General features: G+C 42.1%; 4 protein-coding genes across 7 annotated transcripts; 3 read left to right on the top strand and 1 right to left on the bottom strand.

The window, feature by feature from the left end:
* Positions 1 to 430: 430 nt before the first annotated feature.
* On the top strand, positions 431 to 22514 carry CLXN (calaxin). Its single transcript, XM_074984748.1, has 6 exons — positions 431 to 630; positions 3667 to 3822; positions 7095 to 7199; positions 13754 to 13905; positions 16369 to 16473; positions 22099 to 22514. Exons 1-6 carry the CDS (start codon positions 573 to 575, stop codon positions 22147 to 22149), a joined length of 627 nt encoding a protein of 208 aa, XP_074840849.1. The 5' UTR covers positions 431 to 572; the 3' UTR covers positions 22150 to 22514.
* On the bottom strand, positions 22510 to 31152 carry RBM48 (RNA binding motif protein 48). The gene is made up of 5 exons (XM_074984747.1): positions 31041 to 31152; positions 28942 to 29132; positions 28509 to 28654; positions 26026 to 26594; positions 22510 to 22648 (listed from the first exon to the last, which is right to left on the bottom strand). Exons 1-5 carry the CDS (start codon positions 31149 to 31151, stop codon positions 22562 to 22564), a joined length of 1104 nt encoding a protein of 367 aa, XP_074840848.1. The 5' UTR covers position 31152; the 3' UTR covers positions 22510 to 22561.
* Positions 31153 to 31435: 283 nt separating this feature from the next.
* On the top strand, positions 31436 to 74134 carry PEX1 (peroxisomal biogenesis factor 1). Of its 3 annotated transcripts, none has more exons than XM_074984744.1 (24): positions 31436 to 31636; positions 33494 to 33637; positions 35253 to 35336; positions 35938 to 36052; positions 36143 to 36909; positions 39305 to 39424; positions 43450 to 43573; positions 43839 to 43963; positions 47256 to 47359; positions 48884 to 49016; positions 51722 to 51818; positions 52010 to 52180; positions 53501 to 53655; positions 55251 to 55440; positions 55682 to 55848; positions 56956 to 57090; positions 60554 to 60618; positions 61964 to 62106; positions 62187 to 62290; positions 64181 to 64348; positions 69358 to 69588; positions 70320 to 70517; positions 71119 to 71249; positions 73837 to 74134. In XM_074984744.1, the coding sequence occupies exons 1-24, from the start codon at positions 31508 to 31510 to the stop codon at positions 73919 to 73921; spliced, it is 3885 nt and encodes a 1294-aa protein (XP_074840845.1). In that variant the 5' UTR covers positions 31436 to 31507; the 3' UTR covers positions 73922 to 74134. The 3 variants fall into 3 exon arrangements, with proteins under 3 accessions (XP_074840845.1, XP_074840846.1, XP_074840847.1); XM_074984745.1 differs by having other exon boundaries at positions 43854 to 43963; XM_074984746.1 differs by lacking the exon at positions 31436 to 31636 and having other exon boundaries at positions 33508 to 33637; positions 35964 to 36052.
* Positions 74135 to 81925: 7791 nt separating this feature from the next.
* On the top strand, positions 81926 to 119049 carry LOC142008005 (1-aminocyclopropane-1-carboxylate synthase-like protein 1). 2 transcript variants are annotated; one of them, XM_074984749.1, is made up of 14 exons: positions 81926 to 82205; positions 84124 to 84183; positions 86302 to 86372; positions 88749 to 88818; positions 90594 to 90660; positions 93391 to 93488; positions 95282 to 95359; positions 101048 to 101148; positions 102492 to 102578; positions 103870 to 103915; positions 107454 to 107595; positions 107691 to 107833; positions 110189 to 110342; positions 116535 to 119049. In XM_074984749.1, exons 1-14 carry the CDS (start codon positions 82074 to 82076, stop codon positions 116723 to 116725), a joined length of 1440 nt encoding a protein of 479 aa, XP_074840850.1. In that variant the 5' UTR covers positions 81926 to 82073; the 3' UTR covers positions 116726 to 119049. The 2 variants fall into 2 exon arrangements, with proteins under 2 accessions (XP_074840850.1, XP_074840851.1); XM_074984750.1 differs by lacking the exon at positions 81926 to 82205 and adding an exon at positions 82623 to 82641.
* Positions 119050 to 144179: the final 25130 nt, after the last annotated feature.

Here is a 144179-nt window from a genome sequence, read left to right on the forward strand (position 1 = left end):
GGCAGAGTGCAAACGCTGCTGCCGGCCCATCACTCTCACCCGCGGGGCCCAGAGATTTGCCGCTGGCTGTCCAAGGGCGGAAGGAAAGAGGGAGGGAGCTCGAGCCTCTAGGATCAGGCAGCGGCGGGTGGAGCCGCACTGGGGCGCAACCGCGCATTGGGAAGAGGCTGGCTATGGGCCTTCCCCACAGGCCAGGAGGTTGGGTAAGTACGCTGGGACTATGGTGGAGGGCCGGAGCCCCCTGGCGAAGTCGGGGGGAAGGTCAGCGAAAGGAGGCCCCGCTCCCCACAGTGGGTGTAATCCAGTGGGCACGGGGGCCGCGGAGCGTATGAGCGGGGTTCTCAGCGGAAATGGACCCTCTCCCTTCCCGTAGTTGGGCGGAAGACGAAGAAATTGCTGCTATAGTTGCGTAGTGACGATGCCTGACGAGTCCCGCCCCTCAGCGGGAGACTCCGGCTTTTGCTTGGTGATTGGCTGGGCTCCGGTCTCCTGTTTCCATGGTGACAGCGTGCGGCTGCTAGGCGGAGTGGTTCCCGGTCTCCCGTGGTGAGCCGCGCCGGCTCGAGAGCAGCATGAACCAGAAGAAGCTGCAGAAGCTCGCGGAGTCACTGTGCAGGACCGCGAAGCATTGTGAGTGCGCGGTACGGACCGCGCCCCGGGCTCTCCCCGCCGTGCCCCGCACAGGAGGTGCTTCCTCCCAGCCCCCAGCGGCGCCAGGCACAACCTGTCGGCCCTTCCCTCTTGGCCTGACTTCCTCACCGTCCCGGCACCCTCAGGATTCGGCTCTCTAATGCGCAGCCCAGGCACTCCCCTTCAGGCCTCCTGGATCCAGCCCTGTAAGGTCTAACCCCAGACGCTCCCTTGCAGCCCCCCCTGAACCCAACCCTCTATTGCCAAGCCCAGACCCAGGCGCTCTCCTGCTCCCCTGAACCCAACCCTCTAATGCCCAGCCCCCGCCCCCAACCTGCAGGAATTCAGGCGCACGATGCCCAGACCAGCCACTCGCCTGCAGCTCCTCCCCCCAGTCCAGCCCTGCCCCAGGCACTCCCCTGCAGCCCCACCCCGCAGATCCAGCCCTCTAATGCCAGGCACTCTTCTCCAGACCCCCTGAATCCAACCCTGTAATGTCCAGCCAGGCTCCCCAGCCACTTCCCTGCAGCCCTGCTGGATCCAGCCCAGGCATTCCTCTGACCCCCTGGATCCAGCCCTGCCTCAGGCACTCCCCTGCAGCCCTGCTTGATCCAGCTTTCTAATGCCCAGCCCAACCCCAGGCACTCCCCTGCAGCTCCCTGGATCCAGCCCTCTAGGCACCAACTCCCCACATCCCCATGAAACCAGCCTTTAGGGTTTGACCTGCCGCTTCCCACTGTTGTGGAACTTCTGCCTTCATAAGTTGTATAGCTTCCTACTGGCTTGCACTTACTCATATGTGTTTAGCTCACAGTATGTTCTACATTGTCCATGTCTTTTATACATTCTCACACTGTTATAGGCCCCTCAATATTTGGGATTTCAAACTGAGATGGGGAACACACCATTCTCTATATCAGTGGTGTCCAATAGGCATAAGAGGGAATTTAGTTGTGGTTGTTGTCCTTCCATAGTCACCATAGCACCCCCCCCCAACCAATCTAAATAAATGCCTTCTCCAGAGTCAGGCACCCTCAAGCCCCCATTTTAAATCAAGTGGGTATACCTGCAGACATGCAGCTAAATGACGCATATGGCAGCCTGCTGGAGGCTAACACTAGTGAGCAGTGTCTCGCCCATGGGCCTCTTATTACCCACCCCGATCTAAGATGCACTTAAAATTAATTAAATGGTAGTACCCTCCTTTAAGCGGAGCTGAGGTAGTGTTACATCTCTTTTTGGAAATAACTGTCTAACATCTCATGACTCCTCAGGAAATTCTCTGTTTCTGAGAGTTACTTAAACATGTTTTTTTGCTGTTCTTATAACTTGCTAAAGATTTATTAAAATCATCAAATCAGAGAATACTAGAACTGGAAGGGACCTCATGAGGCCATCAAGTACAGTCTCCTGCCCTCAAGGCAGGACCAAGCACCATCTATATTATCCCTGCTAGGTATTTATTCTACCTGTTCTTAAATATCTCCAATGAGGAGAGTCTACAGTCATCCTAGGCAATTTATTCCAGTACTTAACTGCCCTGACAGGAAATCTTTCCTAATATCTAACCTAAACTCCCCTTGCTGCAATTTAAGCCCATTGGTTCTTGTCCTATCATTAGAAGCTAAAGAGAATAATTTTGATCCCTCCTCCTTGTAACACACTTTTAGGTACCTGAAAGCCGTTATTGGGTATCCTCTGAGCCTCCTCTTTCCCAAACTAAACAAACCCAATTCTTTTAAACTCATCTCAAAGGCCGTATTTTCTAGACCTTTAGTTGCTCATTTTAGTTGCTCTTCTCCGGACCCTCTCCAATTTCTCCACGTCTTTTCTAAAATATGGTGAGCAGAACTGGACACAGTACTCCAACTGAGGCCTAATCAGTGCAGAATGACTTACTTGATTTAAACCCTTGTACTCTGAAGGGAACATAGGTCATCTGCAAGTCTCCTTCACTTCAGTCTCTCTTGAGACAAAACTTCTAGCTGACTCCAGGAGCACCCCAGTTGTACGTCAGTCTCAGTAGATCTCCACATTGTCCGGGTCTTCCTCTTTTGCATTTTCTTTGTGGTTCCATGTGAGAGCTTGACGGACTATGCTGAATGGTGGTTTTCTGAGAGTGTTGCCTAGCCATCCCCACTTTCTTCTCTTTATTTGAACGTCAAGTGGTTCTTGTCCTGCTCTGTTCCAAAGCTCCTCATTTGTGAAAAAGTCTTGCTATTTGATACAAAGGATGTACCTCAGGCATTTGTTTATGAATGTTTGTAGCTTGTGATTTGAAGATTTTTTTTTTTTAGTACACCAGATCTTGCATCCATACAAGAGTATATTCCTCACATTTATGTTGAAGATCTGCAGTTTCATCTTCGCAGAGATTATTTGTGAACACCATATGGGATGAAGATTCTTGAATGCAGCTGTTGCTTTTCCTATCCTGGCATTGATATCCTTGTCTCTTCCTCTGTCTCTGTCCATAATACTCCCCAAGAACATGAACTGCTCCACATCTTCGAGGCCATCCCCTCCCAGTGTGATGGAGTTGTTGCTGGATTGGTTGATCCTCACTGTCTTGGTCTTTCCCCAGTCATTGAGGCAGTTTTGTCTAGCGTTGTGACCTTTTCTTCCATGCTTTCATGTTGGTATGAAAGGAGGGCAATATGGTCAGCAAAATCAATGTCCTCTAGCTGTTCGAAAGTGTCTACTGAATGCCCCATTGATGGCCATCAGTTGTTCTGCTCATTATCCAGTTCACTGTGATCAAGAACAAGAAAGATGACAATAGGCACCCTTGAATAGTAACAGAGAGATAGCTACGTGCGTCTGTCCCGTGAAAGCTCATCACCTAATAAATTATTTTGTTAGTCTTTAAAGTGCTACATGATTGCTTTTTTGTTTTAATGGGCACCCTTGTAAGAGTGGAAGAATTACTTCTAATAGAATACTAATAGAATTACTAGTACAATGTTAAGGTTGGAGCTTCTCCTTAGTTTTGCATAGGACTTAATTTTGTAACCTCTGTAACTTTTTATTTCACAGTCAATAAAACTGAAGTGGAATGTCTCATAAAGCTCTTCCACACCCTGGTGCTTGAACCCAGCGATCGGCGTGCAGTTATTGGCTTAGATCGTAACATGTTCAGAAATATTCTGCATGTCACATTTGGGATGACAGATGACATGATTATGGACAGAGGTGAGACTAATCAATTAAACATATTGTAATTTCTGTAAAAAGACACCTAAGGCAACAGTTTCGAAATTAGTCTGTGAAGCACATGCTAGTGATCCATGGAGTATTCCCAGCTGGAAATGTAGCTGGAAGCAAGGAGGAGGAGCTGCCTGTTTGTTAATTAACATCCCCCCAAACAAAAATTCTGTCTAAACACTCCACTATATACCATGCTCTGTGGAGATGAGAAAACAGATCTGAAGTTTCCTATGAAAAGGCACATTGATTGACATCTCTTCCTTGAGTATGATCTCTCACCCATATTCAATGTTTTTTTTGTGGTGTCCAGAGTCAAGTCACTGCATTTTCTCCCTGCTCCAATGAGAGAGAGAGAGAGAGAGAGAGTGTTGTTGGTATTAAACTGTCCAGAACAAACTCTGCAGGTTAACATTTGGTATTGGATGCTCCAACAATGTGTTATAGAAATTGCACATAGAGAAGGGAAAGAAAATATGGCAGCATATACCCTGTCCAGGGTTCTGACCCACTGCATCTGGATCACTAGATAGCTAACTCTCCTGCAGCTTTGTATGACCCTAAGAGCCTATCAGCGGCAAAGGGCTCTCTAGTAGGTAGCAGAGAGTCTCATTTGGCCTGACCTGCTTAGTGCACCCGAAACACTATAGTCACATTTATGTAAAAGGTGTCTTATCCTTTACCAACTGGCAACTCACTGATCATCAATATTCTTGCATGTTACATGGTAATTGACATTTCAAAGAGCAATACAGACATGCTGGAAATATGTGACTAAAATATGTTTAAAGCAGGCATATTTGAAAAGATGAACAGGTTTTTTCTTAGGCAGATATGTGTGAAGTTCCCCTGTTTTGCAAGCCATGAATAACAGGGAAATAGCAGCAATAAACAAAGCAATCAGCTTGCAGCAAAAGGAAATACATCCTTTGCTCTGTAGAAATCATAGCAAGAAACATTAAATAGGAATTCACCATGATGGGACACTTTGATCAAAGTGATGTTGCTCTGCACCCCACCCTCCCAGAGCAGACAAGAGACACACCTTCCTGGCTCTGAACAAAAGGACATTGAACTTTGGAGGACTATCAGAAATTATAAAAAGACTTTGCTTTATTCTTTACCAGAGCAGGCAAAGCAAACAAGTGCTTTGAACTCTTTGTTGATTCCTTGATAGAAGAATGGTTTGGGGCTCTACTGCACTGGCATAAATTCCCTTTAGCTCCAAGCAGGGTACCAAGGATATACTGAAAAGCTGGGTCTGATTAATTCCCACACGGGTGCTGTGGGGAAGCAGCTGAGATCTGATTCTCCCATGCTAGGAATATGAAAATATGGTCCTATGGACAAAACGAGGCATTGATCCTGAGGAAAACGTTATACAGAAACATGTAATTAAAGACAGTATCATAATGCTTGCAAAAGAAACTGAATTAAGGTTGACCAGGTAATCTTAATTCTGGCATTTCCTAACTTTGCAAGTGCTGAATTCAACCTGTGTAATTTTTTTCACATAATTTCCATGTATGTAATATTCCAGTTCACTGCAACAGTACAGGAGTATTGCCATTGCTTAATTTCCACTGAGAACCAGGGCCCAAGTTACTAATTATTTTAAAAAGAACAAAAAAGCAGTCCAGTAGCACTTTAAAGACTAACAGAATAATTTATTAGGTGATGAGCTTTCATGGGCCAGACCCACTTCTTCAGATCATAGCCAGACCAGAACAGACTCTGTTACTATTTGAAAAGAACATTTGAGATGCAAAGTACAGTATTAATACCAGTATTAACAAAGGCTCCGCTGATAGCAAAGTTACATACAATAGATTTGTTTCTGATAGGGAAGGGTGAAGAGAAAAAATATGCACGTTTCTGCAAGATGGCAGAAAGTTCTTGTTACTTAGTGTATAAAAAAATGTGAATTTTTGGATTATTTCATCTATGGCTGCCTAAAACAAAACATTATTGCTAAATTCCTTCTATCTGCAAATGTTTTTAATAGTGTTTCTCCTGTAGATTTTTATGGGTATTTTTGCTGGTTACCAGTGGTACGTAAATCCAGCAAAGCAACAGGTCAGCTCGCAGAACAAATTGACTATTCCACCTGTGGTAACCTTGATTCTTGACACAAGATTCCTATGGGAGTGGATATTAAGCTTCATGTTTTCAACAGAATAGTCGAAAAAGGGAAACTGTGGAAAGGTGAAGCATATCAAAACATGCAAACATCATCAGCTTTTTATTTTTTTTTGTATTTATACTCAGTGAAAGAAAGGATGCTTTGTTTCATAGAATCACAGAAATGGAAGACTGAGCATAGTAACAAAAATGGAAGACTGGAAACAGCCTAAGTAGGTTATTTAGTCCCATCTCCTGTGCTAAGGCAGAACTAAGTATTATCTAGATAATCACTGACAAGTATTTGTCTAACGTTCTTATAAACCTCCAGTGACAGAGATTCCTCAGCCTCCCTAGACAATTTGTTCCGAGTGCTTGACTATCTTGCAGTTATGAAGCTTTTCCTACTGTCTCACTAACTCTCCTTGCTTAACTATCATGCAGTTATGAAGCTTTGCCTACTCTCTCACTAACTGCAATTTAACTCTGTTATTTCTTGTCCTGTTCTTAGTGGTAAGGAAGACTATTTTACCATCCTCTTCTTTATCGCGACCTTTTACATACTCAGATATGCTTATTGCATTCCCCTTCAGTCTTCCTTTTTCCAGACTAAATGAACACAGCTTTTTTCAGTCTGCCATTGTAGTTCGTGTTTTCTAGACTTTTAATCATTTTTGTTGCTCCCCTCTGGACTGTCTCAAATTTCTCCATATCTTTCCAGAAATATTGTATCCTGAACTGGACAGAATACTCTACTTGCAGCTTTATTAGCACTGAGTAGAGGGAAGGAATTACTTCTCATGTGTTGTTTACAGCTCACCTGCTAATATGTCCCAGAATGTTTGCTTTTTTTTAAATTTTTTCAACAGTATTACGCTGTTGACTTTTATTAGTGTGTAATACACCATAACCTCCAGATCCTTTTCTGCCATACTCTTTCTTATGCAGTCATTATCCACTACACATGTGTGTAATTGATTGTTCCTTCCTAAGTGTAGTTCTTTGTCCTTACTGAATTTCATTCTTTTTCTTTCAGACCTTTTCTTCAGTTCATAAAGATCATTTTGAATTGTTTGACTTTGCATTACCCCTCTCTGAATATTATACATGCAGTGCATCTAACTTTTTTCTCTTTTCAGTGTTCCGTGCTTTTGACAAAGACAATGATAGCTGTGTCAGTGTAACAGAATGGGTAGAAGGGTTATCAATATTTCTTCGAGGGACATTAGAAGAAAAGATGAAATGTAAGGTTTACGTGTGTGTCAGTTTGTAGTAATAATTAAATTTATAACTATTTAAACCTACTTTTTAAACATAACTAACACTAATAAGCTCTTTTATAAAATTCAAGATAATTGGACTATTTTCCTTTTAACAATTTCATGCTATTGGGTTGAGTCTTTCACAGCTCATTACTATTGGAATTTTATGTTTTCCTTTTCTATGCTTGCATGGAGTCCGCAGCTATTAAACAGTAAAATCAAGAATTAAGACATGTAAAGGCCAAAACTGGGCCATGTGAGATGCTGTTCATGGGAAGCTTCACAGGACCTAAGCAAGTGCAGAGAAGTCTGGAAGTCACTTTCACCAAGACACGGGTGAAAATGTCAGCCTAAAAGAGTGATTTTTTTTTTTAAGCATAGCCTTTAATTTAATGTTAAATGCTGTTTTAAGATCTTTTAAAACAACTCTTCAAAATCTCTGCATTCATTTCAAGAAAAAAGCAATTAGTGGGTTTAATACAAGAGATGGAAACAAGATCTCACCATCAACCCCCAACTCCATTTGATTTTTCTGTATTTGGACAGGTCTTCTGAATGGGAGGCTGCAGAGTTCAAAGTGGTGCTCAGCTGGGAGCTATTCAGAGACCCTTTTCGAACAAAATAGATGACAAATGGAGCTGATGGGAGAATGTCAGTTCCATCTTGCAACACGTTTTCAACACTTGCCTATGTTTCAGGGCAGAATGAGATGAAGAGTGAGCCTGTTGGTTAGGGTGCTGGCCTAGTATGTGGAAAATTCCTGCTTCAAATGAGGATGAGCATCTACTCATCTGCTGTTTATATAATTCAGAATTATTTGAGGGGATTTTCCTTGAACAGTTTAATACCACTGGTTTGAGTCCTCCTAAGCTTGTTACCATTGAGATTTCATGTTTTCCATCCATATTGGGCACAGCTGGCAGCTGAACTTAGGCTTTCCACATCCCAAGCTAGTATCCAAACCACTGGGCTGTGAAGTGAAAGTCTTGCTTCCTTCCCTGCTTCCAGCTGCTGGGGAATCAAATCTGGCCCTGAGAAACCTTTCTGTCAAGCCTATCAGTGAAACAGATATGTTTCCAAGAAATATTTCTCTTTTAACAAAACATAAGAATGGTCATACCATCTAGCCCAGTATCCTGTTTTCTGGCAATGGCCAATGAACAGAACAAATAGTCATCAAGTGATCCATCTCCCTGTCACCCATTCCCAGCTTCTGATAAACAGAGGTTAGGTACACCAACCCTGCCCCTCTTGCTTATAAGTTGTTGATGGAACTATCTGTGAATTTATCTAGGATTTTTAGGGGAGTGGGTTGTTTTTGTTTTATATTTTTTTTAACTCCTGTATAGTCTTGGCCTTCACAACATCATCTGGCAAGGAGTTCTGCAGGTTTACTGTGCGTTGTATGAAAAAATACTTCCTTTTGTGTGTTTTAAACCTGACGTCTATTAATTTCATGAACACTAGTTCTTGTGTTACAAGAAAGTAAGCAAGCATTATTTAATCTTTCTCCACATCAGTGATGATTTTATAGACTTTTCATCTCCCCACTAATGGTCTCTTTTCCAAGCTGAAAAATCCCAGATGTATGAATCAACCCACATGGAAGCTCTTCCAAACTCCTAATCATTTTATTGGCCTTTTCTGAACCTTTTCCAATTTCAGTACTGTATATATTTTTGAGATGTGGTAGCCACATCTGCACACAGCATTCAAGATGTGGGTGTACCATGGATTTACGTAAAGAGAATATGATATTTTCTCTATTATATTCTATCCCTTTCTTAATGATTTCCAACATTCTGTTCACTTTTTTGACTGCTGCAGCACATTGAGTGGATGTTTTCGGAAAACTATCCACAGTGACTCCAAGATCTTTCTTGAGAGGTAACAGCTAATTTAGACCCCATCATTTTATATGTATAACTGTAGTTATGTTTTCCAATATGCATTACTTTGCATTTATCAACGTTGAATTTCATCTTCCATTTTATTGCCCAGTCATCCAGTCTTGTGAGATCCTTCTGTAGTTCTTTGCAGTCTGCTTGGGACTTAACTATCTTGAGTTATTTTGTATCATTTGCAAATTTTGCCACTTCACTGATTAACACTTTCACCTGATCATTTATGAGTGTGTTGAAGGGGATTAGTTCCAGAACGTACCCCTGGAGTAAACCACTGTTTACCTTCCTTGACTCTAAAAATGGCCTTTAAGAGCCTTTAATGAGGGGACCTTTTCAAAGGCTTTCTGAAAGTCTAAGTTCATTATATCCATTGGATCCCTTTTGTCTGCATACTTGTTGACCTCAAAGAATTCTAGTAGATTGGTGTGGCGTGATTTCCCTTTATAAAAAACTTTACATTTCCCCAAATTATATTTCTGACAATTTTGTTCCTTTATTACAATTTAAACCAGATTGCCCAGTACTGAAGTTAGACATTCTGGCCTGTAATTGCTGGGATTGCCTCTGGAGCCCTTTTTAAAAATTGCTGTCATATTATCTATCTTCCAATCATTTGGTACAGAAGCTGATTTAAATGATATGAGCTACTACAGTTAGTAGCTCTCCAATTTCACATTTAATTTCCTTCAGAACTCTTGGGTTAATACCATCTGGTCCTGGTGACTTATTATTGTGCTGAAGCAAAGGACTTCTCTGTGTTTAGGTGGCTAACACTCAGCTTTATTGAATTCAATAAGGCAACAGATGAGCCAAACTGGACACGAGTAAAACCAGGTCCAGCAAGGCTGCTTGATGCAGCTAACGCTAGTATTTTACACCCTTACACAAACAAGTCCAGCATCAGAGGCAATTAGTTAGAGAAACATAAATCATTTTCAGAGAGAACACTGTTATCAGCAAGGAGGAACAGGTATCAGGGAGTAAGAGCCCCAACTCCAAACAGTTAATTAACACATTCTGCTTAGCTCATCCTCCCTGTCATTCCCAAACAGGTTAGGAAAAGTCCAAGCTCTTGTGTACATGCAGAAATAAGAAACGTGAAATGGCTTCTATATAAGATGGCTTCCACAACTGTTTAATTAGTTAGTTCCAAAACCTCCTCTAATGACATCTTAATCTGGGACATTTTCTCATATTTGTCATCTAAAAAGAATGGCTCAGGTTTTTGAATCTTCCTCATATTCTGAGTCAGGAAAACAGATGAAAAAGAATTAATCTAGTTTCTCTGCAATGGACATATAGTCTTTGAGTGCTCCTTTAGCATCTCAATTGTCCAGTGGCCCCACTAATTGTTCAGCCAGCTTCCTACTTCTAATGTACATTAAAAATTGCTATTACTTTTTGAGTCTTCGCTAGGTGTTCTTCAAATTCTTTTTTACTTTCCTATTTATATTTTTACACTTCTTTTTTTTTTTTACCAAAGTTAATGCCGTTTCTATTTTCCTCAATAGGATTTAACTTCCATTTTTCAGTGAAGTCATTTGGTTCTCTTAGGCTACGTCTACACGAGCCCCAAACTTCGAAATGGCCATACAAATGTCCATTTCGAAGTTTACTAATGAAGCGCTGAAATGCATATTCAGCACTTCACTAGCATGTGGGCAGCCGCAGTGCTTCGAAATTGACGCGGCTCACCGTCGCACAGCTCGTCCCGACAGGGCTCCTTTTCGAAAGGACCCCGCCTACTTCGAAGTCCCCTTATTCCCATCTGCTCACAGGAATAAGGGGACTTCAAAGTAGGTGGGGTTCTTTCGAAAAGGAGCCCTGTTGGGACAAGCCACGCGGTGGCGAGCCGCATCAATTTCAAAACGCCGCGGCCGCCCGCATGCTAATGAAGCGCTGAATATGCATTGCAGCACTTCATTAGTAAACTTCGATATGGCCATTTGTATGGCCTTTTCGAAGTTTGGGGCTAGTGTAGACACGGCCTTACTGTTTTTCACTTTGCGGGTATACATCTAAGTTAAGCTTCTATTATGATGTCTCTAAAATATTTCCATGCAGCTTGCGGAGATTTCAATTTTAGAACTGTACCTTTAATTTTTTTATTTATTTTTGTGTAGTCCCTTTTTCTGAAATAAATGGTACAGGGTGGGGCTGCTGTGGTGTTTTCACAGCCACTGCAATATTAAGTTTAACTATATCATGTTTGTCATTACCAAGCACTCCAGCTATATTCACCTCTTGGACCAAATCCTGTGCTCTATTTAGGACTAAATCAAGATTTGCCTTCTCTTTTGTGGGTTCCAGGAGTAGCTGTTCCAAGAAGCATTCCAAGCAAAATTGCATCTTTCAACTTAAGGGGATATACTGTCTCAAAACCTACTAAGAAATTCTGTTTAGATTAAGGGGTTGAAAGAGAGGAGAAACCATTTTTCACCATAATTTATACTAGCCAGTAATCTGCATGCCCAGGGAGGAAGGGAAAGAGAAAAACTTAAAAGGAAAGAAAACTTTAGAATGCTTAGCACAAAAAAAAAAAAAGGTTTCCAGATTGTTTGGAGCTTTTTTGGCTTATTGCTACTTGGGTTGGTGAAATGTTGACTGTTCAAGGAGTGTGAGCCTTTGAATATTGTGTGATACTGTCTATACATTCACTGTGTTGGGAAGGAATTTGTCTAGTATTGACAGCCATCTGACTCCTCAATTGGTGGCAAATCTGTAAGACTAAAAGAAATTCTGGTTCTATTGAAGTCAGTGGGAAAATAACTATTGACTTCAACATGGGCAGGATTTTATTCAAAGGCAGGAACCTATTTTTGCTGTTGTGAAAGTTAGGTATATCACTTGTGATACTGTAGTGTAAGATACAAGAGTAATTGGCAGTTTCTACACATGCCACTTGTTTCGAAAATTACATGCTAATAAACTGCCAAAAATGCTAATGAGGCATGGATGTAAATTTCCAGCGCTTCATTAGCATATAGTCTCATGAGTTGGAGTCTGGAAGAAGGTCTTCCGGACTCCAAAACAGCGCGTAGAAGCCCAACCCCTGGGAGATCTTCCGGAAGGAGGCCCCTGGGGGATCTCCTGGAAGGAAAGCCTCCTTCCGGAAGACCCTTCTTCCTAAAAATTTTAATAGCTTTGTGTACAGGAAGAAATTTTCAGAAAGAAAGAACATTTTCAGGAAGAAGGGGCTTTTGGAAGGAGGATTTCCTTCCGGGAGATCCCCTGGGGGCCTCCTTCCAGAAGATCCCCTGGGGGCTGCGCTTCTACACGCTGTTTTGGAGTCTGAAAGAGCTTCTTCCAGACTCCAATTCATGTGACCGCATGCTAATGAAGTGCTGGAAATTTACATCCACACCTCATTAGCATTTGCTGGGCCATTTATTAGCATGCTGCTTTTGGAATAAGTGGCATGTGTAGAAACGGCCATTGAAAGCAGTCACGTATTAGAAAAGAGGAAGCAACAACAAGTATTTTTGATTGATTAATATAGTAAAAAGAAACTATTAGAGTATTTAGAGTCTTTCTTTGCATTAAAGGATGCCTGATTTGCTGTTTTTGAACAGATACAGCGCATGCTCAGATTTTCTGCCCCTTTCTGAACTGGTTAGGGGTCATATTGTAATACCAAGGAAGGTAGTAATACCTCAGTAGTATGGGTAATTGATTCAGTTCTTCCCTATCTACCTCTCACTCAGTTTCTTTCACAGAGGAGTCAATCTACAAATTGGAAACCATTTTTCCCCCCCTTGAAACAGGATGCCTCGGTGAGTAGGACCAGACAGGGCTGCAGCTTGTTTCTCCCACATGGGGCAGGGCTGAGGTAGAGGAGCTCTTGTGATGCCTGCCCTGCCCAGGACTTGAAGAGGTATCTGAGCTCAATCATCTACCCCGTGGACTGGTGGAATGGGGAGTATCCAGCCCGTGTAGAAGGCTAAAGGACACTGCTGCCAACTTAACATCTAGTCTAGGGGTCAACAACCTTTCCGAGTCGGAGTGCCAAAATTTGACTTTTTGACCTCTATCTACAATCCAAGTGCCAGCGATACTTTTTAAAGTCACTAATAGCCCCACTTACAACAGCTTTATTAACAAATAAAGATGTAGAGCTTTACGGTTTAGATGGTGGTTGGTAGTATTAGCTGGTTTTTTGTTAATCCACAAACAGCATGGCTTTTAGCAAGCTCCCAGCTGCATGGGGGAAATGATGAAGGGCAGTTCTCCCACCTCGTGTGCTGATGAAAATCTGCCCACATGACACATTTGCCACCCATGTCGGGGGTTGCTGACCCCGATCTAGTCATTTGTAAACCAAGAGTTTATATTCTGCATTCCCTTAGCCACTCACTTACACCTGCATCCCAAACTGCAACTTTAAACAGAGTACCAAAAACTCACAACTTTCTTATAGCCTTTCTTACAATCCAAATAATCACTCATTTTTGTAACATTTACCTAAAATCAAGTCACTTGCTATGCATTGCGTATGTGTGTTTAATCTATTATATACTTTAGCTGAAATTAAAGTATAAAATTTTATTTATGTGTCGGAACACTGAGCTAACAAGCAACTCATGATTTGGGAAATGTTTGTATGCAATTACATTAGTTTTATCTTTTAAAAAGATTGTTTTGAGGTCTATGATCTGAATGGTGACGGATACATTTCACGAGAGGAAATGTTTCATATGCTGAAGAACAGCCTGCTGAAACAACCATCAGAAGAAGATCCTGATGAGGGAATTAAGGACTTGGTAGAAATAACACTGAAGAAAATGGCAAGTACCAAAACTAAATAGCAATGTGTTTTGTTTAAGGTGAACCTCTCTAATATCAATTAACTGATCTTCAGAACAACCCTACGGAGGTAGAAAAATATTATCCCTACTTTACAAATGGAAACTGAAGCACAAAGATATTAAGTGACTTGCCCAGGTTATGCAGCAGGGCCAGGACAGAGCCAAAAATATAACTCCAAACTCATGAATTCCAATCCAGTGTCTTAACAACAAAACCACTTACCTTGTTCAGCTCATTACACTAATACATATTTTGCTGATCAAAGAAACTTATTTTTAGAGTAAAAGTCCAGTTGACAAAAATCAAGTTGTAGCTGTTTCCATCTACATTTTTATTTACTAAAACTGTATGTTTATTACTTGATTTTTATCATGTAAATCTTACTGTTCTCATTTACTAATTCTGTTAGAATACAACATCAAGGCTATTCATGGAAACTATGTGCCTTATCAATGAGACTATTCGTGTGAGTAATGAATGCTGAACTGAATGCTAACGTTGTAGCAACATTTCCAGTAACATAAGCAAGTTGCTATACATTGTTTAATATTCAAGTGATATTATGCATGGGAGAACAATAGCATTTCCAACCTCAAACATTGAAAAATCAGGTCAGTTTACAGAAATGTGACCTTGGCTTAAAAATAATGAGTTTTAAAATGTAATTTTAGGGTACTTCTTGCTTTCTATGTTTTGAAACTTAATCCCAAGGCTTTTCAATCATTTCTGCGTAACCATGAGGACTAGAAATTTAATTTTTAAGAAGTATCTAAAAGCTCAGATTCTCACATAGTAAGTAAGATGAGTTGAGGCTTTAAGACACCAAATATCACAAGACTCATGATAAAATCACAATAGTCAGCAATAATGCTACACCATATTAGGAATGTCAAAGAATATTTAACTTTATTCCTAGGAATGTCAAAGAATAAATTTAAAAACTCTTTGATGTTTTCTTCAAATTCCATCTAATTTAATTGAGCCATAAACAAGCATTGCATGTCTGCAACAGCATTTTTAAAAATGTATTTATTCCTGTTTATTGTAATGAGCCACTGAATCTGAATAACATTGTCATTCACAAGATTTACCAAGGTCTTATGCTAGTTATATTAATAAGGAACCCTTCAGAACAAGCCTGTCAGCATCACGCAAGGACCATTAACAGGCAGAGAGAGACTTTTTAGTTCAGTTTTTAATCATTCTACTCTTCCAATTTGCTTATTTTTAAATGTAAGAAATTTCATGTGTTTAGGGCAACTTTCATAACAGTAAAATAATTTATTTCAAAAATTATCAATATAAACTCCAGTCTTGGTGCTCATGTATCCCATGTATGTGAAACCAGATTCTCTTGGCCAACCATGTCTGTTGGAGTCATGTCTGCACTCTAGATGCTCTGTTCTTTGGGTAAGGAGTCATGAGTGACCCCGATCATCCTTCAGTTCCTTATTACTACCTGTGGCAGTAAGAGAACCCCTCTATGTACAAGTCTGTGCACTGTGCTTGTTGGTAGTAGTACTGATAATGTTGTTTATTTGCCACCTGGTGGCCAAAAACAATTTTTTTTGGTTAGATACTTAGTATTAGACTACATTTCTTCTACCTCACCCTCTCCCCTTTACCAGGGCTCTAGCAGGATTGCAGAAGCAAAATCCCTGAGGCTTAAAACCTGACCAAGGTGTGGAGCTTCAGTGTTGCTTAACAGAAGGTATACCAGGTGACTTTTTGCCTATAAAAATGTTTTGTGGGCAATATCCATATGTCACTCTTCTAAGTGGACTCTAAAGTTAGAATGAAACTTACCCAAGTTGTGTGTCAGGAGGTATTCTGTATTAACGTCCATGATGCCAAAAGAAAGGATGTTGCAATATGTCAACCCTACGGTCAGTCCCTTTCCACGAGCACTCTCACAAGTCAAAACTCTACCCCAAGATCACATGCTACATTAACCAATAGGTCCTAGTTATCTGCCTCCATTCCTGCTTTGACTACATCAGACAGCTGGGAAGGAGAACCCACTTCAGCGGTAATGTGAGATGTAGATCTTGCTTCCTCATGTCTACCAAGTTGAGACAGAAGATTCAACAACTATCTGACTCCTCTAAGGCTCAACAACTGAAGGTTAGGCAACAACCTGATACATATCCCTCTGGTGTGTCAATACCAACTGCTAAACATGTGCCAGTTAAAGGTGCCAGTTAAATCTGTGGACTGTCCTTTCTCTGGCACCAGTCTATCAGAACTCATTTTTTTTGATGGCCTGCTGTATCTATTCCATCTCTGTTGCCACCTAAAGCACAGAAGGCATCAAATGATCTAAATGTAAGACTGATACCACAGTCACTGTTCCTTGAGAGGCTGAGGTTGGTGATATCTTACAGCAACAGGTGGCTTAGCTAAGTAACCATTTTTGTCCAATAATGCTTATCTTTTCCTAGGACTATGATCATGATGGCAAACTCTCTTATACAGATTTTGAAAAAGCTGTTAGAGACGAAAATCTTCTCTTGGAAGCATTTGGACCATGTCTGCCAGACTTCAAGGTATTAAATCCCTCCTGGATGCTTAAAAAAAAACAAGTGAAAATACTGCCCTTCGGGCTAAGTATTGCCTTGAAAGTTTAACACCACAATACATACATTCTCAGTTCTCGGAGAAGTGCCAGCTCTCCAGCTAGAAGATATTTACATGTCCATGCTGGATTCATGTGTGTGCCACAGCAAGACCCACACAAGGGGTAGACAAAAAGTAGCCCAAGGGCCTGACGCAGATCACCTGGAGGACTAACAGATGCTTTGTTCACCTTAGCATTCACAGGAATAGCCACTCTTGGTTCCTGTTGGCCAGAGTTTACTGAATATGGTGAACAGTACAATGAAAGTTGTGAAGTGCTTGTTGCTCACACATTAGCATGACCAATAAGTGGTGGCCCAGCCTGTGCCAATTCCCACAGCTCCCATTGCCTGGAAACAGCACACTTCAGCCAACAGGAGCTGCAAGCATTCTTGCCTGCAGATGTTCAGGTAAACAAAGCTTCTGCCAGCCTACGAAGCTCTAATCCTGGCAAACTGCATCCAGCCCACAGGCTGCTTATTGCTCACACCTGATCTCCACAAACGCTTGCAGGTTTAGAGCTTTCAGGATTTCCAGGTCGGCCAGCCAAGCAGACTATTCCAGTTCTGGGGCTTGTAGGAGCCCAGCTCCTCCACAGCCCCACCTCCCATTGCTCCCACTAGACAACTCAGGGAGTGCATGAATTATATTTTGCACGGAACTTCAAAATGTCAAGGTTTTATTGTCAGAACAATACAAACTTAAAATCCACTCATGAAAGAGGAGTACTGTTGCCACTAATCCCTGTCCAGCTGTAGAAAGAAAGGCATTAGAGGATTAAGTGACTTTCCCACTGTCATAGAAAAGCTGGTGAAAAAATTGGACTTAAAATGCTAATGCCTACTGTACTCTAGTTATTAATCCAGGGTCCTGTTGAAGATTCACTTGAAGTGTTACATGCTTGCAACTTCCATGCTTTGTGAACTGTGGTCTAAAACAGGGGTGACCAAACTTTTTATGCTAGGCTCCACTTTTTGTCCTTGCAGTTAGTAGCACCCCCCGCCCCTCCCCCAAACAGTCCTGGAAATATCTCCTAGAAGTGATGTACTCTGCTTCCTCCGTGGCCGTGGAGAAAGCCATGGAGGCAAGTGATATGTGGAAAAGATTAGAGAGATCATTGATCTGGGGTGAGATTTTAAAAATTTCAGTGAAACACACAAGCCCAGTGCTTGAGAGTCAGGTTAAAGGAGGCTACTTCTGGCCCCACTGTGCACACTGTCCCCTGGCTTGCTGCCATGTGGGTGGTGGGGGAGCTTCCTGGAGCAACAGCAGCAATACAGGGAGGGGCAGTCTGACTGGTGCACCACAATTTACCTGAGTGCAGCCAGGCAGTATGGGGGAGGGAACTCCATGCGCAGGGCCAGGTAGGCAGGCAGAACTTCAGAGTCTCAATGCGTGGATGAGATGATGGTGTAGGGAAGAAAGGTTTAGATTTATTAGGAACTGGGGACACTTGGGGTAGGGGGAAACCTATAAAGGAAGGATGGGCTCCACCTAAACCAAGGTGGATCCAGGCTGCTGGCATTAAACATTAAAAAGGTCATAGAGCAGTGTTTAAACTAAGAGATGGGGGGAAGCCGATTGGTGCAGAGAAGCATGTGGATCGGACGGAGACTTCTCTTAGGCGAGACTCCATTGATAGAGATTCTCTAGAATTCACTCAGAAAGAGAAGAAGGGAGATGGGCCAGATCAGATGAGAAAAAATCATATAAAAGAATCCAATACGTCAGGGAAGGGCAGGCATATGAATAGTGGTAGTTTTGTAAAGTGCTTTTACACAAATGCTAGAAGTCTGTCTAATAAGATGGGTGAATTAGAGTATCTTATATCAAAGGAGCAGACTGACATAATAGGCATCACAGAAACCTGGTGGAATAAAGACAATCAGTGGGACGCTATCATACCAGGATATAAAATATATCGGAAGGACAGAGTGGGGTCGAGGGGGTGGCTGAGTGGTAATGTATGTGAAAGATAATATAGAATCAAATGAAATAAAAATCCTAAATGAATCAAGATGTTCCACAGAATCACTATGGATAGCAATTCCTTCCTCTGATGGGAATGTAGCACTAGGGATATATTATCGACCACCTGACCAGGACAGTGATAATGATGCTGAAATGCTAAGGGAGATTGGAGAGACTAACAAAATAAAAAACTGAGTAATAATGGGGGATTTCAATTATCCCTATATTGACTGAGTACATGTCACGTCAGGAACGGATTCCGAGAAAATTTCTTGATGCCTTAAATGATTGCTTCTTGGAGCAGCTGGTACAGGAACCCACAAGGGGAGAGGCAATTCTTGATTTAGTACTGAGTGGAACACAAGATCTGGTCCAAGAGGTAACTATTACAGGACCGCTTGGAAATAGTAACCATAACATAACAACATTTAATATTCCTGTGTTGGGAAGAACACCGCAACAGTCCAACACTCTGGTATTTAATTTCAAAAAGGGGAATTACACAAAAATGAGGAGGTTAGTTGAACAGAAATTAAAAGGTAGAGTAACTAGAGTAAAATCCCTGCAAGCTGTGTGGAAACTTTTCAAAGATACCATATTAGAGGCCCAACTTAAATGTATACCCCAAATTAAAAAACACAGTAAGAGACATAAAAAACAGCCACCATGGCTTAACAACCATGTAAAAGGGCAGTGAGAGATTAAAAAGGCATCTTTTAAAAAGTGGAAGTCAAATCCTAGTGATCAAAATAGAAAGGAACACAAACACTGCCAAATTAAATGTAAAAATCTAATAAGAAAAGCCAAAAAAGATTTTGAGGAACAGTTAGCCATAAATTTAAAAAACAATAGTAAAATGTTTTTTAAATATATTAGAAGCAGGAAGCCTGCTAAAAAAAGAGTGGGGCCCCTGGATGATAGAGACGTAAAAGGAGCAATCAAGGAAGATAATGCCATTGCAGAAAAACTAAATGATTTCTTTGCTTCAGTCTTCATGGCTGAGGATGTTAGAGAGATTCCCAAATCTGAGGAACTGTCCCAGATTGAAGTGTCATTAGAGGTGGTTTTGGAACTAATTGATAAGCTAAACAGCCACAAGGCTCCGGGACCAGATGGTATTCACCCAAGGGTTCTGAAAGAACTCAAATGTGAAACTGCGGAATTATTAACGGTGGTTTGTAACCTATCCTTTAAATCAGCTTTGGTACCCAATGATTGAAAGACAGCTAATATAACACCAATATTTAAAAAGGGCTCGAAAGGAGACCCTAGCAATTATAGACTGGTAAGTCTAACGTCAGTACCAGGCAAATTAGTAGAAACAATAGTAAAGAATAAAATTGTCAGACATGTAGAACATGATTTGTTGAGCAAAAGTCAACATGGTTTCTGTAAGGGGAAGTCGTGTCTTACTAATCTATTAGAGTTCTTTGAAGGGGTTAACAAGCATGTGGACGGGGGGGATCCAGTAGACATAGTATACTTAGATTTCCAGAAAGCCTTTGACATGGTCCCTCGCCAAAGGCTCTTATGGAAATTAGGTGGTCATGGGATAGGAGGAAAGATCCTTTCATGGATTGGGAACTGGTTAAAAGACAGGAAACAAAGCGTAGGAATAAATGGTAATTTTTCACAATGGAAGGGGGTAACTAGTGGCGTTCCCCAAGGGTCAGTCCTGGGACCAATCTTCTTCAACTTATTCGTCAATGATCTAGAGAAAGGGGTAAGCAGTGAGGTGGCAAAGTTTGCAGATGACACCAAACTGTTCAGGATAGTCAAAACCAAAGCAGACTGTGAAAAAGTTCCAAAAGATATCAGCAAACTGAATGACTGGGCAGCAAAATGGCAAATGAAATGTAATTAAGTGTAAGGTAATGCACATTGGGAAAAATACAACACGATGGGAGCAAATTTAGCGACACCAGATCAGGAAAGGGATCTTGGAATTATAGTGGATAGTTCTCTGAAAACATCCACACAGTGTGCAGCGGCAGTCATTAAAGCAAACAGGATGTTAGGAATAATTAAAAGAAGGATAGAAAATAAGACAAAGAATATCTTACTTCCCCTATATAAAACTATGGTACGCCCACATCTTGAGTACTGCGTGCAGATGTGGTCTCCTCACCTCAAAAAAGATATATTGGCGTTAGAAAAGTTTCAGAAAAGGGCAACTAAAATGATTAAGGGTTTGGAATGAATCCCAAATGAGGAGAGGCTAGAGAGACTGGGACTTTTCAGTCTAGAAAAGAGGAGACTGAGGGGCGATATGATAGAGGTATATAAAATCATGAATGGTGTGGAGAAAGTGAATGCAGAAAAGTTATTTACTTGTTCCCATAATATAAGAACTAGAGGACACCAAATGAAATTAATGGGTAGCGGGTTCAAAACTAATAAAAGAAAGTTTTTCTTCATACAGCGCACAGTCAACCTGTGGAACTCCTTACCAGAGGACGCTGTGAAGGCCAGGACTCTAACAGAGTTTAAAAAAGAGCTCGATAAATATTTGGAGGTCAGGTCCATAGATGGCTATTAGCAAGGGGTAAGGTATGGTGACTAGCCTTTTGTCGAAGGCGGGAGATGGATGGCAGCAGACAAATCACTTGATCATTGTCTTCGGTTCACCTCCTCTGGGGCACCAGGCATTAGATACTGTCGGCAGACAGGATACTGGGCTAAACGGACCTTTGGTCTGACCCAGTATGGCCGTTCTTATGGTCTTATGAACTCCACTGCCCAGCAAATGGCAGTGCAAGGGCAGCTGGACAACTCGTGGAGGCAGGCTGCATGCTGAGTTTTGTCCTTGCACAGGGCAGGAGCAGAGCTGGATGCTGGACTGCAGGAGGAGTGGGGGTGGATGGCAGTGGCCCACATGCTCCCGACTCACAAGGGCAGGGGCCCAATGCTTGTGAGAGTGGTGGAGATGTGTGCCTCACCTGTACTCCTTCTGACAGAGCCAGCTCTGTCCTTTGCTAACAACATTATAGCTACAGGGTTGCAAGGAGCTGGACTTAGCTGCACCCCCCCCCAATGAAATTTTGCACCCCCTGCCCCTGCCAGAGGGGCCATGCCCCCCGACTTTGTGCACAGCTGGTCTAAAAGCTTGTAAATTTTTAAAATGAAACTAGGGCTTACGTAGAAAAGAAGATGCACTCTAATGCATATTAGCCTGCAGCTCCAGCTGCACAAGGTTAAATATGCACTTTTCATTTCCTAGAGCAAAAAACCCAACAAAACAAACACTTCCTTTTTTTTAAACTTTTCCTAAGCCAAGGCAAGAAAGCATTCTCAATGCATCTTTATTTTAATTTTAGATGTTCAAATATCAGGATATGCCATTAAGTAGCATATCTAGTTACAATTATTATGTAACTTCCCACTAGTGTGTCAAAGGAACCATCACTCAATGTTCTGACTGAAGTCCTCAACCATAAAGTTCCAGAAGCATAAGAGAAACTGGAAAGATGTTTTTAAATTTTATGTAATTTGTTTACTCTTAGCAAGTCTCAATTTATCACCATTGTTTTCTTAAATAGGTTTAATTTATTTTCTTTTGTCATAGTGTCTTCTTTCTTTTACAGAGCAGCATGGCATTTGAAATGCAGGCATTCCAAGAAACTGGTGATCTGTAGCTCTGTAGTTGGAAAACTACTGTAAATGACAATTTCTGTTCATCAGTTTGGTTAATACAGTAAAAACAGCAGCAAGTGAGAACTCTTTGCTTTAAAACTACATTTCAGCATTCCTTAACTTCAGTATACCTGCTACTGAAGAAATTTCAAAATGACATTTAAAGGAGTTAGTATTTCATGTGATACAATATACTGTGTATGTGTCTAGCTACTGAAATGCAAAAGTGCTACAAATGATAAACATGTTCCAGGAAATTTAAAAAAAATACAAGATTTATAATCATGAACATTTAAGCAACTGATTGAAAATACAATTTAATATTTCTTTATCTCTGACATTATAAAAATAAATAAGCTTCTTGAAATTACATTTTTAAAGGCAGATGAACACGAAAGATGATGCCAGTAGTATCTATATTCTTCTTCTCTGCTTTATCGGTGGTTTTATTTGACTGTCTTCTGACTTTTCTCCAGATGTTTTTAGAACAGAAACTGCTACCTAATTTAAAAAGGAAAAAGTCCAAACTCAGTAAATTGTAATTATTCCGGCTTCTGTCACTTTTAGAATAAAGGTCCCTGGATGTTTATATAACTTAAGATATTTGAATTTTAGGAGAAAACAGTATTTGTTCTTTGCAATTGTATGATAAACTCTCCACCATACAAAGTTACAAGTCACTGTTATGCACAAGGACAACTTAAATACAATTTTTAATTCTTAGAATGAGAGTATGGAATACTGGGAAAGGAGGAGGGCATCAACAAGAAAGTAAATCCATTACAACCAACTTGCTGTACTCATTTTGAGTCTAGAGCTGGCATACTGCTACAGATGCTATCCACTGAAGTAAATCAGTCCACTTGTGAATTGAAATGCTACTCTGTGTGAATGCAGGTGTCCACGTCTGGCCTTAAATAATGGTTAGTAAACTGCATTTTAAAATGTCTGTGTTCCAAGATTGAATGCTTTTTAAATTTTTAAATGAAGAATAAAGTAGGTAGTTTGAAATGAAATGAACCCACATATTTTGTAAAAACACTAGATTGTTTCATGCCAGTATCTTTATAGCAAGGATTCCCAACCTATGGGGTCAGGACCCAAACATGGGTCACCATTAGATTTTCTAAGGGTCGCTGGCTGAGTGGCTCCAAGCCACATGTGGCTCTAAGCCACATGTGGCTCTTTAAGGAGCCATTTGCTGCTCACTCCTCCAGCTCCCACTCCCTGCTGTGCTGTCCTGAAATGGAACTCAATTAAATTGGTTTAACAGCCAGCAGGAGGGATCCAGCCACGTGAGGCCACATCTGGAATACTGTGCCCAGGTCTGGGCCCCCCAATATAAAAAGGATGTGGATGTGCTGGAGCAGGTTCAGTGGAGGGCAACAAAAATGATTAAGGGGCTGGAGCACAGGACCTATGAGGATAGGCTGAGAGTTTGGGCTTGTTTAGTTTACAGAAGAGAAGACATAGGGGTGATTTAATAGCAGCCTTCAACTTCCTGAAGGGGAGCTCTAAAGAGGATGGTGAGAACTCAGTGGTGTCAGATGGCAGAACAAGGAGTAATGGCTGAAGTTGAAGAGGGAGAGGTGTAGGTTAGATAGTAGGAAAAAGTGCTTCACCAGCAGGGTGGTGAAGCACTGAAATGCATTTCCTAGAGAGGTGGTGGATTCTCCATCCCTTGAGGTTTTTAAGTTCCAGCTTGAAAAGGTCCTGGCTGGGATGACTTAGTGGGGGTTGATCCTGCTTGAAGCAGGGGGCTGGACTAGATGACCTCCTGAGGTCCCTTCCAGCCCTATGATTCTATGAAACCAATTAAATTGAGTCCCATTTCAGCACAGCAGGGCAGGGAACTGTCCACATTGTAGGTGGGGGAAGGGACTAGGAGGGCTGGGGAGTTGCACGGAAGAAGTGCTGGCCCATCAAAGGAAAGGCAGGGGCCAACAGCAGCATTCATGTGAGGTAGGTGGGGGCGTATCTTGGGGCTGCAAGGGGCTTAAGACTGGAGGAGACAGCTGGGGGAAGGCTGGGGCTGCAAGGCTTTAAATCTGGGGGGTGAGAGTTAGGGCTGCGATACGTTTAAGCCTGGGGGAAGGGGGAAAAGAACATAATTTTTCCCAGTGGAGGAACACACATAGCCCCTTCACCCTACCCAGCTTTTCAGTTGCCTTGGGTCACAAAGTTGTACTGAATTGTCAGAATGGTTCACCATCTCAAAAAGGTTGGGAACCATGCTTTATAGTCTCGAAACAAATGTGGAAAGCATCCTTTAAAGCAGACAAGCTGATTTCCTAGAATTTTTCATATAGATGTCATTTCAATCCTATTAACTGAAGGAAGACACTAACCTATCACTGCAGTTATTTACCTATGAATTTAGAAATATTAACGCTCACAATATTTTTCCTTCACTTCAGAGCTGCTGGTATCTGAGATCATCCTACTTATTTCACCCTTTTACTGCTCACAGAAAATGAAAATAATTCTGAGCCTCTCAGTGTAATATAGTTGTTCAGATACAATATTTCACATGGGGCAGTATATATCATCAACAGAAAGTACAAACAATTTCAAATAATTCGAAGACGAAGAAAAGGAAATTCTAGTTAGACAGTTCACAGCATCTAAATGAAACAAAAGCATACAAAATAAATGCAGATTAACTCAGAGGCAGAGATCTTAGTGGTGTCCTGCTCTCTGCCATAATAGTTACAAAAGAAATTTGATTAAAACACATTAGGTGCTTAAATAAGATTGTGTGAAATTCTTCACAGTCTAAGTCCAACATTAAAAAGACCTCTGAAATCTAAATATGCTCTAGATACCCTCAACCACAAAGAGAAGTATATGTGAAAAATGAATTAATATGGGAAAATTAATAGTCTCTTGATGTAACTTTTATTTCCAAAATTGCAGAAAAACTAACCAGTATAGCAGGGGTCAGCAGCCCCTGGTAAAGGTGCCAAGAATGACATGAGAGCTGATTTTCATCATCATGTGAGGCAGGAGCTCCGCCCCGCCCCTCCTCCCCATGCAGGCCATTTTGCCTCTGGATAACAAAAGACCAGCTAATGCTACCAACCACCGCCTCAATCGTAAAGCTCAGCATCTTAACTTACTTATTAACAAACTGTTGTAAGTGGGTCTGTTAGGCTAAGTGTACACTGCAGCCCTATTTTGAAACAAACTATTCCAAAATAGCTATTTTGAAACAGGGCTGCTACACACAAAAAGGCTTTGTCTACACATGCCCCTCCCTTTCAGAAGGGGCATGTAAATAACATGGATGGGAACTGGCTAATGAGGCGATGATATGAATTGTGCAGTGGAGCACTAAGACCCTGTGGCAGCCAGCAGGCAATAACCAGCAGTTGGAAGAGCTTGCTGACTGAGCACCAGGGGGAGCAGGGGGCTGCAGGCAAAAATAAAAAAGAGAAATGGGGAGGGCCTGACCTCTTCTACCAGTATCAGCCTCTCCCTGCCCCCCATACCTCTGAAACAATGCCCTCCACCCAAAGTGCAGGACCTGGGGTAGTTGCCCCACTTTGGCTTCTCGATGAGAGGGCTCTGCCTTTGGTTTATGTGATTTTTGACATTTGGCTGGATCCTGAAAGGAGATGAGAACATGTGACTGATTTCATGAGCATTATGGGTTCTTACACCTCACAGAATCAGGTCCCATTATTATTATAAAATTGATGAGAAAATACTCAATATATTGATGTATGTTCCTGTATGTCCTTCATATAGATATATATACACAAACACACCAATTTTGAAGGATGAGTGTGTAACATATGTTTGAAAATCAACATTTGGTAGTTTTTGGTTTGGGGTGGTTTGTTTTTTTGTTTTTTTTTTTAAAAAAGAGTACATACCTCCGTAAGTTTATTTCGAATTAAACTTGCTGTAGTATTCAATGAATCATCACCCATATCCACTTTCGGTATTTCGGGTAGTCGTGGACCAATAATGACTTCGGTACTATCTGAGTCCATTCCAATGAAGGCAATTTGACTGCTTTGGTCCCTCTTTCGCTTTCGTTCTTGCAGTTGAGTTGTTCGGGGCATGAATCTCCCAATGCTATTATCTGAAGGAACTTTTCTTTGCAGTCCAAGAGAAACTGGTGTGTTAATATGTCTCCCCTGTGGTGCACTTTGAGTTAAAGGTTTACTTTGACTAAAGTATTCAGAAGTCTCAGCACAGTTCTTGATAGACTGAGGGAATGCCAGTGCATTCTGAAAGTGGTCTCCTGAAGGACATGTTCTGTTTCTTGGTGAAAATTCACAAGATGGCCTGTAAGGGTAAGGACAACATGCAGATGGATCCCATTTATCACTATTTTTATCAGCTGCACTGAATCCTAAGGCTTCTGGTTGAACACCATGTTCTGAGTTCTTTGGAACAGTCTTTTTAGGCTCCTGTTTCTTCTTTGCCATAAAATTAACTTTAATGCAAAAAAAAAAGACATGTTATATAATTTCTCTACATTTTATATATGACAAAGGAAGGCATTTATTTAGCATAGCATAGCAGAATTACCGTAAGGCTAACCACTACAGTCAGGATTTTTTAAGCTAGTTCCAGTCTAACCTCTAATTTCAGTTCCTAATTTTTCAGAAGTTTCACCTTTCAAACTCTTTTCCAGGCATCGGTTCTGCTCAATGTTGAAGTATACTGGAAATTGAGCAAAAAATTTCAGCAGTTTTTGCAAAAGAAGGAAAGCAAACAATTATTCATACTTTATGTGGTATGTGTTCATGTTATTAAAACCTGTATCATAATTTAGCTTGGCCAAATTCAACTATCATCATTTTGATCGCTAATATTGGGGTATTTTTAAGCATTTTTAGACCAGCAATTTGAATTTTCACAAATGTGCAAAATTATGATTTTAAGCATATTTTACGATTCTTATCAACATAAAAATACCTCCTCCTCCGACACTGTGACTACAGCCAGGGCTGCGCAGCCCTAGGTACAGCCGGGGTGTGCACATGCCATGCCTCCCCTCCTCTCCCGGACTGGAGCTGCACACACAATTCTGTGGCTGCAACCTAGACTTTGCACCTGTGGCTGGGACTGTGTACCCCAGCCTTAGAGCTGCAGCCACCTGTGGAGCCACTGCTATACATCCCATTGCGGCTCTGCCCCCCAGCTCTGCCTATCTGTCCCCCACCATGGGAATCTAGATGTCCTTTGCTGCCCCACCCCTCTCTTTCCTAGCCCTGCCTCCTGGTTATTTTAGGTAAAGTCATAGCCAGGTCACAGGCTCCCATGAATTTTTGTTTATTGCCCACAACCTGTCCAGGACTTTTACTAAAAGTAACCATGATAAAATCTTAACCTTATTCATGATCATTAGTAAGTGGGAAATCACTAGAGTTCAGAAGGACAAGATGTCTGCCTGATACCTATCTTATCTAAACTATTTCCTCTTTTAATTATGCTGCAGAGTTCACTGATGCAATTATGTAATCAAAACTAAAGTATCTGAACATATGGTGTGTGAAAAACACCGAGCCTAAACTCTTTATAAAATCTAAGGATGAGATTCTATCAGGTGCTTCTTGGAAATACAGCACAGAACTCAGACGAAAGGTAGAAAAGCAGGTAGAAGTGTAGAAAGGTAGGAGGAAAGAGAGAGAGGGTGGCTGGTTAATAAGGCTTTATGTCAGCTTTGTGCCCTTCCAATCTGGGCTGCTCCTGAGGAATTGGAAGTGGAGGCTGGGATCCACCACCTAACTTACAGGAACTCTGGGGCCATCCTATGGACTACAGCAGTGTGTAGAATCTCCAGAGCTACATGCTGTATCCCCACCACTTAGATAGCCCACCTCCACTATATCTGCAACACCAGTTCCTACACTGGAGGGGAATTCTCCCCTTGGTGATCCATGACTTTTAAAACCCATTTACTTCTTAGCCATGCTTATGTTACTGATAAACAAGATCACACACTTCATCATCAAGAAAATAAGCCAGAGAAACAGAAGTATTAAAACCTGATAATTTCTTATTCCCCTATTCTGCCTCAAATCCCATTCAACTTTTGCATAATGTAATAAAATATCTAATCCAAAACAAAAAGAGTAAAAGGGGACTTTTGAAAGAATGCAGGTTTTCTTTCAATGTGAATAATGTTTCTTATAGTTTCGTGACTGTGTTGGTTTGATCATTTAGAATCTACTAAACATTGGGAGGTAACTTTCCATTTGGCTCCGTACTGATGACACAGACGTGCACATTTTGCAGCAAAGCAAATACAAACAATTATCAGAGGAGACATTTTTACTTTCCCAAAACATACCCACAACAAAAGTGGTATTTTAAACTTTCAATAGGATATCTAACTACAAACCTCTATTGCTTGTTGCTTTTGCTATATACTTTCTCCTGTCTTGCAGCTTCTCCCTAGTCTCTTGGACTGTTTCAAATTCTGGAGCATAACACACATGAAGCAAACTACCAAAGAAACTCCGTTCATCCATTTTTCTCTTAGCTACCCTAAACAAAAGGAAATTGTATTAAAATGTTATCTTAGTCCAGTATTACCACAGTTTACATTTTAACAAACATATCTGAGGATCATCGCTATTCTCTTGATCTATATTTGTAATAAATATTTCAGTTACTATCTGTGAAGAGAACACAGCACTCTTGTATGCACCAAATATATTTATGTGGCATGAATATTTTACTTGAATCTCAAGAAATTTACCTGAAAATATTTAATATTAAGAAACAAAAGATTAAAGACAATAGAAAACAGACAATGTTTTCCACTGCAATACCTTGCATTCTGTAAATTTTGGAATTTGATAAGATAAACTTCTGTAAATTGTTCTGCTGGATACTCGTCTAAAGCATTGTACTCTTCAATGGCACCATATAATGCAAATTGTTCCACTAATTCCTTCATAACACCCAAAGCAGGAACTCCTTGTATTAGCAAATAACGAGATTCCAAGTTGACAGTATACACCTGAAAGAAATAAAAATATTTTAAAACATTCATACATTTATTTTACAATAAAACATTAAGTATCATATTCAAACAGCTCACATAATTTTCTTATATTGACCTAAAACCCTCTTAGAACTTCGACAATTTTAAACCATTCCCTCTTCATTTTGAGTCTGGAGTCTTGCAAAGGTTTTATTGAAGCATAGCACTCAACAAACAAGAATGTGTAAGAATTCCATCCTCAGCAGTGAGTGGGTATAAAGTCAATCATTCTGAATCAAAAGCAGTTGCCTACTGTTTGAGTTAGGGCTTATTTTTGTGCAGGTCTGAGCCAGTAAATAGCATGGAAAGATTATATTACAAATTGCTTTCAATGAACATGTTTGCAGGATTGGACACTGGTATTGAATGTACCATACAAACTTTCAAGACCAGATAAATTAATACCAGATGTTTTTTGCAGCATGTAAGAAAATGTCTAAAATGAGGCCCAAAACAAAAATAGTAAAAGGAGAAATTTGAAAAAATGTGGGATTTCTTTCAATGTGAATATTTCCTATCATTTCATGATGGAATGTTCTAGATGTTAATGGTTAACAACATTCAAAATACCACAACACCATTCACAATGTGTGACAGGGAACTTGAGTGTGGTCTTAGCAAATGGATGTTTATTGTACTGAGATGCATAAATATTAATCAAGTGGTTCCTAACTGTCTAAGGGCAAATGTCATTTTTGTTTACCAGACTGAACCCTCATTTGTAGTAAATATTTGAGTTACTATCTGTGAAAAGAACACACCACTCTTGTATGCACCAAACATATTTACGTGGGATGAATGTTTTACTTGAATCTCAAGAAATTTACCTGAAAATATATAATATTAAGAAACCAAAGATTAAAGAAAACAGACTGACTGGAGGGAGGAAGACTGTGTGAAGGGGTAATTTGTACTTTTGCAAATCCTATATCAGTCGTTCTCAATCTGGGGTACTTGTATCTCTGGGGTTACTCTGTGGTCTTCCAGGAAGTACTTGACTCATCTTGGTCAACGTTTCTGAACCTGAGGGTCGTCACAGGATGGATTATGGAGAGTCTCAAGTGCCACAGGGGGACCCAAGAAGCTAAGTTACATGCTTCAGTCCCACGATATGGGGCTTGGGCTTCTCACAAGTGAAAAAAAATGCTCAAATGTCACACTGAAATGTACGTATTATATTTATATTCCTATTGTTTATTTTGGAGTTATATGGTAAAATAAGAATGTAAATATTTGCCAGTAATATCATGTTTGATTTGGTAAGCAAGTAGTTTAAACTTAGGTTATGAAAAACAAATCGTAACGGGTATAGTAATCTGAAAAGGTTGAGAACTATGGCTACAGGCAATTTCTTTCAACCAACCAGCTACAACTAAGTTGTTTAAACAAATGCATCTTAATGGTGGAAAAAAGTGTGTATCTGAAAGCTGTAGATACTGGGGGTACTTCTATATTTTTAAAGTGGAACTTTTAAAAAAGGGGGGGTTGACAAACACTGTTTTACATCATTCTACAGCCCCCACCTCACCCCAGGCTGCGGCCTTTGGCCCGGATTGTCATATAAATAGCTGCACAGTGGGCTTCCACAGCGTGACACGGCGGAACGGGGAGGCCGTAGGCCGGCACTGGGACAGGGCCTAGCTCCCGGCGCTGCAGCATTCGAACGAGGGGATGCTACAGTCATGAGGACGGGGGGGCGGCAGCAAGAGCAGCGCCCAACCTGCTGTGTCTCGGGGGAGGGGGAACCCGGGCTGTGCTCCGTACCCGGAAGCGGATGAGGACAGTGGAGGCCACAAACCACCAGAAGCTCCCTCAGCCCCCACTCCCCGCGGCGCAGGTTTCCCGCCTGAGCAGAACCAAGGGACCAGTGCCCACCCCGCCCACCTTCACCGCGCGGGGCCTGCGCCCCTCCCGGTACTTGGCGCGCGACTCGCAGACGCCCTGCTGCGCGTGGTGTTTACAAACACCCCCGACTCCATCCACAGGCGCCGCCATCTTCCCAGCGCCACCCGCACGTCACCTAGGCAGCACCAGCAGCTCCCAGAGTAAACAGCCAGTCAGCGAAACAGGAAGTAATTGCCGAGTTCTCATTGGCTGCGGGCCGGAAAGTGCTGGGAGGATATGGGCTGGCCACACTGATGCCTTCGAGGAAACAACCAATTAGAGAAGGGGGATGCGTGAGCACGCAGTCCCATTGGCCAGCAATGGACTGTACCAATGACGCCACAGGTAGGGGCCAGCGCTGAGGGTTTGTGTCGCGCTTTCATCTCTCACTAGCAGGCAGTCTTCGTGGGTGTGGAGCAGCCGTTCGATGCTGCCGGGGCGCGCAGGGCCTAAATCCTGCGGGCGCGATGTGGGGCGGCGGCCCCCCCGTCGGAGGGGGCGCGGGAAGCGCTGCTGTGACTGTTACTTTCAGCGGCACCCGGGACTGCTTCCTGCACCTGCCTCCTGCTCTGGCCTCGCGCCTCCGCCTGCAGCAGGTACCGGGGCGGGCTCTGGGCGGAGGGGCCCTAGGAGCGAATCCTGGCAGCGCCCCGGCATCTCTCCCCACCAGCATTTGTGGGGGCTCCGAGGCGCCCTCCTCCTGCCCTCGTGGCTTCACCCCGTCCTACCACTACCCACCTCGTGGCTACCGTGGTCTATAGCGTGCCCCCCCACCCGACCATTAGACACCCCTCTGCCTGCCCGCATCCTACTGCCTTAGCGCCACCGAGCCCGAATGCCAGTGACAGCCCCCATCCCAGCTCCTCCTCTCAGTGCTCCCTGACGTGCCGGTGATGCCCCGGATTCCCCTTATTACATTCTCTATGCCAGCAGCACCACTTGTGTCATTAATGCCAGTGATCCAGTGACATCCCTAATTCCAGCACCTTCTCATCTCACTCCCCACAACACCTGTGCTTCTGATGCCCCCAGTGCCATGGACCTCAAACACCCCAATGCCAGAACCTCCTTATCACATTCTCCCACAAAAACTGTGCTCCCAAAGCCAGTCATACTCCCAGTGGCAGTAATGTCCCAACACCAGCTCTTCCTCCATGCTGCCAATTACCTCAGTGACACACCAGCATCTCCCTATGATGCTCTCCTTCCAGGCTGCAAGTGCCAGCAACACCCATGTTGCCAGGACCTCCTTATCACGCTCTTCTCACACAAATGTCCTTTATGTCAACAATGCCAGTGATGCCCCAGGCCGCTATTTTCTCACAATACCTCTTAATGCTAGCAACACTGCTGACTCCAGCATCTCCTCGTGACATCCCCTGATGTCAGTGATGACACTGAAACCAGCACTCTCACATCACCCCCCTTCCATGCCAGTGACATTCCCCAGTATCTGTATTGTCCCCATGCTAACATTTCCACACTATGCTCACTAATGCCGACAGTGTTAGCTGCTGTTCACGACACCCCGCAATACCAGTGAGGTTCGTACTTCTGCATTACTGCTTGCAGAGCCCTGGCCCTTAGAGGGCAGCTGTCAGTCTCTGGCCACACAGCTCTGAAAGTAGCAGTACAGAAGTGAGGGACACATGGACGCAGCATTACCACCCTTACTTCTGCACTGTTTCTGGTGGGATGCTGACTTCAGAGCTGAGCACTAGGCCGAAATTAAAACCAACGCTATCCAGGTCTGAAGGCAACAATACAAGTAAAACTATGACACACACACACACCCCCCCGCGGAAAAAATAAATTTGTGCTGCCCCTGCAATTCCATTTTGAGTCAGAACCTCTCATTAGAAAAACACTGGTCTCCCCATGAAATCTGCTATAGTATAGGGTAGTGCTTCTTAAGCTTTATGAGACCATGGAACACGAAGCAATAATGTTTTTTAAAGCGAAACATCTATGAATTTTTTTTAAAATTGTTGTCAGACCAAAAACACAAACAGCCACATATACAGCAAAAACAAAATTAAGTAATTTAAACAGGTATTATAGCAATGAAGAAGTAACATTTTATCTGGTTTTAGTAACAGAGAAAATATAGTCTTATTGGAAAACTTAATCTTTTTTCCAAACACTTGCGGCACACCTGTGGGTTGTTCACAGAACACCAGTATTCCACAGAACATAGTTTAAGAAAGACTGGTATAGGGTTAAAGCACACAAAAGGCCAGATTTCATGGTATGTGGTACATTTTGCACAGCTGTGAATGCGATAGGGTCTTAAACATAAAGCGCAACAAATCCAGAAATAAAGCATGCATTTCTTCATTTGGGAATCAAATGGCAAATTTTATCTATATTGTTAGTCATAATGAGCTGTGTTTGCTGAGGATAATGTAATGGTAGTGATTTTCTGGTAATGTTCTGTTCTCTGAAACCAACAGGGCCAAGCTGTGAAAGTCTCCATGGGTTACCACCCTATATTCTTGAGTTGGATGGAAATCAGACATTGGGGTCACCATGGTGAAAATATTGCTGAAATTAACAGATGCCTAGCAGAGAAACTTGGCATTGCAGAAGGAGAGCAGGTTTGGAATGAACTTAAAAAATACTTCTAAAGAAATAATGCTTTAGTTTAGGCTCCAGTTGTGCAAGGCAGGGAGACAGATTCCCACTGTCTTCACTAGGTGGCTACTTTTTTTCACTTCATACCTGCTATGTTTACTATAAGGGACTGGGGAGTCTGTATCCTACGCACTGCAAGACAAAAATTGTCTGCTGTGTTTTACTCCTGGGGGAATTCTACACCAATGAATAGATGCTGAATTGAGGTTCTTCCACAACTTATATGATAGCAAAGGGAAGCTGCAACAGTGTGGGCCCGTGCCTGCATGGTTTTTGGCACTGGGAGCAGCTGTCCTGGGGATGTTCATGAGTGTCATTTGGGGGAGGTGGTGCTCTCCCCAAACAGAGGCAAGCAGTGGTGGGTGGGGGGGTGCAGGGTTACAAGCCATAGGGGGTGGGGGCATTTCTGTGAGTGCATTTCTGTTCACCTCCAGCTGCTGACTCTGTAGCTGGATGCCACCTCTTGGCCCCTAGTGCCAGTTGAACTCCCTTTCTGTGTGCTGAAAGCCTTCCTGTTCTCTGTACAAGGGTGTGAGTGTCCATGCTGGGACAGCGTGGGGTGGGGATTGTGTGCTGGGATGGGGGGAAGAAGCTGGGGAGATGGAGGGGAAAGGGGCAGGGAACAATAGGGAAGGAGGATGGGTTGGGGAGGAAGCAGAGGAGAAAGGGGTGGGATGGAGAAGTGAGAGCCTGTCATGTGGTGTCCCTCCAGCACCAGTACCACCTAGGGTTCCCCCATTAAGCAGCCCCATCAAACCCTGACAAGACCCCCACCTCCCCTTTCAAGTGGAGCACCTTGAAGAGCCCCAGTACCCAGACTTGCCTCCCCAGAGCCCCACCCAGCTGCATCTGGAGCCCCACACCATTAGTCCCCACTTCCCCAGCACCTGCAGCCTCCCCCACTGGACCCTCTCTAACCTAGACCCCTCCACACACACACAGACATCTCTCTAGAGCTCCAGCTATCTTCACCTGCCCCCCCGCACGCACACACAGTGAGCCTCTGTGCATCCATATCCCCCAATGAGACTGCCTCATGCAATTGCCTCCCTTTCACACACATCTGGATTCCTCCCTCTCCCCCCCCCCATTGAAGCCTTTCCAGTTGGATCATGCTGGGCTGAACTTACCTGCTGACTTCTGGTGTGTCTAGCATAGAGGGGCAGAGTTCCAGGGTGATTAGGGGATAGACGAAGCTCTTATGCTGTGTCAGGTGGGGTGCAACTTCACTGCCAAGTCCCTGCCCTGGGGTATGGCTGCAGAGTGATCTCCCACCTTTGTACAGAAGGGCACACGCTCCTCACTGGCATGCTAGAGCCACCACAGTTCTTTATTGACAAATACAATCAAAAGTGCAGAATTTGTATTTTTGGCACAGAATTTTTCAGAGGTAATATATTGATGCTTCATACTGTGTTAAGAGGTGTGGTTAATGTAATTTAAAAGGCAAGTAATCTTAATCATCCAAAATGCAGAGTGATGCAGATTTAATTCTTTCATATTACTTGTATACATAATTTGTTCTTTATGTAAATATTAAAGACTACACATTTGTTAAAAAGTTTTATTATCTGCCAGATATTCCTTGAGCCTTGCTCCCAAGTCTGGTCCTGTCAGAAAGTAGAAGTGGAACCCCTCTCAGCAGATGATTGGGAAATACTGGTAATAAAAACATTTAAATTGCTCCCATCTTTTTGTTACTCTTAACAAATTGTTTGTTTTTTTTCCTTCTCATCATTTCTCCACAAGGCACTGTTTCCCATGCGTGAGTGCTGTATGTTGCTTGTATATAATTCAGATTTGATTTTATGCAGTAATCCCTCAATTTACATGGAGGTTGCACCCTGGGCAACCTCTGCATAAATCAGAGTTTGCATAAATTGGGGGCAGAGGGTTGGGGAGATCCCTGGAATTCCCTGGCTGGGGGAGCAGGAAGTTGTAGTCTCTGCCAAACTCTGCTGTTCCCCGGCTTCCACCACCTGGGGGAAGCCGCAGAGCGGCAGTGCTCTGCCACCGTTCCAGCCACCCGCTTCCCCTGGCAGGGAGAAGTGGCACAGCCACCGGCTCCAGCTGCCAGCTGGAGGATGTGGTGGCTGGAGGGAGAGGGATGGTTTCACTTTGCGCTTAATTTGCATTAATGCAATTTAAGTGCAAATCGAAATCACACTTTTGAAGGGTTTACGATATATATAGTTTGCATCTTAAAACAAATTCAAGGTGTAATATGTAGTATTTGGTTTCTAATTATGTAAAATTGTCTTAGGAGCTGCATGCTTCTTCTCTTGAAAGGCATCTTCTTGACCAGATTCGAATAGTATTTCCAAAAGCCATCTTCCCAGTGTGGGTTGAGCAGCATACTCATATTTACATCAGAATTGGTAAGTGCTAATGGAGGACATTCATACAATGCTGCAGGGAGTCTTTAGCAAGGATGGATACATTTATTGATTATTTTTCTTTTATTGTAGGTACACTAAAGCCACCAGCTCCTTATGGGAGACTAGAACCTCACACTCAGCTTTTTGTTTGTCCAAAACCACGTGAGCTTGAAGAAAACATCACCAATCTGCCTTGCTCAAAAAGTGACTTTTTAAATGAAGGTGTTATTGAACGTAACATGGATCAAGGAGAAATAGTAAAGGAACCTTTGGCCAAAGAACCTCATCTAAATCCAGGTGTTCTTGAACAGTGTAAAACAGATGCAAAAGAGACATTTGGCTCAAATGTCCTGCCAAATGTATGGAATTTTATTGGCAGCATTTTTTCTCGCTCTCCGGAGCAGAAACAGGAGAGTTCCTGTGGTACTAGTGATTTGAGCGCATTCAAAGATGAGCTATTAAACTTGATTCACATGGACTCTATTTTCAGAGTATGTCAGTCTCAGCCCCCTAGTGTACAGAGCATATCAGCCACATGTACATTTCAGAAAAATGCCGTCCATGTTTTTCCATGGAACCTGGAGTTTATCGATCTAGATCCCAATATTAAAATATCCTATGGGATAATTAGTAAACTTCGCTCCCCAAGACAACAGCATCAAGAAACAAAGCAGAATCTGCCATTTGAGAAGCAAAACCAAATATCCACCACTGAAGATGGAAGTCAGTCTGGCTTTAATATCGGTCAAGAATCCAGTGAGATCTCTGCCGTGCAGATAGTATGGAACGGATTTGAAGACCTAGAGAGTGCCATAAAATATAACAGTGTGGAAGCTATGCACATTGGAAGAGTTTGGGTTAGTCTGAAAATAGTTGCTTTTGGGCTTTTAATTAGTTAATTCTGTGGTTGCTTGATTAGTATAAACTTGTATAGATTAGATTTTGTGAACATTTATTTCTAAAGGAGGCAGATTAAGGTAAAGTAGATAATGTCAAATGTAGCTGTTCTTTGCTAAGTAATGCTGTTCTGTGCTACTAACATCCAGAAGTAGCCCTCTGAAATATATAGCATAGGCTGTCTCCCCACAACTCTGTGGCGGTTTTATAGCAAAAATGAAAAAGTTGTCCAGCATCTTTAGAAGGACTTCCTGGAATTTTTGAGTTATTTATATAGAGTACCTTAACAGTCTGCTGGTAGCTACAGTATTCTAAAGAATCTAAAACTATCTGTGTGTGTATGCATATTAACATATAGCAAAGTATGTGATTAACATCAGATATTCATCCCTGTCTGTTGTGCTTGGCCACTAGCCTTCGAAAAGCTAGGAAGTGACACTATCAAATATCACAGCCTTGTACAATGCGTATATAATTTTAGTGTATTTTTAAACTTTCATTAAAGAAACTATTTTGTAAAAACAAAAAGTTTGTTTAAAAGAAATGATTTTATGTTAATAAAGATTATTTCACAGTTGAAACTGAAAAACTTAATAGGACTCTCCAGCTGGATCTCAGGATACATTACATACTGCAGAAAAGAAAAACATCTATGAATTTCAGAGACAGGTCAACTGATATTACATATATTGAATCAATAAAAAAGATAAAGTACTTTTAAAATCTCCATTTGGATGCTTTAAACAGTGGCTTCTAAAACTGTACCCATCAATTCACCAACCTTTTCAACAGGAAAAGCCAGCCAATAACAGTCATTACAGCCATCTCTTGTAGACTTCAGTTTTCTATATTATCTGAGACTTGCAAGTGCTACTTGTCAAATATGATTTACAATAGGCTCCTCATTTTTGAGGTGTTTCAATTTGTTATAACAGAGGGTAAGAAAAATATATTTCAAATAAAGCGATAGTGCTAAAAATAACTGACTAAAATTGATTAGTGTAAGCTATGAAAATTGAATTTTACTACTGGCTTTGCCACTAGCTGCTATGTCATCTGGAGCCAGTCACCTTTCTGTGCCTATGTTTTCTAATCTATAAAGTGAGGATAGTGATAGTTACCATCCTTTGTACAGCTCTGTGGCTGAAAGAAGCTGTATAAAAGCTAAGTATTGTCTACATCATTCTGTGGAAAAAGCCCACATTCTTTCTGCTTAAATTCTCTTAACGTCTTTGTAATCAAATACTAAATGGGATGTATTTAATTGTAATTTCAAGTCCACAGCTCTTGTATCTTAATTTAAAAAAAAAAAACTTATGCAGACTTTTTAAGATGTTCACAATTACTAGATCATTACATTTTCACTAGCTGAGTCAGATAGCTTCTTCTGCAAGGCTGGCTCCCTGTCTGTGTATACAATACTTATGAATCAATTATCAAGTGCATTACAGATTGTTAAGAAAGATTTCTGTTAACTTTGTATTTAATAAAGAGCAGCTTCAAATTGCAATTAAACCAAGCATTTTTAGGATAGGCACGAACTGGTAAAAGTTATGTGCTATTACACTACAGACAGATTTGTACTCTCCCCTCCCATTCTTTTTCTCGCCTCATTTGTTTGTTTGTAGTTAATATGTGTTAACAAGTTGTAACAACTATTTTCACAAACAACAAAAGGGGGGCAATTAGGAGGAGAGAGTGTGAAGAATGCAGATTGGAATACAACTGGCAATAGATGTCAGGAATTGGAATGCACATAAACCTATGGGGGAGAACTTTAACCTCCCTGGACATTGAATAAAAGATTTGAAAGTAGCCATTTTTCTACAAAAAGATTTTACCACAAGATTACAGAGGAAGGTATTTCAATTGGAATTCATTTGCAAGTTTGACACATTTAACCTTGGGCTTAACAGAGATCTCAATTATCTTATGCATTACAAAGGCTATTTCCCCGCTTTTGATATTTACAGCAATGACACCCATGATGCTTAACTTAATTTACGTATTCCACTAATCCTGCTAATGACAGGTGACTCTCTCCCTGCTTATTTTCTACTCAAATCTGAAGAAGTGGGTCTTGCCCATGAAAGCTCATTACTCCATAAATAAATTTGTTAGTCCTTAAAGTGCTACAGGACTACTTGTTTTCTGTGGCAATAGCAAGAGTTCTCCTTAAATTCATTTGCAAATTACAACTAGTCAGGTCAGGTTGATGACCAGCTATAATGGGAATGCTGTCATTGATAGATACACTTCCATGGAATGTGAAATTACTTGTGGGGTATTGTAACCAATTTTTGCTGTGGCCATATATTTTCTCTTTACATTTTGTTTTAAATTTGTGTATTCCAGATTCCAGATGCCCTGAGAAAGAGAATGCACATAGAAATGCATGGAACTGTTAGAATTAAATCAATGGAATCAGTACCCAAAATTCCAACATCTCTTAGATTACAACCACGAAGGAATTTAGTGAGTTGACCTTTTTTGTATCGTTTAGTCATTTTGCATCGTTTAAGCAATGATAAACTTTCTCTGATTAAAATTCATGAGTGTTGTTTTGATTTGTATTTGTCAGGTGATACTGTGGGAGCTTGAATCACATTAGACTGATAAGTTAAATATAGATTATTCAATGTAATTTCTTCTCCAATAAATTCATTTTAATGATTTAAAGTCATAATCTAAATCAGTGAGACCCTTGTATCCGCTGAAAACATTCAACTTTATATAGTAATACTGTATCATCTTTCTTTCAAGGCTTATAAATGCCAAGTGGTTAAACTTCACGGTACCCTTTTGTGTTTCAGAGGTTTTACAATAGTCGTTCTACAGAGTATTTAATACAGATTTTCTATTTTATGAAAATACAGTGCTTGCCCAAAGTCATTCAGTGGCTGAGGAATAGAAACTATACGTTCTGACTCTGAGGGCTTGTCTACATTTGTGGGGTTTTGTGGGAGGGAAAAAAAACTTCTTTTCTGGAGGAAAAAAAATTCTCAGAGCATTCACATTGCCATGCATAAAAAGTTGAGATAAGAGGGCTTTTCCCTCAAAATAATAACTCCAGCTGTGCGAATGACTTTCGTTCACCACCCACCCCTTTCAAAATCCAAAATGAATGTTCCTTGTGCAGTGGTGTGGCTGTGAACTGGGGCTGTAAATGAGAACTCTCTGTTTCACAATGCTGCAACTATGTGAATGCCATTTTCCAATATTACTTATTGGCTATGTCTACACTAGCCTATGCCTTCTGAAAGGGGGATGCTAATGAGACACTTTGAGATATGCTAATGAGGCGCTTCCATGAATATGCAGCGCCTCATTAGTATAATGGCCACCATGGTGATTTGAAAGTACTGCTTTTGAATCGCACGCCACGTATGTGGATGGGGGCTTTTCAAAAGGACTTGGTTTTTGGAATAAGCGGCTTTCAAAGACTCGGGGGGGGGGGGGGGGGGTCCTTTCAAAAGGCCCCCATCTACACAGGCAGCGCACGATTCGAAAGTGGCACTTTCAGGTCACCATGGCTACCATTATGCTAACGAGGCACTGTATATTTATAGTCGTACCTCATTAGCATATTCTGAAGTGTCTCATGAGCATCCCCCTTTTGAAAGGCACAGGCTAGTGCAAACACAGCCATTTAGACGTAAGAACGTTGATATAAGTAACATTGAAACATACAGTGTAGACACAGCCCAAGTTTCCTTTAACCACTAAAGCAATACCATGTAGCAGTAATTACTTAATCATGTGTCCATACATTTTCAAATCACTTGCGAAAATAACTATCTTACTTCATAATTTCTCCTGATTAACACATTGTCATTTTCCATGTTCTTAATCTTGGAGATTTACTCATTATGTGCAGGGTTTTTAACACCTGGAGTAAGCTGCTTGTATGTTATAAATAAAAAAACTGTGTAAAGTGTGTGCTAATATAATTTTAATAAAATATTGTTATGTAATATAAGGCGCAAATCCTGCAAAAATATATACCTGTGAGGCATCAGAAGTCAACAGTTACACAACACAAGAACATTAGAATGGCCATACTAGGTCAGACCAACGGTGTATCTAGCCAAGTATCCTATCTAACGACAGTGGCCAATGCCAGATGCCCCAAGCTGCGTCTACACTAGGGAGTTTTGTGGACAAAACTCACAGAGCATCCATACTAAAAATGTGTTCTGTTGAGACACGGTTGACAGAGCTCAGCACTTTTGTTGACAGTCTTCAGCCATGAGGCAAAATGCTTTTCTTGACAGAATCTGTCATCAAAAAAGCCTCATGGACACTCTGGGGAGCCCTCTATCAACAAACAGACCTTCCAAGTCACCAGGCAGCCTTATCTGCTGTGCTTCCAGTTGGCCATTCTGTCGAGAAAGTGGCCAGGCAGTCCACCGCTCTCTGGCGACAGAGCAGATGACAGATGATCTGCTTTTGTTTGTGGCCGTGATCTGTCAACAGAATTTTTGTTGGAAGATCTCTTCCAACAGTAACTTCTGTCAACAGATCACTGTAGTGTAGACATAGGCCCAGAGGGAGTGAACAGAACAGGTAGTCATTGAGCGATCCCCCCACTTCTTGTCATCCATTTCTAGCCTCTGACAAACAGAGGCTAGGGACACCATTCCTACCACTCCTGGCTAATAGGCATTGATGGGCATAACCTTCATGAACTTGTTTAGGTCTTTTTTGAACCCTGTTTAAGTCCTGGCCTTCACAACAATCTCTGGCAAGGAGTTCTACAAGCCTACCCTGTGGTGTATGAAGAAAAACTTCCTTTTGTTAGGTTTAAATCTGCTACCCATTAATTTCACTTGGTAACCCCTAATTCTTATGAAAACAAGTAAATAACTTTTCTTTATTCACTTTTTCCATACCTGTCATAATTGTACAGACATCTGTCATAACCCCTAAGCCTCTTTTTTCTAAGGTGAAAACTCACAGTCCTTTTAATATTTCTTCATATAGCACAAATATGTTAGTAGGGATTTATGTGGTCAAGTTCCAAAATTTTATTGTGAATGTTGAACATAGTTACATAATGTTGTATTAGAAAACATAACACAGCAAGAATGGTATGGTCCCCTTTCCAACTTGGGACACAAACAACATTTTCTTCTTGACAAGGTCCCACATAGATAAGGATTACCATTAAAAATAAAAGTGATTTACAGAGGAAATTCTGAACCAGATCCACAGCTGATGTGAATAAGTATTGTCCAACTTTAACCCTACTGAAACTTCATTGCTAAGATTCCTTTGAGAAGAAGCTCTTATGGTCCTTTAGCTGACAATACCGGGAAGAGTTTCTAAATAAGATAGTTAAGATATATTAATAAATTTTAATTCAGTGGTTTAACTCTGAATTCTTCTTTTTTCCTTTTGCCAGAAATGTAATAGTGAAATAAATATTTAAACACCTCCTTCCTCCCTCATCTGAGCCACACATATTGTTCTCATTGCAAATCTGTGGCAGCAAGAAGCTATTTAACGTTAACTTTCACTGTTAACCCAAGGCAGCTCTTACACAGGCAGTTTCTTGACTGGGTTAGTTTATTATATACACTATGTTTCATTGTTACAGTTGTGTGGTCATTTTTCACTTTGACTGCTCCATATAGTAGTAATCGAGAGTAGGAATAGAGTTTTCAGATGTATCTGGTGTTCTTTTTTAAAAAATTGACTGAATTTTGTTTCACTTCTTAATAAATTTTTAAATATACCATGCTTGAAATCTGTAAGTTCCATAAATACTACTTTTTCTGTGACTTTGATTCCAGGGGGTTCTCAATGGATGGCTGAAGTAAATAGTAATTAAAGCTATAGTTTTTGTAACAATATGTAAAATAAACATTGTGAAGGCGGTAAAACACATAACATTACAATGTATTTCTTTCCCCTTATATAAATTTAATATGGAATTATTCCTTTCTTTTCTACTTCAGCTCTGGTGATTTTAGTTTCCAAAGGAAACAAAGGCAAAGGTAGAATATTAGGTGAATAATATGGTAGGGATCATCTTTTTCCTCTCTGAACAGTGCTCCCTCTCTCTCCAAAGAAATCTCCCTTGCCTTTAAGAAGAAGGATTCTCCAGTAGTTAACAGGCTAACATGGGATTCAGGAGGTACAGTTTTGATTCCCTGTTCTGCCTCAGCTTCTCTGTATGATTTTGGGCAAGATATTTAATGTCCATTTATCTCAGTTCCCCATCTGTGAAATGGGAATAATTAAACTTCCCTGCTTCCCAGGCATTTTGTGAAGATAAACATAGCAGTTGTGCAGCCTTTGGACATTATGGTAACATGAGTCATATGTATGTGTAGTTAACACAGGCAGATTGTTGGACCTAGGTTTATGAATGAACAAGTCCATTAGTGCTTGTGAGCTACCATTAGAAACAAATACCATTTGTGCTGAAGATCATCATTTGGAAAGAAATAGTCTTAGTAAAGTAACACACCTATTTTTTCCATTTTCCTGTTTAGCATAAAGATGTAAATGAAAATGACATAAAATCTGCTTTCAGTTCGTGGTTGCATGATGCCACTACTGTTGATCTTCCCTGGATAATGACAGACAAGCACTGCATACAACTAGATGTTAAAGAAGGTAAGGGAAACTGTGTTTTCTGCTGTGGTCACATCTGTATGTTCCCTGCATTATGAAGTCTCTTTAGGCAAAATTTCTTTTTAAAAATATTTGTGTAGTGATAGGCATAATATATACTTTCTTCCACTTATATTTTAGATGTGAGTTAATCTTTAACAGTGATCTTAGTTTAATTACTTCATTTTAGATTACATTTATTTTAAAAAATATATTACTGAGTTCATCTTGTGCTGAAAGTTAATTTGAAATCTTAATAGTTGTTCAGTGTATGTTTCCACAGGGATGGAAGAGTTTGTCCTTAGTGTGATACATTCTTCTCACACTGAAGAAAATGAATTGGAGAACATTTATATGTTGGGTCCCAGTTTGCTGCAGAAGACAAACTTACAAGTAAATATCACATAAAATCAGGTATCAAGTAACTTAAATTCTGTTACTTTTGGTGAAAAATATAATTTACCATCTATCATATGTATCTGTTTAAATTATTAAATAATTTGATGTTGTGGTGCCTGTGTTTATCACTATATGTGCACATCTCTTGTGTTATCTGATAGCATGATACATTACTAAGCCACCATGTAATCCATGGTATTTTAGACCTAAATTCTATAGCAGCGGCCTGAATTCTGTAGTCAGTGATCAAACTTCCACTAAATTCAAAAGAAGTAGAATCAGGCCATGTCAAGGCTGTACCTCGCTCTGGTACTCTGAGAGAAAAAGATGGAGGCCCACAAGAGACTTTAAAAATACTTTGCCTCTATAGGCTTCTGCTTAAAAGCATCCCAAGATCACAGATTCCCTGACTTGGGGATGTATCTGCCACTACCCAAGTGAGAAAACCCCTTTTTAGTACTCAGTAAGAGACACTTTGGATGTCTCCCTGTGGGGAAGCCCAAAGCTCTTTACCCTCCCTTAGGAGAGAACTTGAAAACAGAAAAACAAACTGCAATCTGTGGTAGCTGATCTCTCAGTCTTCGGCATGCATACACACACAACCTCCTCTAGGACCCAGGAAGCTGATTGTAGTCTTAAAAAGATGATATTATTAATGAAACAAGACATACTTATTAAGTATACTTAGTGGCAAGGTGTTCTAAAGCAACTGAAAAAAAAGGATTAAAACACCTAGAATTACTTCCCTGGGATTCAGTTTAAAAGTTACAGTGTACAGGGCAGTACACCAGCCAGCCTGAGAAGTCCTGCACCAAACCAAAAATAAAAAATAACCTGATCATGTTGGACTAAACATTTCCTTTCCACTCATATATCTGTTATTCCAAGATTACTTTTGTGGCCTGGATATTATTGAAAATTTCCATGTCTGGTTCCAGACTTAATCCATCTCTGTGTCTCTCCTTTGGCCACAGAAAGGACTCAGCTAAAAGATAAGTCTTCAATTCAAAACTTCCCCTCTCTCTTCCCATAGGCTCATCTGGCTGCTTGTCAACACCAGACCCGCTTATCTCTGGCTTCAACACTTTACAGGCAATTTAGTTAACTGAATACTGGGATGTCTAGACAAGGGGTAGTGGCCCTCCCATCCATCACAGGCCAACACAGAGCAATTCTGAAATTTTCACCCTTTTTATTTAATTGGCTTAAATACACATTTTACCTCTCCCTCTCTTGGTATTCAAGCCACTGTATGGTCTGGAACGTGTGAGGGGAAAGTGTTAATGACATATTCCATCAGCTGTGAGGGCTACTTTCTGTCCACAACTTTCCAAGTTCATACCGTGAGCTCTCTCTCAAATTGCTTCTGTGTCCTGGGGTTCCTTCCTCCGAGAGCCACCTCCTTTTTAGGTAATCATTCCCATTCATAAACTGCTTGTTAAGCCAAAATCTGAACCTCCATTGTTAACTACTACTACTACTTAAGCCTTGTACTCCATGTGGAGCAAAGGTCATCTACAAGTCTCCTCCACTTCACTCTGTCTTGGGATGAAACTTCTAGCTGGCTGCAGGACTACCCCAGTTATTGTCCTTCAATCTCAGAAGTCTGAGGTCTTCCTCTTGTGTGTTTTCCTTGTGGGTTCCATGTGAGAGCTTGACGGATATGCTAGATGATGGTTTTCTGAGAGTGTGGCCTAGCCATCCCCACTTTCTTCTCTTGATTTCAATGTCAGTTGGTTCTTGTCCTTCTCTGTTCCAAAGCTCCTCATTTGTGATGAAGTCTTGCCATTTGATCTGAAAGATGTACCTCGGGCATCTGGTTATGAATGGCTATAGCTTGTGATTTGAAGGCTTTTCAGAATGCCAGGTCTCACATCCGTACAAGAGCACACTCTTCACATTTGTATCAAAACAAAAAAGCAGTCAAGTAGCACTTTAAAGACTAATAAAATAATTTATTAGGTGAGCTTTCACGGGACAGACCCACTTCTTCAGACCATAGCCATACCAGAACGGACTCAATATTTAAGGCACAGAGAACCAAAAACAGTAATCAAGGTGGACAAATCAGAAAAAAAATTATCAAGGTGAGCACATCAGAGAGCAGAGGGGCAGAACAGTGGGGGAGAGTCAAGAATTAGATTAAGCCAAATATGCAAACAAGCCCCTACAGTGGCCCAGAAAATTCCAATCTCGGTTCAAACCATGTATTACTGTGTCGAGCATGGTTTGAACCAAGATTGGAATTTTCTGGGTCACTATAGGGGCTCGTTTGCATATTTGGCTTAATCTAATTCTTGACTCTCCCCCACTGTTCTGCCCCTCTGCTCTCTGATGTGCTCACCTTGATAATTTTTTTTCTGATTTGTCCACCTTGATTACTGTTTTTGGTTCTCTGTGCCTTAAATATTGAGTCCGTTCTGGTATGACTATGGTCTGAAGAAGTGGGTCTGTCCCGTGAAAGCTCACCTAATAAATTATTTTGTTAGTCTTTAAAGTGTTACTTGACTATTTCACATTTGTGTTGAAGATCCACAGTTTTGTCTTTGCAGAGATTATTTGTGAACTCCATATGGGACGGAGGGTCTTGAATTCAGCTGTAGCTTTCCCTATCCTGGCATTGATATCCTTATCTGTTCCTCCATCTAAACCCATAATACTCCCCAAATAGGTAAACTGCTCCACATCTTCCAGGTCATCCCCTCCCATTGTGACGGTGTTGTTGTTGGACTGGTAGATCCTCATTGTCTTGGTCTTTCCCTGATATTGCTCAGTCCAGTCATTGAAGCAGTTTTGTCTAGCATTGTGATCTTTTTTCATGCTTTCATGTTGTTGTGAAACAACACGCTCGCACTATTGTTGCTCTTGAACTAATTTTTCAATACTGATGCTATAGCATGACAGCAGCAGTGAAGATAACAGTCCTGTTGCTCTGCAATCCTGTTTACTAAAATTAAAATAGAAGTTTATCCTTATTACTTGCTGCACAACCACGTCATTATCAGATGACTTTGCCCAAGATTAGACATATTAGAGGCATATTAGCACTAGTATCCACATTGCCCATGTACATTATTTGGATAACTGGGAGATAATTACCATCTTTAGCTAATTTGAATAAAGCTTTCATCTCTATTATTTTATCAAAATATGAGTCTTCCATGCAAGTGCAGTTTCATCAGAACATTTAGACTTTGTTTTCTTCAAACATATTGCAAAAAGATGCAAATCAGTTTTGTACATTTTTTTTGCAGAAGTGTATTTTACTTTTTCTTTTTGTTCATAGGTTCTTACACATCCAGAGTCTGCAAAAGCTGATGATGACGGCACACAATCTACTATACATGATACTGACCAGATCCTTTCTTTGCACAAACTAAAGAATTTAGGGTGAGATATTTTGATAATGTCAAATGTGGCAAACTATAAAAGGGCTAAGAATTAATAAAGAAAGCCAGATATGTTAGAAAACACACAGCTTCTGGAATACTGAACCAGCTATTAAAAATTATGTGAAAAATGTGACCAGAGATCTCTTTGGACTGTGTCAAGCTGACACAATAGTTGGACTCTGATCATGTAATCACTTACTTGTTTACACTTTTATTCTGTTCTTTTGAGTATCTTTATTGTAATCAGTGGGATTATTCACAAAACTGGAGAGATGCGTATACAAAAGTGTTTGCAGGATCAGATCCTTGGATGAGAGACCTTTAAAGGACCACCTATTTTGACAAAGTCAGTCCTGACAATTAAAAGAGAGTGGTGGAAAGTAGATTTATCAGCCTAAGAAGGTGAAGGCTGTTTTCCTTATGAACTGAAAAGAGCTTACCACAAACTAAGAGGCACACTTGAGTCCAGCTAAAGGCTGCTGGAAACCTGTAAAACCTCTCATTGTGAGATGAAGGAGGGTTGAGAAACAAGCTACAATAAGGATCAAAAAGCTTCTTCTAGGTGGAAGGCTGCTCTCATCCCATAAGGGAAATATCACAGCTAGCTGGTGTTTGTGGAAGGATTAGCACCCAGAAGCTGACAGAGATGGAGCAGAGAGAGCTATTTATTTTTGGTTTTGAATGTGTGATTTTGTTTGACTTATGAGAATTTCTTGGGCCTATCCAATACTGAAAAATAAACAAGAGTGAAAAATTAAAAGCCTCTGGAGTGGGACTGATTTACTCCAGGTGTTCCCCCTTCTCCCCCACCAGAGTGAGAAACAAGGCAGACAAGGCAAAGGCGGCACCTTGTCTTGTTATGTACTCCAAGAGATGGTGTCGATAGTTCAGTAGGTTGCTCTCTTCTCTGAGTCAGTATTAAAAAAGTGCTCTCTTATTAGTACGGGGTACTATACTGTTGCAGGTTTCTACTTTTATTGTTTGTTTGTTTTTACACACACACACACACACACACACACACACACACACACACACACATAATTTTAAGTTGAAACCGAAAACGGATAGCCTGGCCGTTTATGAATTTTAAATGTGTTCTGTCAGGTTAAAAGTGACCCACAGTTTACGGTCAGGGGTTTTCATGGTCCTCAGGCTGCTCTGAGTTATGCCAGCTTGTAAGAGCTCTCATTTGGCTTTTACATCAATGTGTAACAGCCAAAGTGCTGTAGCCTCTTCTGGATGACACTCTTGGACATATGCCCTGTGCCTGGACACATCTACTAGTGCAAGGAAGAGGGTTTGTGTTGAGCCATCACAGTGGTTCTTCACACATGATAGTGTGGCAATTCCATGGCATCTGGTCGAAGGGGGTCATAGTTTTCTTGACCATCTGAAGCACTTTGGGATAGTTCAGTGTGGAAAGCACAGTGCTATAAATGTAAGTTGGTTTTTTATCTAGATTGAGTGCACTGAGACTGCCATAATTTGTCCAGTTTTTTATTTGTTTTGCTGTACTTTGCAGAGGAGTGGATAAACTAGGAGCATCAGCCTTTGAGCACATAAGCCACAGCCTCTTGGGGCGCTCTTTGTCCCAAAAGCTAGCTACCATAGCTGCAGGACTCCGCAGTGGAGCTGTCCTGCTCACAGGAGCAAAGGTACGTTTCTACAGTTCTCTTTATCTGTATGCCAAAAATATAATTTTTTTACACTAACGTAATTTTAATACTCCAAGTGACATTTTAAACCTGTTTCTTTTTTGCTGCAAAGAATCAGATCATAGAGCTGAAGAAGAGCTATTGGATTAACTACAGGTTGGACCTCCCTGGTCTGGCACTCTCAGGACCTGAGTGTTCCCTAACGAGGGGTTTTGCTGGACCAGGGCAGGTCACAGATTCCCTGCTGGCTTCTGTTTCCCACTCCTGGGCTCTCCTCTGGGCCATCAGCCCGCTCCTGGCTGCCAGCCCCAGCCAATAGGTTCTGCTCCAAGTCTGCCAGTGCTCTCAGCCACTGGCTTCCATGCCACTGGCCTGGCAGTGGCTTCCCAATCCTGGGCAGGCCTCCCAGCTGCTGCTCTCCAGCTGCCAGCAGCCATCCTGTCACCAGCTGCTGCTTTCCTGGCTCTGGCCAGGGCTCTCTGCTACAGCTCTGCAGCTGCTGACAGCTTCATGGCTTCTGCCAACCCCCCTGCTGCCAGCCTTGCCACAGGCAGGGCTCTCTGACCCTGCTTCCCTGCTACTGGCCCAGCCCCTGCTGCAGTTCTCCAGTTGCCACTGGCTTCCTGGCCTCCACCAGCCTGGCTGCAACAGCCTGACTATGGCTGGGGCTCCTGGCTGCCAGGCTCCCAGTGGCCAGGGCTCTCTAATCCAGCAACATCTGTGGTCCTGCTGAACCAGAGAGTCCCATATTTCTGAGGTGGTCAACCGCAGGATCGGTGCAGGATCATTCTCTGTTATACTTAAATGTTTTGTACCATCTATGTTTTAAATCTCCCTAATACTGGACCTTCCATCATTTGCTTTAGAAAACTATTCAACTCTGAGTTTATACCCTTCAGATACATGTAGATTAGGGCTGTTGATTAATTGCAGTTAGCTTATGTGATTAACTCAAAAAAACCCCACAATTAATTAATTTGCTGAATACCAATTGAAATTTATTCAATATTTTGGATGTTTTTCTACATTTTAAAATACATTTATATTACAACATGGAATACAAAGTGTACAGTGCTCACTTAATATTTTTGATTACAAATACTTGCACTGTAAAAATAAAGTGTCTGTCTCATATCAGTAGTGTAGTGCAAACATTTTTTCATAAAAGTGCAACTTATAAATGTAGAATTTTTTCATTACATAACTGCACTCAAAACAGTGTAAAGTATTTATGTGCCAGATATGTTAAACGTTCATGCACCTTTTCATTCTTCCATGCTGATGGTGCTCATTAAAGAATAACGTGTTAATTAAATTTGCTAGTAAACTGGAGGGGAGGGGAGAATTATGTGTCTCCTGTTCTGTTTTACCTGCATTCTGCCATGTATTTCATGTAATAGTGGTTTCAGATGATGACCTAACACATGTTCAGTTTAAGAATGCTTTCACAGCAGATTTGGCAAAATACAAAGAAAATACTAACGTGAGATGTCTAAAATACCTACAGCACTGAAGATTGAAAAATCTGAAGTGCCATCCAAAACCTGAGAGGGACAAGGTGTGATATATGCTTTTAGAACTCTTAAAAAGCAACGTGCCGAGTGAAAACTGCAAAACTGAACCACCAGAAAAGAAAATTAACCTTCTGTTAGTGGCACCTGACTCAGATGATGAATATGAACATGCATTGATCCACACTGCTTTGGATCATTATTGAGCAGAACCTGTTTTTACATGGACGCGTTTTTCTCTGGAGTGATGGTTAAAGCATGAAGGGACACAGGAAGCTTTAGTGCATCTGGCATATAAATATGTTGCAGCGCCAGTTATAACACTGCCACGCTAACACCGGTTCTCACTATCATGTAATATTGTAAACAAGAAGCAGGAAGCATTATCGCCTGCAAATTGTAATGAAACATATTTGTCTGAGCAGTTGGCTGAATGAGAAGTAGGACTGTAGGTCTCGTAGGTGCTAAAATTTTACATTCTTCTATTTTTGAATGCAATTTTTTGTACATAATTCTACCTTTGTAAGTTCAACTTTCATGATGAAGAGATTGCACTTCAGTTACCAGTATTAGATGGACTAAAAATACAGTTTCTTTTATTTTTTGTGGTACAAGTATTTGTAATAAAAAAATAAATACAAAGTGAGCGCTGTGCCCTTTGTATTCTGGTTGTAATAGAATTCAGTATATTTGAAAATACAGAAAAAATCCAAAAATATTTAAATAAATGGTAATCTGTTAGTGTTTAAAAGTGTGATTAATCCTGATTAATTTTTTAGTGGCAGGTAATTACAATTCATTTTTTAAATTGCTTAGCAGCCCTAGTGCAGATGTTTATGTCTCAGTGTTATTTTAACATTTATTTTTATATTATTCCAATTCCAAAAAAAGAAAAAATGGTTTGCTTCTTAAACATTAGCATAAAATCACTTCACACATTTGATTCCCAGTGATTCTCCAGTTGTATTTTCCATATGAATTGTTTAATGGCAGATCCTGAGAGTTTTATCAGTGAGTTTAATTGGGATCAAAACTGAATACTACAAATGACAAGGAATGAAAATCATCCTATGCACAGCTAGCCAAATGTTTAATATCTGTGTTTCCTGAGGAATAGTCCACAGAACAGTGAAAGAAGCAGTGTCTGTTATTCTGGATATTGTTTTAGAAGACAACCCAACATTTATTTTGTAGGGAAGCGGAAAGTCAACATTAGCGAAGGCCATCTGCAAAGAAGCGTTTGATCGACTTGATGCTCATGTGGAAGTAATTGATTGTAAGGCTTTAAGAGGTATGAATATGATTAACAGTCATGTAGAGGTGGCATAGGCAGCTGAAGATTCCTCCCCTCAAAGGGACTCTTTAGCTGCCCATTTAGTCATTTTACAACCGTTTGCATTGCCAATATAAAAAGGTAAATCACACTCAACATTCTAATTTTTCATGCTGTGTTTTGCTACTAAGATTTTATATTTGTTTTAGGAAAAAGATTAGAAAACATACGAAAAAAGGTGGAGGAAGTTTTTCTAGAGGCAGCATGGAGACAGCCGTCCATTCTTCTTATGGATGATCTTGATCACATTGTTGGAGTTCCGTCTACACCAGAGCAGGAGACCAGCCCTGAAGCAATTCAAAGCTATCGACTTACACATGGTATTGCTATGCTAACAGTTCCTGGGTATTTTTTCCTACTGTTTCTTTTCTGTCTGAATAAAAATGTAATATGATAAAGAGTTTATTTTATCTGAATCACCATTGTCTGCACAGTTTTGTTTTCACCACCTCTGTTCCTAAATCATTTAGTATTCTGTGTGGTTCGCACCACAGATAAATTGCACAGTATACAAGTTCCAGAAGAATTTCAAAGCAGTATTAATAGAGATTTTTAATGCATATCTACAAGTACCGTTTCCTTTACCTGAATGTGTGTTTTTCTTACCTACTTGGTACACTTCATTTTTTGAGGTCCTCATTTATTTTATTTAAACTTTTACAAACAATTGCATTTAAGTGACGGGCAGTGCATCCTCCATACAATTTTTTACTCTGCAGTTCAGCCAACATTAAATCTCTCCACATAAATGTTTTCGGTACAAGAGGCTGAAATAACATAATATGAAATAATCAGCATCAATGCATTTTATTATTTTAACTATGTTAAATTCTTCACTTGTTGTAGGATTTAAGATGTAGTAGATCTTCAGTTTTCCAAGCAGAGTCAGAGGGAAATTGCAACTTTTTAAATTGAATTCCTTTTGAAGTTTCTGCAATTAACATTGAAATTAAATTTTCAAAAATTTGCACCTATGACACATGTAAAAATAGGTAGTTGTGTAGTGTCAACTTTTGAATGCTTCATTTTTGGTTTATGCACACAGCTTTGATACACAATTTTAAAAATTAACATAAATGATCTGTCTTGATTATACACTTTGTGTTTGTACAGTGTATAACATCTAGAGAAGTGTCTAAGTAATTCAGAACTGCTATTGATCCTAAACTTTTAGCTCAATGGCTTTGCACATAATACAGTTCAACATGTTGATATTGTAATATGTCATACAATAGACTATCTAAATTATATACTTATTGGATCTATTCCTGACTAATCTGTATGCTGTCGAGTTGGAATGAGAGCTTGCTGCATTATTCATTTGAGATACAGCAGCAGAATTCACAGTAGAAAAAATTATCTTTAATATCACAGGATAGACATCATCGTCAGTGACTAGACAAGTTTAGTCCTCTGCACAACACTTCTGACGGTATTTTCTTATTAGAGTAGATTACGCCTTGAAAAACAAATGCATTCATTTAGATGATAATGGTTCTATAATTCACTGAAAAGTCAGTGTAGTAGTAGAGATTGTATTATATCTCTAACACTGCGGAGATATCCAGCATTAATAAATATATGAAGTTTAGATTATTTTATTACTTTATAACTCATAAAACAATGTCTTCTATATCTAGTTTTGAAAGATGTGATAAAAGAAGTTATTTCCATGGGCAGTTTGATTGCATTAATTGCTACAAGCCAGTCTGAACGTTCTCTGCATCCTTCCCTGGTTTCTGCTCAAGGAACTCATATATTTCAATGCTTCAAACATATCCAGCCTCCAGATCAGGTAAATGAAATTATTGGATAACTTGGTCAAAATTTTGGTTATGACTTCCCTACAGCCTCGGATGCTGTGCCAAAGAGCTAACAAAAATAAAAGAGACCCAAAACCAAAAACACACCAACGCTATTGAGGGATTTTAAGAGATCTTTTCTGATATTAAATAATATATGGAAAAGTTACAAGTTGTCTTTAGTGTTCTTTAAAAAACAAATATGGCTGACCAGAAAGTTAGACCTAGTTGTATGTCTTCCACCACCCAAATTAACTGCTATTTCACCATAATGTACACTTTCTCAAATATTATTTCAGTTATAACATATTTAAAGGGAACTGGTTTGTTAGTTTTAAATTAAAAATTTGCTAAATTGACAATTCTAATATTAATATACTACTATCCTTCTACTATTGAAAATAGGCTATATTGAAATGCTACAAGGAAATGGCAATGAATGTATTAAATATAGCATTACCTGAGGCTATGTGCACACTACAGCAATCTGTCAGAATATCTTCCAGCAAAACTTCTGTCAGCAGATTGCGGCCAGACCGCAAAATGGATAAAAAAGTTATCCACTCTATCAACAGAGAGCAGCTAGACTTCCCAGCTGCTCTCTCAATAAAATGGCCACCCAGAAGCACAGCGTACGGGGCTGCCTGGACATCTGGAAACCTTGTCTGTTGACAGAGGGCTCGCTGGAGCGTCCACACTTGATTTCTGTCAACAGGCTGTATCTGTCGACAGAGGCATTCTACCTCCTGGGGGAACAGCAGAATGCTGTCGACAAAAGTGCTTCATTCTGTCGATTTACTGTAGATAGGATGCATTTTTAATGTGGATGTGCCGTGAGTTATGTAGAAAAAACTGCAATTATGTTGACAAAACTATCTATTGTGGATATAGCCTGAGAAAAAATTGAAAGATTTGCACATTATACTAGTGAATGAGTGAATGCCCATAATACTTTGAAATAATACCTGTGTTTATGGTGTTTATTGTTCTTGTCTTAAACAAACCATTTAAAAATCAAGGATTGCATTCAGATCTCTAAGAGGTGACTTGTAGCAGAAGAAAAGATTTCCCCTAAAAACTATCTTGTATGACAACTAATTTGAAATTGTTTTTTTAAGCAGTATTCAAACACAAATAAAATATTTCAATAAAGATTTTATTTTCCAGGGGAGTTGAGGGTACTTATTGCTTCTCTTCATCAGTCCCTTTGTATCTGTGTGATTTGGTCTGTTTATTCCTAGAATTTCTTATTCTTCATTTCTGATTTGGAATCTATTCCAGTGCTTGGGGCACAGGTATGACTAGGATAGAATGGAAGGAATAAATTCTGAAGTGATAATTGCTGGGCAGGAAGTTATAATGATTAGTTAGTCGTTAAAATTATAAAGCTGGTGAACTCTTAGAGAAAATCAAACAAAATAATCAACCATCAATTTGTGTTAGTATTTTTTGTATATTAATCGCAAAGCTCTTATGCTGAATGAAGTGTAATTTTTCATTATCTGAAAAATTCAAGTCTTCTAACTTTAAGATAATTCAAATCTGTGTAAAACTACATATAAATTTACTCTGTATTTTTATTTTTCAGGAGCAAAGATGTGAATTACTGCGTTCCATAATAGAAAATAAATTGAACTCCAAGATAAATCGATTCTGTGATCTTGATCTTCACCATATTGCAAAGGAAACAGAAGGATTTATAGCTAGAGATTTTACAATGGTAGTGGATCGTGCCATACATGCCTGTGTTTCTAATAAGGGACCATGCAGAAAGGAAGGTCTGTGATAGTCATCAAATCTTTAGTTTATTTTAGCTCTACTGTATGGCATGTTTTTGCAATAATTCAGTGCAATAAGTTATGGTAAAACTGTCTCTGTACTTTACATTTTAAATGCATTACCTGTTATATTTTTGTAGTCTTTGCTATTATATGCATATATTTTTATTTTTTTCCATCATAAAGTTAAATATGTTTTAACTGGAGTGTGGTTTGTTTCTGGGGGATTTTTTTTCAACAGAATTGATTCTGTCAACCTTAGATTTTCAAAACGCTTTAAAAGAATTTACTCCTTCATCTCTGCGAAATGTTAACCTACACAAACCTAAAGACTTGGGCTGGGACAGAATTGGTGGCTTAAAAGATGTACAGCAAATACTCATGGATACCATCCAGTTACCCGCAAAGGTACACTTTTCTTTTAAACGAGGAACAGATACTTCGGTACTCTATGTACCATAGTGTTTCTGGAATACTAACTAAGAGCAGGTCTACACTATGGGATAAAATTTACTCAAGTTACGCAACTCCAGCTAGGTAAATAACATAGATGGAGTTGATGTACCTTAGGTCAACTTTATGCAGCATCTGTACCACACTGGCTTGACAGGAGAATTTCTCTATAACAGAAGTTTCTCCCATCAACTTATGTGATGCTTCTCATTCTGCAGAAGTACTTGAGTTGATTAGCAGGTCTTCAGTAGACCGTCTAAATCAGCCCATAATGGATGATCGATCACCACAGTGTAAGTTTGCCAGTAGTGGAGACATACCTTAGCAGTTTATTTTGTGGAACAGCTACTCTTAGGAGAAAATGGACTCTTATAAGTACAACATGAAGCCTCTAATAGAGGAGGAACTAAGGTGGTTTTTAAGCCATTTTAGCACCCTTCCCTACTTGAGCTGTTCTGAGGGCTTGGGAGGCCTCCAACAAAACATAGGTATCCTGCGAAGGGTGGGGTTCAGGGCTGACCAAATTACAGCAGCCTGTCCCTAACTGCCTATGTGTTGTAGCACTGCCCAGAAGTTCTGCAGAACTGTAGCCTGGATCTGGACACATTCCTTGCAACCCCAGGCTTATCTTCTACTCCAGGGCTTGTGCGTTGGTCTTCAGAAGACAACATTACCACAGCTACTTTCTGCAGTGTCTGAACCATAGAACTCCTCCCTTGACCTCTTATGGAGCTTTTACTTCCCCTTTACACCACCTTGGCCCTTTTCCCTAATGTAAAAGTGCTAGAGTAGGGATGAGAAACTTTCCCTAGATCTTCTCGAAGAAATGCTTTGACACTAGTTTTAAAATAGGCTGTTTTAATATAACCCAATTTTATAATTATAATATGATGGAAAATATCAGTTGAGATGAGCTCTTCTGGTGATAATGTGAATGAAATCATAATCCCACAAGAATGTCCAAATAAATAAATACTAATCAGAATCCAATGATTACCAAGTTACCAAATAAATACTTACCTGAAAATAGATATTACTCATGATGACTTTCTGTATTTTCAGTATCCAGGATTATTTGCAAACCTGCCAATACGACAGAGAACAGGAATTTTGTTGTATGGTGCTCCTGGAACAGGAAAAACTCTGTTAGCAGGTGTGATTGCCCGAGAGAGTGGAATGAATTTTATTAGCATCAAGGTAACAAAGTTTTGATCATTTATTAGATCTTTGTATTAATGCAAAAAAAAAAATCCCAACATAGTTGCTCTGTGCGTGTGTGTGCACATGCATGTGTGTCAGTACACATCTGGGACATAAATATTTTGTGATGCTGGTTACTGGGGCTTTTTTTTTTTTATTTGTAAAAATGAGGAGCCGGTACTCAACCCATTCCCTGCCCCCTTCCCAGCCAGTCCTGCAGCTGGGGCTGCTGAGGTGCAGGTACTCAGTACCAGCAAGTACCAGCACAAAAAAAAAGCACTGCTGGCCACATTTTCATTTCCCAGTGACCTTACAAACAAGGAGCAGGCAGCATTATTTCTTGCAAATGTAAGCAAATTTATTTGTCTGATTGGACAAAAAGTAGAACTGAGTGGACTTGTAGGTTCTAAAGTTTTACATTGTTTTATTTTTAAATGTGGTTAGTTCTACATTTGTAAGTTCAGCTTTCATTATAAAGAGAGAGCTCTACAATACTTGTTGATGGGGTACTGAAAATACTATTTCATTTTTTACAGTGCAAATATTTGTAATTAAAATAAAGTGAGCACTGTACACTTCACGTTCTGTATTGTAATTGAACTAAAAATATTTGAAAAGTTAGAAAACATCGTACATATTTAAATAAATGCCATTTTATTGTTCTTTGACAGAATCACACAATCACATAATTAATCATGATTCATTTTCTGTCATGAATGCTCGATAGCCCTAAGATGAAGCAACTGTTGTGACCACAAAGAAATTGATCAAAGGTGGACTGTGAATTTTGTAGGGCCCAAGTTACAAGGTTGGCACGGCCACTGCCATTTTGAATGGGCACCAATCCAGTAGGCATGCTTAGAAGCCACATACCAGCTTGGGCCTTGCATTCAATATAGGGAGTTAAATGCCTATTTCTGTCTTCCCCTGGTTTGTGGATCAATCTGAGGCTTAGGCAGGAGGCAGGTCTGGACACCAGTGCACATGCTTATATCGAGGATGCGAGTGACGTATGAATAAATTTGAATATTTGATTAGGTCAAGTCAATCACACCAGAGCAATGGACTGGACTAAAACTGAGTCCTTACCAATGCTCCCAGGATTTTACCCCGCGACCCTGCTCACCGTCTACGGTGGGTCTAATCACAACGGGGTTTCAGGGTGTGTGAACTGCGCTGCTGCGGTGTGTTTACCCAAGGAAGAAAATACAAACAAGATGTCAGGTTCAAACAGGGAGACAGGGTTTATTTTATAACTTAAAAGTATGAATTTTGGTAAGCTAAGTTGCACAAAATATGTAAGCCCTTGTTTTTGTGGAATAGGCACAGGATTTGAATACTATGGCTTATAGCCTTAAACAATAGGTAACTGCTGTAACAGCACTGCTATCTAATCCCTCAGCTACTTACTGTGCTTCCGGGACGGACTGTGCAGCCTTCGATGCGTGCTGTAAAATGGAAAGATTAACTTCAGAGCTGTATTGTATTTATTTATTTATTCCTGGATCTTCCTGAGGTTCACCAGGTCGCTCAACCCTTGGCCAACTACCGCGGGGAGCAGATCTTATAATAAGAATAAGAATTTGCCTGCACTAAGCTAGGTTAATTCTCTAGTTAAATGGGTTGCCCTGCTGGCCAAGCAGGGGAGAGCCCAGTATATGCGGGGTTTCCTACTGAGAGGTTTTCCCCTTAGTTAAGTGGAGGGGTTTTCCTAGTTAAAGGTTATCCCCTCAAAAAATGGTACTGCCTATTTCGACCACCTTGTTATGGTAGCCCTTTATTGCAGACCTTCATTACCCTTAAAGGGTTACTAAGAATACCAGGGTTTTCCCTTTATTGGGTTATCCCTGACCGCTCTACCCTCCTAAATAGGGGGGAGCTTATAGCTCTGGATTATAGTAACAACGCAGTTTACCTAACTACCCTCCTGTGTGCATGCAATAGTTTTAAGCTAAACCAATAGCATTGGCCTCCTGTGCCTTTACAGAAGGACAAGGAATACAAAATATAAGGCGCTGATCATGGACTTGGGGAAGTCCTAATCCACCCTCTATTACAAAGCTATATGAAAACATTAACTGCTTACCCAATTATTTAACCCTAAACCCAGACCATGAATACCTCCTTATTCCTGCTCTGTGATCCAGGCGCTGGGCCTGTAGTTCTCTTCGAGCTAGGAAGTTATGACCCTCACGGCGTGCTTGTACGGCAGCCGCGTCAGGTCAGATAGTAAAGGAGGGAGAAAAAGAGAGCCAGGAGGAAAAACCAGCTTGGTTAACAAAAACCTCCTGTGTTTTTAGGAACGACCGTGATATTTCAGACACCGGCCTGAGCTAGGGTCGGTGACTGGAAGGGCAGGGTCGCTGCTGCGGTTTCCCTGTGCAGGGCACCGTTGTTTGGGCAGTGCGGTCTGCCAGGCAAACCCTCCAGATAAAAGAACCGGAGCCTTACTAGTGATTTAGCTCTATGGAGACTGGAGCTCTTCTGGTCTTCAGGCTGGAGCTCTTCTGTTCTTCGACGGCCCACGGCGGCTAGAGAGCGATGACTGACACGCAGGTCAGCTTCAGCTCTTCTGCCAGCGATGTTCAGCTACAGGCTCAGTCCAGCTCTTAGCTCAGTCCTTCTGTAGTCTTCTTTCTTCTTCTGCTCTCCTCCGAGGTCTGGTCCGGAATGCCCCAAGCAGGGCTGCTCTCCTGAATATATGCAGCCTGGGTGGACCTGTTTGACAACCTCTGCCTGCTAGGTCCTCCTTAGGGCCACAATGTATCAAAGGGCATTTGACTATTACATATGTATGAGGATCCTAAAGTAACCAATCAGTTTGAAACTTTTCAAACTATAACTTCATACATATTCATAGCTCGCCGAATATTAATTACAACTGTCATTTTCTAACTGTCATTCTCCGGCGGCCATTTTGGATTTCTAAAACTCCATTTTAACAGTGAATATGGTTTTTTAATTTATCTAATTTTGATGTGGTTTGTGAGGGAAATATGTCACCACTGCTGGTAAAGCAGGTTATAAGTTTAAAATGCTTAGCTTAAGAGCTATTTGGTCAGGATGCAGGGCAACCATACAGACACCACAGCTCATGGACAGGGACATATAAATCACCTCAGAAGAGGATTTTTCTACAGCTTAGTGACAGAAACTTAAGCACAGAGGGAACATTTAGCCATTATTGAATGTGCAGGGAGGTTAAAATGATTGCTTACAGGTATACAACTGCTCCTGAAATTAGATTTTTGTTCACTTAGCCTTTGGCACAGAGCTTGTCTGGCACACTATGTGGCACAGTTTATCTAGTTTTCTTGACTCACCTGGGAACCACTACTTGTCCATTACTTTGAAATTATCTAGTGCTTGTCAAATAACACACCTTGCTAATATATGCCACAGTAATAGGGAATTAAGAAAAAATACAATTAGTGAGTATTCTTATTTTGCTTTTTTACAGGGACCAGAGCTCCTCAGTAAATATATTGGAGCAAGTGAGCAAGCTGTGCGAGATGTCTTTAACAGGTTCGTTCTCTAAGAATAAATGTTGTTGTAAATAGATTCCACTTTCATGGCTGATACTAAAAATAATTATTTGAATTTTCCTGGTCAGCAGTCTGGAGGAGCGGTCTTAGTAGGTCTTGATGATTAGATCTCAAATAGCCTGACCTGCTGAAGCCACATGTTAAAAGCCTAGCAGGTCAACTTAATCTTCATTATTCATAGATTGATTAATTGAGTCCCTTGCAGTTTATTATGTAGGTGGCTTTGGGGTAAGATTTTACAAACTGAGACCTTGCTTGCTGGTTTGATTTTGATTTTGAAGCTTCCATAATTGTGAATTTCAGAAGGAAACAGATGTAAGTACAAAATAAAGTATAAAATATTAATGGTAGTTTATTGGAACTCTGGTTCTTCAAAACAGCTCATTTCCACAAGAAACCATAATTGTTGCTGCCTTCTGTAATTAAATGTAATTATTTTTGGATTTGTTTATGTCAGGGTGCCAAACCGACAGCCCAACAGAGCATTTCATAAGACCCACAGCCTGCTTCAACACAACAAAATGCATTTTGTTATCATGTTCACATAACTTTATTTTACACAAATGTGCAAATAGACAATACTGTACATAAAACAATTAATGTAAATGCTGACAAAACAAGCTAAAGTTAAAATATAAATCAATACAGGTGACTTTAAATCTTACTAAAATAAGTAAAATCTGTTTGGCTGACACAAGATTGTGCTTAGGTTTATGTGGCCTTCCTGTATAATAAAGTTGCACACCACTGGTCTATATGAACATGGAGTTTATGGCAAGCTGGGATGCAAATCTCCCCTCTCCTCCACACTAAGAGCTTATATTCATGAATATTTAAACTTTTGCTAGCTAGAGTATGAATCTAACACTCCCCTCCCTCACCACCACCACAATACCTGCTGAGATCTAAGAGTTCATGCCTAAAAAGTTCATCAGAGCACTTTGGTGTAGTCCTCTTTGAAACAGGACTGGATCAAAATGCATCAGCAGACTTTTAATGCATATCAGCTGAGTCTACACAGAAGATGACAGACTACTGGGGGCTAGATTCACACAGTAGCTTTCTGTAAACAAAATTTTTGTGTATACAAACTCTTAGTGTGAATGTGAACCCTGCCACTGTTCCTACTGTGCTTCAGTGTACCTCCTTTTCAAAAGTGGGGTATAGCAAATAGTACCATGGGATACACACTGACACAGCACATCTGGCTTGAGTAGGATAGAGTTACACCCTGGTGTGTTACAAGTAAGTGTTTTGTGGAGACAAGTCCTTACAGACCAGGGAACATACACATTTCATAACTGAAGGATTGTATTTTGCTCCAGAGCACAAGCAGCCAAGCCTTGTATTGTTTTCTTCGATGAGTTTGATTCCATTGCTCCTCGCCGAGGCCATGATAATACTGGAGTGACAGATCGAGTGGTAAATCAACTGCTGACTCAACTGGATGGAGTAGAAGGCTTACAAGGTAATAAGGATAACTGTGTCTTTTTTTTTTCTTCAAGGCATGAGTTCAGCTCATTAATGATACGCTTGTCCTTTTCTAAGGAGTTTACGTGTTAGCTGCTACTAGTCGTCCTGATTTGGTTGATCCTGCTCTGCTGAGGCCAGGTCGACTGGATAAATGCCTGTACTGTCCCCCTCCTGATCAGGTAAAGAAACAATATATTATGCCATATGCAAAATGAAAAAAAAAATCAAAATAATGGGCCAGGTACTCCATTGCCTTGTACTTTGTGTAGTCATGTATACTTGAAAAAAGTGGACCATTGCATCACATCAGTTTTACACTTGTGTAACTAATTTTTATGAAAGTGTATTGGGTGTAAAACTGGAGTAATGCAAAGTGAATCAGATGCAGTAAATATGAAATGGGTATAAAACAACCAAATCAGAATTATACAGAATTGTACAGTTTTCAAGAAGTGGAGAATCAGGGCCAATATTCTTAAAACTTGTGTTTATATAAAAAAAAATTGTAACCCTTCAGATGTCTGTAATCCCATTTAGTAGACAGCCAGATGTGACTTGCTTTGACTAGTGGTGTCAATTTTTTTTTCTCCAGCTGTTGTTCCATTGTTTTCCACAGGTGGAGGACTAATCATAATCTTGTGGACAAAACCCACATAAAAGAGGTTTTGCTTTTAGGAATTACATAAAAGCCTGGATTGGGTAGATTGAAATTTACACTGTCATGTGCAAGCAGGGTCCTGATCACCATTTTACGTGCTGATGCAGGGCATAAAGGGGAGAAGCGTACATGGTCATTAGCTTCCCCATACAAATTACTGACCCAGTGGATTTGTTCTTATCATGGAACCATGAATGGTGTTTATTTCTATTCTTTAACTCCTGTATCCCAGAACAGGTTAGGAATGGAGTCCATATGTTGGGTTCCCCATTACCTGGAGTCCCTACAATGGAAACATATTTTATCTTCATGTGGCCCATTATGTACACACACAGGAACTGATTCAACACTCAGGCCGTGTCTACACTAGCTCAAAACTTCAACATGGCCATGCAAATGGCCATGTCGAAGTTTACTAATGAAGCTCTGAAATACATATGCAGCGCCTCATTAGAATGCCAGCAGCCGCAGCACTTCAAAATTGCTGCAGCTCACAGCCGCGCGGCTCATCCAGACGGGGCTCCTTTTCGAAAGGACCCCGGCAACTTTGAATTCCCCTTATTCCTATCTGCTGTTAGGACGTCTGGACGAGCCGTGCGATGGCAAGCCGCGGCAATTTCAAAGTGCCGCAGTTGCTGGCATTCTAATGAGGCGCTGAATATGTATTTCAGTGCTTCATTAGTAAACTTCGAAATGGCCATTTCAAAGTTTTGGGTAGTGTAGATGTAGCCTCAATGATGTAAATGGAAGGATTTGCAGTACTTTGGCGGGGTTTGGATCACACCAGTAGAGACTGCAGGATTTGTCCCTTTGATTGTCTCTATAAGGGAAATTATTCATAGCAATCTTAACAGCTATCAGTTTATTTAATTCTCATGTGAACAAAGAAGATAATCTCATGCACTAAGAACTCAAATGTATTCTATTCAAATATTTGTAATTGCTAGCACCACCTACAAAAACCAGAGCTTTTCAAATCAAAAGGGTGATTTCATTTGTCTGGACTCTTCTTGTGGTTAGGAAGGTAAAAACTGGTAAAAAGGCAAATCCAGTTATTAGTTACAAAACGTGCATAAGAGTTCACTTTTAATTTTGTATTTTAAAACCTTGTATATTAATAATATAATTAAAGATTCACTTAGAGAATATATGGCTCACTGGATTCTTTTCTTTGGTAGTACTTTTCTTAGAAAATTCAACGGAAAGTAGTAAAAGCAAACATGTTTGTGTTTTAAAATAGATGGAAAAGTATTCCCCTATATGTACTATTTTATTTCTCTGAGTATCCCCTTCCAAAACATACGTTTCTGCAAATTAATTTGACTTCTTGGGAAGGTGCTTGAGAGACTTACTGTCAAAGTACCTGATAGTTGTTAGAGGCAGGAAACTGATTACTTCTTTTTTTCTTTAGACTTCTCGATTTGAAATCCTAAAAGCCCTCAGTCATTCTCTGCCTCTAGCAAATGATGTGGACTTTCAGGTTTTGGCATCAAAAACAGAGCATTTCACAGGAGCTGACCTCAAAGCTTTGCTGTACAATGCCCAGTTAGAGGCAATACATGCTAGCCTGGGATCACAAGTAAGTGAACTGAGATTAAGATTATCTCCATAATTACTGAATTCTATTACAAATATGTTCTCGAGTGGTTAACTTTACCCAAAATAGATTTCTGCCTCTTTTTGGCAAAATTATATTTAAATAAAATATACCATTTTCCTATGAATTCTGTGATCTGTAAACTGGCAGATCGTTTAAAACTTATTTTATATGTGTAGTTTATTAAAATTGTAATACTTTCCCTGTGACAAAATTAGTTTAATTTTTAAAATATTTTTGCCATTTATAAAAGATCTTAAATCGATGTATTTTGGTCTGAGTCCATGCGTAATGAATGAGAGCAATAAAAATATAGAACTCAGTAGCCCTTCACCTGAGTGTCCTTAGGGTCAAAGAGCTTTTTCTCAGCATTAGGGTTCACACTCCAGTTGCTGTACCTAATAATATTACCATGGACTCCTGATAATTCTTCACTGAATAGTGTCCCCTTGGGTGCTCCACTTAAGGTGTGCTCATGCCCCAGGCACCTTTCATACAAGCATTTTGGAAGTAGTTTCTCTCTTGTCCGCACGTCAGTCATATATTTCCTCCTTCCCACTCCAGCGCTATAGAGAGGTGCACTGGTAAGCCATTCTCAGGTCCTTCTCTACTGCATTGGCCTGAGAAGAATTAGTGTGCCTTCATTTTAAAGATGCTTAGCTTTAGGTATCTGTCTTAAGTTTATTGCTTTTTCTTTATTTATTTTATGTATATTTTCCTTAGTAATTTGATCTCTTTCCTCACTAAGGAGGGGGCCTTTCTCAGTTAGAGTCTATTACCAGGCTCTTGGGCTTAAGTGGTGTATTTCTTGTTGTGAGGCCATCCCCATCAGCAGTAGGCATTCTCATTGTGTCCACTGCTTAGGACAATCTCCAATCCCCCGGGAGCACTTCATCTACTCCATCGTTAAGGGTAGGGTAAGAAAAAAATCAGGAGTCAAAACTGAGACACTTAACAATGGAGATCACCCTCCAACAAGTCTCAGCTCCAGGTCAGGAGACCCCTCCAAACATTGGCTGCTGAGTGAATACAGTGCTCCATTAACTTCAGCGCATTCACCTCGGTCTACGTGTGGTAAATCCACAGAGAACACATAGAAAATGGAGGTACTCTCCGCAGAAAAAGTCCGCATCAAAAGTATTCCAGTCCCCTTGGATCAAGACTGCTGTGGAGACCTCATGTCCCACTCTGGGTATCACTGAGGCACCATAGGCTCTCCGTATCAACCTTGTGCTCGGTGCTCCAGGCTAAGCAGAGAAGAATGTCAGCAAGTATATCTCAGTACCAAAATCATATGTGCTATACAACCAGGACAATGCATCATCAGAACATTTCATCTCTACAAAAACAGTAGCCATGATTTCTTTGGCACCGTCTGCATCTAAGTTGGCAACTAAGACAACCTCAGCACTGAGAAGATGTCATGTCTGTCCTATGATCTCAGTGCCCCCTACTATGTCCTCAGTACCATGTATTTGGTCAGAGTGGACTTGCCAGCGCCGCATATACCCTCTTCAAACCTACCGCCTACCACAGGAGTTCAGATTCTCAAACAATCTACTTGGTTTGCAGGAGCTGGAGTCTCCTTTATTAGTCAGTACAAGGAGGTTACCAGAAGAAGCACAGTCAGTGAGGTGGGACCTTTGCTTGAAGCCACTTAGCTGTCTAATACCTTCAGAGAGTGCTGAGGCTCCGCATCTCAAAGAGCAGGCATTGTCTTCTTATTCTAATATTTTATCCTCGCCTCTTCAGATAAGAAATTTCCATTCTGACATTTTCAACGGGGCGGGGGGAGATTTGCACCAAAGAAGGGCCTATATTCTCAAGTACATGTGAATATCAGTCTGATGCCTTTTGGCCCTTCCCATTAGCCATACTGGGATTCTTGGGCTTTGTATCAGCCCAGTTTTTCCATGCCCCTTGTGTCTCTTGCATGGAATACAAAAGGAGACCCTCTCCGACTACAATTGCTCCTTTGTTATTTCAGGAACAAAAATTGTTTGAGAAGCAGACCAGGACAATTAAGAAGTTAATCACAAGTATTTCTTCATTTTCCCGAGCTGCTTCCCTCCACCTGTATCTGATGACCTCAGATATGTCCAAGAGTTAATGAATTATGGATTCCATCCAGATTTTCCTGGAAGAGGTCAGGGAGTCACATAATAGGGTCTTAGCCATCCTCCAGTGGACTCCCTCTACCTGAGCTGCCTATCAACGAGGCCCTGTAGGATCTTACAAAATCCATCTGTCAGACCCCTGCAGTGATTCTACAAACATATGAACAGGACAATAAGAAATACCTTGTCTCAGCTAATGACTCTGAATTTCTGTTCACCCATCTGACACTGATCTCTGTGTTGCATCAGTGAACAAACGTGAAAGACAACATCAAGCAAAGGCCACATCTTTATTGAACTCTGGCCAGTTTCAGGCTGCTATATATCAAGCTCAGCTGTTAACTACTGGCCTTTTTGGATACAGCCTTACACTGCTGCTTGATCCAGCTCTGTCACAGTAGTCACGCAGAAGGATTTCCCTCTCGATTCCAACTTGATGATCTTTACTTTGATGACTTCAGATTATTCACTGAGACCATGAGTAATTAACTGAATTCCTGTAAGAATTCTAGCATAGCTTTACAATCACTTGGGATATACACACCAACAGACAAATTCAGTAGATCAGATTACAGTAGAACCCCAAGATACGCACACTTGAGTTGCGTATATATCAGGTTCATGTGACTCTGAGTGGTGGGGAGCTGGCACCTGGCTCCAGGCTGCCTGCCACGCAGGGGATCGGGGGTACTGACCAGTGCAGCCGCACTGCATGGTTGGCAGCCAGGTGCCAGCTCCCTGTCATTCAGAGGAGCGGGGAAACTGACCAGCACTGCTGCACTGATGAGTTTCCTGGCTCCTGTCAGTAGTGGCAGCCGAGAGCCTGACTCTCAGCTGCTGCCCCAACAGGAGCGGTTTCCCCACTCCTATCAGGGGTGGCAGTTTCTCCCACTCCTGTCAGGGGCAGCGAGAGTCAGGCTGCCACACTTAACAGGAGCAGTTCCCCACTCCTGTCAGGGGCCGCAGCCTCTCACGTCAGCAGCAGCAGCAGCAGCCGAGAGTCAGGCTCACGGCTGCCGCCCCAGACAGAAGTAGGAAAACCACTCCTGTCAGGGGTGGTGAGAGTCAGGCTACTGCCCCTGACAGAAGTGGTTTTCTAGCTCTTGTCAGGGGTGGCACCCTGACTCTTAGCTGCTGTCACTGACAGGAGTGGGGAAACTGACCAGCACTGCTACGTTGGTCAGTTTCCCCTCTTGCGAGGGAGGGCAGCCCAGAACTAAGCTCTCAGCTGCCTGCCACTGCAGGAGCAGGGAAACTGACAAGTGCTGCTGCACGGGTCAGTTTCCTGGCTCCCTGAGTTATGCAAAATTTGACTTACACAGGGTTGCTCAAGAATGCAACATCTATGTAAGCTGGGGGTCTACTGAACTCAAAGATCCCACCAAGCTTCATTCTCAGGACTGCAGAGACCTTATGAACCACCCAGTAAAAAGTTGAGGGTCCTGAGGAAGAGACCGCCTGCTCCCTCTGTACGTGCTACTGAAACACCATCATCTTCATCATTTAATGGTCAGTTTTAATGGATTGGTTGAGGGCCCTGAACTATTCATCAACACCGATCAGTTTGTACCACAAGATACCCACCATACTTCTTTTGGAATATCTCTTCTACTCTGTTTCAGCATATGAGAGAACCACATTACATAAATAGGTTATGGAGGTTATTAGAGCAGAATATCCATTTTACTTCAATCTCATATGCCCCACTTCCTTCAGGGACCCCTCTCACCAGCACCTCTTAAAGCAAGAGGTGGGTATGCAAATGAGTGCTGTAGAATGAGTTTCTGTTCTGCACAGAGGGAAAGTTTTATTCCAGTTTCTTTGTAGTCCCAAAAAAGAGTGGAGAATAGAGATCAATTTTGTATCTAAAATTCCTGAACAACTTTGTCAAGTCTCAGACATTCTGGATGGTTTCTCTTGTAGGTTTAATTCCATCATTACAACCCAGAGTATTGATTTTTCAGCCTTCAACTTTTATTTTTATTTTCATATCACAACTCACTCATCTCACAAAGATTTGAAGTAGGGCATGAAGTTGCCACATTTTCAAAATCAAATGGTGTTTTCTTGAGGAAAAGGCATGCACAAGCCTTTAAAATTCAGCAGCACCTTTTCGTTTTTATACAAACATTGTCAAACTCCACTAATAATGGACCGTTTACTTTGCAGGAGTCCTTCATCATCCAGGAAGTATATGGGACAGTATGGCTACGTCTACACGTGCCCCAAACTTCGAAATGGCCACGCAAATGGTCATTTCAGAGTTTACTAATGAAGCGCTGAAACGCATATTCAGCACTTCCTTAGCATGCGGGCGGCTGCGGCACTTTGAAATTGACGCACCTCGCTGCCGCGCGTCTCGTCCAGATGGGGCTCCTTTTCGAAAGGACGCCACCTACTTCGAAGTCCCCTTATTCCCATCAGCTCATGGGAATTCCCATCAGCTCATATGCATTTCAGCGCTTCATTAGTAAACTTCAAAATGGCCATTTGCGTGGCCATTTCGAAGTTTGGGGCACATGTAGACACGGCCTATAGGTTATATTTTACATTCTGTTAACTCCATATTTTTAGTGAATGACACAGGCCGCAAAACAATGCAATAAGAGATTATATTTGTCTCCACAAATTATTGCTCTTCTGTCATCCACAGAAGCAAAGGTGCCAGCGAAATCTGAAAAACATTCTCTGCAAAATATTTAGACATTTCCTCACAGTGGAGGAGGGATTGCTACAATCAGCAAACATGCAAAAACAACCCAAATTAAGTTGTTTGTTAAATATTAATTTTAAATGAAATAGCAAATTGCTGTTACATATGAATAAATGAGAGCCTTTGGCAGAGGTTCTCATTTTGTTCTTTTTTTGTCCCAGGATGTCGGATCTAGTTCAGACAGTGACCTCAGTCTCTCTTCTATGGTTTTCTTAAACCATAGCAGCGGTTCAGATGACTCAGCAGGGGATGTAGAAGGAGGGCTGGAGCAGTCACTTATTTCCCTAGAGATGTCTGAGTTGTTTCCTGATGATTCAAGGTCCAACATTTATCGTCTTTACTTTGGAAGCTCCTATGAATCAGAGCTAGGAAATGGAACTCCTTCTGAACTGGTAATTTGTCTCTTTTTCCGTAATTGACCTTTAGTCTAAACTTTTTGGTGATGGTGGAGCAATATAAAAATGTACAAATTAGATTATTTTGTATTTGAAAACAGATATTATGAATTTAAAAGACAGGAACAGTTACAGTGCTTTATCTCTCAAATCTTTCCATGCCCTCTCCTCTTGATCTCTCCTGAGGTCACTGACAAAATATGGTACTGACTTCTCTGCAGTTTGACGAAATCTTAGCCCGACGTAGTTTGTAAGTAAGTAAACTTACTGTGGACTCTTCAGCCTGCTGATGTGGCTGTCTCATTGTAGGGTGGTGTTCCTGTGTGGCTCTTCAGCAGCTTACTAGCAGGACTTGCCTGTACCAGACCGCTTTACTCTTCTGATGGTCACCTCTCTCTGTCCTTTTGTTTCCCAGTCCTTTTGTTCTCCCAACTACCCTCAGGCTGCCAAGGAGCAGTGGTAGGCAGTGACTGTGTCAACCTTTTAGCTGCTGGACCAGTGTGGGGTACATATAGCCTTGAAAATGTACAAAATGCCTTGTCTGGTTTACCAGATGCTTTTGTGATGGGACCTCACCATAAACAACACATTTTTAGGAAAAAAGGGCTTGTATTGATAAAAAAAAGGCCTTACATTGTGATTAAATAGAACATGTATTAAAATCTTAACTGTGGAGATGTTATTTTGGATTAATAGTAACTTCGTGCTTTTTCCCTCTGTCACTCTAGAGCTCTCAGTGTTTGTCTGGACCAAACTCCATAACCCATGATTTAACTGGCATTACTCTGAGAGATATAGTATCATCACAACCTTCCGTGCTAAGAACCACCTCACAAGAAGGTTTCCAAGAACTTAATCAGGAACAAATAGAGCAACTAAGGGCTGAAATCAATGCCATCAAGGCCAACTACAGGAGCAAGAGTGGAGTATGGCATTTTTTTCATATTGTTCTATCCTAATATGTTTCTATTAATTTTCACTCCTTGTCTGTATTTTTCCCGTCCATACATTATATCTGCAGTAATACTAAACTGAAAGGCTGTGGCCACACTTGGCCAGAATTTCGAAATGGCCATACTAATGGCCAATTGGAGAATACTAATGAGGCACTGAAATGAATATTCAGCACCTCATTAGCATGCTGCTGGTCACAGCACTTCAAAAGTGCCGCATTTCACTTGTGCACGGCTCAGGTACACTGAGGGGTCCTTTCAAAAAGGATCCCCGTGTAGCCAAGCCACACACAAGCGAAACATGGCACTTTCGAAGTGCCATGGCCAGCAGCATGCTAATGAGTTGCTGAATATTCATTCAGCACCTCATTACTATTCTCCAGTTTGGCCATTAGCATGGCCATTTTGAAATTTTGGCCAAGTGCAGCCACAGCCAAACAGAGTAAAGCTAATGTGTAAAGGTTGAAGAACCAGTCTAACAAAGTACATTTGAGGTTAAAAAATACTTTAGAATAGTATTGATGCATGTTGGAAAAGATTCCAAAGCTATTACTATATGTTTTCTGTTTTCAAGGAGGATGTTGCCCCTAGCCAATCAGGATTAACCAAGAAGACTTTAATTATTAGTCAGTCGCATCTAATGACTGCACTCACGGACACAAGACCATCTATAAGTCAAGAGGACTGGAAGAATTTTGTTGAACTGTACGTAGTCAATTATATTATTAAATTTGTATACAGAGTTTATCATTTTTTAAATTTTCATGCATGAATACTACATTTAGTTCAATAGTTCAAGGGTTGTTTATCGGTGTTTTGTAAATTAAGTGAATTATAACTCATCTAATCCCCACAGCAAAATTCATCCTTTCAGCGCTTCAAAATCAAAGATGTTTTCAATTAATTTATCCTTTGCAGATTAATAGGAACATGTATCAGTATATTTCATATGCTCCATGTTATAACTCGGTTTTCTCAATTACATTCCAAATTACAGCTTAACTATATTGCTTTCTTTAACACCAAGAGATTCCAGGATCCCTGAGATGGCGAGCTATATGAACAAAGTGTTAGAATTCTTTGAGCAAGAAAGCATAGAAGAGTCACCTTTTAGGTGTATTCATATTTTTGTTTGCAAAGTAAAACCTTAAATAATTTAACATTGAATTGAATGCTAATGTTTTGGAACATGTAAGTAATATTTTAAAATACGTAGAATATTTTAGGTGATCCTGCCTTTCTACCAGACAAGCAGTGGTTTACGCTGCTTGTTGTAGTAATTCAGGTGTTTTGAAATGTGGGGGGAGGACTTTTGTTTCTGAACTTTTTGTTCTTTTACGTTTAATAGCTTTTTAAAATTGAGGACAAATAGAGAAGGAGAGTGATTAAGCTGAGGCCAAATGTCTATAATAATTTAAAAATGTTTTAATCTGAATTTACCATATTTACATCCATTCACATGGATACCATTGCCAAGTCAAACCTAATTTCACAGTGACATGAAAAAGTTGAAGCTGAGAGTGGGAAGTTGGGTTGGTTGTTGGTTGGGTTTTTTTGTTTTTTGTTTTGGTTTGTGGTAGGTCTGACTGAGATGTTAACTTCAGACCCTTTTGGTGTGCTGCCCTAGCACAGTACTTTCACCCCTGAGTTGGCTGTGTTTTAGAAAATAGATTTAAGGTCACTGCTTTTCAGAGTTTGAAACTTACAGTTTGAACCTGTCTGATCCGGCACACTTGGGACTTGACCAGTGCCAAACAACATTTTGCCAGACCACAGGAGGTCAATATTGTCTAGCAGATTACCAACACTGAAACTGTTTACTGGGCTCTTCGGCTGGGCCTACACTCACTGCAGAAAATTGAATGCTTAGGGTCAACCCCAGAAGCCAGCCAGCGAGGATTAAGGAATGTCAGCAGGAGGAGTGCTCCCTTTTGCATTCTGCAGTGAGGACAGGGACAAATATCGATGGCTGCTGAATGGACTTTTGGTACACAATTGGCATACCTAAAGTTACATAGCAGCCATCGACATTCCTGGTATATGTAGACCCAGCCTTAGAAGACATTAGAGGCCCTGTTGCAGCTCTGCTTGAAGTGGAAGTTGAACTGGAAGAAAGTGCTTGACAGAAACTTATTGTAATACACATCCAAAGTGTATGGGCTGGGCCCCAGGCTGGCCAGGAGAGGAGCTGCATTGGGGGCCGGGCCAGCCCCTATGCTGGCCACGGGAGGGTGGGTCTGGCAAGGTTGTGGGGAGCTCTGATGGGTGGGCATTGGGCTGGGCCCCGTGCTGGCCAAGAAGGGACTGGTGGGGGGAGGGGTGCTCTGTTGGGGGGCTGGCTGGAGGCGGGCTGCATTTGAAGGGGCTGGGCTGGGCCCTGTGCTGGCTGGGGAAGGGGCTGGCATGGTGTGGGGTGAGCAGTTTGTTGGGGTGCTGGGCTGGGCCCCATGTTTGGTGGGGGAGGGGCTGGGGCTGGGATGGTGCAGGGGAAGGGGTCTGTTGGGGTGAGAGTCAGGCCCCGCGCTGTCTGTGGGAGGAGCTAAGGTTGTCATAGTTTGGGGGAGGGGTCTGATGGGGGCCTGGGGCGGCCCCATACTGGCCAAAGGAGGAGCTGGGGCCAGCACAGTGCAGGGGGAGAAACATGGTAGAACCTTGCCCAGGCAGACAGACAGACACGGCACAAATAGTATATATGATTTAGGGGTAAATAGAGCTAAATAACAGCACAGCATACTGGGAGCCAGGACTGGTGGTTGTGAACAAACTTTATGGGACCATGGGAAACTTGGCCACACCCATAATAAGTGGTCCTCTGACTAACTAAAATCATGCCAGGTTACAAAAGTTGCCGGATGAGAGAGTTCTAGATTAGAGCAGTTCAACCTGTATAAGAATTTCCTCTCTCAGTCTGCCGGAGACTTCACATGGATTTGGAATTTCAGTAACTGAAATCTGTTGATCTCCCTGAGGATTCTGGGTAACATACATTTTGTTCTATTAATATTATGTATTTCAGGATTGATGATAATGAGTAAAAATGTCCCATTCTGCAGCAAAAGTCATAGAAAAGGACTTCATAGATAGAAATCTTCCATCAATGTGAATTTATGATCACTCACAGTTTGTTCCTGTCATTGTATAAAGAAGGCACTTTCTAAAATGTACAACTCCTTTATTATTCATACTGTCACACACAACTGATTTGATCGTTGGCACTGATGTGTAACTGGTAAGGATTTTGAAAAGAATGGTGGCATCTTATATTAATGTTATTAATTATTTTTGTTTCTAGTTACGAGAATTTTCAACATCCCAAGAAGAGGAAAGGGCAGAATGGAGCGTCTTTCAGACCAGGACAAAAAGTGACTTTAGCATAATAATGTTTAATGTGATTTGTAATCACTAAATTGTAGCTTTAAATGTCAGATGTTTAAATTGTAAAATCAGAATAAGATTTATATTAATATGGGTTTATTACTGGAGTGACTAAATGACAGGCTACCTTGGAATTAATTTTAAGTGCTGTAAAATTATTTGACGTTTTATTTTGCAAAATTTTTGTCTTCCTACAAATTGGTATTAAACATTTTGAGACAACATTGTTTACATTGTGCCTAACTGTTCATCTACCAATGAAGTTCAGATTTTGAATGTATTATTATGCAGTTTTTTGGAAGGAATTGATGCTTTAATTCAGTGTCTTCTTCCTTACAAAAAAGTATGTTGTTTTCTTCACAACTCTTCTACATTTGTATATTTGTAAAAAATGAAACCCAAGCAACATTTTAAGGCAGATTTACCAAAATACTGTGTTCATGAGAAACATAATATTTATACAATTTATTTTGATAAATGTTAGTAACTAACAGCACTGGAAACATACAAATATATTGAGCTCTTATGGTCTTTATAAGTCTAAGGGGGAAACACTCTCCATGTTTCTTGAGAGGTAAGTAGTCCAATATATTCTTTTAGATCATCTACAGATGAATAGAATTAAAAACAGACCAAAATCCAAGCTTACAGTCTAAAGTAAGGAAACAGAAAAGGGTAGATTTATTTAAAAAAGGGAAGAAGAATCTTTCATTTTCCAACTAATTAGTCTGAAAAATCATTGAAATTCAAGTCCAAAGGGATGACCCTTTGGAGAACTGGGACATGATTATCATCAAACCATAGTGAGTTGGCAGAAAATGCTCTGTGGAATCATCTGCAGAGTCAGAGTATGGTTTTGTTTAAAAATAGCATATTGTATTTCAGTGTCAAATATTGCACTGACAGTCTTTAAGTGAAAGCAGGTCTCCCTCAGGCTCCTCCACACTGAGATTACATTTCACTGCAGAGTGAAACTAGAATTGCATACCACAGGTTGCACAATACACATTGCTCCACTTCCTCCTCACTCTTTTTGATGAAGAAGGTAATAAATGTAATAATGGTATTTTAATTCCCTCTCCATTCTACCCCAGAGGAGCATAAGTAGACTATTACAGATGTGCTGTACTAATTGATCCTAGAACCTTGATTAGGGCTGTGGATAATAGTGCTCATCCGGAGGTCAATATTAACTGTTAGTTGATATGAGATAATCTCTTCTTCACTAATCCTTCAATAATACCTACAAACTTCCAGAAGGAATGAAGCATGTCTACAGTCTGTTTTAGTCAGGTCTATGATTGTGGTGTAAAGGGGATGTAAAAGATACTTAACCAATACGGGGAGTAGTCCCCTGGTTCAGGCACTGTGTACCAGTCAGGGGTAAGGCCAAGATTTAAGCATGGGTATTTTTAGTAAGTCATGGACACGTCATAGGCAGCAAACAACAAGTCACAGCCCCCTACCTGTCCATGACTTTAATTAAAAATACCCCTAGCTAAATCTTAGGTGCTGGTGGCAAAATGCTCCTATGGCTGCTGCTTGGGATGTGGGGGGGAAGGGCATCGGGAACACACTGCTGCTCCTGAGTGGGCCACTCTGTGCTGCTACTACAGAGTGGGGTGGTCCAGATCAGTGCAGAAGCAGCTGTCCTGGGGGGTGGCTACCCAGGGCCAATGCTGCTGTTTGGAAGGTCTGGGATCCAACCAGTGTTGCTTCTGCTGGGAGGGAAGGAGAGAAGTTTGGAACCCCACCAATGCTGCAGCTGGGAGACAGGTTCGGGGCCCACCAGTGCTGCTGGGAGGCACATTCTGGAGCCCTGCAGATGCTGCTGGGGAGAAGGCAACCCAGAGCCCCACCAATACACCTGCTGCCATGGGAAGGGCAGCCCAGAGTCCTGTCAATGCTGCTGCTCCTGGTGGAGATTGGCAGCCTTGGACTGGCTGCAGCTGCTGCTCCAGGCCAGTAGACAGCTCAGACCCCACCTGGAACCAGATGCTGCAGCTGCTCTGGGCAGAGAGCACTCAGGCCCCACCGTGATGGCCCCCAGCCACAGCTCTGGGGCAATGCCTGTTCCAGCTTTCTGGGGCAGTCCAAGCAGTAGCCAGTGTGGCTTCTGCCAGGCTACCCCAGCTGTTCAGATAGATCTGGAATCACCCGCACTTGCTGATGCAGAAGTAACAGAATCTGTGACTTCAGTGACCTTTGTGAAGGAGTTGCAGCCTTAGTCATAGGCTGTCCTGTGTCGGCTTTCACACCAGACTAGCATATGGGGTATTCAGAAATAAACAGGGATAGGAAGGAAGTCCCTGTGGCCTACACATCCATGAGGATTCTCATTTGATGTGGGTTGTGAAGTTACCAACAGGCAACCCAGGAATGAGCCTGTATTTTTAAAAGCATCTGTTAGTCATTCCACTTTTCTCCAGCAAACACCAGCTGATGAACATAAAACTGGGACACAGATTTGTTCGTGTTCCACTTTATGGAAGAAAATAATGAACGAAGATGCCAGTTAGGGACAGTTGATATGGTAGTTATTGTGATGTATCCACTGGAACTAGTCTGAAATCATGACAGTACATTCAAGTAGGCCACCAAAATAATAAAAACATCTATATATTTGAGAGAGTTTGTGCATCTGTCTGTGAGCCCATTTGTTCCAGAACGCCTCCTAAATGGTAAGAGCTAGGATATCCAAATTTTGTTTGCAGCTTCCTCTTATCATAACTTTAAGCAAGGTCAAGGTTTGGTTGTGCCAAGCTAATGGGATGTGTGTTGTAGAGTATGATTGCTTCTCATCAAACGGGGGTTTGGGGGGGTGAATTTTCTGGTAGCAGGGACAGTTATATTCCAGAATGACCACCGGGGGGCAGTAAGTGTCCCGTCCCACCCCACCACCACAGTCAGTCTTAGGCACAAAGCAGCCATCTGCTAAGCAATACAGCAACTGTCACCCCGGGTCAGGGAGCAGTGCCACCAGCCAATCCCCCCATCACCCGCCTCCCTGCACCCCCCCAACACACCTCCCAACACTCTGCCCTGACTCCTCCAGCCCCCCTGCCATCCAGACTTCTGCACCACCAGCCCCCTGCCCTGAAGGATCTGAGAAATGCTGGGTCAATCTTCTAGTAATCTATATTTAAACCACTGAGTTAAAGATGACCAGGGCCGTGTCTCATTACTAATCCCTAATGTCACCTTGTGCCCTGATGTGATCTCTCAAGCTTTGAAGTCAGTTTTTTTCTGAGTGCTTATAAACTTGCGTAAAAGTTAGGTTTCCTTTTCAGTCTTCATTATCATCTGTCACCAGCTGTGCCTGAAATTTTCTCAGTTGCCAACGATTAATTCTTAACAGTTGATAGGTATATAAAGAAACAAGTGCTAAATACAGACAAGGTTACATAAATGCAAGAGATTTGTTTATTTTGCTTCCTAAAATCAAAACAATAGTTAAGGAGATAGTATTTTGCACTGGGTGTTCAATAAAATCAGCACATGACTTCCCAGTATGATCCCTGCCATACAACCAAGTCCTTAATAGACTTCTTTGTGGAATAACAGTTTGACTTCTAAGGGAATAGATTCTGGAAGTGGCTTAGAATCTGATTGGTTTCTTTCTTTTTTCAGAATATTGATGATTTTAGTAGTCAGAGAATCTGTCATTCAGTCGAGGACTTGTGTGGCCTTCAGCCATTTAGAAAAAAAATCTTTTTTCACAGGTTGAACCTCCCTAGTCCAGCACCCTCTGGACCTGACCGGTGCCAAATGAGAGGATTTGCTGGCCTCACGAGGTCACTGTTGTCTAGCAGCATGACCAACACTTACCCTGCTTACTGGGCTCTTAGAAGATATTTAGGGTTAAATAACAGCTAAATAACTGCACAGAGCACTGCAGCTGCCGGTCCTGGCTCTCAAAAAAACTTATGAGACCAAGGAAAACTTGGCCATACACATGATAAGTGGTCATCCAGGCAACTAAAATCATGCCAGATGACATATGTTGCCAAACGAGAGAGAGGCGGACTAGAGAGGTTCAACCTGTATAAAGACTTGTGACCAAGGTCAGTTTTCAGTGGGTTACAGCAGAGTAACTGTTTTTTTACTCATGATCTTAAACCAGTAAGTACCTGTCTCCTCAAAAATCTGCAATAAACAATAGGTTGAAAAGCAGGTCTTCTCCCTGTGTGCAGTATAGGTCCAATGTGACTTTCTTCCTCATGTTTACTGTGCATTGGTCAAGAAACCACAGATAATTTTCAATGGATTTTAAGCTATTTGCATTTTTGAATTCTGCTCTCTTTTCGGATGTTAATCAAGGACAGCACTGTAAGAGATCCATCCCGTGCTGTGGTTATCTAATAGCAGTTGTATATTTTTGCAGGAGAGAATTCTAGGAAGAGTCATAGTACCTCCAAGTACTATGTAAAAATACGTAACTAATACAGCACGACCTTTTTTGGATAGTGGAGAGTTACAACAAGCCTCTTGGGTGCATAATATGGTTTTATTAACTGCCAGCAGCTGAGGAAAGATACACTTGGACAACTGCAGGGATAGAATTTCTCTGGTACCCCTTTGCATAGCTATCAAAAAACAAACCACTATTCTGAGTATTGTGTTCTATCATTAACAGAGGGAAGTTTCCTTAGCAAACAAACAATCAAACAAAAACAGTTAAAAAAAAGACATAAGCAGTTGAAACCAGTGTTGAAAGTCTGTCTTCCATCCTGCGGCCTCACAGGAGAAGTGCTTGTCTAACTGCAGCCGTGTGCACCCATTGTCTCTTACTGAGTGACTTTAGCACTCATGATACTAACACCACCACCATTCATGTGCTCCATGCAACATTGCCTGGCATCCAACACTCAAACCTGGCCTTGAGACATATGTTATTGTGCAGAATAGAGAAATAAGCACAAATCAAAGATAGTGCTGTCAAGTAGCCCCACTGGCAAAGCAGCAGTCAGCAGCCCATCCAGTATCAACATTAGCTGTACACATCACTGAACAATTTCAACATAAAACCAACATTCTGTGACCTAATATGTAGGCAAATTACTCCTGTCTATGCCTTGTTGAATCCTGGTAAACTCTCCGTGTAACTTCCATCACATTAAATTTGCTCCTGGACATCCTGTGTGACATTCCCCACATATACGTCCTCCCAGTGCACACTACAGACTCACAATGATACCTTTACCATCCTCCAAATTCTGGAAGAGCAGAAGTCTGACAAGGTTGAGGATAGAAAACCCCACCCTGAGCAGAGTAAGTGTGCCCTTCTCAGAGAAGAGGGGTGAGGCGTACGGTCCTTATGCCTATGTTCCCCCCCACACACCCCAAATCCCTACACTAACCCTTAGCTGTGGGGCAATATGACCCAGTGGCCAAAGTCCATAATTTTGCTCTTTTCCAGAGTAGTAATGCCTAGTGCCAGGTAACCCACCCCTCTTTGCTGGCCACTAAAACCCAGTGGTCAGAGTCTGGTACAAAAAGTGTGGGGTTTGAACCCCATCAAGGAGGCCCAGGCCTTCCCTCTCCACTGGACCCCAGCCCAGGTCCCTGTGAGTGGCTATACCTCAGGCCACTGAGAGTCAGAAAAGGATCAGTCTGAAACATGCTGACTCAGGCTTCAGCTTGGTCACTGGTTTGCTATTAGAGCCCCCTGGTCTGCTTCCTGCCCTTGCCTCTGCTGCTGTAGTCTCCTCTAGGCTCCCAGTCTGCTCCTCCTTTAGCATCTCCAAGTCCACCAAGGCCTCTATGGTCACCTTAATGTCTGAGTGGGCTGTGAGAGCAGGAGATGCTGCAGTCCTGGGCTTCTACTGAGCCTTGGCTGGAGTAGGCAGTGCATGTCCTTTCTTTACAGCCATCTCCCACAGCTCAGCTCTGCTCAGCTACTCTTACTGGTACCTGCAGCGCATGCCTCATCAGGTAAAGGGGGGAGTGACTTACTCTGCCTTCAGCAGAGGGTCAACCGCTTCCTGTCCTACGTGCAGAGGGATTACTCTGCCAACGGGAAACTCCTCCCCTTGGCATAGGTAGCGTCTACAATGAAATGCTTTCACAGTGTAGCTGCAGAGCTTCAAATGTAAACACACTGGAATCCTTACAGCACCTGGCTGACCTAAGTATGACATACTTTTTGCAGGACTCACATTTTATAGGTGAGGAAAGCAAAACAAAGACTAAGTAACTTCACCTATTCTAATTTTGCTAAAACTGGACCAGAACAGGACACTTTTATTCCATAACAAAAAGGTGTGAATAAAAACAGACATACTGTAGTTACTTCTATTGAAGCTTGCGTGTGCAGATGCACCTTTAGTGCATTAAGTTCCATCCTTCCTGTCTGTTGCATCAGGTCTGAAAGGATAATCTGGGAGAAGCTGGACTCATGTCTCTATAGCTGTCCCATCAAGCGGAGAGCACATTTGCTATCACTGTGCTGCCAAGTTCATTTGAAAGGACAGCCCTAGGCTGTATGTGGCCTCCTCAGATGGAGAGAGCAAACTTTTTGTCAGGCCCCACTTTTCATCCCCGCAATTAACAAGGGCGCCCAAACTGTTTAATACTGTTGAATAGTAACTGAGAGCAAGCTGTGCTAGTCTATACACTGTCAAAACAAAAAGCAGTCAAGTAGCACTTTAAAGACTAGAAAAATAGTTTATTAGGTGAGCTTTCGTGGGACAGACCCACTTCTTCAGACCAGAACAGACTCAATATTTAAGGCACAGAGAACCAAAAACAGTAAGCAAGGAGGACGAATCAGAAAAAGATAATCAAGGTGAGCAAATCAGAGTGGAGGAGTGTGGGGGAGGGTCAAGAATTAGATTAGGCCAAGTACGCAGAAGAGCCCCTACAGTGACTCAAAAAGTTCCCGTCCGGGTTTAAACCATGCGTTAATGTGCCAAATTTGAATATAAAAGCCAGCTCCGCTGTTTCTCTTTGAAGAATGGTGCAAAAGTTCTTTTTCAGTAACACACATACCTTTAGCTCATTAATAGAATGCCCCATTCTATTAAAATGTTGACTAACTGGTTTGTTGATCTGGAGTGTTTTGATGTCTGTTTTGTGCCCATTAACCCTTTGTCTAAGGGAGTTAGAAGTCTGTCCAATATACAAAGCATCTGGGCATTGTTGGCACATGATGGCATATATGATGTTAGTAGAGGAACATGAGAAAGTGCCCGTGATTCTGTGAGTAACCTGGTTAGGTCCAGTGATGGTATTTCCAGAGAAGATATGTGGACAAAGCTGGCAGCGGGCTTTGTTGCAAGGAAAGGTTCCAGGACTGGTGTTCCTGGGGTATAGACTTTGGCTGTTAGTGAGGATCCTCATAAGTTGTGGTGTGGTGAAGCAGCTCTTCAGAGCCACACACATCGAATGCCCTCTGCACGTGCCCCACCACTTGGTAGGACAAGTGTGTAGTGGCATTAACAAAGGCAGCTCCTGCTGCAGTACGAAGCCAGGGGCAGTCACTGGGCAGTTCGCAGGGCAGGAGGACAGCTTGTGCTGTGGGGGGAGCCTCTGGCAGCAGGGGCAGGACAGCTAGCACAGTGGGGGAGACCACCAGTGAGCCACTGGCAGCTTCCTGGGGAGGGGTGCCTGGCTCGGGGGGGGGGGGGGGGGGCGAGGGCTAGGGCGATCCACTTCACTGGTCTAACGCGATCCAACCCGATGACAACTGGAGTGCTGTTCTCGTGACAAAAGAGCCCGTTCGGCACGTGGGCAGAGGGTAACAACCTCACTAGTCGGTGTATGGCTGCGACTACGCGTAGGCCAACACGGACACGTATTTCGCCATTTTAAGGCGGGGGATGAGGCTGAGACCCAGCAGCCGATCCTGCTGTTCCCACCCCGAACCCCCGGCTGGGCTGGGCTGGGCTGGTCACCCCCGCTGGACGAACTCGGGGCCCGCCAGAGAGGGGCTGCGCCGCGCGGCCTGGGCCCCGCGGGTCCTGCGGCCCAGGACAGGCTCTGAGCCACGCGGTGCCACCCCTCAGCGAGCGCCCGTCACGCGACGCTTTCCGGGGCGGGCGCAGCCGCACTGGGAGACCGGCAGCTCCTCCCTCGCGCGGTCCCGGCTTCTCAGCCTGCCTGCGCCCGCCGCCCGCGTCCGTCCAGCTGTGCGGTGACTGCGGCGGGCGCGGGATGAGCGACGCTGGGCCGGCGGCGGCCCTGTCCGCCCGGGGCTCCCGTATCGCCGGCGCCGCCTCGGAGCTGCTGAACAAAGGCTTCGACCTGTACGTCGCGGACCCCTTCGACCGGGAGCGCAACCCGCGGGTGAGAGGCCCGCCCGGGAGAGCCCCGCCGCGGGGGCAGGCGCAGAAGCCCGCGGCACGGGGATGGGCGCTGCGTCGCCGGCCCTGCCTGGAGCAGGTGCGGCAGACAGACAGGCCGGGAGCGGCGGCGGCGGCAGCAGCGAGGGGAGGGCATGTAGGGCCTCCGATGTAGCGATTGAGATGGTGGGGGCCCCGATGCAGACGGAGGTCGCAGGGGGCTGGCTGGCAGCAGGCGGGGGTTGCTGAGGAGGAGGTGCCGCTATCAGAGCCCCACGCGGGGGGCGTTTAGCGCCCCGCACCCCTGTGCAGTAGCAGTGCCCTTGTTAGCCGTGCCCGGGCTGTGAGCTGACCTAGGCAGCCAGGCTGGGTTCCCATTGTGGGGAGGAGGTGAGTGGCCCAGAGAACAGGGAGTTGAACGGAGGGCCCCAGAATCTGAGGTTAGTACCGCGCGGTGCTGGGGGGTGGGAGGAAGGCAGCGTTAATGTGCTCGTAGCCCTGGCGCTTCTGGGCTTGTCTCCTTGGTAATAAAAGAAAAAGCAGTTACTTGAGCTCTGGCCCCTCTTCCAGTAGAAATTAAGCACTAGGTGTTGGGATCCTAAATATAAATATATGGAGATAGACCTGTATCATAGAACTTGCTGGGACCCTGTCCCCTGCACTCACAGCCGGACCTATTGCTATCCCTGTGGGGTTTTTTATTTAAATCTGTTTGCCTCAGATCCCTAAATGGCCTCCTCAAGGATTGAGCTCACAACCCTGGGTTTAGCAGGCCAATGTGCAAACAACTCTGCTAACCCTACTCCCCCCTCAAAAAAAATTGTTAGGCTCTTAGGAGAAGCTGCTCCAATACCCAACCACCCAAGTGTTGTCTGAAAGTGAAGCTCACGTATCCCTGGCAAACATCTGAAAACCCTTCCTGGTCTGTTTCCCTGATGCTTAGTAAGCCAAGCCTCACTCATATCCCTCTAGGTTCCTGTGCAGGACTAACATAGTTTTCTGTAAACTGGGATACTGCAGGATGACTAAGGAGGAAAGATGCAAGAGAAGTGGAGGGGGGAGTAGCATTGTTGCTAATTTCTGTAGACAGGAAGGTGCTGCTGAGCCTTTCTCAGCCTGGTGGTTCAAGCTGGTTTGTGCCGGTACGGTAGTGCTAGATGACGTTATTCCTTGATCCGAAATCACCCTACCCAGGAGGTGTTCCTGTCTTTCTCTCTGCACCTTCTCTGCACAGTGTCTAGAACATGAGCACGTTTGTTGTATGTTGCATAAAGGGAGCACTTCCCTGCTCCAGAAACCAAGGTTATATTTAGTATGAATTTATATTCCTACAAGAATAGGAATCAGTGCTCTATACTGTGAGAGTACTCGTTTGCTAGAGCACAGTTGGATGAAGGCAAACAATTTCAACCCTTTGTCCTGCTTACAGAGGGCCAGATGCTTTTCCAGTACGAATAAGGATTTTTGTTGGGACTGGAGTGAAATGTGTCATGCTTTGGCACTGTGTTGTTGGTCACACAGAATCCAAACACTGTTAGCTTAAAAATCACGAGGGTTCTTTTTATTTGTTTCCTAGGTTTTGAGTAGCATATTTAAGTTTTTCTCTACGACCAGGAGGACTAGAAGCTTAGTTTCATTTCAAATGAAACTGAGATTCTCCTATAATCACCCAGTTTCAGGAGCTGAGGCTTTAAGAAAAACACTAAATATCCCAAGGCTTATGATAAAATTACCACAGTTGACAATATCTGTGACAGGCTATCTTTCACACTGGCCTTTGGCTACCAAGTCTGGTTGACTGACTAGGTGATATGGTAGACCAATACATAGTTCAGAGTCTCCTTATAAGGAAAAAGTGAATTCAAAATGGATGAGCATTTTTAGATTACCTCAGTTGTTTAATATCTGTAATTTTCTTTCAGGGCATTTTGAATTTGGGAACAAGTGAGAATAAACTTTGCTATGATTTAATACAGGAAAGAGTAAGTGGATTTGGAATTATGGATTTTGTTGTATAGAATAGTACTGCAGCTGTCAACTGAATTTTAATAATGGTGTTTTGTTTTGCAGATGAATAATTTAGAACAGGTTAAATAATGCCTTTGATTTATCTCTAGCAAATTAATAGCATTATGACAAAGAATTTTTTAACATCTGTGCTTTATCTTTAATACTTATATTTCACAGCAAAGTAATATAACAATGAAAAGTGTGGCTCTGACTGAGGGCCAAAATAATTTTCTTTGAAATTTGCCTATACAACATAAGTCATGTTTTAAAAAATATTCAGTCCAAAGTGTTTTAAGTTATTTCTGTCTATACATAAAAAATACTCTTGTAATTTACTCCAAAATATTGTTTGGAGATTTTTTTTTCTTTTGAAAGAAATTACTAAATATTGTATCATGTGGTTTGCTTCTCTTCTGGGGAAACCACAACTCTTACCTAGAATGGAAAGCATTTTTGTTGGATTGATGTGTTGACTTTAAGCAAAACTATAAAGAAGAAAGTGATTAATTTTTTGTATGCCACTCCACCTCAGTCTACATTGCTGCACAGAGGCAATTTTTATTTTCTGAAAAATAACAGTACAAAAATGGCACTTTTTAAGAGGTCAGAAAAGATCTATTAGCCCTGCTTAGCTAAACAGCTATGGAGGAATAAACTAGACTGTATTGTGGGTCACGTATTAGCAAAATTAATTTCAAGTGGGAAGGCCAGTTTTTGCTCTGATTTAGAATTCTTCACCACTTCTAAAAGTCACTGAAATTGCATGTATGTTCTGCATAATTTCTGTAGATCTCAGCATGAATTGGCAGTTCGGCTCAGGAAATGTTTTTTAATAACATGAGATCTGTGTAAATTTGAGTTGGAAGTAGTCGACGCAGTAAATATAGAACTGTGCATTGTTTTAATCAGCCATTTTTAAGACTAGAATCTATTTTAAAATTAAAACATCGAACCCAGATGCTTCAGCAATTTCTTACTGTACGTAGTTAAATTAACTTTTTTTTTCCAAAATGAGAAGGTGATTTAAACAAAATTGACGTCTCTTTTTTAAAATAATGCTGCAACTTCTATATTAAAAGAAAATTTTGGGAAAGTTGCTTTGTCTTCAAACAGGTCGTTATAGAAACTCTGAGATTAGTACCAGTGTATTTTCATCCAACACTGTGTTGGATTAAAGTAGGACAAAACAGTCCATAAATAACTTTTTGCTGATCTTACGAAACTGCTGATGAGCCTCTTAGAAACAAAGCATTGTTATTTTGAATGAAGAATATGTATGTAACTCTTGAATACAGTAAACCCTAAAAATAAGCAATTTTGAGTTACGCTTAACTTGCATGAGTTAAGCACAACACAAAATCCCACTCCCCCGGTCCTGGCTCACCCCCAGCCTCCCACAGCCCTGGTTCAGTGCCCCCCCTGCCAGCCCCGATCAACACCCACACATGGCTCCAGCTCACTGCCCCCTGCGCACAGCTCCAGCTCGACCCCCACTGCCCCAGTTCAGACACACACACACCCCCCAACTCGGTTCAGACTCCCTGCACACAGTCCCAATTCAAATTCCCCACAGCCTGGCTAACCCCACAAGCACGACTCTGGCTCACCACCCCCTCATGTGGCTCTAGCTCAACCACCCCTCTGCCCTACGCACGGCTCCAGCTGAACTCCACCCCTCACTTCCCTGCAGCCCTAACCCACCCCAGGTTTAACCCTCCTGCCCCCTTCCCACGACCCCAGCTCACCGCCAGACTTAACCCTTCCGACCTGCACCCCCGAACCCCACGGTTTATTTTTCAAAAGGAGCTCCAGGTGCTCCTGCTGCTTCCTGGCTGCAGAATATGCATTCCGCTGGGAAAAAGACCCCACCCCCCAATTTACGTGAAATGCAAGTTATGCAAGGGTGCATGGGAACAGAACCCTCGCGTAACTTGAGGCACTCCTGTATTAAGATTTTCTCTCTCCCTGTTGTTACCGAATGGTATTATGTAACTACATAGATTATGTGGTTCAAAGAACACAAGCTTATTGGTAAGAACGTGTTTTTTAACAGTGTCTTCTACATCTCTCTCTCTTTTAAATATTAACAGCTCACAAGACCTGACATGAACTTTCTGGAACCTCACCTTTTACAGTATTCTGATGCACAAGGCATTGAAAGGTTTGAAGTATATAAAGTATTGCCTTCTTTTCATGTATTCAGTACTAGTCAAGTCTTACTTGACAGTTCAGTGTGATTTCATTTAATCTACAGACACAGAATATTAGTTTAATATTCACTGCTTGTCCTCAAGGTATTTTTCTGTTTCCTGTTGGTTTTCAAGAATTACTTTCCGTTTGTTTGTTTTTTCCCCAGCACCACCTATCTTTACCATCCCTCTCTCATCCCCAAAAGCACAATGCATTGCATATAGGCAGGGGAGTATGCAGTGGAGGTCCTGTTAGGGCTAGTAGCAATAATTCTTATAGGCAACCCTGGCAGTGAACTCTGTTAAACTAGAACTCTGTGTTCTTCAGAGACAGGATCAGGATGAATCCTGCTACTGTAAACATCAGTAGAAATTTTGCCGTTGACTTGAGAGGGCCCCACACTTCACCCTGAGAATATACTCCCGATTTACTGTGGTTTCACTGATTTTTGTTACACCAATTCTTGGGTTCCTTCTAAAACCTGGGCCCAACAGTGGAATTGGGTGCAAAAATACATCTGCTTTTTCCGGTTGGTTTTTCATACATGCAGCCTAGTTCTGGGATGGCCAAACTTTCTGACCCTCCAAGCTGAATACAATAATCTTTAAGGCTGGATCTACACTGAGAGAGTTTTGTCAACAGAAGGGGCTTTCTGTCGACACAACTAAGGGAATGTCTACACACTGAAAGCATTGTCTTCAGAGTCTCAACAGAACTCTGCATTTGCCTTGACAGTATTATCACTCAAAAATTTGAGATGTAACAATCTCTCAGCAGAGCCAGAGTACTGTCGATAGAAGTGCAGTGTAGCCACTTCTGTCGACAGAGAGGGCTTCCAGTTGCTGGGCAACCCTTTTTGCAGAGCTGCCATTCCACTTGCTGGCACCAGAGGACAGTGCAGTCGGGCAGTTCTCTGTCAACAGAGCAAGTAGTGTATAGATGCAATCTGTTGACTGAGGTTCTGTCGAGATTTCCCTGTTGACAGTAATGTCTGTCAACAGATGCTTCTAGTAACAGAGAGAAAGCCGTGCTAGTCTATATACTATGTCGGTCCCTTGGGTACAATGTCCATTTTCTTGCATTTGGAGAGAAAGGTGATGTCTGTTTGGACATGCAAGGCACTACATTTAGCCGTTTGGAGTGGAGACCCATCAACTGCATGAAACAACTTGCCCAGATCCAGACAGACATCATCTTTCTCTCCAAATGCAAGAAGATGGACATTGTACCCAAGATGCTTCTAGTGTAGACATAGTGTAAAAGTTCAACCGCTAGGAGAGCCTGCAGGGCCTCACAGTTTCAACCCAGCAGCGAAGTGTTAGGGGTAGGGCTTTCTGCTCTGTGGGTAGGGAGATTGCAGGGTTTCAGTTTCTACACGTATGCTCTGCAAGGCTGAGGTCCTGAGCCCTGGCAGGCATCTCCTGCCAGACTGAGGCGGAAGCCCCTAGACAAGTGGCTCTCAATATGCTGCCCGTGTGTGTCCCAGTTAGCACACAGCTGCAGCCCAGCTGTGTGCTAAAAGAATTCAAAATTTGTTCCTTTGGTCTGGCAGGGGGGTGGAATGTTTGTGTGAGAGAGAGAGAGAGAGAGCGAGCACAGAGAGAATGCTCTGGGAGCATTCATACACAGTGGGTCCATGTCCCAGCCTGGCTCCACGTCCAAGGCTATGGATCTGGCCCTAATCTGTGGAGTGGCCTTTTGGTGGACTGACGCTGGGCACAGGGGACTATGGTGTGGTTGGGAGGATGTAGTGGTTCTCAACCTGCTGCCCACATAACACACTGTGGGTTCTGAACGTCGGTGACAACGATAAGTAGGTTGAGAACTGGTGCCTTAGACCCCCATTTTTGCTGTGAAGAAGTCTTTAACTGTATTACCCTGCCACAAGCAGAAGCCCTGAGGTCCCCCCCCCACCCCAGCTGCTAAGCAGAGAATGTTGGGAGGCATGAGGGACTCTGTGAGCCATAACTTAATGCTGAAAGAACCCGTTGAGGCTCGCAAGCTGTCATTTGGCCATCCCATCATAGTTTATCTATCTATTCAAATTCTGCACCAGACAGTTTTAGTAGGATAAAAGCTACCTGAGCTGTAGAAGCTGTAGCTGCTGGTTGTCTTTCACACCACGCTGTTCAGGTTGGCTTAATGCATGTCTCCACCTCAAGTACAGTAACAAACCAGACATCTTCAGAGACTGAACTTAATAGAACCAAACTTTGGGCATCTTTCATGAGAGTAAAAATGCATTATGTATGCATTTGTTGTATTCTAAATAAAGTCCATTCTATGTATCTTGAGCTTGTTGTAAGAAGAATTATGTTATGCAAAGTATTTTAATTTTGCATTTCAGCTTCAGAGAAGAAATTGCCAAATTTCTCACTGAGTATGCTAAAGCTCCAAAAGCACTGAATCCAGAGCATGTAAGAAACGAGTTCATCTCTGCATCTTGCTTTTTTAGCTGTAGATATTTTGTGCACAGAAGGTATTATAAAAACATTGTGAAATTTAACATTTTCTGGATTGCAAATGAAACATGAACCACTCAGTATGAGGAACTTACACTTTTTTTCTTTTATTTGTAACTGATCTTGCATACATGAAGCTGTAGGGCCTTTATGATCCAGATTTGTGTTGGAGCGGGGAGCTATACCCACCCGAAGAAAATGCCAAATTGGATTCTGAAGGGGTTGGGGAATTATGTCTGTGTTCTTTCAACCCTCTTTACTGCCATGGAAGGACTGTGTGTGGAGACTGTGAATAGGATAGGAGAGAAGTGGTTATGTTTTCCCAAATCATTTCACTAGATTCCAACTGTAAAGTACAGGTTGAATCTCTCTAATCCGGAACACACTCTTCCAGCAACATCCATAATACGGCATGATTTTAGTCAGTCAGTCACTTATCATGGGTGTGGCCAAGTTTCCTAGTGTCCCACAAACTTTGTTTACAGCCATCAGGCCTGGCTGTCAGTGTTCTGTGCTGTTATTTACTCTAATTTACCTGTAAATGTCTTCTCAGAGCCCAGTAAGCATTGGAAGAGTTTGTAATGTGTTAGACAATATTGGCTTCCTGTGGTTCCACAAATTCTCCCATTCAGCACTGATCAGGTTGCAAGGGTGCCAGATGAGAGAGATTCAACCTGTAAAAGCCTGCGTATTTACGTATAACAAAATGAGTACTATGTAAAACTGATTCACCTGGGAGTGGTGTATATATACAATAACAAGGTATGTCTGATAAAAGTTTTTTACTTCTGGCTCTGTTATCATGGGCAACAATATATAAAGACATTCCTACCTGCCTCTGGATGGTAGGTGTGTAGCACACTTGGTGCCTCACTTAACCTGCCCCTGGCTGCTGGGAAACAGAAGGAGCTTTCTGTATCTCCACCTCTTTCTTTCTTTTTCTTTCTTTCTCACTTCCACCACCATTCTTTGTCTTGAGCCTCTGGAAAAGAGCTGGAGTCCTGTTGGAAACGGGGGCATTATTGCAGGATTGCACATTTTTGGAAGAGCTTAAAAAAACAGCTTTCCAGACAGTGGTTGTATGTCTGTCCATTAAACCCAACTTTATGGGTCTGTGTGATGTGCATGCAGGTTCAGTTTAGAAGGCAGGTTTTTTTTAAAAACCAATAGGATTGCAAACAACCTTTTGATTTAAGTTTATTTTCAGACCAGTACAAACTGTAAAGTTGGGATTTATAATGAAACACACTAAGAAACCTTAACAGTAGCAGCACAACCAACCTGGGATCTTGTATATAACATACTACAGTAGAACCCCCGAGATACGTGCACTCAGGTTGCACATATCTTGGTTTAACACAACTCAGGGTAGTGGGGAGTTGGTGCCTAGTTCCAGGCAGCCCGCCACTCAGAGGAGTGGGAAACTGATCAGCGTTGATCATCTTGTGAGCAGAGGGCAGTCTGGGGCCAGGCTGTGCTGCTCAGTTTCCCCACTCCTGTTAGTGGTGGGCAGCAGAGAGCCAGGCTGCAATGGTCAGTTTCCTGGCTCCCCTGAGTAACGCAAAATTTGACTTATGCGGGTTTGCACAAGATTGCAAGTTGGGGGTCTACTGCGGTTTGCAACATTTTATCAAATCTTGCATATTTTTTAGTTTTGTAAGTAGTACTTTCTAAATAGGGACAAAGGTATTGGTAATTCTGCTTATTGTAGTTTTCTCTGCTTGTTTCAGATAGTAGTTATGAATGGCTGTTGTTCTGTCTTTGCCACCCTTTCAACAGTATTATGTGATCCTGAAGGTGAGCATCAAAATAAGTGTTCATAACCTGAAAGCATTATATATAGAGGTTATTTTTTTAAAAAATGTCATCCATAATGGCAGTAATTCTCTATTTATTTATTGTAGATATTGTAAATGATAAGGTATCTATTCCAGGCTTTAGGTGCCTTGATATTAATTACAAAAATCCCAGCAGCATTAAAATAATCATTTCAATAGGAATCCAGCTGGCCACCCACAGAGCTTTGTTTTCACCATTTCATTGTTACAGAATGCATAGCTTTATTCCTCTCCAAAGTGCATTTCAGAGATTTCTTTCAGTGTGCCTGAAAGGTCACCAAGTCTGGGCTGTTATGGATAATTGCAGGGAGCAAATTCCAGTGTCTGTGCCATCACAGCCAACACCCTGCCAGCTTCTCCCTCTCTCTTATAGTGAGGGGGTCTTCTTGGACTTCTCTACAGACCACAGCTGTTGCAGTATGGCAAGGAGAGAGGGTATGCCTCAGGCAGGCCAGTCTCTGAATACATAGGGTTTTATAGCTTGTAACATTAAACTCTACCCAGCAACAGGTAGGCAACCATTGCAGTTTGTGGAAAACTTGGTGTCGTATGTTACCAGCCAGATGCCTTGCTCAGTAAGTAATTCACTGTGTGTACTTTGAGATGGTCACTAGTTGTACCACATATCTGCCAACAGTCTGTCAGCACAAGTGTTATACCATTTTGGAAATTGCTTTATTTTGTTTTTAGTTAGGTGCACCATTAGCAGCTAGTTAACAATGATTGAGGTGACATAGAAGAGAAAATAATTAAGCTGAACAATTGAATCATGGAAAATTATCAGATCATTACCAAATTTTAGAATGTTCTTGTGTAACTTAAATTGTCTTCGATCCACTGGGTTTAAGGAATCAAGGTAACGCTGAGTGGCTAATAGTTTTTTTAATTAGTGATGCTTTACATTCAAAGATACTGAGGACACATGATAATATTGTCAGTCTGATCTTCTGTGTAAGACCATGTACCAATAACATTTTGTTACTGATAGATTAATGGGGATGCTAGCTAAGCAGTACTTGCTAATAGCTACCTTAATCCTATTCATGATCATTCACAGTACTATGAGACATCTTGAAGATCTGTGAAGATTCTTGAAAAGTTGTGTAAGCATAGAAATATACAATTGGTCAAAGTCTGACAATCGAATGGCAAAGGATTCCCATTCAGAATAACGTATGACAAGAGTGTTTTTTATCCTTGTTGCTGTTTTACTATTTCTGGTCAGGACTGATTGAGATTATCATTTTACACTGTAGTGAAGTCTGCTATATAATACACATAAGATGGACTAGCACTCACTTTTCAGCGTTCTGAGATTGTACAGAAATGTAAGCTTTCAGTGCTAAAAGAAATAGTACACAATTTAATCAAAATGGCAAGAGTTACCTGTGGACTCTGTTTACATGAGCCACAAAAAATATTGACTGCAAATAATAAATATAGCTGATGATATGAATACATTGTACTGGAGGTACTGCAGTAGATGGGAACAAGTAGAATGCAAGGAAAAAAAAGATGATCATTTTATACTATTGCAGTGCCTAAAAGAGGCTGGGGAAAGGGAGGAGTGAATACAAATCTTGGTGACAAGCCAGTGGTCCTGTGTATGTTTCACTCTACTTGCTATTAAGTTGTGAGTTTAGGACATCATGACAGAAACCAAAGCTTAAATAATATGGGAGCTGCATGGAAAGAGGTACCTGAAGAGATGAAAAAGCAAGAGCACCAATTTGAAAAAGAAGTGACTATACTGAATCTAGTAATATACAACTAAGATGTTTAGATATCACAGTGAATATGCACTATAAGTACCATAAGCTATGTGAAGGGTGAAGTGGGCATTATAACATGAGGGATGTTGGCAGCTAATTGGAGTATAACACAGAAAAAAGTAATTAAGATTCAAAGCATTTAGCTGAAGAAAAGATTGCCATTTTGTTAACATTCGATTATTGCTATGTAACAAAACACTGGCCATAGTGTCAAATTAGATATTAAAGGTTAGGTCACCTTCAATTCATGCTTCATAAGTGGTTGTGGTAGATACTTAACTAAAAATGCAAAGAAAAGCAAAATGACCCAGCATATGGCACTAATTGGTTTATGCTAGGTATCAGTAGCTTTTCACTTCAGACTTCAAAGTAGATGGTGAGAATAGACTGAATATACTGGGAGTTCGTGGTACGCATTTGCCCCTTATCCATCATTTCATGTATCCATTGCTCATCAGTAGGGGAACCTATTCCACTTCACATTGTCCCTAATCCACATGTACATTGTAAAACATAAGTGGTAAACCTTTTGTGTTGCTTTTCTGTGGGTGCTTAGCAGCACCTCCCATCCACCGGTGCAGGCTGCCATTCGCCTCCTCTCTCTCATTCCAGCACCTCCTGCACACCTTTGAACAGCTTCAGCAATGTGCGGGACATGCTGGAGAGAGAGGGGACAGGGTGCACTTGGAGGAGGAGACGTCGTCTTTGGTGAATTTGGCAATGTGCCTTCCTTCCTCCCATTTGATTATTTCTTATGAGGTAAAATTCACTGTTGTCACCCTTTTCAAGAATGAAACTGGGATGTATACCAGTGACCTCTGGTAGGTCTCTTGGAAACACCAGATTCAAACTTTTATACTGAAATAATTTATAATTGCAGTGTTTAATATTGCCTCTTATTTGCATTTTTGGTTTAGATGGGTATCTAATTCCTACTCCTTATTATGGTGGAATAAATGCCAAAACCTGGCTGTATGGTGGAATGCAACCTGTCCATGTACCCTTATTTAGTGAGGTAAATTTCACATTATTAAAGATTGTGGTATATGCACATACAAAAATGTATTAAAGAATTTGAATGATAGTTGCAGAGGGGGCATCAAAGCAACAAAGGACCACAGATTAAACCAGGTATGGAGACTGAACTAGCCTCTCATTTTCTCATGTGTTTTTGTAGCCATGTTGGTCCAGGATGTTTGAGAGACAAGATGGCTAAGATCTTCTCTTTTGTTGAGGTATCTTGTGTTATGGTTCATCCTCAGGTCTGGGCTGTATGCAAACTCAGAAGTGCAATCAGTTCTGCACTTCAGTCAATACAGTGCCTGCCCTGTTTACATGCCAAAGTTTTGCAGAACTGGCAGTCTATCTTTCACAAGTGTTAAATTCATCTTATATTTTTTTCTGTAGCCCTGGGATATGTGTATCTGTCTATTGAGCTGTATATTTTGGTTCATTGTGGGAAGATGAGAGCAGTCTGGGATAAAGATAATTTTGTTTTTAAAAGTTATGGCTGTGTGGACAGGATTATTCCTTGTTATCAAATGAGATGGAACTTGGTTGTGTTCCTGTTAACTTGTTTTTTCCTCCTCTCTGCTTGAGTCATTGTTTTTGAAAACTTGTTTTTCCTTTCCTATTCAGTTAAATTTAGGGCAGGGGTCAGCAGCCTTCAAAGAAGAGACTTTTGTCTTTGAGCAACGTGTTTCGAGAGCCGCATCACACACAAAGTTAGAAATTGGTGTAAAGGATGGGGGTGCAGCAGGGATGAGAGCTGTGACTGTAAGAGGGATTTTGGGTGCAGGAGGGAGCTGTGGGCTGGTGCAAGAGATTGGAGTGCAGCAGGGAGTGTGGGGTCTGGGAGAGGGCTTGCGTGCAGGAGGGTTGGGGTGCAGGAGGGGTTGCGAGGTGCAGGCTCTGGCCAGGAAACGTTTACCACAAGTGGCACCCGGCTGGCAGTGCAGCAGGGCTCAAGCAGGCTGCCTGCTTGCTGTGGCCCCTTATCACTCATGGAAGTAGCTTCTGGTGCGTATCAGAGCGCCCCCTGTGGAGAAGGGGTAGCTGGTCTCTGTGTGCTTTCTGTGTCCATGTGCACCTACCCATAGCTATCATTGCCATGAGCCAGCCAGTTGAAGCTGAGAGGACAGCCCAGGGGATGGGGGCAGCACATGTAGCTGCCTTCCTGCACCCCCATTGGGGCTGTGTAGAGCTGTGTGAGCAGCCAGCTGCTTCCTGGGGTGGTGTGGGGCCACAGAATGCAGGCAGCCTGCCTGAGCCCTGCTGCCCCTCTGAACTTTCTGTTCTGTACAGAAAATGGCTAGTTATAAGGGGGCAGCCAAAAAAGCCGCATACAGCTCCAGATGTGCAAGTTGCTGACCTCTGGCTTGTTTGTCTAATTGCAGCATAGACATACTCTAATGGCCGAGAGCTCATCTGGAAGGACTGTTAATTGCAGTGTAGGGAGTCAGGTTGCACCGTGAATCCTAGGGCTCTTTCATCTCACAGGTTTCTAGAACCTCAGCTGCAGCGCAAGTCTGAATCTCTTCTCTACACTGTAGTTAGACAGCCCCACAAACCAAAGTCAGCTGGCATGGGCCAGCTCAGGGGTTTACCCTTAGAAGATAAGTGGCACAGTAGTAAAGTTGGATATTGCTTTCTTCCAGAAATAAGTTCTGCAAATACCAGATACATCCCTCTATTCTTTAAAGCGCCCTTCCATTATACAGGATTGTTTCAGAAACTTCAATTATTATTGTGTTTGCATTATTTGGAAGCAATTCTTTAACTGGTTTTTGTTGGTTTTGTCTTGCACAGGTGACTGATCAAGAAAGTCACCCTTTTCAATTAACGGTTGAAAAATTAGAGGCCGCCCTACAGAGAGCTAAAGAACAGGTAAGAATGGTACTAAATGATTTCCAGCTGTGTGTGTGTTTTTTCTAAGTCTGATGTTAACAACTCAGTTTCACTTAACATTGAAACTTTATTTTACCTACCTGAAAGCCCAACTACTTGAAATCTTACAGAAGTCTAAATTCAGTAACTATTATAGGTGTGCACACAACTCTGGTAACAAAAAAAGACTTACATTTTCCATATAGACAGTGTAATAATATATTGAGTCGGTGTCTGTAAGTCTGTTTGCATCGTACTGCTTTGGACAAAACCAAGTCTTAAAATATATGGGTTTTCTAATTTAGTTTCTCATTCACTGGGCTCAGAAGTTTGGAGTATTGTAAAGGCAACACATTCAGGTCTTTGAGAAGAACAAATGCAATAGTAAAATGTATTGCTTGTCACGTGCTTTGGACCAAAATGCAACATACTTTTTTAAAATTATCTGCAGATTGAACCTCTCTAATCTGGAACTCTCTCATCTGGCACCATCTATACTCCGGCATGATTTTAGTTAGCTGGACAATCTGTTATCATGGATGTGGCCAAGTCTCCCATGGTCCCATAAAGTTTGGGTAGGGCCACCAGTCCTGGCTCTCAGTGTTCTGTGCTGTTATTTAGCTGAAATTTGTCCCTAAATGTCTTCTCAGAGCCCAGTAAGCAGTGAAAATTTTGGTAATGTGCTAAACAGTAATGACCTCCCGTGGTCCGGAAAACGCTCTCGTCTGGCACCAGTCAGGTCCCAAGGATGCCGGGTGAGAGACGTTCAACCTGCAGTAGGGAGTGTGCTTTAAATTCAGAATACCTGCATTTTATTAATCCAAAAAATCAGAGAGAAAACATGGAGGCATTATTTACATTGAGCCAGTCTGAGGTGTTCTGCACAGTTTTCCAGAAGAGGGGAACACAAGATAGCTAGCAAATCTTGTTGACAGAACTGAGGCGGTAACATTGGCAACACTGGTTACAAAACGAGAAAGTCAACTATGTAAAGTGACTGTTCTGTGTTGCCTAGTTAACATAGGGTGAAAAGTAAGATTTAATAAAAGATAAAGGACATAGCTGGAGTAGGGAAGAAAATGTTTACATTTCAAAGAGAGTATTGTAAACAAGCAACTGCAAAACCTACAAATAAAACTGCAGTATGTTCGCATCTGTTTATAGCAGACTTGTTACGAATGGTTATAAAGTTAAACAACCTACTGAAAGTAGATAGTTTAACTTCTATGTACAGGAAACATTTATTTAATCATTTTCAATGCCTGTGTCAAACTATGGACATGTTACAATTTGAACTAGCTCATAATTATTTTTTAAAAATGTATATTAAACTGAAACAGTCACTTAATATTTTTGACTATCTGCTTCTTATAGTCACTTGCATCAATGACCAGCAAGTCTCTGTCCCCACAAGACTTTTTTTTTCCACAATTAACTTTCTCTTAATTAAATGGCCACTGGTGAAAATCAGTTTTGACCTTACATAGATATAGACTTTATAATGAAGGTGTACTTTATTTGTCTTGAAGTTGTAGGCAGGGCAGCTTCAGCCAGGCTGGGATTCAGCACATAAGTGCAGTACTATGGAATTCTAACAAAGACATGTTAGCTCATGTCCCTATTTTAACTATTGCCTACAGGTTTTAACTATATTAATGTGGTCAACTGTCAGTGTTTCTGTTGGCATCAGAATGTGAGCGGATCAGACGCGATTAAGGGATCACAGGGTCAATGTAAGAGGTGCTGTGGCACTTTAACTGAGGACATGCTCCCTTAACAGTGATGTTCCAAAATGCATCCTGGGTTTTATCTCTGAAACAAAATCTCAATATTTTAAGAAATTCTTAATTAATCCCTATCTTTGAAACTTCCTCTCTCTTTAACTAAAAATACGACGCTAGAAATATCCAGTTTAATGGTGTGATTGACTAAATATCAAGGGTTTTGTAGTAGCTTGTTAGCAATTTTATGTAAGATTGCCTAATCTTGTATTACAGTCTCATAAAGTCTTGAGTTTTATATTGGCTACCCTTCCTTCACATTATCTTCAGTGTATTATCTATAATTCCCTCTTTCCCACACACACACACACACACACAAACAGCTGGAAGAATCAGGACTTGAATAGGATAGTGATTTTTGTACAGAAGGGTACTGAGAGTCCCCTGGAATCCATATATTTTGAAGGGAGGAGGGGGGGAAGTTTTAGTTTGTGGCAGGGGCCTTTCCCGTTTGGACAGTTTAACAATATAGGATTTGGCCCAAACTTAAACCCAAAAATTCAATATAATCACTGGGAAATTGTTAATGTTGCATCTTAAAGGCAGTTTTGATCTTGGATGTTCAAATTTTATTTGGAAGCTTTACATTTTAATGAGCTTTAACTTGTAGAGATCCATATGATTCAGTCCTTATAAAATTAAAGATGTTTTCAAGGATGGTATTACAAATAACTGCTTTGAGACAGTTGTTACTGGAGGGATACAAAATAGGGGAGGAAGGATTCATTTCTCCTTCAGCTCATGCTTCAAGCTAGAGGCAGCTATTGCAGGGAGTCCAAGGGGGGCATTGCCCACGTACCCCTGCCCCACCCAAGCACTGCCCTCTCTCTGCCCTTGCCCACCTCTTCCTGCGGAAGCACTGTACCGCTTCCAGGCAGTGTGGGGGCAGTCTCCCCCCTTGCAAAGCAGTGGGATGCACACCACCCCGCCCGGCTTTGGCCCCTGCACTCGCTGGAAGCAGGAGGTGTGAGGGGAGCGGGGGAGCAATGCTTTGGGGATGCATGTGATCTCTGTGTGCCTCCAGGCCAGCCAACAGGGAAATACAAAGGAGGCAGTTGCCCCCAGGCCTGGTGTTTTCTCAGGCATGGAGCTCCAGCCACTGCCACTACTCTTTTGGCAGCAGCAGCAGCAGCCAGAGCTCTGGGCCCCTTTTGAAATGCTGCAGCAGCATTGCTCCATGCAGCAGTGAAGCGCTGCCACAGACCAGGTGGTGCTAAGGGCTGACTGCCCTAGGCCCTGCCCCTTCCACTCTTGGCCACACAGAACAATGCAAGTTACTAAACTAAATAAACAGAAAACACAAGCTAAGCTCAATATGCTAAGAAACTGTTACATGTAAAATATCACCCTAAAAGCTGTTGCAATAACCTTTCAGAGACCGGAAAGCCGTCCAGCCAGTGCCAGTCCTTCCCCTCAATTTAGTCTTAGCTATTCCCAGCAGTTATCTTGGGTGCATTCCAGGGGGAGAAAAGACTATCAAGATTGCCTCGTTCCCCATCTTAACAAGGTTTTGGAAAAGGAGGAATCCTTTGCTGCCTTGTTTAAACTTACCCTCTGCTCCTATGAAAAAAAATAAAGCATCCCCTGGCCACGTCTTGGTAGGAGCCACCATAGCTCTCAGGCTTACATGGAAAACTAGTCTATTCACAGATCATTGTCCTTATATTGGGCCATTAAGTTTCTTGTGTTACTAATGGCCCTCACTTAGCATGACTCTATTAGTAGCACCAGTTTATATTTCATATTTCTAACTAGAACAAGAATGATACGTGCATTATCATCATCACCAACCATGGGCTCAGCGCCCTTTGGTGTCCCTCCCTCACTATTTCTTTCCATGTCCAGTGCAGAGTGGCTTAGTTTCTGTAGACTAACTCCACGCTAATCTACTATATCATCTGTCCATTCTTTGTGGGTTCTTCCTTTCCTGTTTGAACTGTCCATTATGCCAGATACTGGGGTTTTGATTTTTCATTCGCCATTCATTCTGCAGATGCGTCTGAATAGCTGTAACGTTTGTTGTATAACCTTCTGCAGTAGGTCCTCATTCAACTGTATCTTACTATATAATTCCTCATTGGTGACCTTCTTCATTCATCATATTTTCAGGATCTGTCTATAACAACTCCTTTCAAATGCCAATATCCTTCTCTTCGAATCTTTCATTATCACCCATGTCTCACATCCACATAACATGCCGCTGAATACACACATTTTCAAGACGCTCATATTCATTCCTGAACTAATCACTTTGCTTTTCCAAATCTTATCCATTGCCTTCAAACTCCCTCTTGCTTTTGCTATTCTCGTTGCTATATACTTCTTACAGTCTAGATCATACATTATGTTGCTCCACAGATATGTGAACTTCTCTACGTTCTCTGGTTCGATCCCATCTACAGTGATTTTCCTTCTTATTTCCAAATACCATTGTTTTTGTTGAAGCTATGTTCATAATCAGTCCATACAACTTCCCTTCCTCATTTAGCACCTGCACCATTCTTGCTAGCTTCTCTTCATTTTCCTCAAAGATAACTATACCATCCGCAAACCTCAAGTTGTTAATTCTCATCCTGTACGCTGATATCCCTTCCACTTCTTCCTTGATTTTGTCCATCGTGCTCTCTAGGTGCATGATGAGGATGATACGTGCGTACAGATGGGATAATCATATTTAAGTAGTTTACAACCTTTCCAATGATATCTTACATGAAGTATCTCACATGCACAGGTCAGTTATTTCATATTCATAAGCATATTCCCATAAAGAATATGGAATGCCCCAGCCGAAGAAGTTCCTTGGATTTTTGCCTCTAAATAATTGCCTTTCTTTGAAGGCTGAAAGGGTGAGAGAAATTGTCAATAGAGACAGTTTGCTAAAAACTAAATGGGGTAAACAGAAAATAGAAGTGTGGGGTAATTCTGAATTTATCCTATACATCAATTTGTGGGTGACAGTTCCTCTCATTGACATAGTAGTTTAATATAAAATTTATATTTCTTGCTGTAATCACTGTAACCATAGGCTCTGTGTACAACATAAACTTTTTAGATCAGATGGTTAAATGTGTATGCTAATTAGTACATATTGAACTAGTAATATAGTCGATGAGTTTTTCCTGTGTCCCACTGCATACTGTATAAAAATGCATACTTAAAAATCATTATATTGTGTTTTCCTACTTGCAAAACTGAATTTGTGTGGGATTCTTTTCTCAGCACAGTATTTACAGCCTTTTATAACGGGGGGCAGAAAAAATAAAATATATAATCTCTGCGGAGTTCTTTTTCAAATGTATTTTGCTTCAGTGTTGAGCAAGACAGTTGGATATAAGTAATGATTTATTTCAGTGTTTGTTTGAACTTTTTTAAATATCTTGTAAGACACAAAAAACTTAAATTTCATACTTCAACTACCTTAGATGTTCATAAGTTTTAAAACAACAAATGGGGAAAAAATTGCACTGAAAAACTGGTTGTGAGATAGGCAGGTCCAAATTCTGCTCTGTTCCTTAGTACAACCGCTTAAATGCAATGGAAGAATTATGGAAGTGTAAATGAGAGCAGAATGTGGGTCCATACTGTGTTAGAATCCAGCCTGTTGGTATTTATATTTTTATGGAACTAGGGCTGGCTCAATTCACATATACCAGTAAATTATTTGATACATTTTTAGGAATGCTATTAACTGAAATGGTTGTGTAAACTAGAGCACGAGTTGTACAGTTAGAACTTCCTGTGTTTTAGTTATTTATTAAAGAAGAATCGTATGTGCTCACGTGCATTCAGGTGATTTTTAATACATTTTTATCAGTGGTCAACTGAAGGTGGTCAACTGTTATAGCCTCGCTAGACATATGTTTGACGTCATGTTGGCGTCTCCGACGATCAGTTTTTCTTTTTTCAGGGCATCCGAGTCAGAGCATTAATCCTGATCAACCCTCACAATCCATTAGGGGACATTTACCCAGCACAGTTACTGAAAGAGTGTCTAGACTTTGCGCACAGGTTTGAGTCCCAGCGCTATTTGTTTGGGATTTAATTTCCATGATGCAATATGCTAGTTATAAAAATCTTATACAATTATAAAATATGCTAGTTTTGGTAATTTTTTTTTTTTTTGTTCTGTTGGGTATATAACCTGTGGGGGGGCGGTTCCTTGTAGAGTTTATTATCCCGTAGCTATTCTTTCTACGTGCCCTTTCTGGGGAAAATTGTAAGTAAATTTACTTATAATAGGTCCCAGGATACTATTTCTGAATGAATAGACCCATTCTGAGAGTTAGCTCTTTGTGCAACTAAACATAAAGCTTTTCTTTTGTGCATAGCATTGTTTCTATGTTTTTAATGCATGTTTCAAAAAATATAAATTGTTAATTATGAAAGCTTTTAGCCCCAAGAGTGTATAATATGGACAGAACTTTCATTTGAAAAATTACCAAAATAACAATATAATAAAATTGGCATTGTGAAAAACATCCAATTAGTTAGAGAAGGTTTCAGTTTTCAAGGCATCTTCTGTATTGACATAGTTTAGGATTTATAAGTCAAAATACTTTTCCTTAGAAAAGGAAGGCCCCAAAAAAGAGAGTCTCCTCTCTTCTGTCTTTCATTTTCTTCTGGCTCCAAGTTCATATTCTACGATATACTAATGTCCTGATGCTTGGAGGGAGGGCAGTTTTAATTTTTTACATTGTAATGTCATTGGGAGTTTTGCCAAATAAGGACTGCAAAATTTAGCCTTATGTTATTAGGTTCTGTTGCACTGGAATACCTGTACTGCTTGAGTATTCAAAAGCCTCCTGCTATTGATTTTCATGTTTATAAATATCCCCAAAGCATGCTGTTACCAAGTGTAATCACAAAACTTGCTGTGTATTTGTAGCTTTAACTTTGGGACTGTAATAGGTAACTTGCCATGCACATCTCTAACAGAACTGTATTAAAACAAAAAGCAGTCAAGTAGCACTTTAAAGACTGTATTCAGATACATGTCTTGTTGCAATAAGTTCTGCATGGTAAACTACAGGGTCTTGCTGCATTTGGTATTTTAGTTTTTAAATATGAGATTGTGGGGTACTGTGTCTGTCCGGCAGACACATTTTTGACATTCAGACATACTTGCACCTACTTCTGCAGGGAAGTACAGATTTCTATAAAAAATGCATGTTGGTAATATGTATAAGATTAAACTGAACCTTGTAATTTTAAATAAGAATTGACTTTCTGAATAAAACTTCCTCTGGGGTGAGTATAATGATAAATAGGAAATGATTGTGGAAATTTATACGTAGAAATTTGTTAACGTTTTGACTTTTAAATATTTCTCTAACATTTTATTTTATATATAGATATCAATTACATGTAATAATAGATGAGATATACATGCTGTCTGTGTATGATGATAGCACCTTCACCAGCGTTCTTAGCTTAGATTGGTAAGTGTTGTCGCTTTCTACTTCTACAATGCCAAATAGCACAAATTCTATCTGTAGAGATTTGTGGGGTGGCTGATCTTCATATCTGTACCTTTATGATTAAAACTGGTTAATGCATAGTGCCTTATGGGTGCCTACAAGACCGATTGTTTGCTTGCACCTAGTGCAGATGCATCAGCATGCTTTTCAGGAATGGGGAGAGGAGTTTTTCTTCCTAGTTGCTTTGTTTTCCCCCAATGGCATCTTTTGCTGCAAAGGCTTTTAAGATTTTCATTTGAGTGTTTATAGCCCTCATTAATGGACACTTTTTACAGAAGGGTGTCAGAAGTCCTTCAAGTTATCTATTGAATCATGTCTCCCACTGTGGCTCCCTCTATAATCAGATATTTTGGGGTTTCCTGGGGCATGTGAGCAAGAACATATCTATCCTAGAACACATAGGCATTTTGGCAAATTATACATTTTTTGTTTGTTTTTACAAAATACAGACTGTTCATTTTTGTTGCAAGGTGCTCATGTAGTAGTAATTCTCCAGGTCAATCCAAATACACCTTGTACAATGAACATCATCTGGCTGTTCTCCTATAAGCTGTAAGAATATATTAGGTAAGGGTCAAGTTTTGAGTACAGAATGAAGTCTGAGGTAATTTTTTTTCAAAGAGGCTTTTTTCTGTCTTTGCAAATTCAGCCAAATATTATAGGACTGAAGGATACAACCCTCACCCTGTAGCAAGCCAGGGTTACTGACCAAGGTATATAGTGAGCATCAGATTTCTGCATTCTTCTTTTTTTATGAGGCTATATCTCAGTGGAGCCACATTGTGTCAGAACATGCCCTAAACAGGTCCCTTTCTCCACTTCCAGGATTTGACATGCAAGGTCATTGCAGAGCTCAGAACATTATGAAGTGCAGGAGGTATAGAGGGTCCCCTTGTAGATTTTAAGCTATTTACACAAACACTCCATTGTGCTATTTTGGCTCTAAATGAATAGTGTTTTTACAGGATCGTGTATGTCTCAGCCCTGTCATTGTGTCTTTTTATTAATACCTCTGCATTTATGTAGCTGCAGGATATCAGTATTCTGCAGTAATGATCTGTTACTAACTAGAATATTGAAAGACATGAAGAAAGTGATGTTAACCTATAAATGATTATACTCTTTCTACAAAGAGATGCAGTTTTTAAAATCACTTTTATTGTATTTAGTCTAAGAAAGTTATGATAATTTTCAAAAACACAACCTAGTAAAATTACACCTGTAAAAGTGTTCTGTTTTGATCCCTCTCCAGTTTACCAGATCCTGAACGGACACATTTTATGTGGGGCTTTAGCAAGGTAGGTCTGGAATCTTTATTTTATCTGAGTTGAATTTTAAATATTTGTCTCCAAAACAACTTGGAATATAATCTTTTAAAGGAGCAGTTTACTGCCAGTTTGAAGCATTAGAACCCAGTTTTGCCAGTTTACAGTCACACGTTAATGGAAAGCCTTTTTTGTACTTGTGAAGAGCAGCACAAGTATTTTGTAAGCATTTTGCTTATAGAAGAAATTGCATAAAGATAGTGTTTTGGAGTGCTTAGGGGAAATGGTATGGAATACTTAACCTCCCTCCCAAGGGTGTGCAGTCTGTGACTATGTCTAGATTGCCAAGGGTTGTCGGCAAAAGAGACACAAATTGCACAATGCATTTGCTTATCTTTTACCAACAGTTCTGTTGGGAGAAGCTTTTCCAACATTTGGCCAATCCACACAGGGTCAAATGTCAGAAAAACTCCCTCTGTTGAGACATCCCTTCTTTCTTGTGGAACGAGGTGTACAGGAATGTCATCAGAATGCTCGCAACTGACATATCTTGGCCGATGGAAGCCTGCAGTTGGGATATGTATTCTGTTAACAAAGCTTCCGTCAACAGAATTTTTGTTGATGGAAGCCTGCAGTCTAGATGTAGCCCATGGGTTGTATCTTCTGTAGTTTTCCACCTCCTCTGCTTCTTAAATGAAGCTGAGTTTGAGTCACTGACAACAGCGTTGTTTGATAGAGAAAGCATGGGACTGTGGGCCAGGAACACTTGAGTTATAGCCTTTATTCTGTCACTAATCTCTTGGGTAGTCTTAGTCTCTATGTTAGTCTTCTCCACAGGTGCTGGAGCTGGGAATTTTGCTATACCTCCTGGCTTGAAGCGGTGTCCATCATATATGGATATAAAATTTTTGGTTCAGTGTCTCTCAACACCCCCACTGTACAAACTGTTTCTGCATTCCTGGTCATCTTGATCTCAGACATAAAGATGATAATCTTTTACATAAAATTTTTCAATTATAAATCTAGTTAGTGTGTATACAGGTTGAACCTCCCTGGTCTGGCGCACACTCATCCAACAACATCTGTAATCTGGCATGATTTTAGTTCGCTGGATGGCCACTTATCATGGGTATGGCCAAGTTTCCTGTGGTCCCATAAAGTTTGTTTACAGCCACCAGCTCTGGCTCTTCGTGTTCTTTGTTGTTATTTAGCTGTAATTTACCCCTAAATGTCTTCCAAGAGCTCAGTAAGCAGTATAGGTGTTGGTGATGCTGCTGGAAGTATTGACCTCCCATGGTCTGGCAAATTCTCTCATTTGGCTCTAGTCAGCTGTCCAGGGTGCTGGACTAAAGAGGTTCAACCTGTAGTATTAGTGGCATTTTAAAATCCTATATACCTTGGTACAGTTTCAAAGCTTTATGGGCTTATCAAGGTGGAATAAAATTAGCTAACATGACACCTAGACAGTTTGTTCTCCTGGTTGGAAGTGTCCATTGTACTCTGCATCTTGTAACAACAGACCCTTCATAGCTTTAAAATGTATGCTGATAAATATACTAATAAAGCTATTGATCCAGTTCCATAATAATTCTAGATACTGTGATGATTAAATAACAAATACCAGTTAAACAGCAAAACTGGAAACCAGAAAGTCTTTACTATTCCCTCCTGCTTCCTTTCTTGAAGGTAGAATTCACTGTTCAAATAGGAGTTTGTGGTACTTTTGATAGTTGTAAAATATACAGCATTTTTAGAAGTATTTATAGAACTTTGACTTCTTGTTTAAACCCTCAGAAATCAGGAAGTGCCAGCATCACAGTTGTACATGCAGTTTTGACACTGCCCCTTGGGATAACATTTGTGATAGTCTTTAGTTACATGAACACACATGTCAGATACAGTATAACATCATTTGGTACCTTTTCTGAAATCTCAGATCAGTGGCTGTCTGTAGTAACTGAGATCTGAAACTCTGAATTTGACTGTAACTGCTGATATTTAATGCACACAGAATGTATTTAATATTGCAAAAATCCCATAAACTACATATTTTTATTGTGAAATTATCTGATACAAATGACACTGACCCTAAAACAAAAGTTCAAGAACAAAGGTGTAATCCTTTCATATAAACACAAAATGCCATAGCCCACCATTTACTAAAGTTTATTTTTTGATTGAGCAACAGAGATGCAGTTTTGTGGAGAATATTACCAGAGGGGGGTCTGTTAGTAGAATGTGCTCCCAGGTTTTGAATAGCTTCATGCTTCCAACTGTAGACCCTGATTTATGTGGAGTTTTGTTGCAGGAGATGTGTGTGTCTTGTTTTTGTCGCTTGTTACAGTTTTTGTCTTGTTCAGTGAGATGGCCATTTCCCTAAATGTATTGACCCATGACAGTGTAATTTGCAGTCTACCTTATTTGTATTTGCTCTGGGCTTGAGTGTATTTTTAAGTGCCTAGTGCCATAGAATTGTCATCTGAAATTCTCTGAACTAGATCTTGCATTCTCCAATGAGGTAAAACGTCTATTGATTTCAGTAGGAACTTTGCCTAAGAATGAGCTGTAGGGCTGGGTTCATAAACAGAAAAAGTGCTGTGCATTTATTTTTTCTATCAGTACCTCACAAAGGTCGGTAAATATGAATACAGTAGGGTTGCAACATTCGTGAGGGTTTGGTGTTAAGAACCCTCACAAATGCTGAATTTTGCAAATATGACTGGCTCCCAGGCAGCTCTGGTCAGCAGCTGGGGGGCAGAGACTAGCAGCGGGGCCATGGGGAGCTGGGGAAGTGGCAGCCGCCAGCACTCCCAGCCCCAGAGAAGCGGTGACCACCGGTACTTCACCACCACCACCACCCCCCTGAGCCCCAAGGAAGCAGCAGCTGCTCGTGAATAATTGAATTCATGAATGTTGCACTTGCAAATATCATGACCTTGCTGTATCCCCATCTTTCAGGTGGGAAATCTGAGGCATAGACAGGTTAAGTGAGATGCTCAAGGTCATGATTTAGTTGGGATTGGTCCTATTCTGAGTAGGGGGCGGGGTTTGGATTTAATGACCTCCTGAGATCTCTTCCAACCCAATGGTCCTATGATATCACATTAATGCCAGATGTAGAAGTAAAACCCAGATCTTTGTGTCCTGCGGAATCATATGATTTCCCAGTTAGGTATGCAACACATCTATGTAAATAGAATATGTACTATTATCTACACACACATGAAAGCATTCATTAAGGCAGGAACAACTGCTAACAGGATTACTTACACCCATTTCCATGACTGGCAGTTCAAATTAATTTCTCTGCAGGACTTACCTAGCTGTCCTATATCCTGTAATTCAAGGGCACTTACCTCTATAGTATACATCTCCTTTGTGCATCAGTGAGAAATGTTTTTTCCCCTTCCTTCTAACACGTGTATTATCCCCTAAGATAAAAAGAACAAAATTGACAATGTGTTCCATTTATAGTCTTTCTAGTATTGCTGCAGAGTAAAACTGTCACCTTCAAATGTACATTTGGACTGGGGAATAATCTCTATGTAACTTTTTCTTTTTGTCTTCCAAGGACTTTGGTATGTGTGGTATCAGAGTTGGAGTGTTGTACACCAGAAGTCATGAAATTCGGAAAGCCGTGAATCAGCTGGCTGTTTTTCATGGGTGCCCTGGGCCTGTTCAGTATGTTCTCAGCCAATTCCTTAGTGATCGAGGTTAGCTCAACAAAAAATACTCCCATTTTCATTGTTTCGTGTTCATTGGAAATAAACCAGAAGAGAAATGTGACAATTCTCTCTTGTTTTGTTAGATTGGCTGGATAATGTGTATTTTCCTACCAACAAAAAAAGACTTAGAGAAGCACAGAGTATTCTTGTGGATGGTCTCACAGGGATTGGGATACCTGTTCTCAAAAGTTCAGGAGGATTATATGTATGGGCAGACTTCAGAAAAGTATGTTGGAAACTTGGAAGGGATGGGTAGGAGGGTTTGGAAAAGTAATGCTGCCAACAGTTTATGTGAAGGTATCAAGGAATGTGATGGAATATTTACAGCTGTTCCTGTTATCTTGTCTATCTTTTCATTAGAAATTGTCTAGCATTTTGTCAAGTGTGAAAAAGGTTAGTGGATGGCAAATCAATTGAATGCATATTGTAAAACTAAGTAGTAAAGGCAGTTTCCTAAAATGTTTAAAAATATAAAAAGCAGCTAACTTCAGAAGGCTTCATGTTGTAGTAGATATGATTCTGGAATAACAGTTGAGTCATAAGGGCTGGTCCCAGCTGTGCAAGTGACCTGTTGTGTCACATAACTTCTCTTTGATTCAGTTTACACATCAGTAAAATGTGGAGGATGATGTTTACTCACCTTTGTGAGATTTACAGGCATCACTATATAAATGAATACAGTGGAAGTCACTCTAAAACATGTCTAGAGCAGAATGGTGGAGAGTCTTACCCTACCACTGACTGTGCTGTACCTGTTCCACACATAGATATGCCTCTCTAGCCCTGTTAATAAATGGTATAGTCACACAAGACAGTTAACTGGAGGAATCAGAATAGCTCTGATAACTAACAAGCGACAATATCTTGAGATGTGGTAATTTATCCTGATTATTGTGGTAGTGCCCAAACCCAGCCAAGAACAGGTCCTCTTGTGCTAGTTGTTGTACAAACTTTAAAAAAAAAAAAAAAAACCTGAAAAACACCTGAAAAACACAGCCTATATGGACAAAGTGAAGAATAGGGAAAGGGAAATCACATACAAGGGGAGTAAACAATATGACAGCCACAAATGTTATATTCTGTGATTTGTATGGTTTAAACATATTCAGTAAGGTTATGGTAGGAGGGGATTAATTAGCTGGAATGATAAAGATCAGAGGGCTTTAGGAGCAGGTGGTGATTCTGAGGGCAGAATAGAAGGGGTTGAAACCAACAACCTGTCAGCACAAAGGAGAGAAAGTTCATAGTGAAGACTGTAGAAAGCAGTCTGATATCTTTAGTGTTCCTGTCCAGTCCCTGCTTGAACTGCTTTCTGCTGCTGCTGTCCATGTGTCAGTCTCCAGGATAAATTTGCACTCCAAAGTTAACTCGGGCTCCGATTTTGGTATTGCCCCTCACACCACCAAACCCTCCTCCATATATAAAATCCTCTTATCCAGATTTGATGCTTTTAGCTCAGGCTACCTGGTCTAACGGACATTTAGGCGAGAGCCCCATGCTGCTCTCCTCAGACTAGTAACTGAGGGTGCAAGTTAAACCACTCCACCTCTGATAGTCTTCTGGTGCCTTTCCACAGTTCCCTGTATTCCCAGAAGGACAGACAAGTTCCTCCACAGTTCACTGGGAAAGACTTGCCGAGCAGTTTAGTTTCTTGCAACACAAAGAACCGTAAGATATGACAGAAGTCTTAGGCTATATCTCCACTACGGAAGATCAGAAGTGATCTTGTGACAAAACTTCTGTTGACAGATGGTGGCCACACATGAAAGTGGATCGTGCTGTCTATCCGTTCTGTCAACAGAGAGCAGCCAAACTGCCCAGCTGCTCTCTCCAGATAAGGACCATCCGGAAGCACAGCAGGCAAGGCTGCCCGGTGACCTGAAGGGCCCCCCAAAGCATCCCCACAGCTTTTTTTGTTGACAGATTCTGTTGAGAAAGGCGTTCTGCCTTATGGGGGAGAGACAGAAGGCTGTCAACAAAAATGCTGAGTTCTGTCAACAGAACACATTTTTAGGGTGGACACTCCACTGGTTTTGTCAACAAATCCCTCTACTATAGATGTAGCCTTAGTGATGCAGATTAGTGTAGTACTTTGAGGACTCTAACTTGGGTCTGGCTTTGCTGTATTGCTGCTTACGCTTGGGCTAAGCTAATCTGGTTTTCTTGGACCCTGGTGCAAAGCGTCTGAGTTACTTCTGCATTGAAGACATACTCTGGCTTCTTTGTGATGTTACTTCCTTAAATGCCACTTAACTGTGGAGGAATGCAGCCTGGATCCTTTTGCCTTAGATAGCAGTCTGGCCTGCATTGTATGAACATACAGAGTGGATCTCACAAGTTTATGCAATATAATGGGCAAAGGACTTTTACTAAGCAGAAAGCCTTTGACTTGTTATTCAGAGTTGCTGAGCACCCAAAACTCTTAAGAGAAGTTGGTGGGAGCTGCAGGTTTTCAGTAATTCTGAATTTCAGGTCCTTCTCTTCATCAGCCTTGCTGTAGAGTGTACTTTGTTGCGGTATCTCATTCATTTGTGGTTGTGTTCCAGTTTTCTTAAAGCAGTTTTTGTTTTTCCTCTCTTAGTTCCTAAAATCACAGACATTTGAAGCTGAAATGGAGTTATGGTGGAAGTTCCTTGATGAAAAACTACTCATTAGTCCTGGGAAAGCCTTCTCTTGTTATGAGCCTGGATGGTTTAGAATGGTCTTTTCAGACTCTGTAGATAAGATTTACTTGGGTAAGTTTGGTGTTACTTTTAACCCAAAATAAGCCTGCTGACATAAAAGCAAACAATGTTCTGGCATGTTTATGTAGGAGTTTTGGTAAGCAAGACAAAAGAAGTTATTCTTCCACTCTGTTTCACTCTGATAAGGCCTCAGCTGGTGTATTTTGTCCAGTCTGGGTGCCACATTTCAGAAAAGATGTGAACAAATTGGAGAAAGTCCAGTCAAAAGCCACAGAAATGTTTAAAAGTCTAGAAAGCATGACCTATGAGGGAAGCCTTTTTTTTTTTTAAAATGTTTATTTCATCTGGAAAGCAGAAGATGGGATGGGGAAAGGAGATCAGTTTTCAAGTATATAAAAGGTTGTTACAAGGAGGTCAGAGTGCAAAGCTGCTGTTAACATATGAGGCTAGAACAAGAAGTAGTGGCTTAAATTGCAGTTAACGTTGGACATTAGGGCAGACTTCCCCCCTGGGTAGTTAAACACTGAAAAGATCCCTAGGGAGGTTGTGGCATCTTCACCATTGGGGTGGGGGGGTTAAGACAATATTACACAAACACTCATCAGGAATGATCTAGTTACTACTTAGTTCTGCAAAGTATGCATGGAATAGGTTAACTAGGGAGGCCCCTTCTAGTCCTATATTATTTTTGATTCTGTAGAGGGGTGATACATTTCAAATATTCTGTTAAAAATGTCTTTCCTACTGACTTGTGAAGACAAGAGGTTTTGGGCTGTTGGGACAAAGTCTGGACACTGTGTATAAAGCAAGCAGAAGGGTTTATTACACACAGCGCTGGTGGAGTGACACTTCGCACATGGGCACTTCACCCAGGACTCAGTGGAGCACTGCCAGACAATAGGTTACAATAGATTATATAGATTATTGATGGGCGGGGGGACAGCTACGGCATGGGTGTCACCCAAACCTGGATAGGTCCTAGCAGCAAGGCAAAATGAGCACAATAAGCCAATGGTCTGAAAATGGTTAGAGTATCTCCGCCCATAGTTTATAGAATATCTTATCTGTACTACAGGTGTTTTTCCTAGCAAGTTATCAGACAAAACAGATAGGTAATAACATATTTATGTCTGGTAGGATGGTTGATCCGTCTACAAGGATAGTGATGGCACCTCCACATTGGCTGATTTAAGGGTGCTTATCTAGAGGGTTGAAGCAAAAGATGTTACCAGCATAAAGCAATAACATATTTGTTTTGAGTACAAGTCTGGGATGGCAGAGGAGACAACACCATAACTAGGTTCTCATATGCAGGGCCTTTCTGTGGAATGTGGTTGCTGAGGCAACTATCCCTCCCTTCAGACTCCAAGGTCCTGCCCGAGCTGGGACAACCTCCCCTGGGTCTTGTGAGTGAGATGGCGGGGGCGGAGGCAGCAAAGTATCTCTCTATTCATGCTAACTGGGTTACTGTCATATAGGATTATAGGCCTGCTCCAGACTTTAGGAATCAAATAGAGGGTCTTTAGCACAAACCATTGCCTGCCTCAGGAATCTTCACCCTACAGGGCCATATTCAGGTCTTGTAACACATGTATGATGAAATAATTTAACAACCACAATGCAAACCAATCATTCTGAAAAATCCAATAACTCTGATTTAGTAAATATATTGACTTCTGATGGTATATTTAGGTAAAGATGAAGACTTTTCCATAAACTGTTGCTAGCATAAAGGAAAAATTACACTCATACATGGAAACACATATACAAAACCTAAAGTTTTCCCCAAACTGTTACTAAATATACTTAGTTTAGGTGATTTGTTTAACAAAATGAAAGAATATTATAAAAGTAAATTACTTTTCGTGCTCATATTCTTATAGTTTAAGAGTGGGAGGGACAACCAGATAATGTAGTCTGATTTCATGTTTAGTTTCTGCTTGTAACTCAGCTTGAAAGCTTAAATTAAAGTGACCAGTCTCATTTCTGGTAATGGTGCACTAGCTTGATTCTGATGTTTGTGGTTTTAATGCTCCAGGAAACATTTATCATGGTGTCTGATCTGCGGCTCACAACTGAGAGAGCCAGTCTTAGTCAGACTGTTAGAAACCATTTAAGTGGCCCATGTGATGTGGGGTAACCCTCACTGAAAATTTCCAGGCCAGGGCAGACTGTGAAAGAGCAAACAGATACTCACAAAACTGGTGGTTAACACTGAAATAGGCACCCCCAGCTAGTCATAAATTGTCCTCCAGTGTTCTAGATTCCCTATTCTATTTATTAACAAGCTGATTGTCATTGGTCCTGCTTTCAGCAGGAGGGTGGGAGTGGATATTGGACTCAGTGACCTCCTATGGTCTCTTCCAACCCTATGAGTCTACGATTCTAAGCTAAAAGAAATCAAACAGCCCCCTTTATTGCATTCCAGTTCTGTGGTTTCCAATCAGCGCGTAGGTTTGTAAGGGGAAGAATTACTTAAAAATTCTCACTGTACAAAGTGGTCTTCTGAGCCCTAAAGGACCAGCCATATTGACAGATCGATATCCGTATAGTGTATCAAGTTCTCAGCAACATCAGTGAGTTTGCTGCCATGAAAATTCCTCCTGACCACCTCCACAGCTTGGATCAGTTCTTGTTCAGAGCTTCATTTATAGAAAAGTTATTCCAGAGGCAAGAAGCAGGAATGAAGACAAAATAGAGATGATGCAGCCTCCTTTTTTATACGGCCTTTGCCATGTGGCTTCTATTTGTCCCCAAATGCAAACTTTAAAACACATGGCGTGGAAAAGCCTTAGTGTTCTGTCCATAAGTATGCCATGTGCCTTGTTGATTCATAAGGTGCATCCCCTAGCAGGACTATCGCAAAGCGGGTCGGGGCCCTGGGCAATCCCCCTGTGCCACAGGCCCTGCCCCTTCCCCACTCCACCTCCTCCATGACATGCTCCCCAACCAATCTGGCCAGGGATTACCTGGGTCATGGCATGGTGGTGGATGGAGCAACGGGGGTTTGCTTCCGCTTCCCTCCTCCCCCTGTGTTCATCTCCACTCCTCTGCGGTCACCTAGCCTGATGAGCCCCGCTTCTCTGGGGTGGCTGGGAGTGAAGGCTGCTTCCCTCTGCCACGGAGAAGTGGGGCTTAGCGGGTTGGCGGGGCTGTGGTAGAGCAGAACAGGATGCTGCTTGCACCATGTAGTAGATGCAGGGGGGTTAGGTGAGGCAGCCCCCTGCTGCTGTCTCCACCAGCTGCTCCCTGCCCCAGGTAACCCTCCCCCCACCGTCCATAGGACAGCTGAGGTGACCACTGTAGGGCCCCCAAACGTGTGGGGTGTGGGCCAGCCACCCCACCTCGTCCTGTGCATGGGACGGCTGTGTTCCCTAGGTCCTTTCAGTGGGTTTGTTCTACAGTTGATGGCCCTTCATGGGCCATCAAATGGGCTAGGCAGTGGTGATGTCATTCTGGCTGGGGGTTTCATCCAGAAACACAGCTAAAGTTTGGAAATAGATGCATATAAAACTCATCATGCAAAGCTGATGCACGCATATTAACAAATTGAATAGCAATTTATAATATTTTCACAGATACCTCACCGAGCATGTATTGTCAGATTCCTTTATAATGTTGGTATCAACAATATCATGAAGTATCTTCCATATTCCATACAGCATCACAGCCCATGCTGTTGGTATAATCTGTAGTTACATCTTACCAAACCAACCACAGACATGCATTCCAGAAGTACTATGTTAGCTTTATTATGGTGCCACTGACAGTCCTCTTCGGTTCTTCAGCATATCCTAGCGCACAGCCTGGACTTTGGTTTTATTAAACTTCTATTTCAAAAACCAATTCTCTTTAGGCTCTTCCAGTCCCAAATGGTCAGTCACTTACTTAAGGTTAGTGGATAATCTGAATCTCACACTAAAAACAATGCTTGGAGCCTCCCTTTAGTAAACTAGCTAAGGAGTTATTACCTGAGAAAGTAATGGAGACTTGCTGAGAGGGTAAAACAGGTAAAATACAGAGCAGGTGAGTCCAGGTTTCTAATCCAAATGATAGATAACATATTGATATCTGCTAGCTTCCCATAAGTCCTTCAGGGTTGCCCACAATCATTTTGGGGACCTTGGTCATACATCTAGACAGATGAGAGGTGCAGAAAAGCTCCCAGGGTTCCAGTCTGATGAGTATTTGCAGCACAGCACAGTTCTTGCTTTGTTGACTAAATGCAGACAAAGTTTATGGATTTCCCATTGTTGTACTTAGATACCCATGCATAGAAGTTAACTTGTTTCTTCATTTAAAGTTCTGGGGATTTTGGTTTCCTTTAATGGGCCATTCAGTTACAGAGGCTTACATAATTCATTTTGTTCTAGCAGTTCAGAAACAATGCTTCATTAGTTTTCATGGAGTTTTACTCCTTAAGTAATTTCTAAAAGGTAATACTTTGTATATAAAAGCTAAGAGCAAAGATAACAAGTAAAGACAACAACATTAGCATTTCAGTAGCTTTTATGCATTTAGAACAAAGACATATGCCGAGTGCACATAATGGAAAAGCACCCCTTGTTGTTCTAACCTAACAAGTGAACAGGTACACTTGGGCTTGGTCTACACTAGATCTTAGAGTCAATGGCAGATACGCAATTCTAGCTACGGCAGTTGAGTAGCTAAAATTGACATATCTGCTGCGGACTGTAAGGTCTATCGTCACGAAGGGAGGTCAATGGGAGCATTTCTCTCATCGACCTCCCTTAATTCTTGCAAGAGGAGGAGTACAGGGGATTGACTGCTGACTCCCGACCGATTGATTTTGCACATCTTTACCAGATGCACAAAACAGAACTCCAAAAGATCAGTCCTGAATGGGTGGATCTCATGGTTAGTACAGACAAGCCCTTAGCATTTCTGTGAGGTTGTGGCCTGAGCTGAGCTAGCTGAAGTTAAAAAAGAGAAATACTTTTCATAAAAATTTGTTTAAAAAGTTGAGATGTTTCCTAAGCATGCTTTTCTCTGTCATGGAGGAAAGCTTGTTTGATATGACAATACATAATGACAATCACCAGGAGGCTTTAGCATTAATAGACATTATCTATGTTTATGTAAATTCAGGTCCTGAACCTTGGAATGCTTAAACCCGTGCTGTGTGTTATATATGTTAGTAGTATTGTGAAGTCCTTAAAGTGACTGTTCTAACATAAAAAACATACGTTTGCAGGATTAGAGCCTAACTTTGTCCCCCTAAATTTGCATGATTAAGGCCCAAATCCTATCATCTCTTTTCTGAGACATAACTCTCATGCAACCTGAGTAAGGTGGTCTCTGCACAATAACTGGAACGGAAATAACTATATTGGTTTTAAGTCATACTGTTAGTTCATATAGGAATGCCCTCTTTCCTCAATTCTTAAATTGGTTTTTAAAAATGTGTTTACAGTAAGACATTTTAGTTTGAAACAAGGTATTAATACACAGATTTGCATTGAAATAATTAATCATGTGAATTACAACACAGTTTAATGATTTTGGTGGCACTTGTTGCCATGTAGAAAAGCCCTATGGATGTGAAATCTGTTGAAGCTTTGCAGCTGGCCACATCCTCTTGTAAATTAAAAGGGGGGGGGAAAAGGCCAAACAACTCTTTTCTAAAAGCAGGTTTTTCACCAATGGAAGTCAAGTACAAATGTTCTGACTTTTTTTTCAGTGTTCCAGTAGAAAATGTTACTACATAAACTTTTCCTACAGAATTTGCAATCTAAGAGCTGCATTATTTCGATCATGCATGAAAACTAACTTGAAAATGGATGTAACTTGAAAATTAAAAAAGAGTCCTGAAATTAGTCTGTTTATACAATCTGAGAAATGTGGAAAAACAATCATTATTGGAAAAATAATCCTACATTCTACATGATTAGTGGAAGAGTAATTTGAATTTTAAAAAAAAGAAATCTAACAGTCTAAGATATTTAAAGTGTAGTTAAGGACACTTTGGCTATGTCTACATGGCACTCAAGACTCAGAATAAGATATGCAATTGGCGCTATGCAAATTAAGTATGTTGTTTTGAGATTATTTTTAAAGAAGCTATTTTGGAGCATCCCTTATGCATTGAGGAGTACAGGGATGCTGAAATAGCACACCCGTTATTTCAAAAAATATTTAAAAGACAAGTATGGAGACACAGCCTTTCAGAGCTGCTGCTTTCTTTGAGAAGAAACTTACAATAATGTGTCTTTCTTTTTACAGGTATTCAGAGACTTGAACAAATGCTGCAATCTGAAAATGCTCAAGCAATTAAAAACAAAAAGTCTGCTGTAGAAGATGAGCTATCTCATTCAGAAAATGAATCTATAATGAACCACGGAAGTACACCATTTGAGGATGTTTCAGAAGCGTACTCAGACATGGAAAAAAAATTGTTGTCTATTAAAACCTGATATGAAACTGAAGACAAAACAGAACATATCGCATGCTTGTGTTTACTAAAATTATTACTTGACTATAATCTTCTGGGACAGTATCACTTTGCTGTAGCCCGTGGTTACAAATTTTCAAGCTGGACTGCTAAAATATTAGTTACCTGGCCCATATCCTGACTTTACCCCCAGTTTTACAAAGCACTGAAGCCCACTTTTTAAGCATGCTCTTAAGTACAGTTAAAGTCTGGGTCTTAAGCGTGTATTAAGTTCTTTGCTGCTTAGGGTGGGTGTGCTGTCTCAGGGCTTTAACGAATCTGGAACACAATGTGTTATGTTAGGGACTATATTTATATTTTAATCAGAAGACTGAAAATGTTGAAACAACTGATCCTGTTTGTCAAATTTTGCTAAGTTTATCAGTTGGTAGACCTTTTAAGACAGTTAAAGTAATTCACACATGAGCTTTTTTAATATGCACACCAATGTAAATACTTGTTTAGAACATACTAAGATTTTTTGGCTTTCTTACTTCCTTTCAGATGTGTAAAAATGCTTATTTGTGATATTTGTTTTTTTTTGTTGTTGCAAAAACACAAGTTGTTGCATAATTTTTTCTTACAACATACAAATGCAAAGAAATTCAGAAGCATGTATAGAATGTTTTCATTTAATGGGTAGATGTGTGTTGGAACTATTTTTAAACCTATATTTCAGATTTAATCCATAGCTTTATTTTAGGAATGTGAAAGGAGAAGTAGAAATTGCAAAATCAACAGCTTTCTCTTTTTACAGAGAATCTCAATAGTGAAAAAATAAATTTCCATAGCATTTAAACTCTCATTGTAGGTGGTGGTTGTAGTACCACCCATATTTGGACAGGGTTAATCTGTCCATTATAACATTTTTGTCTGTTTTTGTTTGTCCTTCCCACTGAGGCCCCAGCCTCACACCACACATTCCCCCTGAGAACCAGCCTTTTCCCCGAGGCCCGGCTCCTGCTCCTCCCACATAGGTCCCACCACCTACAGACTTGATCTTTGCCCCCTCCCCGTCACTTGCCCTTATGGCCAGTAAAGAATGAGAACCCATATCTGTCCCACTTCTAAAAGAGGGGCCATGACCCTCTGGCGCCCCTGTTCCAGTGTGCCTGGCTGGCTGTGGTAGAGAGGCATAAGTATACTGGGTCCTGGATTCCCAAGTTGTAACATTCCTTTGCTACCTACTATCTGTGAATCCCACTAGCAAATAACCCTCACTAGACAGTGAAGAGACATGAGTTCACATAAGAGTTTCTGTTCCCCCACTTGCCCCAAGGCTGTGTGGCGGCTGCTTAAAAATGTAAGAAATTAAATTTTAAGATACATTAAAAATATTAAGGTTACAAGGTCTAGCAGTCAAAAGTTTGAAAAATACCACAATTAAGGCACCTTAATGTGGACCTCTTGTCTCGTGCATATGCACTATGAATACAGATTTGTTGTGATCGTATGCTACTTTTCCAAAGTACCTTGCCTAATTCAGTGCACAAGATGGATGGTGCTCACTGTATGGTTTCACTATTGGGGTGCTTAACTTTGCATCACTAATGGTAGGGGATTTTATGTAGTATTACTGCGAGTAGGGTTGGAAGGATTAGATTGTCATTAAAAGCCAGTAACTATTAATGTGATGGTAAACACACAAATCTCTGAAAAAATGTTTCCATGAATAATTGAAATTTACAAACGGGCAAAGAACAAAAAATGCTGCTTGAGACTTTATTAGAGTTTGATTTTAAAATATTTTATAATTTTGAACACGATTAAAATGTGTTCTTAATAGTTTTAAACCTTTGAATTACAACATGTATTGTTAAAGTGTCTGACCTTCCAACGATTCAAATTGATGTGAAAATTAAAAATGCTTAAAACTCATAAGTTGCCGTGGGGAGAATTAGCCTAATGAAGTGCTGCATATTCATTAGTATTCTCCTCTCTGGCTGATTACCATGCCCCCTTCAAAGAAGGGGGCTAGTGTAGACAGAGCCATGAAGTTGCAGGTCAAATTTCTGAAGACAAATTGATTCCTTCAAATCCTTCCTAAGGGTTGCTCTTTTAAACTCGTATTTGTTGTCTAACTAGCAGTGTATTGCGCTTTTCAGTTAAAGGATTTTGTTGAAATCTGTGCAATATTTAATGGCATAGCTTCTCCAAGTTATAGCTCCCTAGTTCAACACCTGAATTAAATGTCGTGTGTGTGTGAGAGAGAGAGAGATCTTCCACTACGTAAAAATATAACTTGTATATATCAAAAAGGTGCTGTTTTCTGCATTGTTAAGAGACTGGATAAAGAACTGTTCCCCCCACTTACAAGACTGACTGGCAGTCAAGTGAATTTGGCATAGTTTGTGCAACAATGTGTTTCCCTCACCAAACACCATGATATATGGCCAGACTTGGCAAGTTGACTTATTCACTTCCATCCCAAAGATTTCTGCCATGACAATTAACAGGGAGATAGTTCCCAAGGTGGGTGTGGGACTACATAATTCTCATTTTCAGGCTTGCTGTTTCTGCAGTGCGTTTTCTTCTATTCTGCAGCTTCAGGAGGTTGGGATTAGCCTTGTCTGGCTGGAAAAGGATATGGTGACCTGCACCTGGTGTTTCTGAGGAAGGGGAGCCATATAAACAGCTGTGGGATAATTTTTCCCCACCTAGTTTTTGATATCAAAACAAAAAAGCAGTCAAGAAGCACTTTGAAGACTAACAAAATAATTAGGTGAGCTTTCGTGGGACAGACCCACTTCTTCAGACCATACCCAGACCAGAACAGACTCAATATTTAAGGCATAGAGAACCAAAAACAGTAATCAAGGTTGACAAATCAGAAAAAAAATGATCAAGGTGAGCAAATCAGAGAGCTTGCGGGGGGGAGTCAAGAATTAGATTAAGCCAAGTATGCAAAAGAGGCCCTGTAATGTCCCAGAAAATTTGCATCGCAGTTCAAACCATGTGTTAATGTGTCGAATTTGAATATGAAAAGAGTTCAGCAGTATGTCTTTCCAAAGCAGACTGAAAATTCTTCTTCAATGAGACGCAAATTCTTAAGTCATTAACAGAACAGCCCACCCCATTTTGTTTTGATAGTATATCGACTAGCATGGCTCCCTATCTGTGACTAGTTTTTGATTGTGTGAGATTAGGGTAAGTCCTGAAGCATGAGTTTGTCACTCTTCCAGACTTCTTAGGTATAACAACTGTGCATATTCTTGATATCTGTATAACTATCCAGACTTTATTAATCTTGTTAGATTCTTGGTCTCAGGGTCTTCCTGGGGTAATGAGTTCCACAGTATAATCAATGTTGTTTCTTTGTCTGACCTATCTGGGCATCTTAAGGGCAAAAGTCATTTGCCCTGTGGTCTATAGCAACTATTCAGCCTCCCCCACCTCACACAGAGATAAAGACAAAAGGGTAGCTCCACAAAGGGATTTAGGTGCCTAGCTCCAAAATTTAGATCCTCAAAACCCTCACTCTGCCTAACCTTAACGAAGGGTCCTGTGGCACCTTACAGACTAACAGAAAAGTTTTGAGCATGAGCTTTCATGAGCACAGACTCACTTCATCAGATGCTGGTCTTGGAAATCTGCAGGGCCAGGTATAAATAAGCCAGAGCAAGGGTGGGGATAACAAGGTTAGCCCAGTCAGCAAGGGTGAGGCTTACTACCAGCAGTTGATCTGGAGGTGTGAACACCAAGGGAGGGGAAGCTGGTTCTGTATTTACCCAGCTATTCACAGTCTTTGTTTAAGCCAGAGCTGAGGGCATCAAATTTGCAGATGAATTGTAGCTCAGAAATTTCTCTTTGGAGTCTGGTCCTGAAATTTCTTTGCTGTAGGATAGCTACTTTTAAGTCTGCTACTGTGTGGCCTGGGAGAGTGAAGTGCTCTCTTATGGGTTTTTGTATATTGCCATTTCTGATGTCTGATTTGTGTGCGATTATTCTGTTATGTAGAGACTGTCCAGTTTGTCCGATGTATATAGCAGAGGGGCATTGCTGGCACATGATGGCATACATTATATTGGTAGATGTGCAGCTGAATCAACCCACGATGGTGTGGCTGATCTGGTTAGGTCCTGTAATGGTGTTGCTGATGTAGATATGTGGGCAGAGCTGGCAACGAGGTTTGTTGCATGGATGGGTCCCTGAGTTAGAGTGACTGTGGTCCGGTGTATAGTTGCTGGTTGGCAGGTTGTCTGTGGGCAGGGACTGGTCTGCCTCCCAAGGCCTGTGAAAGTGGGGGATCATTGTCCAGGATGGGTTGTAAATCCCTGATGATGCGCTGTAGAGGTTTTAGCTGAGGACTGTAGGTGATGGCTAGTGGTGTTCTGTTGGTTTCTCTCTTGGGCTTGTCCTGTAGTAAGAGGCTTCATGGCACACGTCTGGCTCTGTTGATCTGTTTTTTCACTTCCTCAGGTGGGTATTGCAGTTTCAAGAATGCTTGGTAGAGATCCTGTAGGTGTTTGTCTCTGTTGGAGGGGTTGGAGCAAATGCGGTTATATCTTAGTGCTTGGCTGTAGACAATGGATCGTGTGGTGTGTCTGGGATGGAAGCTGGAGGCATGAAGGTAGGTGTAGCGGTCAGTAGGTTTATGGTACAGGGTGGTATTGATGTGGCCATCGTGTATTAGCACCGTGGTGTCCAGGAAGTGGATGATATAGTAGTTCTCAGCAGTTCTCAGCAGTTCTCAGTTCTCTCCTGCAGGGCCTGATATAGTAGTTCTCAGTTTCTGTTAGAGTGGGCCTTGCATAAAATACATCTCCTGCATCAGGTAAACTGGTTAGAGCACTACAACAGCGTGTACCCCTAAGTCCACTTCTGACACACTGCTGCATAATCTTTATACAAAGTATGCCTTTGTAAGGTATCGTCTGAAAACTCATCAGTATTGTTCTGCTAAAATAGGTGTGGGAACAGTGTATGTGAAATTATAAGATTCCCTTGTATGGTAATTTCATCTCATGTTGTGAACAGAGTTTGGGAAACAGATCAGTGAGAGGAATGTGTGTTCTATTTAATTTGCATTTAAACAGTAAACAGTGTCCTCAAGAAGGAAAACCAAAAGAAGGTCTAATAGATGAGGAAAAGCAGCAGGGGATATCCTTTCCTATAGACTCTTGGTCTCCAGAATCTCAGCTGTAAATGATTTCCAAGAAGGGGATTGGAGGAATCTAAGGCCCGCCCCCCATTTCTCCCTCTCCATTGATTTGCTACACCAGAAAGAACAAAGGAAGCAACCATTGAATTGGAAAAGGGGTTCTGGCCTAAGAAGTATGGTTAGGCATGTGATGAGTAAAGCTTTACTTTGAATTTAATATGGTTAAGAAGGTACCAGTTACATATTATCTTTTGTAGCCATTTGTGACTTTGCTTCATTACTTGTGCTCACTTAAAATCAACCTCTTATTGTTTTGTCTAAGCCAGTGGTGCCAACAGACATCCCATCCTCCCTGAAGGGACGGGGTGTCAGGTGCAAGAGGCTGTCTGGGGATGCCAGCTCTCAGTGCCATCCAGACTGCACTGCCCACCCTGCTCTCAGCTGGCCATGCTGCCCAGAGTGTACCACCTGTGACTCTGACCACCACCACTACCACTATGCAGGCCTTTTTGAATGGCCAGGCCCTGGGGCAGTTGTCCCCTTTGCCCCCTTCCCCCATTGGGAGGCCTGGGCTAACACAGTGTGTTTGAACTGTTTGGGAAGCTCCATTTGGGGTCACAAACTACAGCAGTCTCTCATGATTCGTGAACTTAATGTTCCTACGTTCACTTATTCGCGAGTGGCCACTTCCCTGAGGCCCCCCAGGCAGCAGTGCTGACAGCTGCCGCTTCGCCCAGGGCCCTGGGTGCCCCCAGTATTCGTGAAAAATCAACATTTGTGAGGGTTCTAAACACAGAACCCTCATGAATGTTGAGTTCCTACTATATTTGCATATCATTTGTAGTAATAAATAATAGATTCTCTATATGCTTGCATACTCCAGAAGCGAGCTGGGCGATACAGCATGTACATTTCTGCAGGGAAATCTAGGACTGGGCTCACAATAGTGGAGGTTTTTCAGGCACAGCTGAAAGGGCCCAATCAGGACAAAGTGCTTCAAACAGGGCTACTGACAGCCCAAGACTGTGGGAGGTCCTTCACTGTAAAGCACATCAAACCACTCAAAGAGGGAACTTCTGTTGCCACGCTGGTCAGCCATAAGTCACAAGCAAGTTCCCCAGATCCTCCAGCTTCCTTTGTGCCAGAACCAGTATCCTTATGCAGATGAATGGTTATGAAACCCAGTCTCACCAAATCTGAACAGGGTCTTCCAGTCCCAAAGGACCACTCACATTCCCAGGTCAATGTACACCTCCGACCTTACCCAGAAGCACACACTGTGCCAATCTTTCAGAATCTATTATTAATTTATTAGCAAGATGCATAAGTTGAGAGTAAAATAGTTAAAGCAATCGAAGTACACACACCAATCAATTGTTACAGATTCGCAGCAGAGGCAGAGTAGGCTGCTATCTTAAAAGTCTTTGGAATGCATCCTTGTTAGGCTAGGTCATCAGTCCTTCTGGGCTCAGTGCATAGCAAAGATGCTCCTGAAGTGATGAGCTGGACCAAAGACAAATGGTGGCCTGCTCAGGGTCCTCTTTATACCCTTGTCCATGTGGGGGGGGGTGAGAGTCCATTGGTCTCCCCGTGTGGAAGCACATCTAAGATGGAGTCTGTCACATGGGTACGTCACCTGTCTAAGTTTCAGCAACTGCTATTGCCTTTGTGCTGAGTTAGAGGTTCACGGACAATTTCCTCAGCTGGTGATTGGAATCTGTTAAGGCCCATTCTCTGTCAAGTATGGCTTCACTTGCCAAGACAGATTGCCCTGCCTACTACTGAGGTCTCCCAGAAACTAAATTTTTAAATACAAGTATAGAGCCAATATGTATAATGCCAAAGCTAAAGAGCCAAGCCTATGAGCAGCATCAACAGATTCAGTGACTCAGATCTTTCATTAGGCACGTCACTTTGCACAACCTTGGGTTTGGGGGTTCTGGGCCTGGGTTTGTCTGTTTATTTGGTGTTTGGAGTGCTGAGCTGTCTGTTTGTGTGTTTGAAAGGCCATGTGCTCAGGCTGGCCATGTGCTCAGGCTGCGTGCCGATTGGTTGAGAGGTAGTCAGAGGGAGGGGCTCTCTCAGGTAGGCCAGAGCTCTAAAGCCCTGCTGGCAAGCGACCAGGGAGCATTCGACTGGGGTGGTTGCTAACAGGAGGGAGTTTTGAGAGGGGAGTTTAGAGGGCAAGCTTAGAGGGAGCTAGTTACTTCTTCAGGTGTAAGGGGCAGCATCATCCCTAACTGCTGGCTGGAGCTGAGGGACCCGCTGCAGTATGAGGAACGGGGGTGGGGGGGGGCGAGATCGAGGGATGTCAGTGGTGGGCAAGTGGTTTGGGGGCGTCTGGTACGGCTGTGAGGATGGCAACACCCACGGAAGCTGCTTGCACCGTGCTGGCTCAGATTGCATGGCTTCCAGGCCCAGTCCTGCGCTCCCTGGATGCACGCGCCACACCAGATCTGTGGGGCTCCAGGGACAGCCATAGCCAGATGAAGAGTTGGTAGCTTTGGCTGGGACCCAGAGTGCAGCTGGGCTGCGAGATCGGCGCCTTCCTGGAGGACATGGGGCTGCAGCAGTGTGTGGCCAGGTGTGGATAGCCCAGGGGAAGGGGGACCTGGGGGCAATGAGAACTGATAGGGGGCAGTGTGATGCAGTTGGGAGACATGGGAGTGGATGGGGGAAAAGGGGACAGGGAGGGAAGATCTGGGGGTGATGGTAGCCGATGAGAGGCAGAGGGGTGGGGAGGAGGGTCCTGAGGAGGTCGTCATGGGGAGCTTTGGGGACGTGTGGCACCAGGGAGGTGCAAGAGGTAGTGGGACCATAACCACGTTCTCCATGCCCCACTGCCTTGTGGGTTATCCTGGAAAGGAGCAAGGCTAAGGGAGTAAACCCTGACAGAAAATCTGGAGGGGAGTCCTAAGACGGTTCTGTGCCAACTTCTGGCATTAACCCGGCAACTCCTGCAGCCGAGCTGGTACCAGACGTAGAGGTTATCCTCTCCTTTGGACTATATCAGTAAAGCCGAGAGGGGAACACTGGCGTCTGGGCAGCCTAGGGTCCCAATAATCGCCCAAGCTTGTGCCTGGAGAGATACTCCAGCATCGTTAACAGCATTGAACCAACACAGGAGGTAACAGATACTGGTTATCAGCTCCTGCTCGATTGGCCTAGAGAACGAGCGCCGGGGTTGCCTCCGATGGTGGGAGAGATCATCACATCTCACTGGACAGTCACCGCCTGCCTCAAGCTGGGCAGCCCCCAGCCAATAGGGTACTGTCCCACCACAGTTCACCTGCCTCACTGGGTGCGTGAGGCTTAAGGTTCCTAAACCTGACAAGTGACCTGAAATCTGAGCACCAGGCAAACCAATAAGAAAATCAACAAGAAAAGGAAACCAAAGTTTTAAGCTTGCTTGCTGGAATGTGCAGACCATGCTGACAGGTCTGACTGAAGATCTTCAGGACATCAGCGACACCCAAAAGACCTCTGTGATCGATGAGGAACTGAAGAGGCTCCAAGCTGACTTTGTTGCTCTGCAAGAGACACGTCTTGCAGATTCGGGATCTCTAAAGGAAAAGGACTACACCTTTTTCTGGCAGGGTAAAGCCCGAGAAGAACCCAGGGAGCATGGTGTTGACTTTGCCATCAGAAACACCCTTCTACAAATGGTGGAATTAGTCATGGGTGGACCAGAAAGACTCCTTCAGGTCATACTTCAAACTCGCGCCAGTCCTGTCCACCTGATCAGCGCTTATGCCCCAACCCTGTATGCCGCACCAGAAGTAAAAGACAAGTTTTATGACGTGCTTAGTGCTGCCATAGCGCAAATACCTGCTCGCGAACAACTGTACATTCAGGGTGACTTCAATGCGAGAGTTGGAGCCGATAGTGACTCGTGGCCTTCCTGCTTAGGCCACTTTGGTGTGGGAAAAATGAATGAAAATGGTCAGCGTCTTGTCGAACTTTGCACGTACCACAATCTGTGCATCACAAACACATTTTTCCAAACCAAGCGACAGCACAGAGTGTCATGGAGACACCCACGCTCAAAACACTGGCATCAACTAGACGTGGTCATCACTAGACGTGATAACATCAAAAATGTCCTTCTGACACGCAGCTATCATAGTGCTGACTGCGATACAGATCACTCGTGAGTTTGCTCCAAACTCAAGGTAATTCCCAAGAAGCTGCACCGCTCTAAACCAACTGGAAGGCCCCGCATCGAAGCCAGAAAGACGGCTAACTCAGAGACAGCTGAAAAGTTCAGAGCGACCCTGGAGGAGAATCTGTGCAGCAACCCTGGGGGTGCCGATGTGACATCCGGATGGCAGCATCTGAGGGATACAATGTACAACATGGCCTTATCGGTGTTTGGAAGAAGAGCTAGAAACACAAATGACTGGTTCGAAGCTAACTCCGATGAGATGATTCCAGCCATTGAAAAAAAGCGCGCTGCGCTCCTGGAGTACAAACGTTCGCTGAGCCAGAATACCCTGCAAGCGCTCAGAGCAGCCAGAAAAACTACAGCAGATGGCCAGGCACTGTGCCAACAACTACTGGCTTGAGCTATGCAGCAGCATCCAGACCAGTGCTGACTTTGGTAACCTCAGGGGAATGTACGAGAGCATCAAGAAGGCATTAGGACCCACCCAGAACAAGATGGCACCTCTGAAATCCAAATCTGGTGATGTCACCACTGACAAAGCGAAACAGATGGAGCACTGGGTCGAGCACTACTCCAAGCTGTACTCACGGAAGAACATTGTGGTCGACTCAGCCCTTGCTGCCGTCGACCTCTTACCAGTAATGGACGAACTGGATCAGGAACCAACTGTGGATGAACTGAAGAAAGCCATTGACAACATTGCAGTAGGAAAGGCCCCGGGCCAGGATGGTATACCACCAGAGGTAATCAAGTGTGCCACAGACACTCTCCTGGAACCCCTACATGAGCTACTGTGCCTGTGCTGGAGAGAGGGACAGATTCCACAGGACATGCGCGATGCTAACATCATAACCTTGTATAAGAACAAAGGAGACAGAAGTGACTCCAACAATTACCGTGGAATCTCCCTCCTAAGCAGCACTGGTAAACTGTTCGCTCGCGTCATCCTTGGCAGACTCCAGAAGATTGCTGAGAGGGTGTATGCTGAATCACAGTGCGGATTCCGCGCAGAGAGATCTATCATCGACATGGTCTTCTCTCTGAGGCAGCTGCAGGAGAAATGCAGGGAGCAGAGGAAGCCACTTTATATTGCTTTCATCGATCTAACCAAGGCCTTCGACTTGGTCAGCAGGGATGGACTGTTCAAACTGCTCCACAAGGTAGGTTGTCCACCACAGTTACTCAGGATGAGCCAGTCTTTCCATGAAGACATGAGAGGAACCGTCCAATACGATGGCAAATTATTGGATGCTTTCAGCATCAGGAGCGGCGTCAAACAAGGATGCGTCCTTGCTCCGACATTGTTTGGCATCTTCTTCGCACTCTTCCTTGAACACGCCTTTGGATCTTCAACAGAGGGCATCTTTTTGCACACAGACGGGAAACTGTTTAAGCTTGCAAGGCTGAAAGCTAAATCTAAAGGTGTGGGAAGACCTCATCGGAGATACGCTGTTCGCAGATGACACCGCTGTCTTGTCACACACAGAAGACCAGCTTCAGAAGCTGCTGGATCGGTTCTCCAATGCATGCTAGGACTTTGGGCTTTCCATCAGCCTAAAGAAGACAAATGTACTTGCTCAGGATGTTGCTGACCCTCCATCAATCAGCATTGACAACTATATGTTTGAGGTCATCCACGAGTTCGTTTATCTCGGGTCCACCATCACTGACACCCTGTCCTTGGAGACTGAGCTAAATAGGAGGATCGGTAAAGCAGACACAACTCTGTCCAGACTCAGCAAGAGACTGTGGAATAACAACAAGCTGTACACTCACACCAAAATGCAAGTCTACAGAGCCTGCATCCTCAGCACCCTCCTTTATGGCAGCGAGACTTGGACCCTGTACGCCCGCCAGGAAAAGAGGCTGAACATTTTCCACTTGTGCTGCCTCAGGCGCATCCTTGGAATATCATGGAAGGACAGTGTCCAACACCGCCGTCCTCGAGCAAGCTGGAATCCCAACCATGCACAGCCTCCTCAGGCAGCGTCGGCTCCACTGGCTTCGCCACATCCACAGGATGAATGATGGAAGGATCCCAAAAGACATCCTGTATGGTGAGCTAGCCTCTGGCAAAAGACCTCCCGGACGCCCCCAGCTGTGCTACAAAGACGTCTGCAAGAGAGACCTCAGGGAAGTAGACATCAAGCCGGACAGCTGGGAGGAGCTGGCAGACAATCGCAGCAGATGGAGGCAGGAACTATACAAGGGCCTTCAGAAGGGTGAGTTGAGGCTCAGACAGCTAGCAGAGGAGAAACGAGTCCACAGAAAGCACAGTTAAGGACCTGCCAGACACCCATTACATATGCAACAGATGCAGCAAGGACTGTCACTCTCGCGTGGGTCTTCACAGTCACAGCCAACGCTGCAAATGAGGATGCCAAACGGAACTACGAAGGGCGCGTTCCATAGTCTATGTAGACTGAAGGATGCTACTACAAGATGCAAACCTAGAACACTGATTGCAGTAATGTTTTCTGCTTTCATCTTCAAATCCAATAAGGTCATGGGGTGTGTAAGGCTCACCCTGCAGCACAGCCAACCTTGGTAAGAGCCATCGTGTGCGTGGTGGAGCCTTCTCATGCGGGAGACTGTTGGTGAGCAGTACACGCGAGACCCACTACAGCTGCAAAGCGTTGTGAGGGACATTCATGAGTAGCGTGGGGGTGACACAGCTACTGTTTAGTCTAGGTACGTCACACCCTGTTTGGGTGCCCAGCTGAGGACCATAGGGGGCTACGTGACAGCATCACTACAAGTTAGGCGCTGCATTGCCGAGTCCAAGTCCCCATTTTGAATTTAGCCATACCTCTGTGGCAGGCATGGGACTTCTGTTTTACCCACAAGGAGCCATGAAGCCCCTGTCACTGCTTGGTATTAGCTCCCTGTGGAACTGTGCAGTTTCAGGTCAATGTCTTCATGTCCAAAGCTGTGCACAAAACCAGTGCTGGCTTAGCTAAGGGCAGCTTGGGCCACAACCACACTGTTGCAGTGAAACAATGGCACTGTTAACCAGCGGAGTTACGCGTGTAGCCAAGAGCACGAGAGCTGTCATGGGGTCTTACCACGCCTGTATAACTCACTATTATCACCATCAACAGCCATAGGCTCAGCGCCCATTGGTGTCCAGCGCCGCCTTCACTATTTCCTTCCATCTTTCCCTGTGCAGTGTGGAGTGGCTTAGTCTCTGTAGACTAACGCTGCACCAATCTACTATATCATCTACCTATTCTCCGTCGGTGGGGGGGTCTTCCGCTTCTATTTCACCCTTTCATTATATTAAATACCAGGGTCTTGCCTTTTTTTGTTTGTTGTTCATTCTGCAGATATGCCCAAATAACTGTAACTGCTGTTGTATAACCTTCTGCGGTAGGTTCTCTTTCGGCTGCATCTTCCCATATAATGCCTCATTGGTGATCTTCTGCCTCCATCCTATTCACAGGCACAACTCCACTCCAATGCCAATATCCTGCTCTACGACTCGTTATCACTCGTGTCTCACATCAATACAACATGCGTCTAAACACACACACACACACACATTTTTTCAGCCGCTTAGTTTCATTCCTAAACTAATCGCTTTGCTTTTCCAGAGCTTATCCATCATCTTTAAATGCGCTGTCGCTAGTCTAGTCACTAGTTTCTTCTTACAGTCTAGCTCATATGTTATGTTGCTCCCCAGCTACGTGAGCTTCTCTACCATCTATAGTTCTATCCCATCCACGCTGATCTTCCTTCCTATTTCCTTATCTCCAAATACGATTGTTCTCACAGCTACTTTGGTGAGAAGACCCATACCGGTACCTGGACAGGCCATTACCAACATGGGTCAGATTTGGACTAGTGATTCAAGGCTGCTTTTTTGTTGACATATGTAGTATTCCTCCTCGTCTTCCATTGGTAACAACTGGCCACAGCCCAGGTGTGCAGCCTTTGTACCCAATGCTCACAGGTTAGAAAAACAAGGTAACTGGGTTCACTTTTATTTGGTGAGTGCATTTGCCACATCCACTCACTTCCCTTGTTGGTTTAACTGCCCAAAGAGCCTTTTTAATATTAGCTAATGCTGCAGCCCTCTGCCAATTAAGCTATGTAGAAACAAAGATTTAAAAAAAAAAAATTAGGTCCAGGGAAAAAACAATTAGCTCTGTGTAAGGATTCACCCTCCTTGTACTAACTCAGTCTAATTTTTTTCTCTCCCACACCAAACAAAAGATCTCAGCCATCTTACGTGGATGCAATATAGAGGTAAGTCTAGTGGTAAACTCTAATCTGACAGCTGTTAGTCATGATTAGCTGGTCTTCAATATGTGGTGTTTTAAATATAGCTGGCTGACAAATACATGCTTTGCTTATTTTACATGGGTGTGTTTTTACAGTTATTTAAAGTTAGGTATTTTTCACATTAACCAATTACTGACACATTTCATAGTCATGGTTGAACCAACACTATAACATGATAGAGCGCTTGAAAAAAAAAATGAAATTAAGAGTTTCACGGACCAGGCACTAAGGAACTTTTAAACATTCTTGCTGTGAGGCCAATGGCTTCTAATACTGCTTTTCTAGGTGCAGCCAATAAGAGAATGAAGCCTACAGTGAAGGTGGAGAGCAAATAGCACGCTGCAGTCCAAACACCCAAAACATTGAAATGGCAACTGTAACTGCCTCACCAGCCCAACACAGTGAGAAAAGGTTTCCAAACAAGGTGTCTGAGAAGAGTAGTTCAGTGCTAAACCAAGTAAAAAAAGATGTGTGGCAATGTCCAAACTGGTCTGAGAAAGGTACGTGAGTAAATGCCAGCAGTGGCTGTGCTCTGGCTGGACCCTTACTGACCGAAGGATATTTGGCTTTTGTTCTTAACTGAGTCATAAAGTTCAGGGTTTATTCACAGGAAACGAGGAGTCCTTCTGTTGACATAACAGGGAGTGTCTCCACACTTAAAGCATTCTGACCACCGATAGGGTGCTTTCCATGAGCAACTTGGCCATAAAAGACCATCTTTGGTATCCATGTATCATCCAGCCTCATAACATGACCAATCCAGCAAAATTGGGTCAGTGTAATTAGGTTGATGCAATGTATGGATGAGCACTGCTTTCTTTACCTCAGCTGTTGGCTGTCATTCTTGTTAATTTCATGGCTTCCCAGTTGGGCTGCTATCCAGGCTCTGGGCTTGGGCTGTCCCAGGGAAGCTGTCCCTTTTGACCACTATCAGTGGGCTTGGCAGAAGAGAGGGAGCCTCTAACAGCCTCAGGTTTAGCAGGCCAATGCTCAAACCACTGGGCCATCTGTTCCCACTTAAGAGATGTTTTTTGAAATGCATGGTACCCATGTAGCTTTTTGAAATAACACCTCCTGATTTTGAAACTTCTTTTTCCTAGTGAGTCTCACTAATGAAGGTGTCCTTCACCCCAGATGGGGCTTGAACCTGCAACCCCATGACTTAGGAAGCCACTGCCTTATCCCTTAGGCCACTGCATCACAAACTACAGAGACCTTTCTGATGTCAAGTTGACTAGTACACTGTGTGGCACTGGCTCCTGGTCTTACCACCACATGCTATGCAGTGCTGTCTCCTTGAAACTCTGTCCACCAAAAAGTCAACATTCTGCTGTATGCCAAAAAAAAGCTAGATGTAGGTAAATTTGAAATACCTGAGACACAAGCCCTGTTTCAACACAGTCTTGACAATTCCTTAGTCACCAGCAATGAAGGTCCGGATTTGTCACCCATCATTGAGGATGATTAGATTAACATCAAAGAAACAACCTACAGAACTTTTGTTGAGAGCCTCGGTTTCCAAAAACACAGTCACAAGGACTGGTTGGACAACAACGACAGCCATTCCCAAGCTCTTCTTGATAAGCTGCATGTGACACACCTTGCTTGGAGCACCGATAAAGAGAATGCCTCCAGGAAATTGCCACATATTTGAGCGAAGCAGGAGCACAAATCAAATTATGGCAAATGAAAGAGGACTGGTGGAAATATCAAGCAGTAAAACTCCAAGATGTGCCTGATAGACATGATTTTAAAGCATTATATGATGGGCTAAAGGCAGTCTATGGGCCACACATTGCTGGCTGGTCACTGGTGCGCTCTGCTGATAGTCCCACTTTGATCACAGATAGTGCTAAAAATCCTTGACCACTGGGCTGAACATTTTCACAAAATATTGAACCAGACTCCACCTTTTGACAACAGCCTTCTTAAAGAGATTCCTCAGTAGACTGATGATTTACAGCTGGTTGTAACACCAACTCGATGAGGTACAAAAAGCTATTAAACAGATGACATCTGGAAAGGTGCCTGGCAGTGATACAATTCCATCAGAAATGTGTAAAGCTGCTGGTAGCCAGCTGATGTACCCATTTATTTAGGGTCATTTGGGAGAAGGAGCTTGTCCCCCAGGACTTCAAAGATGCTCTGACTGTGCACATATACAAGAGAAAAGGTGACTGCACGTGTTGTGATGACCATCGGGGCAACTCTTTGTTCTCTATTGCTGGCAAGATCCTAGCATGCATCCTTTACAACCAGCTTTCACCACATGTGTTTAAAAATAGCATTATTCCTGAAAGCCAGCGCACGTTTTCTGCTGGTCAGGACACTGCTGATAAGATATTTACAGCCAGACAGATAGAAGAGAAATGTAGTAAGCAACATCAGGACTTCTATGATTTTCATTGACTTGACCAAGGTATTAGATGCTGTCAACAGAAATGGTCTCTGGAAAATACTTTGGTTAATTGGTTGTCCTGAAAAATTTATCAGCATTGTTTGGTCTTTTCATGATGGCTTGCTTGGTTGGGTCCTTAACAATGGAAAGACATCAGCACCTTGTGAAATATCGAACTGTGCAAAGCAAGGATGTGTCCTTCGTCTCCTGTTCAACATCTACTTTCAAAGATGCTGTTAGTTGCTTTTAAGGACTGCACATTGGGCATAACTATTCAGGTCTGAGCAGATGGCAGTATTTTCAATCTCCAGAAAATTCAGGCTGTGCTAAAGTGGTTACTCCAACTATCAGTGTTTGCTGATGACTGTGCACTGTTGGCTCATTCAGTGAAGGATGCACAGGAGCTTTTTGATCATTTTGTTACTTCTGCTCACCATTTTGGACTCACAGTGAGTCTCAAGAAGACAGAAGTTGTGTCCAGCACAACAGTGATCACTGCAGCTGGTACAGTCCTGAAGGCTGTTGACAAGTTCTGCTACCTCAGAAGTGTACTGTCCTCTAGCATAAACATGGACCATGACATATCTGCTCAATTAGCCAACGCCAGAGCTGCCTTTGGAAAATTGAGCAAACTCCTGTGGAATGCCCATAGTGTTAAACTTCATACAAAGGTAGCAGTTTATCAGGCAGTTGTCCTGAATATCCTTTTGTGTGGCTCAGAATCGTGGACACTATATCATCACCAAGTTTTGACCTCCATCAGAGCGGGACAAGAATCACTTGACGTTAAAATTGAAGAAAGTGGGGATGGCTAGGTCACGCTCTCAGAAAAAACATTATACGCCATAGGCCGTGAAGCGCTCACATGGAACCCACAAGGAAAACGCAAAAGAGGAAGACTACGGACAACGTGGAGAAGATCTACTGAGACTGAAGGACAACAACTGGGGTATTCCTGGAGTCAAGACAGGGTGAAGTGGAGGAGACTTGTAGATGACCTCTGCTCCACTTGGAGTACAAGGGTTTAAGTCGAGTCACAAAGGTTTGATGCCAGGACAATCTGTCCTGAACCAACATTTTCAGATAACTGGGAGATATGTTGCCTGATTTCATGCTGGCCTTTAAGATATCTTTATAATGCTTATACTGACCTCCGATAGGGTGCTTTCGATGAGTGACTTGGCCATGAAAGACCGTCTTTGGTATCCATGTATCATCCATCCTCATAACATGACCAATCCAGCAAAATTGGGTCAGTGTAATTAGGGTGATGTGGTGTCTGGGTGGGCACTGCCTTCCTTACCTCAGGTGTTGGCTGTCATTCTTGTTAATTTCATGGCTTTCCAGTTGGGCTGCTACCCAGGCTCTGGGCTTGGGCTGTCCCAAGGAAGTTGCCCCTTCTGACCACCGTCAGTGGGCCTGGCAGAAGAGAGGGAGCCTCTAACAGCCTCCCTGACTTCTCTCCTCCCCTTGCCTACTTAATACCCTCTTCATCCATCTGGGCATAATTGTGACAAGCCCTGCCCCAGCTGTACACAGAGGCATAACATGCAAGTTGCAGGTATGATAGTACTTCTTTGCTTGGTGCTCATTAGGCCTCAGTTTGAATACTGTGTTCAGCAATATAGAATAGAAATGTAGAGAAACTAGATGATCAAAGGGGCAGAAGGCAAAGCATAGGAGCAAAGGCTGCAGGAAATGGATATATTTACTTTGGAAAAAAGGCAAATGAGTGAAGGAATGAAAGCAGTCTTCAAATACTTGACAGATGCCCTGAAAGATATGGGAAAAAGTTGTTCTTTCGTGGAACAGAAGGCAAAACAAGAAACAAGAGGTTCAAACTACAGCAGTGGTTCCCAATTTTACTTGGCCACAGAACCCTTTTAAACTTGAAAGAATTTTGTGGAACCCCATTCCCAGGCTGTATTTCAGTGGCAGCATTTTTTGAGGAGTAAAGGGGACTTTGAAGGGTGAGCCACAGCTACACGCAAGACGGCATTTCAAAGTTTAACACTTCAAAGTTGCTGCAGGGGAGAATTAGCTTAATGAAGTGCTGCATATGCACCGCAGCACTTCATTAATAATCTCCCGACACCCTACTTACCATGCTCCCTTCCAAGTTGGGAGCTAGTGTAGACACAGCACCTCTGTATCAACCCTTGGTTGTTTATTCCATGGCTATCAACTGCATGATATAAATTTGAGAACTAGGGCTTCATCGAGCAAATGTCATTCAGTTCTTACACCTAAGAAGAGGGGTGTGAGGTTTTCAGTAAAGTTCTGTTCATAGATGTTATTTTAAATGTAAATGACTTTTCTGAAGCAACAATTTCTGCACTATTTCTTCAGCTTTTCTCTCAAAAGTGGACCACTTTACAGCATTTCTCCTGGCCATAACTGTTGCTATGATCTCTGGATCAACTTACTGGTAAGGTCTCAGTGTTCAGATTCATATTAAACTATACTCCTAACAGTGTGTCTGCGTAGCACCAGTTCAGATTAATGCTGTACAAAGGCTAGCTGCTGCCTATCCCTTAAATGGCCTTGTGGAGAAGCAGGAGGGGATGAAGACTTACCCCTTGTGCTGCTATGTCTGGCTATGTGCAATTATTCAGGTGGTGGGAAGTAGGCAGAGCCATGGCTCTGCCTCCCTATGTACTGGTCACTTTATTGCACACCATAAAGCAGTGTCACAAAATACTCCCTCCATCTCCCAACAGTGCAGCAAAGGTACTCCAGCAGGAATGCAGGGGAAATCTTATCGCAGAATTTCCATGGAGCTTTGCAGAAGGATGTTTGGAGGGCTTTGCATTGCAGGTTCAGTTTCTCCTTAGCAACAAAGGTGGAGAGCAAGTGGTCCATATTCAGCTTCCTGCCTGAAGAGAGAGGTTGCCTGAAGTGCAGTCTGGTAGCCCTGATGCAAGAAGAGATTTGCAGTCTCTTGCAAGGATTGGGGCTGTAGAGGGTTTTCTCTCTATTCCAATTCATTCAATGCACAGAAGCAACATCCAAGTGAAGAGGAGAGACAAGGACAAAGGTGACTGGAAATTTCTCATCAGTTCTTCCAGGTGAACTGGAAGGATATTTTCACAGATGAAAATCTTGAATCACTGGAATCACCTGGTTCTGAAAATATATGTGGAAAAAACTACCTGCAAGGACCTATTGGAAGAAAGATAGCAAAGGAAAAAAACCAAACTCTGATACTCAACTCAAACCAGATGGACCTCGGACAAATCCAGGAGAGCATCCAAATGTTAAAGAGGAATACAGCCTTCCCTGGGGTTTACATGCTACGTAGAGTGGATAGAACATTCTGCAATGAAGAAAATGACAGGAGGACAATTCGTTACTTCCAGACGCAAAGAGGAATAGCACCACAAGCGATTCTGAGATCAACAAATAGATTTTGAGATCAACCAGGAACATTCCTTTGAGTGTGTAGAACATTGGGTCATCTACCACAGAGAGGGGGCTCCATGATTCTGCTATGGCCTTCATCTCAGTAGCATGGGTACCAATCTCCTGACTTATAGACTAGCTAGTACAGTTGGAAAGGCTTTGAAATAACCAAGGAAGTGAAAGAGGAAAACGAAGCAGTTATAGTGCAAACATCAGATATGTAAATGAGCCACAAACCCAAGGACTAGAGTTCATTAAAGGAACAACTTTTTAATTAAGATACTCATGCTAAGAAGCTAGGTAATAAACAAAAGGAGTGGAATATGCTCATGAGTGAGAGGAAATTTGCTATGGCTGATGTGACTGAAATGTGGTGGAATAGATCTTCTGTTAAAATCAATGGTTACAACTTGTTCTGTAAGAATACAACAGGGAACAGTGAGATGGGAGGATAGTACTTTCCACCACAGACACTTTTACACTGCCTGGAGTGGTTCATGATTATGTCTGTCAACCTCACAGGGGTAGTCTCGTTATGTTCTATTAATAGATTTTATACCAACCCACTAACAAATGAGAACTCCTAGAGCACGATGACAATCTTACCATGAAGTCACAGACAGTCTCCTGGAGCACTCCAGGCTATCTTGCCACACAGGCAAGCTGGACTCTCTGATAAATGTTCAAGTTGCTTCCAGTCCCAGGAGACACGTCACATACTCCAAGTCAATTTGTACGCAGCTCTCACACCAAAGATAACCCTATAGGGAACTAATTAAGGATTCATTAACCAGAGAAAGGAAATGGTAAAGTTACTGTAGAACCTCAGAGATACAAACACCAGATTTACAACTGGTAAGCCACAAGGAATCAGTAAAATGTCATTGGCCAATGGGGCTAAAGATAGTATGAAAGCATTTTAAAAACAAGAAAAGCCATAAATCAGTGACAGGTTCATTCCTGGATGCAGGTGGTAAAACTGTAACTAGTGGTGTCGATCAGGCAGGAATGGTCTGAACAAGGAGTGGCATGTTATACTTTGAGATTAAAGGCAAACTCTGAACCTTTGCTCAAAGCCAGGGTGTTCCCAAAGAGCTGGGAACATTGCATCCCATGAGCAAACTCGCACATCCATGTAGGCCCTAGAGTCTTACAGTGCCTTACCCACTAGTCATCCTTGAATGCCTCTTCTGCACAGCCACAAGTACACAGGTTTCTCTTATATAGGGAGCACAACATTCCCTTTCCTAACCTATGCTCCACTACAGAGAAGGACCACGGCAGTTCTTTCGTATTTAGGGCCTCTCATGGAGCATGGGAGCAGAATCTGGCATAAGTGTGAACTTCTCCATCCACCTCTGTCACTGCTCTATGACTCATTTTTTGCTATTTAAGTTTTTGCTTGTTTGTGTCCTGTGAATTGCTGGTGTGAACAGCATTTCATGTAAATTTAAGCCAAGAAGGACCATGTAAGGACAGCAATTTTGGATAGAAATAAAGGGCCAGCTCTCCTCAGTTAAACTCCTGCAACTACATTTAGATCAATGAATATAAATATAACCAAGAATGGAAGCTGACAGTGCAGTTTGCAAAACCATGTGTGATTTTGTGGCAACCATGTTTGTCTTTTAGCAGGCATGTGTTTCAAGGATGTCAGCAGAAGAATGTGTGGTTTTGGCTTCCACTTTTGTAAGTAATCAGAAATCACTCACCAAACCACAGTTTCATCAAACATCACGATTGTTATCTGCACAAGCAAGATGGGCATGACCAGTACTGCTGTCACATCTCTCGATAGTGACCTGAGAAGGAAATAATCGTTCCTCCCCCCGGCCCCATTCTTTTCTCTATTCCCCAATTTCTTTCTGCCCCCTCCCACTTATGGAAGGATCACTCCGAGGATTGTTGTGTGAGTCTAGTGAATAGCACCACGCACCAGTACGCTCTGCATGCTACAGTGTATGCATTTTAGTTTCCTGGCGGCATTATTTCATTTAATGACATTTGCTCATTGCTCTTTACCCAAAGCTAGGACTGGGGCCATATATACTGGCCTGGCACTCCAGCAGACTAGATGCCAATATTTTAGCCTTCTTGCTAATTCCAAGATTCCACATGTGCTATACAGGAATGTGCAGAAAGGCCATTTTCTGTAGGACTAGCTATTTAATGCCTCCTCATGAGATACCCCCATTAAAAACGCTCCATGAACCAGCAAATTCAATGGGGGCAGACCTGAGTTTGTTCTGCTTTTCCTTAGGCAAATACATTCAAGCACACTAGAGGGTCTATTAGTAGCTGATGTGTAGGCATACGTGCGCCACTTAGCAGCAGATTGCTAGGCTCACCCCCAGCACTGGAACACAAATGATGGACAACTACACTGGCTTTGTGTGGAGATCCTGTGGCCAATGTATTCATCAGCACTGCCCTGCTGTTCCAACCCAGTAGAGTTGTAATGTCGTCTCCAGCTGGGAGGAAGAGTGCGATGGGCTTGAGCTTGGGCAGCAGCCTAAAAGTCTGTGCTGGAGTAACATCCACACAGTTATTTTTAGCCTCTCACTCAAGCCTCATTAGCTCCCAGCTATCAATTTGTGTGGTGCACCTCGCTCCCGGAACCACGAAGAGGTGGTAGAAGCAGGAAACATTCCCACATGCAGTGCTAAGATAATACAGTGATAAGAACTGCATGTAAACAAATAGCAGGTGGAGGGGGGGGGGTGGAAGGTGAGCAGGCATTAAAAGAGGAGTGTGAGAGGGAGCAGAGAAAACAGATGAACACAAGTGGTACAGTTCATATGTGTTAATCCTGTCACTTGGGTACCTACAGGCACTGATGATCAAAAAGTGCTTACGAATAAATAAAAGACACTCTTTTGGAAAACTTGTCCCCAGCAACATTTTTAAGAGGGGCTATATATTGTCACAAATCTGTACTTTGAATGCCATCTCCATTCAGGCAAATCCGATATAGCAGGTGCAAGTCATCTGCACTACTTACAAACCTATGATGATGTTATAAGAGCAGCTAAATCCTGAGGAGCCATTTGATTCAGGGATCCTAGCCAAAAATCAAACTGTCAAAAAAATTAGATTCTGATTGGAGTGACTGCACCAAGTTTTGGCTAATGTGGAGCCAATTAAGAGCTTGGTGCAATAACAAAAATATACCGACAGCTGAACATTGCATGGATAGGTGAGTCAGGTGTAAAATTTGCATGCTATGTTTTAAATATTGGAAATAATAAGAATTGTCATCAATGGTATTTAGACAAACCATTGGTAATTTTTACTTGTTTTTAGTCCAACAACTTTTCTTCTGCCATCTCTAATTACCTACCGCATAAAAACCAAACATGTGACATTGATGCTTGTAAGTATATTGTTCAGATCTATGTGTTTTCCTCATGGGCAGCCAGTGACATGGCTGCTGGTGGACACTAGTCCCCAGCCCCCTTCTCCCTTCTGCTTCTGCCCCACATCGCCCTGCAGCACCTCAGCACCCGTACCCGGCCTCAGTGCTGGGAGGCCAAGGAGCCAGGCCCCAGGCCCAGCCGTGAAGTGCAGTCACGGTGCCTTCGCAGCTGGTGCGTTGGGAAGACGATGGCAGGTGGTAGCAGTCTAAGGCCCCCATGTGCCAGGCAGCCAGCCCAGAGCATCAGGTGGCCCAGCTGCAGTGCCTCCCTCCCCAGTGTGCCAAGTGGCCGGGCAGCACAGTCTGAATGCTGTGCAGGCAACACAGCCCCTGCATCAACTGCTCCAGTCGTTGCTGGGAGTCAGGCTAGGCCAAGGCAGAGCACTGGAAGGAAATGATGGGGGGGGGGCTGACCTAGGGGTGGGGCCACACCAGGCTGTTTGGGGAGGCACAGCAGCTCTTGTTTTTCACACCTGCTCACCGTGGATTTCCTGTGTCATTTTCCTATCAGATGTTTTAAGGAACTCACCAGGTTTTCTTCAGATGCATTAATAGGTAAATATGTGTAACCCTTCTGCCTGCAGGAGATGGCAGCAACCAGAGCCAGGTTCAATATCTAGGGGTTCCTTTTCATCCATCTCACACAGAACCGGCTCAAGCCCCGACCCAGTAGCCTGGGAATGTCACACGCCCCTGGGCGCCTCGGAGAGGCAATGCTTCCCCACTCACAAGCACAGAGTCAGAGTGTAGAAAAGAGCTTTTAATAAAAGAGGCAGAAAGGTCAATTAGCATAAGCTTTTGGGAAAATACCACACCCAGAGTTCATAACCAATCCTCAAGTAAATGTCCCAGCTCAAATGCGTTGAGCAATGTCCTTGGCGCCTCAGGCGCACCAGTCCAATACAGTAAACAGCCAATCCACACCCCCAACTTTCTCCACACCCCCAATTCAAATGCCCCACTTACAATGTGGTCCTGTAGGCACTGACACCTCACGCTGATGCATTACCTCATGGACCTGAGACAATGTCACCTTTGCACTGGTCCAGCATTCTCCTTGCTCCTACCAGCCATCTGCCAGTTGCACCATCCATCTGCTGCACCTCTTACCAGCCAGTCATGCTGCCCATCCACTGTTCCTTTTAAACGGCCTATATGCCAGTTGTACCATCCACTGTTGGGGGTTTGGCCTGAGGCAAAACCCTGCGGTTTCAGCTTGCAGCATCTACCAAAGTAGAGTCTCATACAGGATATAAAGACTAATACCCAGCTCTACCTTTTAACTGGTGGGGAAGGCTAGTCAAACCAGGCTTACAGCTGTATGAGCCGAGCCGAGCCGAGCCGAGCCGAGCCGAGCCATATCCCTGTCCTTCCTTACAATGTTTTAAAACAGGGGACCCCTGTGTAATCCACGTCTTATGCAGTTATGATGACCTGCCTTGTTCCCGCCCCCCAACGACTTGGAGCATTGGTGAGATTTCACAATTCTTATACTGAGAATTAGCATAAATTGTGATTTTACAACAGTGGGTTTACAATAGACAAAATCTCATTGTTTCCTTGCTACCCATCAGGGTTTTTTTTGCAAGGTACAGTGTATGCACACCTTTGCATTCTCCTGCAAATAATCTCTGGGAGACACATTCCCTCCCAGCCTTCAGCAAGGTATCACATATGCACAGCTTTGGATTCTCATGCAAATGATCTCTGGGAGATACATTCCTCCCAGCCTTTAGCAGCACTGAGTTCCTGTTGGCACATTCCTTACATATAAAAACATCTGAGGCCAAACAATGACTGCTACTATCCTATACCCTAACAGCACCACCTTGGCTCCAGGATGAAATCTGCAGAATAATACGGAATTCCTGAAAATATAAAAGGGACACATTGTGTCTGTGGAGGAAGTGAAAACTCTAAGGTTGGAGGAGTAGCTGTATAACAGCAATAATAATAATAACCTTGGCTCCAGTCTCAACTTCTGGTCCCTGCTTTACAAAGGGAAGTCTGGTTTGCTCCCGCTCTGCTGGCTCACTACACATTTTGTAGTGTGTCCATTAACTGCCTGATAGAATAAAAACCATCTGTTGCCTGGCAGCAAGGGAAACTGAGGGAGGAAAGGATGAAAACTGTGATGGAGATCAGAGCATTCAATTGTATCCCCTCAAGTTTTTGTTTCTAGCGCATTCCCTCTCTGGACGTGTCCTTTCTGGAAGTCACACACCCCGCATTTCTCTAAGATTTCTGTTTCCAAGTTGTCACCGTTTTTCCCCAAAATATGTAGGGTAACTAAGGTTCCACAGGGTAATGGGACACCCTATGGGAATGACCCTTAACCCCTCTCAGCCTGAGAGTCCCCTATCCCTCCCACAGTTGGGGCCAGTCCCCCTCTAGTGGTGCTGTTGTTGCTTGTCACCCTTGCTCACACATTTTCCTTTGCACTCTGCTGGTGCCACACCCCATTTTTTGGCAAAACTGATGATCAGTTAACAAGAGCAAGACCACGGATGGCAAAAATGAGACTTAAAAAAAGGCTCTGTCCCAGCCAAACAGGACATGTGGTCACTCTACAAAATGTGCATTACAGAAAACAGCCAGCAGATTTACTATTTACTTGACTATGGTGCAGCATGAAGAACAGTCACTGTAGAATTATTTAAATAGTTTAACATGTGAAGTAATAATGCCTTAATAAAAGATGGTAAGTATGGAGTGGATTTCCTTAAGGATTTTCTATATGCTATGGTCTTACACATTGTCATCCTGACCATTTTTTTCAGTAATATAAAGAATTGAAGTCAAAATATGCATAATTTCTCTAAGGAACATTCTTGTACATCACAAAGAAATCTCTCTCTCTCTCTGTTTTGGATTTTTTAGACCAGTGCTGAAGGCCTGCTGCTTGGAGCAGTTTCATCGTAAGTTTTCTTCAATAATTTTCTTTAATTATACTTGATGCAGGCTAGTGTGTTACATTAAACTAATATGTTGTATGCTTGGATTTTTAGCTTCTTTGCTCCCATGACACTAATGGGGGCTGGAGGAATAGCAATACTTGTGACTGTGATGTTGTCTTACATCGCTCAGAAGTCAAAAGTAAGTATCAGCTAATGAAATATTTGGCAAAAGTGCACTTTGAAATGTCAGTATTAGCAAGAATTTTCCAACAAAATTACCTCTACTTAAATGTTTTTGTTACGTGGAGTTCTGGTGATCTATTTTTTTACTCAGCATCTTACCTCAAATTTTGATTTTGGTGCTAAGGAAGCTTATATTTAAAAAAAATCTACCTATTTGACTGACCTAAATCCTGTGGGCCATATTATCCTATTCTCTCCTCCCACAAAGTACATGTCTAGCTACCCACTCATTTTGCTGCTCTAAGCTCAGCAACCAGTGACTGATTACAAAGCACAACTAAGCTGGGGAGATCCAATGCATTTATCTCAAAGGGGCTGCCATGTGAAAATTCTATCATCCATACGAGCTGGCACTAGAATCTCTACACAGGTGCTAGCAAGTGCTAATGTGTGTTCATGAGCAGATGGAGGCCACCTTATGGGCCTATTTAGAATCCAGACCTGTAGAGCTTAGAAATCAGTAAAACATGTTTCAGGGGTTTGTTTCATTTAAGGTAAGCCCAGGAAATACAGCAGAAGCTTAAACCAGCGTTGGTAAGTTGAGGATTTCACCATCGATTCAAGCTGAACCACCATCCCTGGGAAACGTGGCAACACTTGCAATCACAGAGGGTTAATAGAAGTTGAAAACGGCCTTATTGTACTTTTTGTTTGCAGAGGGACATCACTTCTGCAGCTGTGCCTCCTGGATTGTGTTCCTAGTGCTGGTCATCTTTGGAATTCTCTGAATCGTTATCCAATCACCTGTAAGTTCTTTATTATTTCTTACAAAAGCAGATAGTACCTGCCCAGCCACACCGTACTTATGAACACCATGGGTATTTCTACACCGCAGCTGGAGGTGTGTTTCCCAGATGAAGTAGCTATACATGCACTAGCTCTGCTTTCGCTAGAACCTAACAATGGTAGCATGGCTACAGTAGCTCAAGCCAACAAGTCTACTACAGTCCCACCCACTTCCCGAGGCAGTTATGTGGACAGCTAGTCTAAGCCACTGTCATACTGCTAGTTTTAGGTGTTACTGCAAGCGGAGCTAGAGCGCTACATCTGTCTGGGCTGAGAATTACCCCTTCCAGCTGCTGTGTAGCCGTATTCTGGATCTGGCATGGTACCAGTAGCCCCATCTCTGACTACTTGAAAGTACATCAAATCCCCCCGCAGAAGGGAATGACGAGCTGTGCGTTACAGGAAGCAGTGCAACCCTATGGCAGAAGGTGCTCTCCTCTGAAGTTCATTTTGTTTAATCTGATCGGAGGTGTCTACTGTGTGTTCTCCCTGTTCGATTCCTCTCTGAACAGCAAAACCAAATGTGTTATCAGATATCTATAGTCTTACTGATTTGCCAGCCAAAAAAGGCTGCGCACGTTCCCAAAAATGAAAAGGGGAATACTATGGGAATTTGTCTTTCTGTTCCCACCTGAATGCGTTTAGTACGGATATATTAAGTGTGTTATTTGCCAGCTATAAATTAGCACTTGTTTTTAGATCAACTAAAATTTTGCTGGGACTCTGTCAGGTTACTATTGATTTAA

Source organism: Carettochelys insculpta, chromosome 2 (genome assembly GCF_033958435.1).
Source record: "Carettochelys insculpta isolate YL-2023 chromosome 2, ASM3395843v1, whole genome shotgun sequence".
Classification (NCBI taxonomy): Eukaryota; Metazoa; Chordata; order Testudines; family Carettochelyidae; genus Carettochelys; species Carettochelys insculpta.

Excerpts from the sequence above, each read along its gene's own strand:
- CLXN (XM_074984748.1), top strand. The coding sequence starts at position 573 with ATGAACCAGAAGAAGCTGCAGAAGCTCGCGGAGTCACTGTGCAGGACC. Across the intron at positions 7,200-13,753 it reads ATTAGAAGAAAAGATGAAAT|ATTGTTTTGAGGTCTATGAT; the intron begins GTAAGGTTTACG and ends TCTTTTAAAAAG. Across the intron at positions 16,474-22,098 it reads CATGTCTGCCAGACTTCAAG|AGCAGCATGGCATTTGAAAT; the intron begins GTATTAAATCCC and ends TTTCTTTTACAG.
- RBM48 (XM_074984747.1), bottom strand. The coding sequence starts at position 31,151 with ATGGCGGCGCCTGTGGATGGAGTCGGGGGTGTTTGTAAACACCACGCG. Across the intron at positions 28,655-28,941 it reads CAAAATTTACAGAATGCAAG|GGTAGCTAAGAGAAAAATGG; the intron begins GTATTGCAGTGG and ends CCTTTTGTTTAG. Across the intron at positions 22,649-26,025 it reads TTCGAAATAAACTTACGGAG|GTAGCAGTTTCTGTTCTAAA; the intron begins GTATGTACTCTT and ends TTTTTAAATTAG.
- PEX1 (XM_074984744.1), top strand. The coding sequence starts at position 31,508 with ATGTGGGGCGGCGGCCCCCCCGTCGGAGGGGGCGCGGGAAGCGCTGCT. Across the intron at positions 35,337-35,937 it reads CAGATGATTGGGAAATACTG|GAGCTGCATGCTTCTTCTCT; the intron begins GTAATAAAAACA and ends AAATTGTCTTAG. Across the intron at positions 53,656-55,250 it reads ATATCCAGCCTCCAGATCAG|GAGCAAAGATGTGAATTACT; the intron begins GTAAATGAAATT and ends TTTATTTTTCAG.
- LOC142008005 (XM_074984749.1), top strand. The coding sequence starts at position 82,074 with ATGAGCGACGCTGGGCCGGCGGCGGCCCTGTCCGCCCGGGGCTCCCGT. Across the intron at positions 82,206-84,123 it reads ACCGGGAGCGCAACCCGCGG|GGCATTTTGAATTTGGGAAC; the intron begins GTGAGAGGCCCG and ends ATTTTCTTTCAG. Across the intron at positions 107,596-107,690 it reads CCAATTCCTTAGTGATCGAG|ATTGGCTGGATAATGTGTAT; the intron begins GTTAGCTCAACA and ends TTGTTTTGTTAG.